Below are 139,668 nucleotides of genomic sequence, written 5' to 3' on the forward strand. Positions count from 1 at the left end.
CAACGCTTGCTTCCTTTCCGCCCTTCCTGCATAGGGTGGTGACAGTCTTTACGAACAGGCGGTGAACAAGCCATTTCTCGCAACCCGCAGCTGTACTTCCGTTTAGGTCCGAAGAAGGAAGAGCCAGGTACAGCCAGGGTCTAAGAGTGAGGCGTAGAGCGGCCCGCGCGCAAGGTCTCTTAGACTTCGGCAAGCGCCACGCCCCGCCTCTCCAGGCCTAAGGGCCACCCCCAACACCGAAGCCCCGCCTTACAGCCCGCCTATTGGCCCGGCAGGCCCCGTCCATAGAGTCACTTCCGCCCTGGGTACGGCCCTGGGTACGGCCCAGGCCACACCCAGCTGCGAGACCGCGTTTGACGGTTTGTGACTGTGCGGATTCTTGTCTCTGGTAACTGGACTCAGAAAGATCTCTGCTGAGCTGTTTCAGGTTTCTCGCTGATCTCCCGAAAATGACGGCGCCTTGCTCCTTTCGGAAGGCATCCCCCTACCGCTCCGAGAGTCCCTTTTCTTCTAGGTGCTTCGTTGGGATTCTTTTGGTGGCGCTACTGCTCCTGCTTCCCATATCCTCCGGTAGGAGCCTGGAGAAGGTGTCCGCACAGGCGGCGAACTGGAGCGGGTGGGGGGTGAGGCAGGCCGGGTCGCGGGGCAGGCCCGCTGGAGCCGAGGGTCGGGGGAGCTTTGCTTGGTGGCTCGGGGCGGAGGCGCGGGGCTGAGTCCACACAGGGTCGTAAGGAGTTAGGGTAGAAGGCGTGGCCAGACTGTCCCCGGCTCGTACTGTGTGGGGACCCCGGGGGGTGGTGACCACGTAGTGGCCGAAGAGAAGGCTTGCTTGGTGGCGTGGCTGGGGTTTACCCGGGGCCAAGCTGGGTCTCTAGCAAAAGCTTGCAGGGTGTTTCCGGGACTGATCAGGTGGATAAGGGAGCGCCAAGCCGGGGCTGGTGGTGACGACTTGCTCTTGAGTTGCCCAGGTGCCTGGGGATGTTGCTAGGCTGGTGCTGTGCTCGTGGGGAGAGTTTGCCCTGTGTTCCCTGGGCGGGATGACGCCTTGTGCCCTGCTGGGCGTGGTTAAGGGAGCCCAGGCCAGGTGTACGCAAGTTTGTGGCCAGCGCTGCCGAGCCGAGTGTGGGACAAGGAAGCTTACTGCTTGCTTTAAGTGGGCCTGCGGAGCAGATGTTGTGCCTGTAGCACTCCGGTGAGAGCAGGCTCTGGGAGCCTGGGATTTAGAGGGTTTGAAAGCGGGCAAGGTGCTTTTTGTAAATAAAGTTAACAGGAAACTTGGTACTCGAGATCGTATTGATATTGATTTGCAGGTTCTTCTTCTTTTTTTTTTTTTCTTTGCAATAGAGTTATCTTCCTGTTCTCATCCAATAGACAATATTCAGTTCTATTACCGAATGGCTTTTTGGCATTGCTTTCCTTCTTTCTGAAGGTTGGGTCATGTTTGAGGGGCTATCCGAAGCAACCTAAAAAACACTGGTAGCCAAATCTACCGAAAAATGAGTATCCTAAGAAGTGAACCAGAAATGGTGGTAGTCTGGTTTTCTCCTATAGCTCATAAACTAAACCTGAAGGCCCAACCACTAGGTTTGTTTCATGTTTCACAGAAAGCACTTTTTTTTTTTTTTTTTTTTTTGCAATACGCGGGCCTCTCACTGCTGTGGCCTCTCCCGTTGCGGAGCAACAGGCTCCGGACGCGCAGGCTCAGCGGCCATGGCTCACGGGCGCAGCCTGGCATGTGAGATCTTCCCGGACCGGGGCACGAACCCGTGTCCCCTGCATCGGCAGGCGGACTCTCAACCACTGCGCCACCAAGGAAGCCCCACAGAAAGCACTTTGAAGTACATATATTCTAAAAAAAGGCATGCTTACTGTATAAAACAACCATTTTTAATACTTTGGTAGATTTCCTTTTGTCTTTATATGTACATATGTTTTCATGCCCAAGTTATTTTTAGGATCCTATTACATATACGGTTTCATTAGCAGCATTCATTCAACAAATACTTGCCTTCTATATGCCAGGTCCTGTACTGGTCCTGAGGATGCACTGGTGAGCAATAACACACCATTCCTATTTTCATGATCCTTATTTCACTATTTGTCTGTCTGCCTACACACATGAATATATGCAGGGACTGTGTTTTGCTCACTGCTCTACCCCCAAGTGCCAGGCACACATTAGGAAATCAAATATTTGCTACAATTTATTGGGAGTGGTAGGCAGTAGCCAAAACATAATACTAATGAATATGTTATAACCCAAGAGAAGTACCCAGGAGGAAAGGAGCATGATTCTCTGACAGCATTTAACAAATGACTGGTGGAAGGGAAGACTTTTCTGTTCATTGAACAAGCCAAACTCTGCCACTTTGCCTTCTGTACTTGCTGTTCCCTTGGTCTTGGGACATTCTCCTGCCTCTAGCATAGTTTGGCTCCTTCTTATTCTTCAAATTCACTTGTGATATTACCTTCTCAGAGGGACCGTCTCTGACCCACTATTTCCAGTAGACACACATGTTCCAGCTCAATTACCCCACTAACTGGTAGTCACTCTCCCAAACTGTTTTCTGTTCTTTCCTTACTAGAATGCAGAGATCTTGGCTGTCTTGTCACACTTGTGGTTGCCTAAGTGTCAACACTCTTGTATAACTCTCAAGTACCAGAAAATTAAAGGTAACATTCGGCTGGGGCTTAGAACCCAGGAAAAACTTCTCTTGCATCCAGGAGGAAGCAAGAGAGCCATGCTTAGGATGGCCTTTCTTTGGTGCCTAAAAAGCTAAGGAAGGAGCAACTGGGGGTCAATCTATCTTCTCCTGATAGTAGAATCCTCAGGTCTCACCATACTCGTCTTGCTTATTACGGATCATTTTAAAAGTTTATTTCTATGCCAGAGAGGTGTGGGGATGGAACAGCAGTGCTAACAAGAAATTAAAAGGAAATTTTTAAAGAATAATAATGTTTAGAATAGGCTTAAAGCTAGATGTTGAAGGATATGATGAGAACTATTTAAAATAGAGGAGGGCTTCCCTGGTGGCGCAGTGGTTGAGAGTCCACCTGCCGATTCAGGGGACGCGGGTTCGTGCCCCGGTCCGGGAAGATCCCACATGCCATGGAGCGGCTGGGCCTGTGAGCCATGGCCGCTGAGCCTGCGTGTCCGGAGCCTGTGCTCCGCAACGGGAGAGGCCACAACAGTGAGAGGCCCACGTACCCAAAAAAAAAAAAAAAAAAAAAGTAAAATAGAGGGACTTCCCTGGTGGCGCAGTGGTTAAGAATCTGGGACACGGGTTCAATCCCTGGTCTGGGAAGATCCCACATGCCATGGAGCAACTAAGCCCGTGTGCCACAACTACTGAGCCTGCGCTCTAGAGCCCGCGAGCTACAACTACTGAACCCGCGTGCCACAACTACAGAAGCCCGTGCACCTAGAGGCTGTGCTCCTCAGCAAGAGAAGCCAACGCAATGAGAAGCCCGCCCACCACTACGAAGAGTAGCTTCTGCTCTCTGCAACTAGAGAAAGCCCGCTCGCAGCAGCAAAGACCCAATGCAGCCAAAAATAAATGAAAATAAAATAAAAATTTAAAAAATAAAATAGAGGAAAATAGATAAATAAAATGAATAGCACGTATTGTGGAAGGTAACAAAACTAGAAATGGAGGAAAAACAAGGTGAGGTTTTAAGGCTGAAAGGTAAAATCAGGATAGGTGGGAAACATAGATGAGGTACAAATGCGAACTTACTATACTGGCAGGGAAAGTATGTGGATAAAATAAATATTTCACTGAAGCAGCTCATGAGGAGAAGGTTTTGTAAGTGGGCAGTGTGTGCTTGGGAGGCTTGCCATCTCAGAGGTAGTTGCCAAATGGTAGGGGATCACAGAAGGGACCAGTCTCATTCCTCCAGAATGGGTCTGCTTTTTGGAACAAAACCTACAATTTCCTTTTATGGGTGGTTTCTTCTGCCTGTTTTAGGTCTTTTCTTTCTTCCTAATGAAAGAAGCCAAGATCAATAAGTGCTTACACAGTAGTTTCTTAGTTTCTTACTCTACATATTACAGTGTAGGGAGAACAGTCCTTATCTGGTCAGTTGCTAGGTTACATATACTGGGAGATATGAGACAAAAGAAATTAGGTGGTCAAATATTTCTCCAGTGCATAATGCTTTAAGATGATTATTTTCAATATTAGATTCATTATACTATATTCTTTACCATTGGTTTCTGTTTAACAGCAGTGGTTCTTTGAGAACCAAAGTTTTTTGAATAGCAGCTATGAGGGACATACTGTGTGAGGTGTTGTGGCCACATGGATGGATGGAGTCCACTGGTGAGCTGAGAGATCCGTGCAGAGGAGAGTCCAAGAGAAGGGGACTGGTCACTGCCTCCCCAGGAGAAGCAGAAAGTACTTCCCAGAGGAGATGTTGAGTGGATTAAGTTAAAGAAGACAAGAGTTGAACAGGAGTTGCTCCTGAGCAGGAGGAAGGGTGTTCAGAGCAGAGGGAGCATTGTGAGCAAAGGCTCAGAGATGTGGCATGGCTCAGGGCAGTCATGGACTGCCTAGTTACCCTGTGTGGCAGCAGTAGAGCAAAGGAGGCAAGAGGAAGGCAGCGCTGTAGATCACAGAGTGAATAATTGTGAAAAGAACAGGATAGGTAGCAATGAACAACCACCGTAATAAAAATCACCTGTTGTTTTTGGGCACCTTGACTTAGCAGAATGCAAATCTAAACTAAGGTTGCTTTAATTTCCCTAGGCTCAGTATAAGACCATTTCTTGAGGACTAAATTGCAGACAGAGTGTATTGGTGTAACCATGCAAGGGTTCCAGGTTAGAGACAGTGATGGGAAATGGTGTTGGCAGTAGAACTAGGCTGCCTGGCTTCACTCCTGGGTCTGGTACCTTCTGGGAATGTATTCTTAAGCAAGTTACTTCATGGCTCAGATTGCTCATCTTAAAGAGGGTGAAATAGTACGTAACTCATAGGATGTGTATGAAGAGTAAGTTAGTTTAAAAGGACTTAAAATATAGTTGGTACAGGTAGTGCTTAAATGTGCTATTTCCAAGATAATTAATATCATTTCTTTTGTTGTTAGAAACAAGTTCTGGGATCTTTCATACCATACTTTAGGAAAAAAATGTAACCAACAGGATTTGGAGTTCTCCTTTGAGAATGTTAAAATGCCATTTCTAGTCATAGCAGTATTGGAGAATGGGTTCAAATAAATAAAGCACAAGTATTTTGACATTAAAAAAAAACTCTGATAAAGGGAAACATCTGTAACTAAAGCAATGGAAAAAATTTGAGGAAAGGCATACAAAAGCAAAGAAAAATGATGATTTGCAGATATCTCTGGAACAGGTTGGCTGAACAGTATAAAGAATTTGAATTTTGATCCAAGAGTTTATAGAACTGATAACAGTGCCCCTTCAGCTCTGGCATCAGGAACTAGAAATGCAGTGAAGAATGAGACATGGTCCTCAAGAAGGTTACAGTCTCCTAGGGAGTACAAACAATGAACAATTACAGTATGAAAATTGCTATGAAAGAAATAAATTGGGGCTCATGAGGACACTTAACTGAATTTTTTGGGTGAGAAATGTTAGGAGCCTCCAGGAAGGAGTGGCATCTAAGATGAAACTGAAGGATTAGTAGGTGGGAGGAATGGCAGGGTCTCTGGTCAAAGCTGAAGTAATATGATGCAAGGAGGTCTAGAGTGCTAAAGTAAGTTGAGTAATTTAATGGGCACTACTAGTGGAATTGAATGTGGCTTAGAAGAGTATGCAAGAGTGAGCAGATATTAAAGCTCTGTTAGCCATGTCAAGGAACCTTAGACATTATCATGAGGGAAACAGGGAGCCGTTGAAACATATCTGACTTGGAAGGGCCTTGGTCCTAGTATCATATCAGTATTACTCTGGTGGCAGTGTGAAAATGAACTGAATGAAAGGTGGCAAGACCAGTAAGGAGACCTATTCAGAAACTCTTGTAGCAATCCAGATAAGAAATGATAGTGGCTTGAATTAGAAGTAAAGGTGGAAACGGAGAGAGGGAACAGGCATTTCAGTTGTGGAAAACATGTATCTTGTTTGCTGGCTTCATTATGTTATTTGAGATAGTGTGACACATTCCAAGTGGAGCTGTGGGGAGGCAGTTGAACACATAGACTTGGCACCCCAGCTAAGATCTAGGATGGAGAGAGGGATTTGGGAGGCAGCTCTCATCAGTTGTAATGATGTCATGAGAGTATACATTCTGACCTGGGGGGATTTGCAGAATGAAAATAAGGAGAGCTCATAGAATAACTCATGAGGAACGTCACATTATGCAATCAGACAGAGAAGGAAGAGCAGCCAGAGGACAGGCTGAAAACCAGGCTGGTTTGCTACCTGGAAACCAAGGAAAAGAGCTTTTTAGGCACCAGAGAGCAAAGAGAGAATGAACAATAGCTCCAGATGTTATAGACAGGGTAATTAAAATTACTGAGGGGGAGAGTGCTAGGATGAATTTACTTAGAAGGAGGCTACTTAATTACTTCGAACATGATTTATGTGATTTTTTTATAGGCCTAGAAATGAGTGGAACATGAGAAATTAAATAAAATTTGAAAATAGGTTGTGTAGGGTGAGAAAAGGGGAAGTTTCGTCAGGTTTCATTGAGGTTCCGGTTTGGGTCAGAGACCATGATTTTCTAAAGGTACCACCTGGGCAGGGGTGTGGGTGTGTGCTTACGTCAGAGAGTTATTTTTATTTTTTGCAAGCAGGTAGAGAGTGCTTGCATAATTTTTGTAAGTGTACAGAAGGTGAACAGTTTTCTTGATCCATATTAGGGACTATTTCACCTTCCTGAAACTCATCTGGAAAATTGGGGAATTTTCTGAATGCAGCCTATCATATGATATAATGGCATCTGTTATTAAAGTGTAGCATTGCAGCCTAATAACAATTACATTTTAAATTCTCTAGAAAAAAACTCAGTCCATATACTATTTTTCTGATGCTGAGAATGTTTAGTTTGAAAATCCTCATAGGAAAAAAGAATTCAGTATTCTGAGCAAGAGAAGAAGATATTTGATTATAAAACAAGTATGATATTAGACCCAGTTATTACAGTATATAAAGCTTGTAATCAACTGATGGCCAAAGCAAATGTTCTAAACTGCACATTGTTGAAGGCATGTCTTTCGCGATGCATGTTATTGGGAAGAAATACTGCAAGTTAGTCGAATAGATTGAACCATCCAGTTGACATTTCTTTTTCCATACACAGCACTGTATGTGAGAGTCATATTAGGAATTCTCTCTTCTTTTATGCCTTCAAGATAGTTACTGAGGGCTTCCCTGTTGGCGCAGTAGTTAAGAATCTGTCTGCTACTGCAGGGGGCATGTGTTTGAGCCCTGGTCCAGGAAGATCCCACGTGCCGCGGAGCAACTAAGCCCCTGCGCCACAACTACTGAGCCTGAGCTCTAGAGCCTGTGACCCACAGCTACTGAGCCCACGTGCCACAACTACTGAAGCCAGTGCGCTTAGAGCCTGTGCTCTGTGACAAGAGAAGTCACCGCAGTGAGAAGCCTGCCCACTGCAACGAAGAGTAGCCCCCACTCGCCGCAACTAGAGAAAGCCTGCGCACAGCCCTGAACACCAAAAACAGCCAAAAATAAAAATAATAAATAAAGTAAATCAATTTATTTTAAAAAAAGACAGTTACTGAAATTGAATACATAAAACAAAGAACACTTGTGTAATTTAATCACATGCATGCTGTTACTTGATTTTTTTCTTGGTGCTTCCAGGATATTCTAGAATGATACGTGTTTTTATCTAAAATGGAATTATATAGCATTTCTAGCCCATTATTTCCTATTGTAAAATGAGAATGTATGGCTCAGGGTATTCAGTAAATTTAATGTTATTAATAAAATTCAACTCTTTACTAATCTTTTAAAAAAATGCTTTTAATAACTATGGCTCTTTGTTTGTTTTTTGCTTTTGCCTTGTTTTGGGCAGTTGATTGAGGAGCATTCATGTAACAGTGGAAATGTTCAAAACATTTGCTAAATGCTGAAACAATTTCAGCACATGACGTAAATGAAATGTTGGACAGTGTATTGAGAGAGGAGTTTAGAATTTAGAATAAGATGTAAAATATTTCACTTGTTTAGACTTCTCTCTTGACCAGTCTCAATCTGAAGACCAAGATCCAGGGAGTAAGAAAGAAAAAGTTCCTCAGGGACCAGAATAGGTCTCTCTTCTTTCTCCTTAGGTTCTTTTTATTTTTTTAACAACTTTATTAGAGTATAATTGTTTTACAGTGGTGTGTTACTTTCTGCTTTATAACAAAGTGAATCAGCTGTACATATACATATATCCCCATATCTCCTCCCTCTTGTGTCTCCCTCCCACCCTCCCTATCCCACCCCTCTAGATGGTCACAAAGCACCAAGCTGATCTCCCTGTGCTATGCGGCTGCTTCCCACTAGCTATCTGTTTTACATTTGGTAGCGTATATATGTCCATGTAGCACTCTCACTTTGTCCCAGCTTACCCTTCCCCCTCCCCATGTCCTCAAAGCCATTCTCTACATCTGCGTCTTTATTCCTGTCCTGTCCCTAGGTTCTTCAGAACCATTTTTTTTCTTTACATTCCATATATATGTGTTAGCATACGGTATTTGTTTTTCTCTTTCTGACTTACTTCACTCTGTATGACAGTCTCTAGGTCCATCCAGCTCACTACAAGTAACTCAATTTCGTTTCTTTTTATGGCTGAGTAATATTCCATTGTATATATGTGCCACATCTTCTTTATCCATTCATATGTTGATGGGCACTTAGGTTGCTTCCATGTCCTGGCTACTGTAAATAGAGCTGAAATGAACATGTGGTACATGACTCTTTTTGAATTATGGTTTTCTCAGGGTATATGCCTAGTAGTGGGATTGCTGGGTCGTATGGTAGTTCTAATTTTAGTTTTTTAAGGAAACTCCATACTGTTCTCCATAGTGGCTGTATCAATTTACATTCCCGCCAACAGTGCAAGAGTGTTCCCTTTTTTCCACACCCTCTCCAGCATTTATTGTTTGTAGATTTTTTGATGATGGCCTTTCTGACTGGTGTGAGGTGATACCTCATTGTAGTTTTGGTTTGCATTTCTCTAATGATTAGTGACATTGAGCATCCTATCATGTGTTTGTTGGCGATCTGTATATCTTCTTTGGAGAAATGTCTGTTTAGGTCTTCTGCCCATTTTTGGATTGGGTTGTTTGTTTTTTTGATATTGAGCTGCATGAGCTGCTTGTAAATTTTGGAGATTAAACCTTTGCCAGTTGCTTCGTTTGCAAATATTTTCTCCCATTCTTACGGTTGTCTTTTCATCCTGTTTATAGTTTCCTTTGCTGTGGAAAAGCTTTTAAGTTTAATTAGGTCCCATTTGTCTATTTTTGTTTTTATTTTCTTTACTCTAGGAGGTGGGTCAAAAAGGATCTTGCTGTGATTTATGTCATAGAGTGTTCTGCCTATGTTTTCCTCTAAAAGTTTTATAGTGTGTGGCCTTACATTTAGGACTTTAATCCATTTTGTGTTTATTTTTGTGTATGGTGTTAGGAAGTGATCTAATTTCATTCTTCTCCATGTAGCTGTCCAGTTTTCCCAGCACCACTTATTGAAGAGGGTGTCTTTTCTCCATTGTATAGTCTTGCCTCCTTTATCAAAGATAAGGTGACCATATGTGCATGGGTTTATCTCTGGGCTTTCTATCCTGTTCCATTGATCTATATTTCTGTTTTTGTGCCAGTACCATACTGTCTTGATTACTGTAGCTTTGTAGTATAGTCTGAATTCCAGAAGCCAGATTCCTCCAGCTCGTTTTTCGTTCTCAAAATTGCTTTGGCTATTTGGGGTCTTTTGTGTTTCCATCCAAATTGTGTAATCTTTTGTTCTACTTCTGTGAAAAATGCCATTGGTAGTTTGATAGGGGTTGCATTGAATCTGTAGATTGCTTTGGGTAGTATAGTCATTTTCACAATGTTGATTCTTCCAATCCAAGAATATTGTATATCTCTTCATCTGTTTGTATCATCTTTAATTTCTTTCATCAGTGTCTTGTAGTTTTCTGCATACAGGTCTTTTGTCTCCTTAGGTAGGTTTATTCCTAGGTATTTTATTCTTTATGTTGCAATGGTAAATGGGAGTGTTTACTTAATTTCTCTTCCAGATTTTTCATCACTAATGTATAGAAATGCCAGATATTCTGTGCATTAATTTTGTATCCTGCTACTTTACCAAATTCATCGATTAGCTCTAGTAATTTTGTCGTGGCATCTTTAGGATTCTCTATGTATAGTGTTATCTGAGAACAGTGACAGCTTTACTTCTTTTCTGATTTGAATTCCTTATATTTCTTTTTCGTCTCTGATTGCTGTGGCTAAAACTTCCAAAACTATGTTGAATAATAGTGGTGAGAATTGGCAACCTTGTCTTGTTCCTGATCTTAGTGGAAATGGTTTCAGTTTTTCACCATTGAGAACGATGTTGGCTGTGGGTGTGTCCTATATGACCTTCATTATGTTGAGGTAAGTTCCCTCTATGCCTACTTTCTGCAGGGTTTTTATCATAAATGGGTGTTGAATTTTGTTGAAAGCTTTCTCTGCATCTATTGACATGATCATATGGTTTTTCTCCTTCAATTTGTTAATATGGTTTATCACATTGATTGATTTGCGTATATTGAAGAATCCTTGCATTCTTGGGATCAACCCCAATTGATCATGGTGTAGGATCCTTTTAATGTGCTGTTGGATTCTGTTTGCTAGTATTTTGTTGAGGATATTTTCATCTATGTTCATCAGTGATATTGGCCTGTAGTTTTCTTTCTTTGTGACATGTTTGTCTGGTTTTGGTATCAGGGTGATGGTGGCTTGGTAGAATGAGTTTGGGAGTGTTCCTCCCTCTGCTACATTTTGGAAGAGTTTTAGAAGGATAGATGTTAGCTCCTCTCTAAATGTTTGATAGAATTCGCCTGTGAAGCCATCTGGTCCTGGGCTTTTTTGTTTGTTTGTTTTTGTTTTTTCTTTTTGCAGTACACGGGCCTCTCATTGTTATGGCCTCTCCAGTTGTGGAGCACAGGCTCCGGATGCGCAGGCTCAGCGGCCATGGCTCATGGGCCCAGCTGCTCTGTGGCATGTGGGATCTTCCCGGACTGGGTCATGAACCCATGTCCCCTGCATTGGCAGGCGGACTCTCAACCACTGTGCCACCAGGGAAGCCCAGGTCCTGGGCTTTTGTTTATTGGAAGATTTTTACTCACCTTCTCAATTTCAGTGCTTGTGATTGGTCTGTTTATATTTTCTGTTTCTTCCTGGTTCAGTCTCGGAAGGTTGTGCTTATCTAAGAATTTGTCCATTTCTTCCAGGTTGTCCATTTTATTGGCATATAGTTGCTTGTAGTAATCTCTCATGATCCTTTGTATTTCTGCCGTGTCAGTTGTTACTTCTCCTGTTTCATTTCTAATTATATTGATTTGAGACTTCTCCCTTTTTTTTTTTTAGGTGAGTCTCTCAGTTTATCAATTTTGTTTATCTTCTCAGAGAACCAGCCTTTAGTTTTATTGATGTTTGCTATTGTTTCCTTCATTTCTTTTTCATTTATTTCTGATCTGATCTTTATGATTTCTTTCCTTCTGCTAACTTTGGGGGTTTTTTGTTCTTCTTTCTCTAATTGCTTTACGTGTAAGGTTAGGTTGTTTATTTGAGATGTTTCTTGTTTCTTGAGGTCGGATTGTATTGCTATAAACTTCCTTCTTAGCACTGCTTTTGCTGCATCCCATAGGTTTTGGGTCGTCGTGTTTTCATTGAGATTTTTTTCTAAGTATTTTTTGATTTCCTCTTTGATTTCTTCAGTGATTGGTTAGTAGTATATTGTTTAGCCTCCATGTGCTTGTATTTTTTACAGATTTTTTTTCCTAAAATTGATATCTAGTCTCATAACGTTGTGGTCAGAAAAGATACTTGATATGATTTCAATTTTCTTAAATTTACCAAGGCTTGATTTGTGACCCAAGATATGATCTATCCTGGAGAATGTTCCAGGAACACTTGAGAAGAAAGTGTATTTTGTTGTTTTTGGATGGAATGTCCAAAAAATATCAATGAAACCCATCTTGTGTAATGTATCATTTAAAGCCTGTGTTTCATTATTCATTTTCATTTTGGATGATCTGTCCATTGGTGAAAGTGGGGTGTTAAAGTCCCCTACTATGATTGTGTTACTCTCGATTTCCCCATTTATGGCTATTAGCATTTGTCTTATATACTGAGGTGCTCCTATGTTGGGTGCATGAATATTTACGATTGTTATATCTTCTTGGATTGATCCCTTGATCTTTATGTAGTGTTCTTCCTTGTCTTTTATAACATTCTATATTTTAAAGTCTATTTTGTCTGACATGAGAATTGCTACTACAGCTTTCTTTGGATATCCATTTGCATGAAATATCTTTTTCCATCCCCTCACTTTCAGTCTGTATGTGTCCCTAGGTCTGAAGTGGGTCTCTTGTAGACAGCATATATATGGGTCTTGTTTTTGTATCCATTCAGCCAGCCTTTGTTTTGGTTGGAGCATTTAATCCATTTACATTTAAGGTAATTATCCATATGTCTGTTCCTATTACCATTTTCTTAATTGTTTTCGTTTGTTATTGTAGTTCTTTTCCTTCTCTTGTGTTTCCTGCCTAGAGAAGTTCCTTTAGCATTTGTTGTAAAGCTGGTTTATGGTGCTGAATTCTCATAGCTTTTGCTTGTCTGTAAAGGTTTTCATTTCTACATCGAACCTGAATGAGATCCTTGCTGGATAGAGTAATCTTGGTTGTAGGTTCTTCCCTTTCATCACTTTAAATATGTCCTGCCACTCCCTTCTGGCTTTCAGAGTTTCTGCTGGAAGATCAGCTGTTAACCTTATGGGGATTCCCTTGTATGTTATTTGTTATTTTTCCCTTGCTGCTTTTAATATTTTTTCTTTGTATGTAATTTTTCATAGTTTGATTAATACGTGTCTTGGCATGCTTCTCCTTGGATTTATCCTGTATGGGACTCTGCACTTCCTGGGCTTGATTGACCATTTCCTTTCACCATATTAGGGAAGTTTTTAACTATAATCTCTTCAAATATTTTCTCAGTCCCTTTCTTTCTCTCTTCTTCTTCTGGGACCCCTATAATTCGAATGTTGGTGCATTTAAAGTTGTCCCAGAGGTCTTTAAGACTGTCCTCAATTCTTTTCATTCTTTTTTCTTTATTCTCCTCTGTAGTAGTTATTTCCACTATTTTGTCTTCCAGGTCAATTATCGGTTCTTCTGCCTCAGTTATTCTGCTATTGATTCGTTCTAGAGAATTTTTAATTTCATTGTGTTTTTCATTATTGTCTGTTTGCTCTTTAGTTCTTCTAGGTCCTTGTTAAACGTTTCTTGGATTTTCTCCATTCTGTTTCCAAGATTTTGAGTCATCTTTACTATCATTACTCTGAATTCTTTTCCAGGTAGACTACCTATTTCCTCTTCATTTGTTTGGTCTGGTGGGTTTTTACCTTGCTCCTTCATCTGCTGTGTTTCTCTGTTTTCTCATTTTGCTTAACTTACTGTGTTTGGGGTCTCCTTTTCACAGGCTGCAGGTTCGTAGTTCCCATTGTTTTTGGTGTCTGACCCCAGTGGGTGAGGTTGATTCAGTGGGTTGTGTAGGCTTCCTCGTGGAGGGGACTAGTGCCTGTGTTCTGGTCGATGAGGCTGGATCTTGTCTTTCTGGTGGGTAGGACCACGTCCAGTGGTGTGATTTGGGGTGTCTGTCACCTTATTATGATTTTAGGCAGCCTCTGTGCTAAGGGTGGGGTTGTGTTGCTGTCTTGTTAGTTGGTTGGCATATGGTGTCCAGCACTGTAGCTTGCTGGTGATTGAGTGGAGCTGGGTCTTAGGGTTGAGTTGGACATCTCTGGGAGATCTTTCACTGTTTGATATTACTTTGCGCCGGAGGTCTCTGGTGGATCAGTGTCCTGAACTCGGCTCTCTCACCTCAGAGGCACAGGCCTGACACCCGCCTGGAGCACCAAGACCCTGTCAGCCACACAACTTAGAAGAAAAGGGAGAAAAAAAGAAATAAATAAGTAAAATAAAGTTATTAAAATAGAAAATAAAATTATTAAAAATTTAAAGAATTGTTAAAGTAATGAAAGAAAGAAAGAAGAGAGCAACCAAATCAAAAAACTAATCCACCAATGATAACAAGTTCTAGAAACTATACTAAAAAAAAAAAAATGGACAAACACAACCCTAGGACAAATTGTGAAAGCAAAGCTACATAGACAAAATCACACAAAGAAGCATACACATACACACTCAGAAAAAGATAAAAATGAAGAAAAAATATATATCTATATATTTTTATAAAGGGAAGAGAGCAACCAAATGTATAAACAAATCTACCAATGATAATAAACTCTAAATACTAAACTAAGATAAACATAAAACCAGAAACAAATTAGATGCAGAAAGCAAACCCCAAGTCTACAGTTGCTCCCAAAGTCCACCGCCTTAATTTTGGTATGATTCATCGTCTATTCAGGTATTTCAGAGGTGCAGGGTACATCAAGCTGATTGTGGAGATTTAATCCGCTGTTCCTGAGGCTGCTGGGAGAAATTTCCCTTTCTCTTCTTTGTTCGCACAGCTCCTGGGGTTTAGCTTTGGATTTGGCCCCACCTCTGCGTGTAGGTCGCCTGAGGGCGTCTGTTCTTTGCTCAGCCAGGACGGGGTTAAAGTAGCAGCTGATTGGGGGGCTCTGGCTCACTCAGGCTGGCGTAAGGGGAGGAAGGGGTATGGAATGTGAGGTGAGCCTGCGGCGGCAGAGGCCAGCGTGACATTGCACCAGCCTGAGGCGCACCGTGCGTTCTCCCGGGGAAGTTGTTCCTGGATCCCGGGACCCTGGCAGTGGCGGGCTGCACAGGCTCCCGGGAGGGGAGGTGTAGTGACCTGTGCTTGCACACAGGCTTCTTGGTGGCGGCAGCAGCAGCCTTAGCGTCTCATGCCCGTCTCTGGGGTCCGCGCTGATAACCGTGGCTCGCACCCATCTCCTCCTTAGGTTCTTAACTTTATAAGAGAGGCCTCTGAATTCCTTTAGTCCTTTAGGACTTAATATGTCTCCATCACATTGTTTTACATAATTTTTCTAACAGATTTGTTAGGTTATCAAGTGCCCAGATAGTTAAAAGCAAGAGGGGGCTTCCCTGGTGGCGCAGGTGTTGAGAGTCCGCCTGCCAATGTGGGGGACACGGGTTCGTGCCCCGGTCCGGGAGGATCCCACATGCCGTGGAGCGGCTGGGCCCGTGAGCCATGGCCGCTGAGCCTTTGTGTCCGGAGCCTGTGCTCCGCAACGGGAGAGGCCACAGCAGTGAGAGGCCCGCGTACCGCAAAAAAAAAAAAAAAAAAAAAAGCAAAAAAAAATAAAGCAAGAGGGCTTGCTGAGGTAGAAATGACATTATTCTAGGGAGTAAAAAACTCCTTCCCTCAACACCCCCCCAAAAAATCCCAGAAGTACAAAATTATAAAAGCATAACAATATAATAGCTTTACTGTTGGAATATATTGGATAAACAACCCAAACAGCTACCTCAGGGAGCTTCTGAGGAATGAGCAATCCATTGATCTGTGAAGGAAAGTTAAATTATATTTAAAGTAATGTCAAAGAGAGCAAGTTGTTTTTTCATGTAATGCTTTTCAGATAGTACATTTTGATATTTACATGGTGTCTTTTAAAATGCTCAATTCACTAATAGGAAACAAATGAAACTGAGTATTATTTTTTGAAATACTTCGGTCCATAATTATTTTGATTTATGAATCTTACAAGGCATATTTTATATTGATCTCTTACCATAGCATGTCTTGAGTACCAACTGAGTACAGAGTGTAGTAGAGAAAGAAGGCATATGATCACTGCCCTCTAGGACCTTGCCTTCTGAGAGGAAACTGAGCCTGAAATGACAAGTGATCATATGCTTGTGTTTCAAACTATGGAAGAGTAATCTGAACAGAGTGCTGTATACTGTAGGAGACTTCTTAGAGGAGAGGTGAGTTTTGAAATGAATTTAGAAAAAAGTGGGGAAGGATACATACCTAAAATGTATTTATATTTCAAAACTAAAAACATTGATGCTATCTCTTTAATTTACTCTTGAATAAAAATTCATCTTATTCCCTAACAAACCAAAAGTTAATAGGTTGTTATTTAATGTAAGTAAGGCACATACACCACCAGTTGGGTAAAAGCATGGGACAGTCATTTAAAATCTTGCTGAGAACCTTTCCATTTATTCTGTACTACCTACCTGATGCCAGGCCACAGTCCCTGGCTGGTGAATGAGATAAAATATTTTTATGCTCTTATTCTCTTATACCTAGATGCCTGTGGTGAGCCACCAAGGTATGAATCTATGCGGCTCCCGGGTGTCCCTAAACCCAGTTATAGCCCTGGGGAGAGTGTACAGTATGAATGTCGCCCAGGTTACCAGCCCAAGCGTCCTCCTGTTCCTACCTCTGCTGTTTGTCAGAATGATGGTATGTGGTCACTTCTCCAGGAGGCCTGTACAAGTAAGTAAACAAAACTTTTTTTTTTTAATTCAAAAAACTTTTTTATTGCTCTAGAGATTTTTCACACATTTTAGGGTTCATATTTTACGACTGAAATGGGTAGGTTTTAGACAGCAGTGCATTCAGGCTTTGAAAACTCTCCAGGGAACATTTTTTTCCACAATTGGTTGCCTGGGTAAATGTGAATCTTCTTTGATGTTATAATAGTTAAAGAAAGCAAATAATAAAAGATAATAATATTCCCATGAATTCAAGTGAGCAATGTAGAATATTGAATTTGATTCAAATCTGTTTTGAAACTGGTATAAAACAACGAATTTGAAATTTTCCTTTTAGGAAAACAGTGTCCTAACCTAGGGGATCCCACAAATGGCCAAGTAGACTACCCAAATGGAAGTATTCTGTTTGGCTCAGAGGCTCATTATGTTTGTAATGTTGGGTAAGTAGGATGCTCCTTAGAGGAAATAATGTTATATGTTACTAAATCCATTTTCATTTTGCCTCTCTTCTTAAACATTCCCACAAAGTTGATTTAATTTTGCTTTCTGTGTGACAAGTTGTACTGTAGCCAAATAACTCTTGGGCTTTTTATGGAGACTGAAAAGATGTGTAACTAGTAGAAAGAAATTTAAATTGAAGGAAAGTAAAATTGTGTAATACTTAGTATATGTATTAATAAACCTCTCATAAGCATTAAAAATGTGTTAATCATGGTGACTTTATCCTTGACAACACAATGCACCCTATTTAAAATGGTCAGTTCTCAGAGGTGAAATAGGTTTATGGAACTGGGGGGTAGAGTTGCCAACTGAAGATATTCTTATATCAAAGTAATCTGTAAGATGTCACAAGAACAAAAGTGACCTGGTAAGCTTAGACAATAATGTTGATCAAGATCTCTTAATTGGAAAACCTTATTTTTAAAACTACTACAAAGGAGTGAAGCATCTCAAAAAGTGGTACTGAGGATTTAATAATAGTCTTTGTTTTACAGGGCTCTTTTAATAGCATATGTTAGGGATACTGAACATTTATAAAAAATGTGAATTTAAAAGGTAAATGTAATATGCTATGGAAACACAACTGGTTTTTAAATATTGTCTATGTATCCTGGTAGTTTACTGAGTTTATTTATTAGTTTTTACTGTGTGTGTGTGTGTGTGTGTGCCACTGAGCATGATGTTTGCTGTTGGATTTTCATGTATGGAGTTTATTATCTTAAGGCAGTTTCCTTCTGTTTCTAGTTTGTTAAGTATTTTTCTTATGAAAAATATTGAATTTTATCAAATGCTTTTTCTGCCTCAATTGAGGTGACCATGTGGTTTTTTTTCCTTTCATTCTTTTGATGTTGCATATTACATTGATTGATTTTTATGTGTTGAGCCATCTCTTGCATTCTAGGAATAATTCCCACTTGGTCATGATGTTTAATCCTTTTAAAATGCTGCTAAATTGTTTGCTAGTATTGTGTTGAGGTTGTTTGCATCAGTGTTCTTAAGGGATAGTGGTCTCTAGCTTTCTTTTCTTGTAGTACCTTTATTGAATTTTGCTATCACCGTAATGCTTGTCTCAGAATGGGTTTGGAAGACTTCCCTCCTTTTCAGGTTTTTGGAAAAGTTTGAGAAGGATTGGTATTACTTCTTTAAATGTTTGGTAGAAATCACCAATGAAACCATCAGATCCAGGATTTTTCTTAATTGGGAGAATTTTGATTACTGATTCAATCTCCTTACTAGTTACAGATCTATTCAGATTATCTGTTTTTGTAATTAACTCTTGGTAGGTTTTGTGTTTCTAGGAATTTGTCCATTATATCTAGTTTATCCATTTGTGGCATAAAATTGTTCATAGTACTCTCATAATAGTTTTTTTTCTGTCAAATCTATAGTGATGTTCCTGCTTTCATTTCTGATTTTAGTAATTTGAGTCTAATCTCTTTGTTTTAGTCAATCTAAGGGTTTGTCACTTTTGTCGCATTTTTTGAAGAACCAACTTTTAGTTTCATTGATATTCTCTCTTGTTTCGCTCTTTTTGTTGTTGTTGTTTATGTCTGTTCTAATCTTTATTATTTGCTTCCTTCTGCTAACTTTGGGTTTATCTTTTTCTGGTTCCTTAAATTGTACACTTAGTTTGTTTTTTCAGAGCTATCGTTTCTTAACGTAAACATTTATAGCTATAAATTTCCCCCTTAGCACTGCTCTTGCCGAATCCCATAAGTTTTAGTATGTTATGTTTTCATTTCCATTCATGTCAAAGTATGTTCTAATTGCCCTGATTTCTTCTTTGAGCCATTGGTTGTTCAAAAGCATATTGTTTAATTTTCATAATTTTATGAATTTTCCAGTTTTCCTTTTGATGTTGATTTTTAAATTCATCCTATTGTGGTCAGAGAATATACTTTTTATGATATCTGGCTTTTAAAATCTATTATTAATATTAATTTGTGGCATAAAACAATTATATTATTAATTATTTATTAAATAATTAATTATGTTTTGAATAACATTAATTTGTCACCTAACATATGGTCTATCCTGGAAAAGTCCCACATGCTCTTGAAAAGACTGTGTATTCTGTTGTTGTTGGGTAGAATGCTTTGTATATATCTGTGAGATCAGGTTGTTTTACTGTGCTGTTGAAGTCCTCTGTTTCCTTATTTATCTTCTGTCTAGTTGTTCTATTCATTATTGTGAGCGAGGTATTGCAGTCTCCAACTATTATGTAGAAATGCTTATTATGTAGAAATGCATATTTCTCCTTTCAATTCTGTCATTTTTTGCTTCATATATTTTGATAGCCTGTCATTAGGTACATAAATGTTTATAATTGTTATATCTTCAGTACTGAATCCTTATTAATATAAAATTTACTTCTTTGTTTCTTGTAACCTTTTTCATTTAAAGTCTATTTTGTCAGATTTTAGTATAGCTACTCTACTGTCTTTTGGTTACTATTTGTGAGAAATATCTTTTTCCAGCCTTTCATTTTCACCGCATTTGTGTCTTTGAATGTCAAGTGAGTCTCTTGTAGACAACATATAGTTGGATCATGTGTTTTTATCCATTCTGCCAATCTCTGTCTTTTGATTGGAGAGTTTATTCCATCTACACTTAATATAATTATTGACGAGGAGGGATTTATTTCTATCATTGTGCTACTTGTTTTCTATATGCTTTATAGCTTTTTTCTAGTCCCTCATTTCCTGCATTATTGTTTTCTTTAGTGTGTAGTTGATTTTTGTAGTGAAATGTTTAAATTCCTTTCTCATTTCCTTTTGTGTATATTCTATAGTTATATTGTTTGTGGTTACCATGGGAATTATTTTACATTGAACATTGTACATGGGAATTCCCTGGCGGTCCAGTGGTTAGGACTCTGCACTTCTACTGTAGGGGGCGCGGGTTCAATCCCTGGTTGGGGAACTAAGATCCCACAAGCCTCACAGGGCGGCCAAAAAAACCAAACCAAACCAAAACAAACAATGACAGAATTGAAGGGAGAAATATGCATTTCTACATAATAAGCATTTCGACATAATAGTTGGAGACTGCAAGACCTCGCTCACAATAATGGATAGAACAACTAGACAGAAGATAAATAAGGAAACAGAGGACTTTTTTTCTTTTAGAACTTTGTATCAATCCACGGTCTTCTGGTCTCTGAGTTTCTAATGACAAATCTTAATTAGTATCCCTTGTATGTGATGATTCACTTCTCTCATGCAGCTTTCAGCATTCTTTGTCCTTTGAAAGTCTGATTATCATGTATCTTAGTAAGATGAATACAAAGAGACCTGCACTCAGAATTTTAAGCTTTTGGAGAATTTTAAGCTTTTGGCATATTTGTTTCTTTTATCAAATTTGGGAAGTTTTCAGCCATTACTTCTTCAAGTATTCTCTCTGTCCCTTTTGCTCTATCTTCTCCTTCTGAGAGTCCCACAGTGTATTTGTTGGTGTCCCACAGATCCCTTAGGCTTTGTTCACTTTTCTTCAATCTTTTTTCTTTCTGTTTCTTAGAGTCAATAATTTCCACTACCCTATCTCAATTTCACTAATTCTTTTTTCTTCTCAAATATGCCTTTAATTCTTCCAGTGACTTTTTCATTTCCATTAATGTACTTTTCAACTCCAGAATTTACTTTTGGATTCTTTTTAGCTTTTCTAGCTCCTATTGATATTTCCATTTTGTTCACATATTGTTCTCTTGACTTTCTACATTTCTTCCTTTAGTTCTTTGTGCATCTTTATCCCAGTTATTTCTTTCAAATTTTACTGAGGCTCCAGGGCAGGGCTTAGGCAGGGGGCAACCCTGTGGGCAAAAGAAGAGCCAGTGGAGAGGATGTACCTGACCTTCTTCTTGGGGCACAGGTTGTTGGTTTGGCCACACTTCTTCTTGTGGCCGTTGACAGCACTGGTGTGCAGGTGAGCATAACACCTGCAGCAGATCATTTTGTTGCAGTTGTACTTCTGGGAAAGCTGGCAGAGGGAAGACTTGATGATACCACCCTGCAGGTGAAGCACCAAGTGTAGGGTGGATTCTTTCTGGATATTATAGTCTGAGAGAGTACGGCCATCCTCAGCTGTTTGTCTGCAAAAATCAGACTCTGTTGGTGAGGCAGGATGTCCTCAGTGTCTTTGATTTTGGCTTTGACATTCTCAGTGGTGACACTGAGTTTGACCTCAAGAGTGATGGTCTTGCCCGTCAGGGTCTTCACAAAGATCTGCTGTTTGGCTTCTTCATTGGCTTCTCTGTGTCTGCTGTTTGGCTGCTTCACTGAAGAAAAATGGGGTGGCAGAACTGGCATCCGTTAATTTCCATTGAGAGTGCCTTCACAAGACATTTAAAGTCTTTGATAGATTTGTCATGAGGTCTCCTTCAGAAAAAAATTCTGTTCATGTATTTTTCCACTGTATGAGCCATACTTTTCCTTTCCCCTTTCTTTGTATGCCTTACAACTTTTTTGTTGAATCAATATTTGAATCTAATAATGTGGTAACTCTGGAAATCAGATTCTGCCCACTACCTAGAGCTTACTGTTTTATGGGTTTTTTTGTTTTGTTTTGGTTTGGTTTTTTGATTGTTGTATGGTGTCTCTGTGCTGAGGAGCAGCCTGACATATAAACTTGAAGGTCATCTCAGGTTTTTTCTGAGCCTTTCTCTGGGCAGGCGGAATCATTTTCTAATTTTTTTCCACATGGCAGTTATTTTTGAATGTCCTAGTGTTTAATGTCTGGCTCCTGTTAGTGGAAAAAAAGTAAAAGTGAAGGGGAGGGGCAAAGGATGCTGGATTTTAAATCCCTTGGATATCATTTGTCCAGTGTTGAAGGAGCTTGAAAAAGTTGGGGGAGGTGTGACAACAAAGGCTGCCCACCTCTTTTTCTGCTTCTCTGTGATCAGAAGCAGCAGTGATAAGAACACAAATCCCTGATGCTTGGAGGGCAGATTCCTTTTTGCCCACCCTAGCTCCCACAGGCTACTTATAAGCTGCTCTAGCAACACGTGTACAGATGCCAGCTGGGTGGGGGGGGATAGGTAGCTGCCACTGTGCTAAGAGCTAAAATTGACTCAAAGCAAGTTAATTTACCTAAGTCTTCTCCTAGTAATTGCAAGCCATGGACAGATTCTAGACTTCCAAAATAGTGATATCAGGCAGATTCTGTCAGTGTCATCATCAAGGTATGGAGACAGATTTCTGTTGCCACTTATTTTGCCATCATCCCAGAATCCTCTCCTAATGCATTATAATCTAGAATCAATGAATTAGCCTTTAGGGAAAAGTCCTCTGGAAGTGGGTACAGGCAGTTACACTGAGTATTTTTAACTTGATTAAGTAAAAATAGCAGAATATCCAGTGAATGTTCCGCTGGAACATTTAGAAGAGGCTACTAGGCACCAAAAGTTTAAGATGTAGAATCAAGGAAGTTGTAGCCCTCTTGAGAAACAGAATATATAGAGAGGCATCAGAGCAAAATAGTAAATGAAAAGCACCAAATAGATAGAATCATTCATGATCGTTACAGTGAGAGTCCAGAAGGAGAAGAGTGTATTATGAATTTAAATAATTGGAGAATACTTCATTGAGTAGTATTCCTGAACTACTACTAGAAAGATACAGGCATATCTTGGAGATATCGCAGGTTCCTTTACACACCACTGCAATAAAGCAAATCAAATGAGTTTTTTACATACATTTATACTATACTGTAGTCTGGTAAGTGTGCAATAGAATTATGTCTAAAAAAATGTATATACCTTAATTTAAAACTACTATATTACCAGAAAAATGCTAACCATAATCTGAGCCTCAGAGGCATAGTAGTAACATTAAAGACATTGATCACAGATCACTATAACAAGTATAATAATAGGAATAAAGTTTGAAATATGTGAGATTTACCAAAATGTGACACAGAGACATGAAGTGAGCAAACGTTTTGGGGAAAATGGCACAAATAGACTTGTTTGATGCAGGGTTGCCACATACCTTCAGTTTGTTAAAAACTTAATAAAGTGAAGAGCAGTAAGATGAGGTATGCCTGTATTCTGAATATTAATAAAGAATCTAAAGAATATTATCTAAAGAATGTTTAAAAAAGCTAAAACTTACCTAGTACTCACTACGTGCCAGATGCTAACTCATCCAATCCTCAGAACAGTCCTATGAGGTATGTAGTGTTACCCCCCTTTTCATAGATGAGGAAACTGAGCAAGAGAACCTTGCCTAAGGGGCTTGCCCAAGCTCAAATAAGTCAGTCTTAGAGCTGGAACTTGAATCCAGGCAGGCAAGCTCTAGGGCCTGACCTGTCTGCTCAGTCCTTACTGAGCAGAATGGTGTGAGCAAAAGGGTAGAGAAGTGAACGTGTGATGCATTTGCCAGAGATAGTGGAGGGGCTACACTGACAACATGACAGAGTCATTTAGACATTTTTCTGTGGGCCAATGTGTGTTCACATGCAGAAACTCTATTTAATTAAGTTGCATATTTAGTTAGCACTTACATTATATTTTGTTTAAGGAACTTCTCCCTCAAATTACTATAGTGCAGGAAGACAACCATATAAAATTGTTTTCATTATTATGTCCATCTTGTAACTACTAAAGAACATAGTAACTTTTCTTTTCTCATTTAGTTATTTCTTAATTGGACCAAGTATTCTATACTGTGACATTTCTGGAAGTACTGTGGACTGGAGTGATACTCCTCCAATGTGTGAAAGTAAGTATATTCTCTCTTTAGAATATAGAGGAGCAGTTCTCAAACTTTGGGCCTCAGGACCCCTTTATGCTTTTAAATTAACATAGATACCAATGAACTTTTCTTTATGTGGGTTATATCTTTTGCTATTATTATATTGGAATTAAAACTGAAAAGTTTTTAAAATAATTATTATTCATTTTTAAGAAGAGCAAGCACAATACCTGTTAGTATATACAACATACTTCTATGAAAAATCAAAAATTTCCAAAACAAATAGTGGCATTGTTTTACATTTTTGCAAATTTCTTCAATATCTGGCTTAAAGGAAGACATCTGGATTCAGTGTCTTGCAAAATCACACAATTTATAGCCTCTGGAAAATTTCACCATACACTTGTAAGGATGAAAGTGAAAAATGACAATAATACTTGGTATCAATGTGAAGAACTGATTTAGTGAATAGATATATTTATAAATTATGAAGTGTTTCTCAACCAGCACTGAGTTCTGTTTTTAATCATAATTATATCATATCATTAAATTGTCAACATCTCTTATGATGAGAACAAAACTTAGTATGGCCTTGCAGATAAATAAATATGTTTCATATAGATTTTTAATGTAGTTATTTAAGAAAATTAGTTTTATTTTAAATAATTCACTTCTAAATTAATAGTTTGAATTTAGGATAATACATTTTCTCATAGAAACCTTCTAAATGGATATTGGATTCACAACTAGCTTGTAGAAATCATATGTTAATTTATTGAAGGCAATTCATATATCTTTACTAATTGCTGTTTAATCTTTTACCTTTCCTTTTGCCTTTTATGTCTTATTTTTTTCCCTTTCTAAGAGATTTTGTGTAAACCACCTGAAAAAATTCTAAATGGAAAATACACAAATAGCCACAAGGATATATTTGAATACAATGAAGTAGTAACTTATAGTTGTGATGCTTCAAATGGAACAGATCAATATTCACTTGTTGGAGAGAGCAAGCTTGTTTGTATTGGAAATGACAAATGGAGTAGTGACCCTCCTCAGTGTAAAGGTAATAATATTTCCATTTATTTCCTTCTTAATTTGTAAATACTGTAGAAACGCTTTGTAAATTGTTTTACTTACAGTAAAAACAGCCATATGTGCTTGATCCTCCTATTTAATTGGTTTCTAATTTAATTTAATATCGGTCAAATCAAGTATAAAATACTTCTACTTGTAGAGCTTCCCCCCTCTCACCCCACAGGTTCTTGGCATTCCAATTTATACATTGTAAACTACTGTGTATATGCATGAGTTAGGACTTTTTTTCCATGAAAAGCATCAAAAAATTCAACACACACTTTCTTAAACATAAGAAAGTGTTATCTTGTATTACAAGAAGTCTGACAGTTTTGGCTACAGGAAATCATAGTGTAAATTGTAAAAGATTAATTGTCTCACAGATATGATTTATAAACTCTGGGCAAATCTTACTTAAAAACAATGTTTAAGGCATTAGAGCATGATCAGAAGCAGGGAGACACTGGAGGGATTTTTACTCTTGAAAGAAAGGGTCCACTGAATAATAGCAAAATATTTTACTCTTCTCAAGTGAACATGGAACATTCTCTAATACCATATTCTAGGCAATAAGATAATTTTTAACAAATTTCAAATAATTGAAATCATTTAGAGTACATTATCTGATCAAACTGGGATGGATGTAGAAATCAAAACATAAATCTAGAATATCCCCAAATATTTGAAAATTATGCAGACACTTACAACTAATAAATGAATCAAAGACAAAGTACTAACAAGGGAAATTAGAAAGTGCTTCGAATATAATAAAAATGAAACACAGCATATCAAAATATCAGAACTTGTGGGATACAGCAAAAGCATTGCTTAGAAGGATATTTAAACCATGAAATACTTATATTGGAAAAAGAAAAGTCTCAAATCAATAATCTGAACTTCTACCATAAGGAACTAAAAAAAAAGAGCAACTTAAACCCCAATAGGAAATAATAAAGACAGAGAAAAAAATCAATGATATTGAAAAGAGAAATAATATAGAGAGAATCAAATCAATACCTGCTTCTTGGAGAAGATTGATAAATTGGATAAACCTATAGGTAGTTTGACAGGAAAACAGAAGATACAAATAACCAGTATCAAGAGTGAAAAAGAGGAGGTCACCACATATACTGCAGACATTTAAAGAACAGTAAGGGAATAAAACAAACAACTTTATGCCTGTAAATTTGACAACTTAAACCTTCTTGCATGTAGATTTTGTCTTTCCTTTTGTTATTGTGGTATATCACATTGATTGATTTCTGTACGTTGAACCATCCTTGTGCAGAAGGAAATTTTGTCAAATGCATAAATAGCATTTGACAAAATTCAACATCCATTCATGATAAAAACCTTCATGGAGGTGGGTATAGCAGGAACATACCTCAACATAATAAAGGTGATTTATGACAAACCCACAGCCAACATAATACTCAAAGGTCAGAAGCTGAAAGCCTTCCTGAAATTCAGGAGCAAGACAAGTATGCCCACTCTCATGACTTCTATTCAACATAGTGTTGGAAGTCAGAAAAGAAAAAAAAAATAAAAGCTATCCAAAATAGAAAGGAGTAAGTAAAACTGTCACTATTTACAGATGACATAATACTCTATATAGAGAATGCTACTCTATAAAAAACTATTGGAACTAATATATGAATTCAGCAAGGTAAGAGAATACACGATGAATATACAGAAATCTGTTGTGTTTCTTTACCCTAATAATGAAATGTCAGAAAGAATAAGTTAAAAAAAAATTCCATTTAAAATTGCATCTAAAAACAAACAAAAGAACCTAGGAATAGACTTAACCAATGAAGTGAAAGACCTATACACTGAAAACTATAAAACATTGATAAAGGAATCTGAACATGATTCAGAGAAATGGAAAAAATATACTGTGCTCTTGGATTGGAAGAATTAATATTGCTAAAATGGCCATACTACCCAAACCAATCTACAGATTTAATGCAATGCTTATAAAAAATACCTGTGACATTGTTCACAGAACTAGAACAAATAATCCTAAAATTTATATGGAACCATAAAAGAGCCAGAATTGCCAAAGCAATACTAAGAAAACAGAAGAAAGCTCAAGATATAACCCTTCCTTGACTTTAGACTATACTACAGAGGTACAGTAATCAAAGCAGCATGGTATTGGCACAAAAACAGACATGTAGATCAATGGAGTAGAGAACCTACTCCATTGTAGTTCAATGGAACAGAGTAGAGAACCCAGAAATAAACCCATGCACCTATGGTCGATTAATCTACAACAAAGGAGGCAAGAATATACAATGGAGAAAAGACAGTCTCTTCAACAAATGGTCTTATGAAAGCTGGACAGCTACATGTAATACAATGAAATTAGAACATTCCCTCACACCATATACAAAAATAAACTCAAATTGTGTAAAGGCCTAAATGTAAGACATGACACCATAAAACACAGGCAAAACACTCTGACAAAAGTTGTAGCAATATTTTCTTAGGTCAGCTTCCCAAGGCAAAAGAAACAAAAGCAAGAGTAAACAAATGGGACCTAATCAAACTTAAAAGCTTCTGCACAGCAAAGGAAACCATCAACAAAACCAAAAGACAACCTATGGAATGAGAGAAAATATTTGCAAATGATGCAAATGACAAGAGGTTAATATCCAGAGTACACAAACAGCTCATACAACTCAATATTAAAAAAACAAACAACACAATCAAAAAATGGGTAGAAGACCTAAATAGACGTTTCTCTAAAGAAGAAATACAGATTGCCTACGTGTATATGAAAAGATGCTCAACATCACTAATTATTAGAGAAGTGCAAATCCAAACCACAAGGTGTTACCACTGGTCAGAATGGCTGTCATCAAAAAGTGTATAAATAATAAATGTTGGAGAGGGTGTGGAGAAAAGGGCACCCTCTTGCACTGTTGGTGGGAATGTAAAGTGATGCAGCCAGTAAAGAAGACAGTCTGGAGGTTACTTAAAAAACTAAAAATAGAGCTATGATCCAGTAATCCCACTCCTGGGTATATGTCTGGAAAAAGCGAAAACTCTAATTCAAAAAGGAACATGCACTCCCAATGTTCATAGCAACACTATTTACAATAGCCAAGACATAGAAGTAACCCAGGTACCCATCAACAGGTGATTGGATTAAGAAGATGTTTTGTGTGTGTGTGTGTGTGTGTGTGTGTCTGTGTGTCTGTGTGTCTGTATGTGTGTGTATTGGCATATTACTTAGCGTTAAAAAAAGGATAAAATAGTTACATTTTAGCAACATGGATGGACATAGAGAATTTTATGCTTAGTGAAGTAAGTAAGACAGAAAGACAAATACTATATGATATCAGCTGTATGTGGAATCAAAAAAAATAATACAAATGATTCTATATACAAAACAGAAACAGACTCACAGATGTAGAAAACAAACTTATGATTACCAAAGGGAAAAAGGAGGGGGGCAACAAATTAGGGGCATGGGATTAACAGATACAAACTACTATACGTAAAATAAAAAAGCAACAAGTATTTGCTATATAGCACAGGGAATTGTATCCAATATCTTGTAATAAGCTGTAATGGAATATAATCTAAAGAATAACCAAACAACAAATCACTATGCTGTATACCTGAAACTAACACAATATTGTAAATCACCTATACTTCAATAAAAAATTATAAAAAACCTCATGAAGTGTACTGCAGGCCCATGTCCTCACTGGGGAATTATACCAAACATTTAAGGAATAAATAGTAGTAGCCCTACACAAAGTTTTCAAGAAAACTAAAGAGATAGGAATACTTCTTAACTCATTTCATGAGGACAGCATTGCTCTGATACCAAAACCAGACAGAAACATTGCAAGAAAATTACAGACAATATCCAAAATGGGCATAGAACTAAAACTTCTTAAAATATTAATAAATCAAATCCTTGCCTATAAAAAATAATACATCGTAATTAAGTAGGATTTATTCCATGAGTTCATGGACGATTCAAATTTGAAAATTAATCAGTGCAATTTACCATATCAAGAAACTTTGAAGAAGAAAAAAAAAAACACTCTTGCATTCCTATACACGAACAACGAAAGATCAGAAAGAGAAATTAAGGAAACAATTCCATTCACAAGTGCAACAAAAAGAATAAAATAACTAGGAATAAACCTACCTAAGGAGGTAAAAGACCTGTACTCAGAAAACTATAAGACACTGATGAAAGAAATCAAAGGTGACACAGATGGAGAGATACACCAAGTTCTTGGATTGGAAGAATCCAATTGTGAAAATGACTATACTACTGAAAGCCATCTACAGATTCAATGCAATCCCTATCAAATTACCAATGACATTTTTTAGAGAACTAGAACAAAAAAGCTTAAAATTTGTATGGAGAAACAAAAGTCCCTGAATAGCCGAAGCAATCTTGAGGGAAAAAAATGGACCTGGAGGAATCAGACTCCCTGACTTCAGAGTATACTACAAAGTTATAGTAATCAAGACAATATGGTACTGGCATAAAAAACAGAAGTATAGATCAATGGAACAGGATAGAAAGCCCCGAGATAAACTCACACATCTATGGTCAGCTAATCTATGACAAAGGAGGCAAGGATATACAACGGAGAAAAGACAGTCTCTTCAATAAGTGATGCTAGGAAAACTGGCCACCTACATGTAAAAGAATGAAATTAGAACACTCCCTAACGTACACAAAATAAACTCAAAATGGATTAAAGGCCTAAATGTATGACCAGGCACTATAAAACTCTTAGAGGAAAACATAGGAAGAACACTCTGACATAAATCATAGCAAGATCTTTTTTGACCACCTCCTAGAGAAATGGAAATAAAACCAAAAATAAACAAATGGGACCTAATGAAAGTTAAAAGCTTTTGCACAACAAAGGAAACTATAAAAAAGACAAAAAGACAACCCTCAGAATGGAGGAAATAGTTGCAGATGAATCAACGGACAAAGTATTAATCCCCAAAATATATAAACAGCTCATGCAGCTCAATATTAAAAAAACAACCCAATCAAAAAATGGGCAGGAGACCTAAATAGACATTTCTCCAAAGAAGACATACAGATGGACAAAAGGCACATGAAAAGCTGCTCAACATTGCTAATTATTAGAGAAATGCAAATCAAAACTGCAGTGAGGTATCACCTCACACCAGTTAGAATGGTCATCATCAGAAAATCTACAAACAACAAATGCTGGAGAGGGTGTGGAGAAAAGGGAACCCTCTTGCACTGTTGGTAGGAATGTAAATTGATACAGCCACTATGGAGAACAGTATGGAGGTTCCTTAAAAAGCTAAAAATAGAATTACCATATGACCCAGCAATCCCACTACTGAGCATATACCCAGAGAAAACCCTAATTCAAAAAGACGCATGCACCCCAATGTTCATTGCAGCACTATTTACAATAGCCAGGTCATGGAAGCAACCTAAATATCCATTGACAGATGAATGGATAAAGAAGATGTGGTACATATATACAATGAAATATTACTCAGCCATAAAAAGGAACGAAATGGGGTCATTTGCAGAGACGTGGATGAATCTAGAGACTGTTATACAGAGTGAAGTAAGTCAGAAAGAGAAAAACATATCACATATTAACGCATATATGTGGAACCTGGAAAAATGGTACAGATGAACTGGTTTGCAGACACAAAGGGGGGAAAGCAGCAGGGGGTGGGGGTGGAGGTATGATGAATTGGGCGATTGGGATTGACATGTATACACTGATGTGTATAAAATTGATGACTAATAAGAACCTGCTGTATAAAAACAAAACAAAATAAAATTCAAACAAAACCAAAAAGACACATGCACCCCGATGTTCATTGCAGCACTGTTTACAATAGCCAGGTCATGGAAGCAACCTAAATGTCCATCAACAGATGAATGGATAAAGAAGAGGTGGTACATATATACAGTGGAATATTACTCAGCCATAAAAAGGGGTGAAGTTGGGTCATTTGTAGAGACGTGGATGGACCTAGAGACTGTCATACAGAGTGAAGTAAGTCAGAAAGAGGAAAACAAATATCATATATTAACGCATATATGTGGAATCTAGAAAAATGGTACAGATGGACTGGTTTGCAAGGCAGAAATAGAAACACAGATGTAAAAAACAAAAGTATGGACACAAAGGGGGAAAAGTTGGGGGGAGGCGGGCGGTGTGGTGTGATGAATTGGGAGATTGGGATTGACATGTGTACACTAATATGTATAAAATAGATAAGTAATTAGAACCTGCTGTATAAAAAAAATGAATAAATAAAATTAAAAAAAAAAAGAGAACTAATGAGAGCTTAGAGTATGCTGCATATCCTCCCTTATTTGAGCCCAGAGCCATTTGCTTAGACAAACCTTCCCTTGAATATATTGGACAATTCTGTCTCCACTTCCCATTAGCTCTGTAAGTTATTTAACTTCTTTGAATGTCAGTTTCTCCTGCAAATAGAATGCCTAACTTAATGTTTATTTTAAAGATTAAATCTTCTAGCATGTGCCAAAAAACAAAAACAAAATAAAACCACACATGATCACCTTAATAGATGTAAAAGAAAAAAGAGTATATGACAGAATTTATCATCTTTTCATTATAAAACTCAGCAAATAAGGATATAAGGGAACTACCTGAAGCTGACAAAAGGCACCTATAAAAGTTCCCCAGCTGGGGCTTCCCTGGTGGCACAGTGGTTGAGAGTCCGCCTGCCGATGCAGGGGGCACGGGTTCGTGCCCCGGTACAGGAAGATCCCACATGCCGCGGAGCAGCTGGGCCCGTGAGCCATGGCCACCGAGCCTGCGCGTCCAGAGCCTGTGCTCCGCAAAAAAAAAAAAAAAAAATTCCCCAGCTAACATTATACTTAATAGTAAAAGAGTAGTTTATTTTTACTTAAAGTGGAACAAGATAAGGATGTCTATTCGGCATTGCATTGGAGTTCCTAGACAGTACAATAAGGCATACATATTGGAAAGTAAGAAATAAAATAGACTTCATTCACTTATGACGATTGCTTTTGTAGAAAACTTGAATGGCTGAAGTTTTAGCAAGGTTGCAAGATACACGATCAACATTCAGAAATCGACGGTATATCTATAAACTAGTAAAACACCATTAGAAATTGAAAATTTTCAAGTACTGTTTATACCAGCTCCAAAACATGAAATACTTGCATATAAATCTAGCAATGTATGTGAAATATTTAAATGGTAAAAGCAACTAAACACTTATAGAAGAAATTAAAGAAGACCTTAATAAATAGAGAAAATTCAGTGGTCATGGATTAGAAGACACAATATAATAAAGATGTCAGTAATTGATCTTTAAATTCAACACAATCCCATAAAATCCCAGCAGAACTTGAGAAACAGGCTCTACAATTTATTTAGAAAGATAAAAGAACTAGAATAGTCAATATAAATTTGAAAAAAAATTATAGATGTCTTGTTCTACCTGATGTCAAGACTTCTTATAAACCATGCTGTAAGGAATATAATCAAGACAGTGTGGTATTGGTGAAAGGATAGCCATGTAGAGTAGTGGAACAGAATAAGTATCCAGAAATAGACCCTTTCAAATATGTCCACTTGATTTCATCACAGATATACAAACAATTCATTGGAAAAATGGTAAATTTACAGGCTCAATTCGATATACATTATGCACAGAAAAAAGAAAGCACCTCAACCTATGTTAGCACCATAGACAAACATTTACTTACAATGAACCAAAGACTTAAATGTAAAACCTAAAACCATAAGGCTTTTACTAGAAAACGTAGAAAATATTTCTGCCTTAGCCAAAGATTTCTTAAATCAATGCTAAAAGCATGATCCTTCTTCTTTAAAGAAAAAATATTAATTGGACTTATTAAAAACTCAAAACTTCTGCTTCAACTACACTGTTCAAAGAATGAATAAAATGAGCCACAGACTGGGAGAAAATATTTGCAAAATACATATCTGCTAAGGGACTTGTATACAATATATAAGTAACTCTCAAAACACAATAAGAAAAGAACCCAATGTTTTCTAAGATGGGCAACATATTTGAATAGATTTGTTTCACCAAAGAAGACATATGTATGCCAAAAAAGTACATGAAAAGTTGCTTGATATCATTAGTAATTACAGAATGGAATTTAATACCATAGTGAGGTATCACTAAACAGCTATTAGAATGGCTGAAATTAAAAAAAAACCTAAAAACTAACAATACCATTAACTGGCAAGTATATGGAGCAATTGGAGCTCTAATACATTGCTGGTAAGAATGCAAAGTGGTATGAACATTATGGAACACAATTTGGCAATTCCTTATAAGGTTAAATATACATTTACCATACAACTCAGCAACATAAGTAAAAAGGTATGTTTATATAGAAACCTGCATGAGAATATTCACAGCAGCATTAGTCATAATCATTCCACACTGGAATTAGCCCACATGTCCTTCATCTGGTAATGGATGAGCAGCCTATACCACATCCATACAATGGAGTAATACTCTGCAATAAAAAGAAATGAACTCCTGAATCATGCAACAGCAGGAATGAATCTCAAATGCATTATGCTAAGTGAAATAAGCCATACTCAGAGGCTGTGATCCCATTATGACATGCTGGAAAAGCAACATTATAGGGACAGAAAACAGATTAGTGGTTGGCTGGTTGGATAAGGTGGTCGAAAGTTGGGGAGGGTTGATTACAAAGTGGCATAAGGAAGTATTTGGAGATAATGGAACTTTTGTTATTGTGCAGGTAATTACATGGTTATTTGAATTGATCAAAACTAATACAGCTGTACACTTAAAAGGGTGAGATTTACTGTATGTACTTTGTTATCTAGTAGTAAACCTAACTTAGAAGAAAATCATTAGGTACAATTAAGAGCATATTGGCCCAACAGTGAAAAATATCAGTGACAGAGCAATAGAAATCCACCATGATTTGAAAAGAAAGATTAAAATAAGAAACAGAGAGAAAGACATTTGGGAGAAAAAGCAAAGAGTCAAACATACATGTAACTGGAGTTTCAGAAGAGAGGAGAGAGAAAAATGTAGAAAATAATTTCAATAAATACTGGCCAAAAATTATCTAAATTTGATCCAAAACAACAACCCCACAGGTCTGGGAAATTCACTGACCGTAGCAGAATAAATTTCAAAAATTTACCAAGAAACTGCCACTAAACTAAACACAACATGGTAAAACTACTGAAAAAAAAAGAAAAAGTAGCCAGTGAGAGGGAAAAACAAAAAACAAAACACAAACATATTACATCCTCTCTCTCCTCACCCCAAAGTAAGAATGACATGACAGCTGACTTTTGTTAAGGAACTGTTGAAACTACAAGACAATAGTTTCTGCTAATGTGCTGAAAGAAAAAACAGTTAGCCTAGAATTCTCTGTCAAAGAGAAATCTTTCAGAACTGAAGGTGAAATAAAAACAGTTTCAGATAAACAAAAGCTAAGAGAATTTGTCATTAGCCAACCTGGACTATAAGAATTGATAAGGAAGTTCTCCTGGCTGAAGAGAAATAATACCTGATGGAAATTCAGACCCAAAAGAAAGGAGAAAGGATACTCTTCTGGTTTAAAAGGCAGTGTATTATCTGGCCCTCATCTATTACTCAGATTTAATCTCTTAAGACGTTCTCTTGAACTCACTGCCCAGCCCAGTGTTTCTTGATTTTGTTTTATCCCAAATTCTGCCAAACCCATTAATGGATCATGAATCCTAGAGGGTCAGGATGAGTATTTTACTTTTTAAGAAGTAGAGTAGAATGGGAAATATCAGAGTACACTGGTGTGAGGGCTAAGTATTAACTTTTAACATTATCTCAGGCCTGTTTGTTTATATACTGGTTTACAATGTAAAATGTATTTCTTGATCTCTGGGTTACAGTCCAGAATGTTTGGAAAACACTCCCCTAACTCCGCTGGCCTTTGTACTTCTTGAACATCCCAGTTCCTCTGTGTTGTTGTCACCTGAGAACTTTCTTTTTCATATCTTGGCATGGCTAGCTTCTTTTCAACTTTTAAATTTGAGCTCAGATATTACCTTCTAAGAAAAGTTTTTGCTGCCTTTCTTAAAAAGCAGGGTACCGCAGTTAGTGTCAGCATGATCTTAAAAAAATCCTAGAGCTAAAGAGCATTGAAAGTTTCTTTTGAACTTACCCTGAATTTGTTTCTGGTACTCAGACCTTTCTCAAAACTTGTCAATAATGGAAAGAAAATGTAGGGAAGCAAATAAACTATAATGACAGTCTGTTTTAGGTGGGAAAAGGTTATTAGACTACTCCAGATCTGTTCCCTGGAATTCAAATGCGCAGTCTTTTTTTTTTTTTTCCAATTAACATCTTTTCATTCCTTTCCTCTTTCTTTCCACTGGAAGTTATTACTTTGCACTAGTTTTTCTGGTCCTATGTGAAAGCAGCTTTCCATTAACTCTGGAATTTCTCCATTTTTCAGTGGTCAAATGTGCCTATCCATACGTTGAAAATGGAATGATAGTCTCAGGACATGGAACAAAATTTTACTACAAAGCAACGATTGTATATAGATGCATTGAGGGTTTTAAGCTTAATGGCAGCAACACAATTGTCTGTGGTGCGAACAGTACTTGGGAGCCTGAGATACCAACATGTATTAAAGGTATAAATATTGTCGTTTTCCTTTGTTTTTTTTTTCTTTGACATTAAATGTCAATGATACAGAATAATAGAAAAGAAACAATTTTCATATTTAACTGTCTTGCATTCATTTCTGTGATAGTTGTATGACTTCAAATTTACAAAGAAATCTGCTGTTGCGATTTTGGATGTCATTATAGGGTCTTAGCATTTCATGTACATCACACATGTATATAAATTTCTCTTGTTTGACATTTTTTACATGTAAAAATGAATAGCAATCATTTTTCAGAGTAAATTGAAGCATAGGAAGTTTTACCTAAATAAGAGTGAAAGGCATAATTCATATTAATGAAAAGAAAATAATAATGCCCAAGTTTTTTATTCAGTCTACGTTATTTTGTTTTCCAGAGTCAACTACTCCTAGTACCCAGCCTCCAATTTCCAGTGCCTCAGGTTTAGTAACTACCTGCATATATTTTTTCAAAAGTCTTTCAGATTCTTGGTGAAAATACTAGCAGTAACTCGCAAGTGTTTGATCCAATCTACATTTTTTTTGTTTTCCAGTGTCAACTCCTCCCAGTTCCCAACCTCCAATTTCCAGTGACTCAGGTCTAGTAACTTCCTGCTTATATATTTCAAAATCCTTTACATTCCTTGTGATTTTTTTCAAAATCTTTTAAATTCCTATCATTTACACTCATTCATCAGTTTTAGGAATGAAATGGAGAAGAACATATTAACAGCCATTTTAGTTGTTACATTTAGTGACTTTAAAATTATTTGCAGTAGTCTGCAGATATAAGCAGGTGGCAAGTTAAGTAAACTTTAAGCATGTTTACTTACATGTAAAATGATTAAAAGATGGTTTTTTTGGTGGATGATTTAAAACCTTCCTTACTGAGTGGTAGTAAATTTAAAATGGGATCCATTTAAAGCACTTAGCACAGTGCCTAGTATCTAGAAAGCCCTTAAAGGTAGCTTGCATGCATTACAGCATAACTCAATATTAATGCAGAGGAAGGTCCATGGCGTCTGTTTTTTAACATGTGTGTTTTCTGTATCATCGACATTGATAATTTATTCATTTTAAAAGTGATCTGTTGACACCTTTACAGGGTATCTCCTGGGTCTAGGACTATGTTTCTTTTCCCAGACCGTGACCAGTTTGGTTCTGCAGGGACTACTGATTAGCTGCTCTGCCTAAGACTTGAGAGACTATTTTGATATGGTGGAAGGAATTATCTTCCTGATTTCAGGGCTGCTGTCTCTGGCTTCTTCTCTTTGGTTGCAGCAGAAGCAAGAGACAAGAGGAAGAGAGGAAGAGCATTAGCCTGGGCAGACTGCACTCAGGGTCCCAGTGTGGCTCTGCTCACTAAAGTAACAACATTTCTATAGGTTCCAGTGTCCCATTGTTTAATGACTCAAACAAATGTCATCTACTGGCTTTTAATTTGTTTACTTCTTATTGTCCTAATATTTTAAGGACTGAGGGGAATTTTTCATGTTAACATGGTAATTAGAACACCTTTTTATAATTCCCGTAAACCTGGTATCCAGTAATCTCCTTGAGTACCTTGGTGAGGGCTGTGAAGTTTTGGTGGGAAAAAGATGTTTTTTTTGGTGGATGATATTGACCCATCCATGTTTACTCACATGGTCCTACTGGGACTATGCACTGTGGTATACTATGTTTGTTGATAGGCTCTTTTGAAAGAGTTGACCATAAGCATTTTATAAAGGATTTATAAAACACTGATACAGTTTAGTGTTTGAAGAAGAGAGAATTGTGAGGACAAATTTATAAAGAAGGTAAACTACAGGGATTTTTTTTTTAAATATCAAAAATCAAAATTCCTCATGAGACTGTCAATCATTTTTTATCATCAGTTAGAGAGCATGAAAAGTATCATTAGTGACATATAATGGTGATAAGGTAGATGTGATTATGCAAATATGAAAAAATGTGGGCAAAATACTAAGTGGAAAAGAAAAGGATACAAATTATGTAATAAGGTACTATGTGGATGGTATTTTTTTTAAGTTTCATATCTTTATTCTGAACACATATTTTTATGGTTTATTATTAGTTAACTTCTAGGATTTCCATTATATAATACAAAGCCATAGTGAACATCCCATAGTGAACATTCTTATGGATACATTCGTATGTACTTGTGTAAATATATATTTTAGGTTAACTTCACAGAAGTAGAATTGCAAAGTTTAGGAAGTATGTGTATTTTTCATTTGGGGAAATAATTCAATTTGAGAAATAATCTTTTTAAAAAATCAAAAGTAAATCCATAATTTTGTATTGATAAGGCTGGAGAATTGAATCAAATTTATTTTTCCAGATTCCAAGCCTACTCATACAACTACGACTCTGGGGTCAAGTCATCCAGGTGCAGGAGTTCTTTATTCTACATATATTGCTTAGAACTTTTTAGGGTGATGAGTGAAAAATGATGTCACATATTAATTTGCATTTATTTAATTATCAATGAAGCTGAGCTTTTTTCATCTACAGTTATTTGTTCATGTCCTTTTTTCATTTTTCTATTTGGTTTCTAAAATATTTCTTGTTGATTTGTCAGAATTCATCAAAGCCTGTTTAAAATGAACTTTTTTTTCTAGGTTGTTTTTTTTTGCCTTATATTTACTAGTCAGTTTTAAAATTTTATATTATTGGGTATATATATTGCTTTTTATAACTTTTAATTACATAAATAGTATATGAATATGAGTTTGTAAAATTTCAAACATTATGAAAGCATACAGAGTAAAAGATTACTTCTCCTCCTCTTTCTCTAGTCCATTTCCTGAATCATCACTTAATAGTTTAGGGTATCTTTTTATTTCTGTACATCAACATCTTTATATGTGTACTTATACATATTTTGGCATTTTTTCTTTTTTCTTAACCAAAAATGGCATTATGCTGCCATATTTTTCTGAAGCTTTCACTTTTTCCATTTAATGTCTTGAATTGGGGTTCTTTTTAGATCTACTCCCATCCTTTTTAATGATGACTTTAATATATACCATATTTAACTATTCTCCTATCAGTGGTCATTTACATGTGCATTTTACATTTATAGGTAGCTGGGTGTACTGATCTTTTCCCTAATGGCTATGACTGTGTATCCTTCTTATAAAAGCTTCAGGACTTCCCCATGCTGAAATTATATAAACATCTTAACCATACATCCTGATTGCATTATTTGCATTAAATCGTTGTTTTATCTGAAATTCATTATGGTATGTGGAATGAGATTAGGTTCATCTCCATTCCACCCACCCCATCTAAGGGCTAAGTAGAACTATTTGTTGAATAAGTTGTCTTCTCTACAGCTGTTTTGAAGTGCCAATTTTTATCGTACATTAAATAAAGTCATAGGTGTTCTAATCTTCTCTCTGTTCCCTTGATCTCTGTCCATTCCTGTGCCCCCAGTAAGTCGATTTTTTGACGGCAGTACCATAATATGTTTTAATATCTGGCAGAAGACATCCTTTTCAGAAATGTTCAGGCTATTTTCTATGTTAATTTTTCTAGATAAAATTTTTTTTTGACTATTCAACCATTTTAAGTGTACATTTCAGTGGCATTAAGTACATCACTACTAGCTATCATCACAACTTTTTCATCATCTCAAAATGAAAGATTATATCCATTTAATAATAACCCTCCATTCTCCCTCCCCTCAGCCCTGGTAACCAATATTCTACTTTCTATCTCTATGAATTTGACTATTCTAGGTCAAGAAGTAGAATCACTTCTGACTTATTTCACTTAGCATGATGTTTTCAAGGTTTGTCCCTCTTGTAACATGTAGCAGAACTGTATTCCCTTTTATGGCTGAATAATATTGCATTATTTGTATATACCATATTTTGTTTATCCATTCATTTGTTGATAGCCACTTGGGTTGTTTCCACCTTTTGGCTATTCTGAATAGCACATTGGGGTGTATGGTAATTCTGTGTTTCCCTTTTTGAGGAACAAACTTAGTGTCTCCCTCAGTGGCTGCACCATTTTACGTTCTCACCAGTGATACACATAGGTTCTAATTTCTCTACCTCTTTGTCAACACTTATTTTTCTGTTTTTTGATAATAACCATCCTTATACATGTAAAGTAGTATCTCATTGTGCTTTTCTATTTTTTAATTTCCCTAATGATTAGTAATTGATCATCTTTTCATGTGCTTATTGGTCTCTTATAGATCTTTGGAGAAATGTCTACTCAAGTCCGTTTCCTATTTTTGAATTGTTTTTTTGTTGTTGTTGAGTTTTAGGAGTTCATTATGTATTTTGGACATTAATCTCTTATCAGATACATTATTTGAAGATGTTTTCTCCCATTCTGTGTATTGCCTTTTCACTCTGCTGGTAGTGTCATTTGAAGCACAAAGGTTTTTAATTTTGGTAAAGTCCAGTTTATCTATTTGTTCTTTTGTTGCCTGTGTTTTGGGTGTGACATCTAAGAAATCATTGCCAGATTCAATATCATGAAGATTGTCCTCTATGTTTTCTTCTAAGCGTCTTATAGTTTTAGCTCTTAAGTTTAGTTCTATGATCCTTTTTGAATTAATTTTTGTATATGATGTAAGTGTCCAACTTCACTATTTTGCATGTGGATATCTGTTTTCCAAGAAACATTTGTTGAAGAGATTATCCTTTCCCCATTTTTCCCCATTGAATGTTCTTAGCACCCTGTTGACAGTCATTTAACCATATAAGCAAGGGTTTATTTCTGGGCTTTCTACTCTATTCCATTAGTGTGTGTGTGTTTTTCTATGCCAGTACCACTCTGTTTTGATTATTGTAGCTTTTTAGTATGTTTTGGAACCAGGAAGTATGAGCCCTCTCAACTTTGCTCTTCTTTTTCAAAATTTTTCTTGGCTATTGCTAGTCCCTTGATTCCATATGAATTATAGGTTTGATTTTTCAATTTCTGCAAAATGGATTTTCAAGATGGTGATAGGGGTTGCATTTAATATGTAGATTGCTTTGTGTAGTATTAGCATCTTAATAATATTAAGTCTTCCAATCCATGAACACAGGATGTCTTTCCATTTATTTATGTCTTTAATTTTTTTTCAGCAATGTTTTGTAGTTTTCACTGGATGAATGTTGCACTTCCTTGGTTAGTTTATTCCCAAGTATTTTATTCTTTTTGATACTGTTGTAAATGGAATTGTTTCCTTAATTTCCTTTTTGTATTGTTCATTGCTCATGTATAGAAATGCAACTGATTTTTGCTTGTTGATTTTGTAGACTGCAGCCACCTTTGCTGAATTATTTGTTATATCAGAGGGGTGTGTGTGTGTGTGTGTGTGTGTGTGTGTGTGTGTGTGTGTGTGTGTGTAATCTTTAGAGTTGTCCTTTTATAAGATCATGTCATCTGGAACAGAGATCATTTATTTCTTCTTACCCAATTTGAGCGCTTTTTATTTCTTTTACTTGCCTAATTGCTCTGTCTAGAACTTCCAGTGTTATGTTGAATAGAAATGGCAAATGCAGGCATCCTGGGTTGTTTCTTATCTTAAGGGAAAAACTTTCAGTTTTTCACCATTGAATATGATGTTAGCTATGGATTTTTTATAAATTGTCTTTATTATTTTAAAGTTTCCTTCTATTACAAATCAGATTCTAAATTGTTTTTAAGCCCTCCTGTACCTTTTAGTTTTTTTGTTCTGTTGAGATATAATTGACATATGGCACTGTATAAAGTTTACATTGTATATCATAATGATTTGGCTTACATACATCATGAAATGATTACCACAGTAAGTTCAGTGAACATCCGTCATCTTATATAATACAAAATTGAGGAAATAGAAAAATTTTTTTTCCTTGTGATGAGAACTCGTAGAGTTTACTCTCTTAACAACTTTCTTACATAACATACAGCAGTGTTAGTTATATTTATCATGTTGTACATTACATCCCTAGTACTTATTTATCTTATAACTGGAAGATTGCACCTTTTGACTGCCTTCATGCAATTCCCCTTTCCTCCCACCCTCTGACTCTGTTAACCACAAATCTGACCTCTTTCTATGAGTTTGTTTGTTTTTGAAGTATAATTGATCTACAGCACTATGTTAGTTCCTGGTGTACAGCATAGTTAATATTTTCATACATTTCAAAATGATCACCATGGTAAGTCTAGTTACCATCTGTCACCATACAAAGATATTACATAACTATTGACTATATTCCCCATACCTTACATTTCATACCCATGACTCATTTATTTAGTAACTGAAAGTTTTTACTTCCTAATCTCCCTCATCTATTTCTCTCCTCCCCATACCTCGAATCCTCTCCTCCTGGCAGCCACCTGTTTGTTCTATGTATGACTCTGTTTCTGTTTAGTTATGTTTACTTGTTTTGTTAGATTCCACGTATGAGTGAAATCATATAGTATTTGTCTTTCTCTGTCTGACTTGCTTCACTTACTATAATACCCTCTAGGTCTATCCATGTTGTCGCAATTGGCAAGATTTCATTCTTTTTTTATTCCATTGTATGTGTGAATGTGTGTGTGTGTGTGTGTGTGTGTATGGATAAAGAAGATGTAATGCGTGTGTACAGGAGGGCTTAAAACCAATTTAGGATCCAATTTGTAATAGAAGGAAACTTTAACAAAGTAACATTCATCTATGGATGGGCACTTAGTTTGCTTCCATATCTTGGCTATTGTAAATAATGTTCCAGTGAACATAGGGGTGCGTATACTTTTCAAATAAGTGTTTTCATTTTCTTAGAGTAAATACCCAGTGTTGGCTTGTATGGTAGTTCCATTTTTAAGTTTTTGAGGAATCTCCATACTGTTTTCAATAGTGGCTGCACCAATTTACATTCCCACTAACAGTACACAGAGGCTCCCTTTTCTCTACATCCCTACCGGTATTTGTTATTTGTTGTCTTTTTGATGATAGCCATTCTGACAGGTGTGAGGTGATATATCATTGTGCTTTTGATTTGTACTTCCTGATGAGTAGTGGTGTTGAGCATCTTTCATGTGCCTGTTGGCAATCTGTATGACTTCTTTGGAAAAATGTCTATTCAGGTCTTCTACCTAATTTTAAATTGGGTTCTTTGTTTTGTTTTGATGTTGAGTTGTATGTGTTCTTTGTATGTTTTGGATATTAACCCCTTGTCAGATACATTGTTTGCAAATATCTTCTTCTATTCATAGGTGGTCTTTTGATTTTGTTGATAGTTTTCTTTGCTGTGCAAAAGTTTTTTAGCTTGATGTAGTCCCATTTGGTTTTTTACTTTCGTTTCCCTTGCCTGAGGAGACATCCAAAAAAATATTGCTAAGGCTAAAGTAAAAAAATGGTATTTGCTATGTTTTCTTCTACAAGTTTTATGTTTTCAGGTCTTACATTTAAGTCTTTAATCCATTTTGAGTTTATTTTTGTATATTTTATGAGCAAGTAGTTCATTTTGATTCTTTTTCATGTTGCTGTACAATTTTCCCAACACCATTTATTGAAGAGGCTGTCTCTTCCCCATTATGTTTTCTTGTCTCCATTGTTGTAGATAATTTTCCATATAGCAGTGGGTTTACTTCTGTGCTCTCTCTTCTGTTCCATTGTTCTATGTGTCTGTTTTTGTGCTAGGACCATACTGTTTTGATTATTTTAGCTTTGTAGTGTAGTTTTAAGTCAGGATGTGTGATACCTCTAGCTTTGTTATTCTTTCTTAAGATTGTTTTGGCTATTCGGGGTCTTTTTGTTTCCATACAAATTTTAGAATTATTTTTTTCTAGTATTTTGATAGGGATTGCATTGGATCTGTAGATTACCTTGAGGTGTATGGTCATTTTAACAATATTAATTCTTCCAATCCAAGCACAGTATATCTTTCCATCTGTGTTGTCTTCAATTTCTTTCATCAGTGTCCTATAGTTTTCTGAATATAGGTCTTTTACCTACTTATTTCTTGGTATTTTGTTCTTTTTGATTTGATTGTAAATGGGATTGTTTTCTTAATTTTAGTTTTAAGTATAATCACATTGAACCCATAGGATAATTCTGACAATACACTAATGATAAATTTGTTTGCTGTACCACAGAATATTGTCCCAGGAAATGTTACTGGACAGGAAGAAGAATGCTTTGATACTGAATATAAATTTATAATATTTTGATACTACTTTTAATGAGAAACATTAATATAGTTTATATAAGGAAAATAAAATTATAAGGGTTTTTGTACAAAGTCAAAAAATCAAAACCTATGAATTTAGAGGACTTTAAGCTTTATTGTTTTTTCTTCTTCTTTTATTTACTTCCATTTTTTTCCTTTTTTCTAGGATATCCCAGTCCCAGTGATGAACCACCACCTAAAGATGCTGAGAGTTTAGGTATTATTTTGGTTGTTAATAACCCTGCATCATGAGGCCCTAGTTTTCAACATGGAAATATTACCGTTATCTGTAGTTAGAAAAGAGACAACATGTCACAAATTGGTGATAATTGTTCAATGTGTAATTGTACATTTTAAGTAATTTTAAAGGTGAAGATACCATGACAAATATAAGTGGTACTATGTATAGGCACATGAGGGTAATACAGTTTTTAAGAGGTTCCCCAATTTAGGCTTCCTAGCATGATAAGTTTACTTTCTTAAATAATATGGTTACATGTAGTTTAATATATATAAAACATAGCTTGTTTTCCATGTGATAGTGTTACTTTGTAATGGCAATTTTTAGATAAATTTTCTTTCTACTGGTACCTTGTATATACAAGCCTTGAAGTACTACTAGTTGGGTTAGTTTTTCTATATCAAGCTGGGGTAGCACACTTAATGTTGGCTCACATAGTTCACACATATGTGTTAAAGAACTTGATGAAGTATAGTTGTGATAGTTAAATGAAATATAAAGATTTACTGATAAGGAAATGAAGAAAAATAGCTATTACTTTACTTTAGACTAGTAAAGTTAATCTATTTATAAAATGTACTTTAGGCTTGTTATGTTTTCCCTCTGAAAACTTGCCACGGTGTCAAGTGAATCCAGTGCCATCTCAAGATGCTTACACTTGATAATATTTATGAAATAAAAAGAGCAGAGCCGAACATGACATTTTATGCTATGAGTTATAGATAACAAAAGTAATGGCAGTTAAGAAGCAGAGGTACTGACAAACATTTCTAAGAATTAAGATTTGGTAGTATTATTTATTGCTCTCTGGATAGTCAAAAATGCATGTTTACGTTTCTGTGCATAGTTTTTATCCATGTTCCCTGGTGTTCCCTTTACATTCTTAGATCAAATCTCCCTGTAGGACTATGTCTTAATCTGGAGGGAAAGGGGAATAGGAGCTGTGATGATACAATGATGTATTGTTTGTGAAGACTCTGCAAATAACATCTATATGATAGATTAATAGCACTCTATGACTTATTCTACAGACCCACGTAGGGAAAAAAATATATGTTAAATTTCCAACAAAATCATGAGTAACAAAAGACTGAATGTTGAACTAAACGAACTATAGTGGGCTGCTACGTTTCTAAAATGATTTTCCTCTAGTAAATTCTAATTGTCCTAGTTACCTTTACTAAACAACCTGGTGTGGTAGCTACAGCATACAACAGTGAAAAGTGAGGTTCCTGTTAGGAGTTTCACAAGGTGTGTCCTAACCCTGGAATGTGATTAGAAGGGTTCCGTGATCAAAATAACCTGAAAGCACGAGCAGTCATGCTAAAACTAGATTGATAATTTTTTCTTTGTAGTTATAGATGATCTGATCATATTAAAATGTAGCTGCTACCTGGAGACCCCTAGGTACTTAATTATCTCCCAAACTGTTTTCATTTTTTCTCAGGTGCAGGAATCATTGTTGCAATTGTCACTGGTGCACGTACGTATCCCAAACTTTGATACCAATTAAATCAAGACATTACTCTGAAAAGTGCAATAGTTTTTTAAAAGATTTTTCAATTTCTGTGGCTTTATAGCTTGAAATTAAGTAAAACAGGAAAAACCTGACCTTTTATATAATACACTACCTTGTATTATTGTCTATTCCTTTGTATTCTACATGTCCAGTTACTAACAAACCCTAAATAATACAAGTTGTTTCAAGATCATTACTCATATGAGTTTGCATCCCAAATATGCTTTGAGTAATTTTCTCAATTAATCAAGGACTCTTCTCTGACTTACTCTGTACTGTTTAATGCAAAGAATTGGATTGATACTGAAGAGTCCAGATGGAATGTAAATGTATATGTGCTTAAATAAGATAACATTTTCTGGCCATGGAAATCTGACCATCATTTATTTCTTCTGCTAGATTTTGAATCTTGGCAATGATTTTTCACAGTTAAATATCATTTGTTTCCTGATTTCTTGTAGTTTTTGGCATTGTAGTAGTTGTCGGCAGCATCTACTTCTGTTTTCACAAAGAGAAGAAAAGGTAAATTGAAGAATGTTTTTTAAGTTACTGGTCCTTCTCACAGTTGACATAGTTTTGTGCACGTTTTGTTTGTAGTCTGTATTGCATGTTGTTTTTTCAAAAAATGCACCTGCATGAGTGTGTTGTCTGAATTACATTTCTTTACTAAAAATGTTTTCAGCTGCTTTCAATATCATTGCAACAAGAGTAATCTGTGCAGGTTGCTTCAGCTAATTATGATGTAAGAAAAATTTCTGTGGGATTTGAGGTTTAAGTGCTGTAGTAAATCATGGACCATTTTGGGGCTTTCTCTATCCTAGGTGTACCCAACTTCCTAGATTGGACTAATGGCCAAGATTAAATATTATAAAATGCTTCACTGTGGAGACTTTGACAGCTGTAGTCACTGTAATTTTTATGGTGAAAGTTTTCAGTTGTCTGTATAACTTAGGTAGTAGTAAGAAGCTACATAGATGGCTCATTCAGGTACCCACTTTGCTTTCTTTTAGATTTGTTATTCATACAAGTTAAACTGGGGAATTTAAAGCAACACTATTTGATTTCCCTCTTATGTTCTCTTAATTTACTAGGTTGCAGTAAAACTGATGGGGTTAAACTAAAAGTTGCTGAGAGGGTAAGATTTATAAGGCACTTCATGAACTCTGTCTTTTTATCTATAAAAATGAAATGGGGGGGGACTTAAAATTGAAAAAAAAGATACAAATACATATCTTCTAAGGAGAATAGAATTTTTAAACATCATCTTAAATTTTAATGAAATAATTTAAAATCTAATGAAAGACTTAGAATAAAACTGGAGCATAGACCAAGATTAGGTGCTTTGATATTTCTGACTTTTAGTGACTTTTTTCCCCCTATTGCTTTGGAAATAGCTTTGAAATCAAACTAATAATTAACAATAATTGGTATTCATGGCTTTATGATATATATTCCTTTTATATTAATCACAGGGTTTGGACTACCTAATAAAAGTACATTCGTCACTCATAAAGAGCTAAAACTTTTTTTATATTTCTTGGTTATCTTTTAAAAATATCCACAGTGCCTTCATTTGAGTCTTAAATCTTACATTTGTAGAACACATAGTATGCATATTTGATTTCTCTATCAGCAGTATGTTTTTAAAATTACATGTACACAGCAATCTGAGAAGGAAGTACTATCAGTGAAATATTTGACAAGTCTAAAAGGTTTATCTAGAAATAACCTCTCAAGAAAGCAAAACAAAATAGCTTTCTGCTCCTCACTCCCCTTCTTTGTTTAAAACATCACTACACCAAAATAAGGTTCCCTAACAAGTATCAACCAAAAACTCTCTCTAGCTATCAGTTAATGAAAGCCAAACAATTATCTGAGCATCGTATCCCCCAGGTTAAAGTTTCAGTAGCATTAGAGATCTGAGATCCCATTTCTAATGCGTTCCCAAGTGATGATGCTGCTGGGCCTGGACTACACTTTGAGAAACCAGGGTGTAGACCATTACTGATGTGCCTGTGCTCTTTAACTTGAAGAAACACCATCAAGCTTATTGGGAAATGTTTTACCTGTTTAAGATTATTGGATTTTTTAAAGACTCCTCATTTATGTGTATGCTTTTATAAAAGAATGTGAAGTAATACCTAGCTTTAGTTTGCCTTTCCTTTAAAAAGGTAAATATTTTTATTATATCCTTTGCATTGCTTAATGTCCATATTTCCCCCCACCCCAATTGCTTTTGTTGCTTTAGAAACTACTTTACAAGACTGTAAAGTGTAGGCAGTTGCTTCTCCATTCCTAGGGATAACTCTGGAAGCAGGATACCAGGCACAATAATCCAGAATTGCTGTTAATGGGAGTTCCCTGGCAGTCCAGTGGATAGGACTCAGCACTTTCACTGCTGTGGGCTGGAGTTCAATCCCTGGATGGGGAACTAAGAACCTGCAAGCTTCGTGGCGTGGCCAAAACAAAAACAAAAAAACACAAATTTGCTCTTAAAACGTGATACAAAATGGATTTGATATAAACTTGTATTTATGATATTTTGGGAACACAATTACCCTGCTACAATATTTATACCAAAGCATGAAAATAGTATAAGTAGTCATTTTTAAGACGATTAAATTTTGATGACATATGGCCACAGGGTTAAAGTGCTCTGTTATAGTTTCCTGTTTCTTAGCTCTCAACTAAGAATAGAATAGAATCCCAGTTGGTCTGATGGGCTCCATCTACACCCTCCTTCCTTTTCCCTTTCAGTCTCCTTTCTTAACTAACTCTTCCACCAAACTTTCCAGCCTTGGAATCCACAGCCCTTGCCCTCTCCTTTGCTATTGCTTGAGTCCTGTCTTGCATGTTTTGACTGTGTGGTTCCAAAAAACAGATACCTTTTGTTTACATTAATGTTTTCAATTATTTGTTGTGAATATTTTTTTCATAAATGCATGATTCTCTCTACTCGGGTTAAATCATCACTGGATAAGTGAGAGTTTTTTAAGTTCATTAGAATTATTGCAATAGTTTATGTATTTTAGTAACAGTGACTGAGTACTTTTTCTTTTTTCCATTAAGGATATTTATTATTTGTTGTAGTTTTAAAATATTTTAATGTTATATTAATAATGACTGATCCAGTAACTGTAATTTTTAAGCTGTCTGCTTAAATTAATATTACTGAAGCTTTTTTGGATATAATATAAATGGTGAATCCAGTTCAGGTGGTGGGGAGTATAATGACATGGGTAAAAACTTGAATGGTCAAATTAACTTGAACATTTTTCTACCTGGTTCTCAAATTCTTGAGCATTGAACAAAGGCTTTAAAAAATTTTAGACAAAAACTAGTAAATGACAAAGATGTTGTAACAGTTGAGAGAGCATATTTACAAAATTTAGATCCATCCTAGAAAAATGGGAAGTCATAATAAGTTTTACAGAGATCTTCCCTCAGGTGAAAACAATTGTGCCACAGGAAGAAACTGTCCTCGATGCAAAAGGTCCATCTGAAAATGTATGTCATAAAATCGATTTCTGAGACAGTATTACATGGAATTAATACATGCTCTGTGTATTGCCTCAAAATCTAAGGTGCTAGAGACCAGGACCATTTCTCCTCATACAATCTTATTCTGTGAAAGAGAGTTTACATTATTCACTTCAGGCTAAGAGGTTTCAGAGGTAGACAGATTGCACACAAATTTAGAATCTGTATATCTGCTGGATGATCTGTAAGGCTTCAAAGGTAAAGTAGCTTCTTGCACCAAATTCCTGTTTCAAGTTCCTAGTGAGAATCAGGAGAGCCATAATTCATGAACCTAATTGTCAGCTTTACTTCCCTTCTCCTCCATCATTGATTTTATCCCATTTTTATGCCACTCTTGCTTCCTTTTGGTTTGATGTCACTATTTTATTCATCCCTGTTCCCTTCCTTTGTTCAGCACATACCTAACTGGTGAAAGCCACAGACAAGTAAATTTTATTTCTCTCTGAGAAAAGATGAGAGAAAGGTTTGCTTTTATCATTAAAAGGTATCTGCTTTCTGTTGCGTTTCTTTTCAGAGATGTCCTTTCTTCTGAAAAGTATTCAATGAATATTTAGATATTGATAAACTGAACTAAGATAAGTGGGCAGTAGACATCCAAGAGGACACCTGGATTCCTGTTCCCTTTGCTAGATTATTGATGTTTTCTCCTACCTTCCCTGTTTTAATGTAAAATAATGTGCATTGACAGGCTCTTGCTTTGATAACAGGCGCCAACAGAGTAACGTCCCCCATGTCCTTTGATCAGACTGTCTAGCTCCTCTACCTTCTAGCAGCTATGAATCCAAAGCTGGGGGAATTTTTTAGCCCAGTGGGAAATAATCACAGAATGTGTTCATTTTAAGTTCATTTTGGTTTTTTGACAGAAACCAAAATACATTTCACTTAATTTTGTAAGGATTTTCAATTTCCACTTGTAAATATTAATTCTTTAAAGGCATTTATCTGTTTCCCTTGGCCAGGATATTTTTAACATATAAAAGAGAAACCACCACCAACAAAAAACCCTCAGATTCTGGAAAATTATGAAATGGCTTGAAGCCATTTAACCCCCTCTACCTTCTGTCTCTGAATGAAATGAATTGGAAGTTCCTCCTTTTGTGCCAGAATGTGTGTCTGCATGGCCAGGAAAAGAGGAGATATGTTTCCCACCGCTTATAATGTGAGGCGCTACCCTAGGTCACAGTCATGAGTTTGGGAGCAGATTCTACAACGGCCAATAAGAAGGGCAATTTCTTAGTAAAAGCAAAGTGGTGACTTTGATCACAGGGGCAAAGGGGAAGACAAAACATACCAACTAGAATGGCACTGTGGGCCTACCCAGCCCTATGTATCTGCTTGGTTCTCTTAGGATTCCTTTGAGGCTAAAGCCAACCAGGAAAGTAGTTTTCAGATGGGCCGTGAGCTTCAAGTTTTCTGTAAACACTTGAAGTTAACTTAATGAATGCTAAAGGTAATATGACATAACTGTAATTAGTACAATAATTCACTTTCACATTTTAATCTTCAGATAGCTTTGTTGTTATTTCAAATTAATGTTTCTTTAAGTTTATATTAATGCAGGGACTTCCCTGGTGGTCCAGTAGTTAGGACTCCGTGCTTCCATTGCAAGGGGCATGGGTTCAGTCCCTCGTCAGGTAACCAAGATCCCGAAACCTGAGGGGTGTTGCTGAAAAAAAAAAGAAAAATTTTATATTAATGCTTATTTATCCTTCTCATATATTGGATTTCTATTTAAAATTCTACTTAAAGAAAAGCGTTTCACTACTACAGAAAAAGAAAGTATTGACCTCACAAAATAGTAAAATATAGTGGTCTTAGAGGATTCAGGATAGGCCTAAGTATTGAATCACTCTCCAGAATAGTCCTGCGGAAACTGCTTTATAACAAGTATTGTGCTGGTTCATCGTGATGCCTCCCCCACCAAGAGAAATATGAACGTCTCCAGAATTAACACCGTTAGCTCCTACATGGGGTAGGTACCCCGAAGTGTTAGCTGGGGCAGGCATACTGTAAATAACCAACTGGTCCCCATTTGGTTGTAGTCTGTCTATTGTATTCAGTTTCCTAAGCAGGGACTGGAACTGCTTTTTCCAGCTCCAGAGTCAGTAGCCCTGAGTGGCTGCCGAGGACATCAGAAGTGGCTCATCCTACTTAAGGTGAGCTTGAGTGCACACTACACACCAGATTCAAAGACTTAGTGCAAAGGAATGTACCATCCATGGGTATTGGGTTAAGTAAAATATGTTCAAACTACTTTTCCTGCTTATCCTTTTTTTGATGTGGCTTCTAGAAAATTCAAAATTACCTTGTGTGACTTGCATTATATTTCTTTGGAAAACACTGGACTTGAATAACAGAGTTTAGAAAGATGTCTGTTGTTACCAAAAAAAAAGTGTTATGTGAGTTTTAGTTACTTAGGAGACTCTCCAACCAGAACACATGATTTTCCTTGACCGTGAGGGGTAAACGAGGCATTCCTCACTGATCTTGAACACTGCTGGAATCATTAGCTGTTTAAAGGTTTCATCTCAGAGTTAGATTTTAAATTGCAATATTAGGAAAATGTGTGTTTCTCTGTAGTCTTCCCCATTAGCTCTAAATTAAGATAAGGGAATATTTACTAAGTATATGCAACTGCTCTATTTCTTGTCATGGAGGGAATCAAAACTATAATACAGCAATAGAAGAAGGGTTTCTAGAGTGAGACTGGTTGAACACTGGAATTATTTTAAAAGAATCATTTAATTCCTAGTTCAGTGACTCTTACTAGTATATAGTTTTTTTTTTAATTGTCCATGTTCTAAATGGGCTTCTGGAATTTAATTTATGTACTTAATTATGTTCATCTCTGACCCTATTTTCTAACCTTGCTTCGTAGGAAAGAAGGTATTGCTACATACAGCGCTTACCAGAATAAGGCAACCACTCCAGCAGAAAAGATGGACGAAAGGGTTTCCACAAACCCATGTATCATTCAGCCATGAAAATGAAGGAAATCCTACCATTTGAGACAATACAGATGGACCTTGAGGGCATTATGCTGGGTGAATAAGTCATATAAAGAAAGACAAGTACTGTATGATCTCACTTATATGTGGAATCCAATAAAACAAGCTTATAGAAAAAGAAATCAGATTTACCTTCATCAGAGGTGGTGGGCTGGGGGTGGCAGTTGAGTAAAGGCAGTCAGAAAATATAAACTTCCAATTATAAGATAAAAACGTACTGGGATGTAATGTACAGCGTAGTGACTACAGTTAGTAACACTGTATTGTATTTTGGCAAGTTGCTAATAAGAAAGTGGATCTTAAAACTTCTAATCACATGGAAGAAAAAAATTTTTTTGTAGGTACATGAAGTGATGGATGTTAACTAAATTTATCGTGTAATCATTTTGCAATATATACATGATCAAATCATGCTGTACACCTTAAACTTATGCAGCATTATATGTTAGTTATATTTCAATACTGAAAAAAAATCTATAAAAATTATTTGCTAGTTTCTTACACTGTCAGGAATGGAACTGTTAAGCTATAGGGCTAACATTTTAATGTGGCTGAAGTACAGTCACCATCATTTAATGCTTCTTTGAAATGTGTATGAATTTGTGTTTAAATATCTTGCTTGTTTTTCCTTAAATAACGCTTGTATTTATAAGGGCAACTTATATCGCGACTAGTGTTAAGGTGGGGAAATATTTTTTCTATAAAATCTCCAAAAAATTTTTCTATAAAATCTCCAAACTCAGAGAACTATAATTCAGAGATTCAGAGAACTATAACTCAGAGAACTATAATTCAAAATGGCATTACATTTCATTTGTAAAGAAAGTGATTTTGAAATCTTTTCTGTTCAAAGATGACTGCCAACTCTTAAGATTCATTCTTCAACAATCCCAAAATATGCATTATATATTGTTTATTATAAAAGTTTGATTTCCTTAACTAAGAATATTACCGGAAAATACTCTTACAGTTAATAGGTTAAAATACTATTTTAAAAAATTTGTAACCTCTTGGTGATTTAAAGATGCTATAAAGTTTATTTCTGGCATTTGTTCTTCACCCCTTTTAATAACAATAAACCAGTCTAAGAAATCAAGAAGAATTCAGCATCAGTTGCATGCTTCTGTACAAAGTTAGAGGGCTTCTAACACCCATAGCAGGAATGCCATCTCAGGACAAAGTGAACACTGTGGACTTGTAGTTTTCTTAAAAAGAATTCCACTCTTTAAGAGAATTAGAATCCACTCTAAATTCTGTTTTTCTCTCCCCACCTGAATAAAGAGATGTCTTACTTTAAACATGTCATCTGAATGTAGGCAGTTTTGTAGGGAATAAATTCATCAGATAACCTCAAGTTGCATTAGAATCTGAGTCTCACCTCATCTGTAAAGGGCAGAGTAAAAATGAAGCCCCATATTTCAGAAAAGCAAACTTAACTTTGTAGATTTGCTGTAGGTCATGCAAAGGGATGGAAAGAAGAATGAGCTCAGGTAGCTCTTGACGCTCAGGTGGGACAGATCCCAGCCCTCTTCTCTGTCCTCACACCAGGCAGGGTCTCCTTCAAATAAGCCAGCGGCCAAAGAGGAGGGACTGTCTCTCTAACTCCAATTACATTTTTACATGTTTTTTTTCACACTTTTATAGTTAGTAGCACAAACTGGGCCAAAGAAACGTTGCCTTAGAAATAGATGAATAAAGAATCAAGAGTGAATCGGAGTAAATATTGTTTTACTCCCTAAGGACATGTTTGTAAGGCCATGTAAGTGGTCCTTCCCTTTGTAGTCTCTGGTGAGGCACTTTAGGAAGATAAATTTGAGGAGAATAAATTCAGGAATTCTGAGATAAATATAGAGTTGAAGTTTTGCTGTACCCTCTTCCATATAATTTTTGAGAATCTAGCACTTGCTTAGAAGCAAGGGGGTGGCTATAGTACATATTTTTAAAACCCTCAAAGAAGTGTTTTCAACCAAGGATTATTATGCTTACCAAAATAAATTGACTTTCACATATAGTTTCCACTTCAAAATTAGTTTTTCTAATTTATTTACATGTAAGATTGAAATATGTGTGTACATATAAATTATGTTCTGTTTGTCAAATAATTTGTCAATTAAATATAGGGGGACACCATTTTTCTCTAGAAATGTTTATTTAAATGAGAGAGGGAAAAGTGTATTTTAATTTAAAGCTTTCTTAAAACTGCATTTTGAGAATTGGACCTTCAGATCTATTAAAAAAATAAAATGTCATTATGGAGAAGTTTCATTTGTGATAATGCATTTATTTCCAGTGTGTTTTATCTCAAATCGGAGTACGCTTCTAATGGGGCCCACCTTCTGTAAGCATTCCCCTCCAACAATCACCACTCCTGCCCCTCCCATCTCAGAGCCTTAACTTAAGCCTGTCCAAGCTTTTCTCCTCCCCAGGGGTCACGTGCCTCCCCTGCTCAAAGGTGCTCAGTCCTACCTCCGTTAGCCACAGCATAAAGTCCATTTCATGAAAGATACTTGAAAGCTTTCTACAGTTAATTCCCAACTTTTCTTCCCAAGCCTTCTCTTTCTGCAAGACTTCAGATAACCTGCTGTCAGTCAAGCCAGACCATCTATCCTGTGCTCTCTGCTGTATTCCTGGTTCACTATTGGCTGAAGCGCCTGTGGTCCTGTCCACCCGATCCTGGGCCTCTTCCAAGGCCCAGCTCACAGAGCCCATTCTGTGCAGTACTTCCTGATTCTGCCCAGCTCTCAGCCTTCATTATTTCCTGGCCTTGAGTTCACCACATTCAAGTATCTGTATCTATGTGTGTGGAAGAAGACATATCTTCCACATCACTTTAATGTATGGGTGTGGCTAATTAAAAACCCAAGTCCCAACCATGAAAGCATAACATGTTTCTGAACCACGGCTGCACACTGGAATCCCCTGGAGACTTTTACTGATGCCTGGGTCCCACGCCCCCAAAATTTGTCATGTCATTGACATGGGGCGTGGCCTGGGCAAGTAATTCTCATATGCAGCTAAGTGTGAGAACCTCTGCATTAGTGGTCCTCCAGTCTCAGAGTCCACTTCTACACATGAACTTATAAAGACATAAGGTGAATGCTTATACTTACATGGTTTTGTAATTCAGCCTATAAAGAAATCAGAAAATATCTAAAACTTGAATTAAGGTCTTATTGCCTGCCTAACCAAAAGAGGCTATCTGTGGTTTAAAAACAAAACAAAAACAAACAACAAAAAAGCAATCTTTCTAATATCAACACTGGATGAAAATTAGTTTGACTATAACTAAAGAATGTATTTTATCAAATTTTGTCTTTAACTTGAGACTATAGTATATTTTTTAAATTGGCATAAAATAAACAGGAAGAGCTTTTAAGGTGACTAACAATAAAAGTCCTCTACAAGAATTCTGAAGACAGCTGAGGTAGGCAGGAATTTGAATTTAAATTGTTTAAGAATGTTCTAGGTTTAAAGAAAATAGGCAACTCTGGTATTCTAAAACTTAGTAATTGCTGACAATATTGTAACCAAGAATGAATATTTTTGCATATTAAAAATTTTATATATTTGTACTCAAGAGCAGGATTTAACATAGTCTATTGACTCTCAGAAACAATGCAAAATTGAGAGAGCGTATACATATATATTTTTTTTTTTCCTATGCTGCATTGCTTTCATCATTTCCAGGATCATCCATCCAGAAAATGTTACCCTAGAACGAAGTGGTGTGCCTTTATAGTATTAGCACTGCTGCCCTCCTGTGGACTGTTAGGGCATTTGACCATGCCTTTCTTAGTTTTTCAAACTTTGTCATTATTCAGAGATTTTAGTCATTGCTGAGTTCCAGAAACCGTTTTTAATTTCATTTTAATTAACTAGCTCTTTTCTGCTTGCCTTCTAGGAAATTAACTTTTGAAAAAGAGCTAACCTCTGTCCCTTATGGCTTACATATGGAGGAGCATAATATTGGGGTCTGCGGTCAGTAACTATTTTTCCTTCCCTCCAGCTTAAATACCAGCAGAAAGTGACCAAAATTGCCTTAAGTATGCATCACATTGAGAAAGCTACCCACCCTGATTCCTGACTTATCAGCGCAAGAAAACTTGTTTAGGATAGTAAAACTCATATTTGCCAGGCAGTCACTTAAGTTTCTGTCGTTCACCACCTTTATGTAGCTTTTAGAAACAACTATGGTACGTACGTATGACACGATGGCCGGCCTTGTGCAGAACTAGCAGAAAGAATCAGGACATCTGGCATCCTGGTGCTTAGGGTTTGTGGCTTCATTGAGAATTCTGGAGACTACTATCATTTAGATGAGCACTATTCATGGTGTTCAGGAAAATGATTGGTCTTCTGATCACCCACTGCCACCTGAAAAGGACCCAAGGGAAAATATTCCTTTCAATCTGTCTCTGACGTGGACTCAATTATTGGAGAATCCTTGGGTAGGATCCCATACAACCACGCTTCTCAAATTTTTGTCTGCAGGTGAATCACACGATGATCTTGCTAAAATGCAGATTCTTGAAGCAGTAGGCCTCAGCTGGGGCCCCAGGTTCTGCATTTGTATGTGTTCCACATACTGCGGTTTGTGGAGGCTGTATAAGGGCCTCCAGAGATACTGGAGTCATAATACAAGTATCACCCTACTTTTTAAAATCCACTTTATGCCACTTAGTGCTTTTACAAAAGACCTACATTGGTACCTGTTTTCATTAATCAAAAGAAATCCAAAGAGGATTTTTGCTTTTATGAAAAAAAAAGGGAAAAGCGAAAATATCATTCAGCATTTATTTTGCAGCGAGCTGTTATACAGGCAGCCCACACAGGAGGTGAGAGTGGCACCCCCACGCTCCTTCCTGGGAACTACACTCAGCATCTTAGCATCAAGCTGCCATAGGTCTAGAAGTATCTGTGCTTTGTCTCCATTTATTTTGTGCATCCCTTTGCAAGGTATGCCCTCAGGCATTTGCTTCAGTGCTTTATGCCAAATCTGCTTATGAAAGGTTGCATAGGAACATTCTACTTTCAGATACCAGGGGAAAGCACTACCTGGAACCTGTGAATGTGGCTTTGTCTGCAAAGGGTCTTTGCAGATGAGATTTTGGGTGGGGAGATTATCCCCCCCAGGTGGGGCCCTAAATGTAATCACATTTAATTCTCAGGAGAAGAAGGCAGAGGAAGCCTTGGCTACAGCAGAAGGCAATGTGACCACTGATGCAGCATGCTATGGTGCTGGCTTTGAGAATGCAAGAAGGGGCCACAAGACAGAGAATGCAGCTCTGGAAGCTGGAAAAGGCAAGGAAACTGATGCCCTGACAGTGCATCCGGAGGGAGTGTGGCCCTGCCTATAACTTCATTTCAGATTCTGACCTCCAGACCTAAAAGAATACAGGTGTGTTGTTTTAGACAAGTTATTGTGTAAATGTTTGTGTCCCACCAAAATTCCTACCTTAAAATCCTAACCCGAAGGTGACCGTACTAGGAGGTGGGGCCACTGGGAAGTGATTAGGTCATGAAGCCTTCATGAATGAGATTAGTGTCCTGATAAAAAGAGACCCCAAATCCCTTCACCCCCCTGCTCCAGGAAGTTACATGGCACTGTCTACAAACCAGAGAGCTGGCTCCCACCAGGCACTGAATCTGCCAGCACCTCGATCTTGGCCTTCCCAGCCTCCAAACCATGAGAAGTAAATCTGTTCTTTATAAGCTGCCTTGTCTGTAGTGTTTTGTTATAGCAGCCCGAAGAGACTACGACACCAAGTTTGTTGTAACTTGTGAAAGTGGCCACAAGAAACCAACACACCGACACCATGAGTCCTCAGGTCACATTTTGTGTAGAAGCAAGACCCAGAGGAGGCGCTCTCAACCCTGACTGCACAGTGGAATCCCCTGGGAAACTTTCAGAACACACATGTCCAGACCCCATTTCTACAGCAGTATAACCAGAACCTATAGGGGTGGGATCTGAAAATCACTATTCTAATGGCTCCTTGGGTGAATGCAATCAGAAGGTGGGTGGAGCAGTATCACATTAGAATAAACACAAAACATAGCTTTCCTCGTGTTCAAGGAAAACTCTTAAACTGCCCTCAGATGCAGACACACCAGTCTGCTAGGCAATTCCATGAAACTATATACCAGCTTCTCAAAGTGCAGGGCTGAGCCAACATCTTACATGAAGACTTACCAGGTTAGAGATTTAACACATTGTTTACCCTAAGCTGGAAAAAGACTTGACTTGTCTCATAGTTATTAAGATTCGCCAGCACTTGGTTCCACAGGCGGGAATTCTTTGCCAGTACAACTTGCATGAGGCTGGAGGTGCCTTCAGTCCAACTCGCTCTCCACTGACATGCTTACAGTAAATGTGTAGCAAAACTCAGGGAAGAGAGCTCCATGCCCGACAAAGCATTTTCTATATCTGGGTGGAAAGCAAGGCCTCAAAAACCAGACTCAAGATGTCTCCAAAAGAAACATTCTGCTTAGCAATTTCTAAAGAAAGACCACCCTGGAATGCCAACTTTAGGTAAAGACCTGTCAGCCTCCAGATAAATAAAGCAAAATAATCCTAAATGAGGGGCATGTTAATTACTTGGGGTGTGCATTGTGCATCTCATGACTCAGCCACAAGCACTATTTAAGTATTCATGGGAGCACCAGGAAGTACTTTTATGGAAAAGATGTCTCAAGTCATTGTTTTTGTGCTTTGATGCTAAACTCCATCTTTTGGCACTTTCTTATTTGGGGACTGGAATCACAGCAACCTGCTGGCAGAATCCATGAGTTACTTGCTTTATTGGTGATACCTAGGCTGGAACTAGGGACACAGTAGGTGAATCAAAAGTTGTTCAGTTTGTTACAACTGACCCAAAGCTGTTATGCCCATAGGTCTATTGTAGCTACCTCAGCAAAGAAGTGAATAAAACAATTCAAGGTCTTAACTGTTCCCATCACGACATCCTGGGGATTAAAACATGAATTCTCCAGTCAACAGCCTGAAACAGCACTGCAGTTGCAGTGAAAGGATGCATCCCATTCACCTGGAAGTTTTCCCAACAGATGCTTCACCTGTCCCACCTCCACCCGATTGGGCAGGGCAGCCAGCTGGGGGAAGACTGGCAGGAGGTGGACTTAGAAAGGCTTCCCAGGTGGTTGAGATGCCACCGCTTATGGAGAACCACTGGCGTGAAATAAAAGTCCTGCAGGTAGGTCAGGGCTGGCCTTGCATCTCCTGTGCAAAATGGTCAATCGGGGACACAGCCCTCCTACCTGAAGAATCCCCTGTGAAGTCAAATGTGGCTCATTGCTGAATACCTTTACAGAACTGGTGCACTCTGTCCTCAAGAGTTGATAGAAACTAAGAACCAAAAGTAGCAATACTCCTGCATCTCTTACAATGCAGCTGAATTCATCAGTGCTCCTCCGCGGGCCATGTGAGTCCAGGCTCAGGTATGCCAATGTTTCTGAGGGAACACTGACTGCAGAGGCTCCAGGGCTGCAGCCCACTGGGAACCGAAGTCAGTTTCCCATTCAATAAGCAGCATCCTTCAGCCCAGGTCTGCAACGTGTCTCTCTTCTGTAATCTTTTTTCTCACTTTACTTCTTGCCTCATAGAATTTCATTCCTGTCTTCATAGGCTACATTTTTAATATGTTTGCTGTAACCGACTTCAAATTCTTTATGAAATAGGTAAGATCTGCACAGCAAATGAACTTTTCAGAACCCCACTAATCATCATCATACAATTAGGAATGGAAAATAATCTATGAAAAACGAAGACATGATAAATTGTATACAGTAAAGCATTTATTAAGGTCAGGATGCATGACAGAAAGATAATTTAACAGCAACCAATTTATAGTTTACATCACTACCACATTTCAGCAAACCGAGGACATCAGATAAATTTTAGTGATTTGCTTCTAAAAATCCATTAACTGATCTATTACCCGTGCATAAAGTATTGTAGATGTAGTTAAAGAAGTTAGCAGGAAAAAGCATAACCTTCCTCCCCCTCTCTCTGCGCATCCATCTTCCAGGAAGCCCCAGGCTGTTGCTGACCAGACTTGGCACGAGGCCTCGAGGCTGCTGCTTTTCCCCCTACATCATAACCGATTTCAAATGGTGCTAGACAAAAACAGACTCTGAACACCAGGAGAAATCGGTCAGCCTGTGTAAGAGATGGGTCCAGTGGTGCTCGGTGGGGTCCGGCACCTTGACAGTGCAGGTGGCAAGTCTGATTTCAGCCGCTCGGCAACTGCAGCTGAATGTTTCACGGCATGTAGGAGCAGGTGGACAGTGCTGATGTGATGAGAGAGTCCTTCTGGGACACACACACCCCCCTTGCCTATTGCAATCAAGTACCCAACCCAGCATTGCCCAAGCATGTGCTCAAAGGCCTTACCAACAGGCTACTGCTAGGGGTTGCCGCTCCCTGTCAACAGAAAGACAATCACAACCTCTGGCTCTGCTCAAGCCTCTGAGTTTCTATTGAACACAACCCCATCCCTGCACTGTCCCCCTCCACAACCCAACACACTCAAGAGTGTACTTTGATTCTCAAGTTCTTCCCTTCTTGAACCGGCTCAGGTGGCAGAAGGAGGGAAGCTGATCCCACGAGCAGCAGCTCCTCTGCGGTTGGCCTTCTGCTGTGCTGCAATTCTTACTCCTAAAACACTGATTTCAAATGGTGCTAGATACAAAGATGGAAAAATCTAAGCCACCATGTGAAACCAGCTTCCAGAAGAAGAGGATCTCACTGAAGAAAGAAGGGAGATGCGATCGGAAGACCCAGCCTCTGCCCCGAGCAGAGGTGTCTTCTTGCAGTTCCACTTGTGACGGGACATGATATATGGATCCATTAGAAAGGCACAGAGAAGAGTTACAAAGTGATGCTCAAAGAACATGAAAGTCTAAGCTGATAATTTACACAGACAATCACAATACAAAACTCATGAATTCTAAGTTATTTAATTCCATAACCAGTCCCTACATATTATTATATATATGACAAAATAAAATAGCCAAAGCTGTTACTAAACTGGGTTAATATTTACATTAGTATTGCCCTGCTTTGTAAACTATTTCACAGTGTGAAAAGCATTTTCCGATATTATCTCACGTCATCAGGAAACAAGCACCCTTTCTGCCTGTGAGGCTCTAGACACTACACAAAGGTGGATTTCACCTGAGCCAGGGCAACTCTTCCATGTGTCCTAGTCACGTAGATCATGGGCTCCTCCTTCCCAGCCATAGGTGAGTGGTCAGGACATTCAAATATGACCCCGTTAATTGCCAATCTTATTTATTCTCTACTGTGACACAAAAAGATTAGTGTCTTATAATTATACTAAGTAGATAATCCTCTAATAAAAGAATGGAGTTTTGTTTTGTGTTGTTTTCAAATTCTGCCTGAAAATTAGGTTTGCAAATGGTGTTCAAATTAGATTTCCCATCTCCTACTTGCACCATCTTTTTTGGTTGTTTGAAGCTAAGAAACTATGTCTGTATTTCCTCTGATACCACAACCAAGAGAAAGAAGAATCTGTATCTCTCCGGTTCCCTACCAATTCTTCAGGACTCTAGATAAACCCTTTGATTTTTTATGCCTCTGGACATAACATCATGTGCTGCTCTAGGGAAGAGAAGGAAATAAAATTTGAACACCAAGCTGTGCTCTTGAATTCTCGCAACAGTCTTGCGGAGTAGGTAGTATTCCCTTTTTTGCAGGAGAAGAAACTGATCCTCAGTGTGGTTCAAAAACTTGTCCACAGTCCCATGACTAGTGAATGGTGTCGATTCCAGGTCTGACTCCAAAGTCTGTGCTCCTACTCTTCTGCCCACTGCCTCCTGTTCTGTAGCTGGACTACCGTCTCATTCTGTTCTTGAACTTAATTATGAGGAAGATTGAGGGTAAGGGAAGTCCTAGGCAATATTTCTGCATAGATGGGGGGGTATTACTGACTGTACATGTTAAACTTGGGTGGAGATGAGAGCACGCCTGGTTCTGCAAGGAGCCGGTGCTTCGATACTTGCTTTGTTCTCCAGCACCCTGGTGCCTCTGTGGTCTCCACTGCACGGCTGTGGGAGGGGAAGACGCTGGGGATGAACTGCCCCGCAGTACCTGTGCTGGACGCCTGAGCGATCCTGACAGCAGGCAGCACTAGGCTCTGCAGCCGGTGGGGCTCTGCGTGGCCTCCGCCACAGGTGGGAGAGCCAGGGCTGGGGATCAGTACTGCCTGCCAGGGCTCTAAGTAAGGACACCTGCAGTCAACAGCGGAGGGGAGGCCGGTGTGCGGGGGCGGGGGGGCCGGGGGTGTATCTAAGGCTTTAAGGTCACGACTGAGCATTAATGATAGTCATTCCCGTAGAATACGAACCCTATAAAACGTGAGGTTTGGAGACCTACACTCGCTAATTCTCAGCTTTGCTGCTCTGTACTTCAGCCAAACTCGTCCTCCTTTGTAACTTCCAACTGCCACTCTCCACAAACCCGTTCCTAACGTGTCGTCACAGGAGTCCTTCGGTGATCCAGACTGCCTCTTTCTCCATCAGAAGGCCTCTGCATAGGCTATTCCTTCTTTCTGGAACAATCTGCATCTACTCTCTCATAACTACCAACCGTCAGTCACTGCCCTCCCCGCCAAGTAAGTCCTCCTTCAGGTCTCAGCTGGGCCACCCTGTCCGCAGGAAAGCTCCCCAGTCTAGCCTGGCTTTGGGTTAAGCTCCCCTCTCACACCATCATGCTCCTGTCCTTCAGAACACACTCAGGTCATCTAGTCGTGAGGGTGATTAATCCATGTCTCTCCTGCTACCCAGGAAGCGTCAGCTCTGAGTGCAGAGGAGGGGATGCACATAGCAGAGGAGCAACTGTCACCGAGGGAACTAAGGGATATGAACCTGAGTTTGGGCTCCAACTCTCGAGTTCTAAAATACTCTCAGTTCTCTGGAAGAAGAGACAAGAAATCATTAGCAATGCACTGCTGTAAACACTCTAAGAGTAGAGGGGATAAAAGTCATCTTAGTATCCAAACCTTTCACCCTTCCAATCCCACCAGATAAAAGGGTCTGCTGAGGTCTCAGACCTCCCAACAGAACCAGGCTTCTCTCTTGAAGTCGGCCGAGCAATGAATGACACACTTACCTGAAACCAGATGCTGATTTTGTCCCCTAGTTGCAAGTAGCCAGGTGATTTCATGCGGCTGGAAGCAGCTTGCTCTCCCTGGCACCCAACCCGAGGGCCTCCTTGATCTGGAAGAAGGCAGCCTGGTAAAACCCCAGCCTGCTAAGGGCTGTGTCATCAAAGGCGGGACGCTGGATCCTCCCACCTCAGCCTAGCGGCCCCACGCAAGCTGACCAGTGGAGAAGGGCTTAGAGGGCTGTCGGGAAGGAGAATCAGCCCCTGAGGAGTGGGTATGTCAGCCCTGGGAGGTGCCACAGCACAGGAAGAGGGTTTGGGGGCCACAATGCCGCACCAGTCCAGTCTGTGCCCACATTCTAGTTGGAGGTTTTTCCACCCCCTCGTGCCTACGAAACTCCTCTGCCTGGGCAGGGACCCGAGGGTGGAGGAAAGGTCACCATACAGTGAATCAGAACACAGTGGCTTTAATTCCTGCTCGGCCAGGCTCTGAGAACTGGGGCCTGCACTTTCCTGGAATAGGCCTCGGAATGTTCATCCGAAAACAGAGGGGCTGGTGCAGACTGGTCACTGCACATTCAAATGTACGGAGGGGTCAGGCAGGACACTTAAGACAGAGAAGCACAGACAGTGTGCAGCAGAAGTGTGGGGACCCGGAGGGGCCGTGTTTAGTCTAAAGGCATGCAGAATCCGATACAGCTGAAAAAAAAAAAAAAAAAAAGAAGAAACAGAAACTCTGCACAGGCCAAACAAAAACATGAGTGTTAAATACAATTCATGGGCCGTTGCTTAAAGAATAGCCTGGAGATTGCAGAGAGAGCTTCTACTGCATTCTATAAATGATGCTGTGTCAGTTAAAGTGCTAAAAATCCTATGCCCAGCACGGTGCCCAAAAAATAGTACGGGAGGAAAACAGGAAGGAGAGGAATCCTTGTTTATGAAATCCGTAAGCAAACCCACGGAACAAACAGATATTTGCCTCCAGGAACCAAATGCTGCTGGCTTGTTCTGCGCTACCACAGCGTGTTCAAATCCAGAACGCTTGGGAAGGTTCCTGCGAGGCAGCAGCTTCTCCCTCCCTCCCAACCCAGCTGGGTGCTGAGTCACAGCTACTTACATGACTGACGCAAGTTCCAGCCAGAGTGGGGGAGGAGCGCCGGAAGTGGAGCCCAGATCATCCATCTTCCTGCCGCTGGGAATGCTGGTTTCAGGGCTCCTGGGAGTGAGGAAGAGTCATGTTGGTGAGAGAGGGGCCTAGAAAAGGCCCTTTTGAAAAAGGGGAACAGTCTGCCCTTGAGTTAGTCCCAGACCATTGTACGTCTGAACAGAGAGGCCCAGCCCAGCTTCCTGTCACTCTCGGCTCTAGCCCTGGCCCAGTGTCCTGGACATTTTGTCTTAAGCTGTCAGGGTGGGACCTGTTGCCAACTAGCTGTGGTTAATGAATCAGAGGAAAGGGTGATAAAATGAAAGGTATATATCCAGGGGGCCGTGGAGGAGGGGAACGTGGAACTGGCTCGCTCTCTCTTCCTCTCTCTCTCTGGCAGCTTGGCCCCCATGAGGACTCAGCATCCAGGAACCACCACACTTCACAGGCCCTAGATCCCAAGGTGGGATGACATACTCCAGACCCACTAAACCCCCCCCGATGACCCCTGAGGTAAAAAAAAATCACCACGTTCTCAGCTTGTGTGGGCCCAGCATCAGCAGCTCTGGTTTCTCTTGGGGCAGGGGTATGGAGGTCTATGTTCCGAGGCCTCTGGCCCTTCCTCAACACCACTTGGGTCTGGAAATCTCCCCACCTCCCAGACTCAGGACAGGGCATGGAGGCCCTAATCGGGATGACTGGCTGGCCGGGAGGATGCACATGGCTATCCTGCCCTGGGGATGCCATGGGGCCTGGGGGGTAGCAGGTGACAGTGGGCAGTGAAGGGGAGGAGGAGGGGTGGCGTGAAGATGGGATCAAGGACGCCTCCCTGTTTCCCAGAGAGTGACTTAGGCTGGGCAGAATATGGGCACAGCCCTGAACTGCTTTCAGGGAAGCTGGTGCTTTCCACAAGAGGAAAAGTAAGTGTGCCTTTGGTCTATTACACACACGCAATGCCCACCACAGTTCACAGGTCCAAGCCAACGCAGATCTGAAGAAAAACCACCAACACTGCTCCCTTGTCACTCCCAAATCATCTACTTGACCCAGTGAAGATGGACTCAGAAGTGAAACTTCAGGCTCAGGTGAAATCTAACTCTGGAGGTTGGGGGAGAGACACCCAGAGCCCAGCTTCCCCACCTCCCAAGGAGGAGCTGGGTCACCCCCTCCTGCAGCCACCAGGAGTAACTAGCAGGTACAGTATGCTGCCAGGAGCCCCATTCAGAGGACCGCATGCCTGCCTGCTGGGTGAGGCACGTTTCTGTCCCCAGGAACCTTTCCAGAGGCGTGCCCAGCCTCTGCAGTACTGCCCCCACTCCTCCTGGAAGGAGAGCACAGCATCTCCCCAAGTCAGACATCCTCCCAGGAGCACAGCCCCGGCAGGCACCAGGAAGCCCAGGGCGTACCCACTAACCTCCGAGTGGCGGTTCTACCCAGTACCTGGGCACACACCTGGCAGAGCACATGGACCGGGTCATGCCCATGACCTGGTTCCACTTCCCTAGGTGGGGGGCGGGAGGCTGGGCAGACAGAGGGTAGGTCTGGAGTCCAAAGCCAGCTTGGAACACCTTTCTCTCCTGCTTCCCCTGCAGCTGGCCAGGCTGGTGGCTGTACCTTCACGGCTATGCCAGCCTCATTCTGTTATCAGGACCTCTGTCTGCCAGTCTCAGGACCTGGAACAGTGAGTAGTGGGAGGAGGCAGGAAGAGGAGGGAGGGGAGGGAGGGAGGAGGAGGAGCGGGGGAGGAGGGAGGAGGGGGGAGGAGGGAGGGAGGAGGAGGGGGAGGAGGGCAGGAGGGGGGAGGAGGGAGGAGGAGGAGGGAGGGAGGAAGAGGAGGGGAGGAGGGGGAGAAGGGAGGGGGAGGAGGAGGGGGAGGAGGGAGAGAGGAGGAGGGAGTGAGGGGGAGGAGGGAGCGAGGAGGAGGAGGGAGAGGAGGAGGGGGAGGAGGGAGGGAAGAAGAGGGGGGAGGAGGGAGGGGGGAGGAGGGGGTAGTTTCACAGTCTAGTGCATTCCCATCAGATCGGAGAGGGGAACACGTACAACTTCCCCTTTTCAAGAGCTCCGCTGCCCCCACTTTTGTTTCGGTTCCTTCCCCTCTGGACTGGGGATGGCACGGCTGGTGGGCTGGGCAGGGGCGGGCACCCAGGTGCCCAGCCAACTGGGCTCTTGCCTGGCTCCATCTCGGGCCTGGCAGGCTCCCTCGCCCATTACCCGGCATGCCCTTCTCCTTGTCAGGGAGGCCGCGCCCTCTTGTTTTCAAAGTTTTATAACAGTATTGTTTGTTGTCCAGCAGATTAAATTCTTTTGGAGGCGGGCTGGCGGGGGCGGGGGGTGGGGGGGGAGGTTAGGGAGAGGGAGGGAAAAGAGAGAGGGAGAGAAAACACAAATAACTGCTATTAGGGCCAAAAGATTAAATGAGTTCCTTTCTGAACACAGACTTCACCTGTCTTGGAGAGAGGCCAGTGGCCAGGAGCCCACGTTCCCTTCCTCTCTGTCCCTGTCACTCTCTTCTCTCTCTGCCCCCTCCTCACCTAGCAAGGTGACATGTGGTCTCAGACTTTCCAGGCCACTACTCAGGGTTCAAGCTGAAAAGAAGAAACAGCTAATAGGGCTGAGGGGTGGGGGATTCATGCCTGAGCAACTCGAACCCCAGATAGGAAGCACGACATGGGTCTGAGCTGGTCCTGGCAAGGAGACCCTGGATTCCCATCTCCTCAGGGCTTTGGATGACCTTCTCCAGGACCAGATGGGGAGCTGCCCCATTTCAAAAACGGTTCATCTCTGCAGTGAGCCTGTGCCGTGTTCACATGTGAAATAAAAGTAAGACATTCTATGATGTCAGGGACACCGGAAGAACTGGACCCCAAGGAAGTGGTAACACTAACGCATGGACAAATATTCCCGTGTACCTAAGGAGTGAGTGAGGATGAGAAACAGAAAAGAAGGGAGATAGAAAGCTGATATAAAATAAGCATGATCTTATAAAGGGGGGAACCAGGGAAAGGTTCCTGACCTGGCAGGCCTTTCGATGCTAAATCTGCAGGCACTAACAATACAAAAGGATACATGATTCTCCGTATTCAATACAACCCTCATTTAGACATTAACTGGTTGACTCTGGACTTTGGTCACCTCTAAGTAGTATGCTCACTTCAACACACACCCGTGCCTTTAGAACAGCAGGCAATGCTGGTGGTCCCAGAGCTGTGGACCTGCCCTGAGATATTCCTCTTCCATCTCCTGCCTTTCTCCAACAACTATGCATGGCCCTGCCTCACGCACCCCTCTCTCTCTTTCTCACACACACACACACACACACGCGCACGCGCACACACACGCACACGCACACACACACACACACGCGCGTGACCGTGCTCCTTCACGTCTCTGATGCCTATCAAAGATCCCTAGGGCTAGGAGGAACTGGGGGGGGGGGGCGGGGGGAGTGATACAAATCAGGATTAGAGCAGCTCAGGGCTCTTTCCTGCCAGGGATGAGGGGCAACGTGCCTTTCTCCCTTTTTTATTTTCCAATATTATCAGTCCTATACGGTCAGTGGCAGGAGTTCTCTCTGCAAGGAGAAACAATGCTCATGTGTCCGTCCCCCCCAACCCCCCGACCCCGCCCCAGGCTCAGGCGTGCTTCAGAGGCAGAAAGGAAAGATGAAGCCTGCGCCGGATCCTGACACCCACACTCATGCTGTTCTGGGGTGGCCTCAGAGTTCACAGACTCAGGCCCAAAGGCCCCTGTCCAGGACCTCCAGTCTCCCCCTCTCAGATAAAGAAGCCTCATCTTTCCTTGGGAACCCTCCGCAAAGGGGATGCCACAGTCCTTCCCAAAGTCTAGCCTAAGCCACCCTCCCTGCTACAGGTTCAGCCATCCTCTTTCCCAACCTCCAGGCAAACAGGGTCTGATATGACAAATCTTCATAGGTAAAGTTACTGAAGCCTGCATCCACCGAAACAATCCCCCGGTAACTTCCCCCTCACGGGGTTTCTCTACAAGCCGAGGCTGCATTCGGGGGATACACATGGACAAACGTCCAATCCCAGTCCTTCTTCAGGCAACACCCCGGGATAAAGCCTAAGCCACCGTGGCTAAATGTGCTGTAAATTAACACTTCTTTCCCCTTCGAAGAGGTTGTGGCCTATTTGAATGAAGATCGCACAGAGGGGCCTCATGGCCAAGAAGACGCGCAGCTCTCCTTCTAAAGGGTGAGGGCTGTGCTCAATGTTCAGAAAACACTGACACCAAGAATTCTCTGACCACCTTCTCCGTGGGAAAGGGCTACTTCTTCAAGTCAATAGTGATTCACACAATCCGAGCTGAAGCCAGCGTGTCCAGCATCTTACTTTACCATTGTACCTCAGCCACTTCTTCCAGCAGGTGCCGTACACTAAAAGTAGCTAACAAACAGGTAACGTACACGCAGTGTGCATCCTGGGCAAAGCTCCGTGTGTACCTTATAAATCCGATGGGAAAATCTCAAAGACCCCACAGTGAGGCCTCATTTCTAAGAGAGCTACTTAGCAGAAGCATGACCACAGGGACACACAGCAAGTGCCCTTACAGACATGTCAGCACTGTCTGAAGCACTGCACATTCCAGAAGCTTCCAAATGTAAGAAGCCTCACCAGAAACACATGACGCATGGCTGGCTTCCCAGCCAAGGAGCGCAAGCCAGTCTTCACAAGAGCTCCAAGAAGTTGAAAGAACGGAGAACGGGAGAACCCAGATATTCTGAGGTTTCCTGCCCCTTCAATATATAGAGAAGCGACCCCAAACCTAGAGAGATCAAGTCAACTGCCCAAGACCCACCCCGACCCCTGCCCCGCTCCATGGGTCCCACAACTAGAACCCGAGGAAATGACCACCAGATTCAGGGGGCCTGGGTGGGTGTCCCAAATTAAGCGGATACAAGCAGTTAGACCCTGGCAGGATTCTCTCTGGTTCAGTGTCATCAACTACAGGGCTAATACCACCCACTTGCCCTCACAGGGCTGTGTGAGGCCAAAAGAGCTCGCAAACATGAAGAGAACTGTGAAACATCGCACGGCACATGTGAGACAATGGTTACTAGTCAATTCCTCTCCTGCCTGCATCCTAGCCCAAATCCCTCTTCACACCACCCTCCTGGGAGCTGGGGAGGCTGGGCTCAGAGTTACGAATCCCAGGTAAGTGTCCTGCAGAGTGGCAAGCAGACAGCATCTTGGAGAAATGCAGCTATTTTTAATGCTCTGCATTCTGTCTAGCGGGTTGCACAATGTGTGCCTCCGCCTCAGGGTTCCTACCCACGCAGCCCAGGAAACATGGTGGACGTCAGGGACTGAGGCTGCCATGGAGAAGAGAAGTGAGGCCAGGACCTGGCCACTCCTGGCCACAGCCTGGTTTTGCACAAAAGCCCGGAAGGGCCTGGGACCCTGGGCTTTGCTGTATGTGTTTCATTTTTGCTGTCTTTTAAAGAATGACTCAAGACTAAAAAGCCAAAATGGAGCTGGTAGCTCTGAGATATTTCTGTTTTTGTTTTCTTTTCTCTTGTCTTTTTATCGTTTTTTTTTTTTTTTTTAAATAGAAGGGCTTAAACAACCACATGAGAAAAGAAGGCTAAATATAAAGGGAAACTTCCTGACAGCAAAGGGGCACAGACCCTGAGGATAAGTCTCAGGGAATGCACAGGACGCAAGGGCCCTGCAGTCCTATTTTCTCTCCAGGATTTAGGGCCAGAAAGGATGGTACATCTTTCCTGGGGCACGGCATGTCAAGTCACCCCCTGCAGCACAGCAAGCCCCCAGCAGCTCCCACACGGCCCATCTCGACAAGCCTCTTGGTGGGAGCCACAGTCCACGTCCTCGGTCACCTGGAGGGTCCTCATCAGCCACCTTCGTGCCATCTTCACCCTTCGCACTTGCTTTTGAAGGTCTTTCAGAAACTGTCTCCACCCACCCGCCCTAATTCATGCCGACAGTGTCCCTTCAGAAAACACGATTACAGCTGCTCTCAGACGGGTCTTCCAGGTCCCACCCCTCTCTTGTGATGCAGATCCTGAGTTTCCGGCTAAGAAATACCTCCATGAACATCCAGGGAGCCCCCATATGGGCGTTGGCAGGAATCTCCAAAAAGATTCTGATTCAACCCTCTCATTTTACAGATAATGAAACCGAGGCCCAAAGAGGTGAAGGGGGTGAGTGAGTTTTTACCAAGGGAGCCAGAACCCAGGCCTGGAGACTCATCTACAGGCTCCCCGGGCCCCCACAACCACACGCCACCAAGACCCACACGGCCCCCTGGCAGCAGGTGGCAGTCTCCATGGTCAGGGTGGGCCAGGCGGCAAGGACCATGGCACCAAAGAGGGAGAATCTCGTGGCCCAACTCACCCTGGGCCCAGCAGCCACTGCACTCCTACTATGTAAACAAGTCCTGAGCCCAGAGGTTGCACACAGGAAATGTCCCCTCCCCCGTCCCCAGCCACCGACCTCTCAAGACACAGAGCTCGTCCAAGCATCTGATACAAGGGGACTCCCCTCCCTCAGCCTCTGCCTGTCCCTTCCCTACTGCGAAATCTCGCAACCACGTGTTCTGGCAGGAGAGGCTCAGCTGAAGTCTGCCTCCTGCAGACATATGTTTTACCAGTGACTCAGCAAAGACTGAACCCGAGTGGCCCCCCGTGCTGCGTGGACCAGAGGTGGCCACGGTGACCAGGCTGAGGTGGGGATGCCAGCTGGCGCCTGGTGACGGTGGAAGATGGAAGGTCAGGGGCAGCCACGGCTAATGGAGAAAATCCTAGTCTGCTGGTGACCAAACTACAGGCTACGGCCACCTTGATTCCTGACTCGCTCCAAGTTCCTGTGAGCTCTGTGGACCTTGGATGGATTTTCCCAGCTGTTAGGAAGAGAGGGGTTAGTCTGTGTAACAGTTCTCTTTGGAGGCTCAATCAATATGGCTTCCCCAGGTGGCCGAGGTCCTTCCGTCTCTCAAATTCCCTCCTTGACCAACATCTGGATGCCTCTTCTTATGTAGGAGTGTCCTTCTTTTCCATATATGTCTACTTTATTTTTAAATTCTATTTATTATTATTAATGATCTCTCCCCACGTTAGAATATATACTCCATAAGAGCATAAACTCGGTTTAGTGGAATTCTGCATCCCTAGCACCTAGCACAGTGCCTGGCATATATACAGCAGAGACTGAAGACGTATTTGTAGAAGGAATGTATTTGCCTGCCTATCCACGTATACCAAAGGGTATCTGCCCCTGCCCTGCTTCCCTCAAAAGGGATGTGATGCAGCCCTCCCTGTGACCGCAGAGTCCCCTGGGTATCTGGCCTTTCACTCTGGGTCACATCATTTGCTTATCCCCTGAAGGTCTTAGCTCCCAAAAATGTCTGGCTTCAGCCTAAGAGGATGAAGAAAAAGTACAGGCTTTGGACTCAGAAGCGCCTGAGTTTAAATCTCAGTCGTGCCACCTACCAAGTGTGTGACCTTGGTTAAGTCACTGAACAATCACAGTTCTTTAACCATAAAAGGGAAGTAACACCTACTGCATATGGTTGTTCTGAGCATGAAATGAAATAAGCAAAAGGGGGCCCTGACAAAGGTCAGTTTCCCTTTCCTTGGCCTGCATGCTGAGACCAAGAACTCTGATGCCTGTCTCTGGGCTCCACACACACACGTGTTCACTCAGGCCACAGCAGGCAGCCCTGGCTAAAGGCTGGACACCTCCTCCAACCCCCTCCTGGCCTTGATCCTGTGGTCAGACACTGTACAACCATCTCCCCGCATGGCTCTCTCCATCCTTGTCCCCCTGCTATTCCCCTGCCCAGGCTCCACACTATTGCATCAGGCTCCGCACTATTGCATCAGGCTCCGCAAAGGCCCGGGGCCTGGAGGCGTTCTCTGGCCTTATCAGCCCACGAGCAGCTCCTGCGGAAGGAGCTACCAAGGAACCAAACCCAGTCTCTGCTTTCCTCACAGACACTCCAAGTCCCAGAAAAGCAATGCAAGATGAGGGCCTCCCACAGACAGCCGGCTAGTGGAAAAGGCACTCTCTCTCGCATATTTCAGAGGGAGGCAACATGCCCAAAAAAGTGACCAGCATGAGGTACAGATCCTCTCTAAAGCTGCAGCTGCAGCCTCCGGGGCACTCGTGCCAGGGGATAGAGCTAAGATATGCACTAAACAATTCACAGCCCTGACCAGACCAGGATTCAATGGAATAGGAAGGTGCTGACCAATCGGGTCCCCTGGCAGGGCCCCTCCCCCATGCCTCCTGGCCACGCCACACCACCACGGCTCCAGCGCCACCAGCTCTGTTAACCGCTGCCGGACCCCAGCTGGAAAGGCCCCACGCTGCCTCCTGGCTCCCAGACTGCAGGGGTTCAAAGGTCGAAAAGGAGTGCCAGCTACGCCTGGCCCCCCTCTCAGCGGATGCCAGCTATTCCGCCAGCCTGGCTTCTGCCACATAACGTTCCAGGTCTGGAGAAGCCAGGCTGGTGAACAGGAAGGTAAGAACCAGGTGAGGGACAGAAGTAGGAAAATCAGCCGGCGAGCACCAACCCCAATTCCGGGAACACCAGAGGCCACAGAGGCTGCTACATCTCAAGGAGCAAAACCAACTTCCCCACCCTGCTGAGGGCAGGGCTGTGAATGGAGGCAGCGGTCACCCGGAGCCAGGCCCGGGGACGCACTGCACACAGGACAGCGAAGGCTCCCGAGCATGGCCAGCAGCTCCATCTGGCTCCAGCCTGACAGCCAGCGCTGGCCAGACTCTAGCTGACACATCTTGAGGGACTTGGCCAGCTCCTCTTCATCTCCCCAGCTGCACCAAGGCTGATCTGTCTGCTTTATTCATGTTCCAGGTCCAACACCCCTAGCCATCCCTCCCTTCGTTACTGCTGGAGGGGCTGAGACTTGTCAAATTCCTTGAAGGAAGAGACGTCGGACTCTTCCAAACGGCCCTGGATTCCTCACTCAGCGAGGATCTCAGGCTGCTCACAGCCAACTCAGAGACTCATCTCAGATGGGAAGAGGAGAAGACGAAACGCTGGGAGGCAGGGTACATCAGACTTCCCTGGGTAGGGGTGGGCGGGGGGAGTGGGGAGGAAACAACAGCCGCGTCCACGAGGCAACGGCAGAGAGCTGGCATCCCACAGGTGCCCCCTGACATTAGCCGAGAGCGTCATAAAATTACCCAGCACCATCCCTTTTATCTTTAGACCCCAGACAATCTGCTGTCAGCTCATTCCAACCAGGCCTATTGGCCCAGAATGTGGCAGGAATCTACTTGATAGGAGAAAGATTTCCTGGTAATGTTTGCCACATTGCCTCCGGTCTGCCTTCTGAACCATCTCTGTAATGTGACGGACCTCCCCAGTTCTGCAGGCCCTCACCGTTTTTAATCACGATCGCTATTACTGTGACCAGCAACAGGTGACGCGGAGAAAGAAACATTTCTACGTCAAACTGCCTGGAGATCTTTGCAATGGTTTACTGAGCCAGGATTTTTTTTTTAAGTAAAGGTAATGAGGGCCTAGAGGATAGTAGTTATTCACTCAAGAAAACAAAAAACAAACAAACAAAAAAAAGAAAAACCCAAAGTAGTTGGAAAGAGCCCCAAAGTCCACTGCCCAGCCCACAGTCTATAAGCTCCAGACCACAGCACTGCACTAAGCGAGGCTAAAGGTGTCCAGACGACACAGGAAGAGGAGGCCCAGTTCCCAAGCGGGCTCGCAGCCCCTCTGAGGGATCAGCATTCAGAATGTCGTGCTATTCGTAGGGGGTCAGGGAGAGCGGCTGGTCAGTTACTGCGGGAGGCCCAACTGTTCTGCCAACGACCACACCCCGCCATCTCCCACATGGCCAGTGCCTGATCGCTTAGGCTGGCCGCCCTGCCCCCGAGCCTTCGCTGGTTACTAACCCCATTCACAGAAAAGCCAGGAAGAGGAGAATGGAAAGAAGGGAGCAATTGTCTGGGAGATTCTGAATGGAGAAGTTTGAGGCTTCTCCACTGAATAAGGAAAACGCCCTCGTGGGAAGAGCAGGGGGTAGGGGAGGGCCTGGAACGGGTGGCCCACACCTGACTTACCTGGGAGGCAGGGAAGGAGGGCGTTGAATCCTATCTTCCTTGCTACGCCTGGTTTCCAATAAGCAGGGTGGTGATGGTTCACCGACGAGACTGGGATGGCGTCACATCCACCAGCACTTGCAGTCACAGAACCACACAAACTGGGGGCTCAACAGCACCTCTGGAAGGGAGGAGGCAAAGACCCAGCCCACTCTGCCCTATACCTCCCAGCATGACATGCTCGTTCACCACCAGCTCCTCTGAGGACAGCTGGCCCCTTGTGCCGGTCAAGCCAGACTTCCGGAAGCCCCAAACGAGGGTGAGGGCGGGGAACAGACAAGCTCCCGGATGCCCATAGCTGGGTCTGCCTCACATATCCCACAGAAAATCCAAGAACGGACGAGGGAGGGCTGGAGGAAGGCAGGGAAGGCAGCAGGTTCAAAAGAAGGAAGAGAGAGGTCAAAAGACATCCTCGGGCAAAGCAGGGCAAACCGGAAACCAGGAAGACACACTGGAGGCCACACTGTGCTTTCAGCCACATCACGTGCCCAGCCTCTCTCCTCCAAACCCAGGATCCAGGAACCTTCGAGAAGCACCAGCCCCTCCTGGCCCTCAGCCTACATCAGCGCCCTCCTCCACAAGATGCTGAATCTACTAGCATGTGAAATAGGGGGAAGGAGAGAAAGCTTGGCAGCCCTGAACCAGACACACACACACATACACAGATACACGTATGCACGCGTGTGTGCATGGGCGCGCACACACACACCCTCCCCAGCATAAAAGGCCCCATGGAGATGGCTCACACTTTCCAGGTTCTGGTTCTCTGATAGAAGCGCTCCTCTCCCGCAGGGGAGGGCAGACACGTCTGATAAGAACTGCTTAGCACAACGCTATATATAGTCTAGGTTCCTAGCGGCCTAGAGATCTGGAGCTAGAACTTGGCAGAGAACCATGCTAGATGCTGGCAAGGCCCACCCCCCTCCCCCAGCTCCTCCAGCCAGCCAACGGAGAGCCTCACCTCCCTGCTGGGGGCAATGAGCGCAGGCAGGGCCCTTCCATTCAGCCCGTGAACACTCTGCTCTGAGGGACCCGGACTTTTGGCTCTCTGTTTTAGGGAGAATCGACACCTCCTGAATGTGAGGGGGATGCGCGGGGGCTGAACACTGAGTTCTAGCCTCTCTGCAGCTCTCCAGCAGCATGAGGAAATCGATCCAGTTCTCTCTTCTGGAGGACCAAGGGCGGCAATGTGCAGGAAAGAATGCAGAAGGCACAGCAGCTGGCTAGGTTCAATGAACATCTATCCACTTCCGACGTTTGAAGGGATAAAAGAATGCAAAAAAATACTTACTGCAGAGAGCCAGGCTGCCAGGCAGCTCCTTTTTTTGTTCCAAATGAATGCAAACGGGCACACACTTATCCCACAGGATGACAACTGTCTTCTGCACACCAGCACCATCGTCAGCTGAGTCTCCAGGAGTTTGTCACCTACTCATGGAGCTGAACTCCTCTGAGTTCTCTGTGGGGAAGAAGCGAAAGGTGGGCTCAGTTCCCAGGGCCAACCAAGCAATGCACATGCAGGCCCCAATCAGGGTCCCTTCTGGGCCCCCGGACATGGCCCTCCGCTGCGGCCCACCGTCCACTGACAGAAGAAACACCACGCCGGGCCCAGCATCCTGGAGGAAGGCCAGTCCCAGCGGGCACGCGGTCTCATCAAGGACGGCCCATCCGTCACATCTTTCTGAAAACAAACCTGAAGGACAACAGTTCTCTGAAGTACAGAACCTAGGCTCTCATCACATGCACAGCTTCTGGACAAAGACACACAAAGGATCCAACACCCACATATATACAATTTTTTTAGGTCAAGTTGCTCTCTCCTCAGGCTGCAAAAGACATGACGCAAAGGGGCCGGGGCTGCCTTTGCGCTTGGGTGGGGTCGGCCAGCTCCCACCCCTCGCCCGTCTCACAGTCTGCTGTGACCTGGGCCAGGTCCCCCTGTCCTCTCTGGCTCCCAAGGCCCCAGAGCCACTCTTTCCAGACCCCAAAAGAGTCGCACGGGGAAGTCCTCGGGGAGAGGAAGTGCTCAGCGACAAATGTCAGTGCTGGCATCATCCATCCACAGGAAGCGTGAGGCTGAAAAATGGCACACGAGGAAGGGAGGCAGAGAGCTCCAGGCCAGGCTGTCCCTCCATCTCCTCCCACAAGTTGTTTGCTCCTCCACCCCAGACGCCGGCCGAAAGCGGGGGAGGAGAGGAGGGAGGCCAGATGCTGGGGATGACGGTTTGGCTGAGATTCAGTGGCGATGGAGGCCCATGTTCTCTCTTGCTCCGAAGAAGGCCTGGTGGGGCGGGGCCGGGTGGGCGGGGCGGAGCGGGGGGGGGGGGGTGTCACGCGCACAAAGCGCAATGCTGCAGATTCAAGAAAAGTCTAGAACCCTGAGCCGCCATGATGACACACACACAGCCGCAAAGGTCAAGGGCTTCAGGCCCACTACTGCGCCTAAGAAGGAAATGAGGAAGATGAAGGGGAGAAGATAAGACTTTGATTTGAGATAATAAGGAAAGGAGAGGCTGAAGTGGGCTGCCCAAGAGCTGGTCTTCATCTCGAGGCCTGTGCTGTGGATCCACCACCTTCACGTGATGCCAGCAGAGGAAACCTACGACTCCATATCCCCATAACGGGCACTAGGACTGCCAGGCCCACCCCTGCCCCCTAGAAGGGACCTGCCCTCCATCCAAGGCAACAAGCCACAATCGAGAAATCCCAAAGGGTTTTCTGAACCTGGGAAGATGTCTCTCGTTGGGGACCAGTGAGAGGAGTTCAAGAAGTGATCCTGTTTGCCAAGCTCATCTAATAAAACACAAACAGCTGATTTTCTTTTCAGATTCTAAAATTCAAGGGTCTATAGGGTCCTATTGAGTTATCCGACGTCACCCCCAATCCCGTGCCTGGCGGTGGTCTTTCTTGTGCCAAGCCCTTCCTGAAAATGACCCCAGCCCGGGGTCAGCGCTGAGCCCCGACAAACTGTTTTTGCTGCTTTCATGTTGACAGAACGTCCTGGCCACTCGGCTGAGCGCTCCATCTCCAGGCTCCCGACACACTGAGTCATCATCCGAAGAGGAAAAAAACAACAAAGCAGCCGTCACCAGGGTCCCCGCTGCCGTCGGCTGACGACTCACGGGCTGTCGTCACTCTCTGCTCTGCAGCCCCGGAACTGGTGACGGGGGGCTTCAGGGTGCCCGACTCCCCTCCCATGGGATGCAACAGCATCAGGAAGCAGGCAGCCACTGCTGCGTTTGGAAAGAAGGGAAACTAACCTGGCATCAAAAGGATCCCAGGAAGGCTCACTGTTTAACCCTCACTCCGCCACCACCAATGCTCATGGCGTTTCCATGGTGTTTTCCTGATGCAAAAGTTCCTAATGCAAAAGAGGGTATTTACTCCAGGTGGGGGAAAGGCACTACCCCACAGGCTTCAGGTGCATACTGCCGGGTTACCTCCTCCCCTGCCCCTGCTTATGATACCACTGAATGCACGTAAGCTCCCTTCTCCCCCAGTTCTTCTCGAGCCACCCGCTATGTGCCTTTCTTAAATCCCCACTAGACAACTGGGCAGGGGGAATGGAGCTGCATCACTCTCTCTCGGGAACCTATCTGCTTGGCAATATATTAGGCATTTCTGTGTAGCAGGTATAGAGGCTCCATCTCACTGACCGAAAACACCAAGACTTAGAAAAATCAAGTAACTTGTCTAAAACCACCCAGCTAAAATGAGGCAGAGTCAAGATGCAAACCTAGGTCTGCCCAAGCGCCATGTCTCTGCTTCTACGGTCTCCACTGATCTCTGGATTCCGGAGCTTATCCTGCTCTGAAGAGGCTACAACCTATCCCACCTCTGCCTCCTCTTTCGAGAGGAAGGAGACTAGGAAAACTGAGGTTTGTTAGTCCATCAATTTCAGCTACAAAAAATCCCCATTGTCTTGGGTGAACCTAGCCTCAAAGAAAGAGGAGAAAGTTAATGAGGCAGCAGGGAGGGTGGCATGGAAGAGCCAAGTGACCCAGACCTTGGGCGCAGGAGGATGAGCCACCCAAACTCTCACAGAACATCAGGGACTCACAAAACTCCTTAAATAGACACATTTTGGGGATCTACTTCGTATGCGGCATTCTGCAGACACTGAAGACTGAGAGAAGAAAAATGCAAAGGCTTTGACAGACCAGGGTTCTAATCACGATCAACACACTTACCGGCCATGGGACTCTCCTCGCAGGGTTGAGGTGAGAAATAAACGAAATAACCGCCGTGAACCAGACGGATGTGGTACCTGGCAAACAGAAAGCACCACACAGGTACATGTTTCCCTTCTTTTCCCTAGCTTCCTGGGGCTCACAATCTAATAGGTGACATAAGACTTATACACGAAGAACCACAGCACATCTACAGTAGCACAAAAGAAGCATGGAGCGTATGGGAGTCTGGCCGGATGGGAGGAGGGCTGCTTCTTGTGAAGGTAATCAGGAGAGGTCCACGGAAGACGGTGGGACTGCCGCAGGTGGGTGCAGTGGAGAGGAGGCGTGGAGAGTATCACTAGTGAGAACAGAGAGACAGAAAAAGCAAGAAAAAGTAACTCGTCTGGTTTCTCTGGAATACGTGGTCCACCTAGGGAAACTCAGAGAGGTGAGACTGAGTGTAGGACAGCTAAGACGAGACTAGTTTCAGACAGCCTCCAGCATACTGCTAAAGGGAAGGAATCTCCTTCTGGAAACGATGAGAAACCATTTTAAATTTCTGAGCAAGAAAGACAAGATGGCCACTGCACGCAGAAGGGCCTGGAGAGGAGAGGGACGGGCAGCAGGGAGTCTCACTGGAGGACTACAGCTGGATCCATGGCACTGGCAGGGGGCGTGCGAAGGAACAGAGAGGAAGAAACGGGAAAAAGGCAGGGCCATCCAAACAAATCCTCAGAGCTGCCATGGACCCCACCCCCAGTCTCCATGGGGAGACTGCCAGAGACAGAACCTATTTGGGGAACACAAACCACAGGTCCGACACGTCTGAGATGAGCTGCCGTATCTCTGCCTCCACCCTCCCGCCCCAAAGAAGGCTTTTCCCCGGACTGCTCTAAGCCTCAGGCCGATGAAGGCATGGGAGACCCAGGCCTTCGGGGAGCAATGCCCACGCTCTGGCAAAGCCAGGGCTGTGTCCGAGGGTGGGACTGGGCGGTCCTGCCCCTGGGGCCACCTTCACTGCGGCAGCCACCGCTGTGCCCGCCTCTGCTGCGCTTCTGCCCCCCCGCACCCCCCTCGCCGCCGCCGCCTCCGTCATAGCCCCCGCCCCCCGCCCACTCTGCGGAACTGGCACAGCAGGACCAGAAAAACCAACGCCACCATGTCGGAGACGAGCAGAAATGCCTCCAAAATGGCAGCCTTATGATAAAAAGGAGTCCAAAAATATTATCAACCCACCCAGGGAAAGGGAAAGCCAGAGACAAGGGGAGGGAACTGTCAACCACCTCCCAACTGCCCCCCCCAAACCCTTACTCTCACAATTGTCACATCTTTCCCTTCAGAAACTTCCTCTCAAAAACGCAGAAAGCATAAGAGGGAAAGAAGGGCATCATCCCATCCTCCTGAGAGGTCCTGGGGGCCATAGGTGACACAGGGCATTCAGAAGGACATTCTGCGTTTCATATCCCAAGATGGGGGTCAGCAGTCCATTTCTGTCTTCAAACCCAGCCCCTACCACTGACTGGACAAGAGCTAGCCCTCCAAGGGAGTGGAGCCTTTCACCACTCACCCACCAGACCCTCCCCAGCTCTGTGGGCCCTGGGGAGCCAGGAGATAGGGTTGCAGGAAAGGGCCGAGAAGGCACAGCCGTGCCCTCCGTTATGTAATAAGAAGGGCGGTGCTGTCCTAGGCCAGAGACCCAGGGCGCATTGCGCTCCCAGATGCGCAGTCATGGGCGGGGGCCACTGCGCAAGGTGCAGGGCTCCGAAACCCCCTCCCCACAGACACGGGGGCTGCAACAAGGACCAGACGGGGAGCTGGGACCCTGATTTTTCCAAGTCCTCCTCCCCCAACCAGAGGCGAGCAGCCTGCTGCCCTAGTTTTGCTCTTACTCTCCTCACTCCCCAGAATGACAAACCCTTCTAACCTGGGACCTCCAAGCCTCTTGCGGCCCCGTGGCTTTCCGGAAATCCCACCAAATACGCAGTTTCTGAGCAGCGTCCTGGGGTCGGTTCCCGTCCTCACCTTTCCAAGCACCGGGGAGCAGCAGCTTCCAGAAGGCAGGTCCTTCCCATAATGGGCTCAGCTCTGGACAGCCTGGGACGTCAATGCAAATCTCCTGTCCCCGGGGAGGAGCCCGGAGTCAGCAGGAAGCCCAGGGTGGCGGCAACAGCAGCAGTAGCAGCTCTGCCCTACCTTGCCCATGCGTTTCCAGGGGAGCCAAGATTTATTTTGCCGCAACGCTGAGGTGTGGCTGATCGGAAAATTCCCACTAAAGAACGAGTATTTTCTTCCAGTTTGGTCAACCTTCTGCGTGCCCATCTTCCCAACCCCTGGCCCTCCAAAACAAAAGTTTGGGGAGCCCTCAGCTCCTCTCCCTTACAGTGCATGAAGTTAAAAAGGCACAGGAAGAGGCTTCAACTGGTCAGTCAGAAGCAGGCACAGACACAGGAGCATACGCACACCCCTAAACAGATTTTAGAAAGCTGCTGGGCTTCCCCCCCCCTCCCCTTTAAGCAAGTGAAATGCAAATTCAGATTTGATACCCTTCCCTCAGCCAATCAAAAAAAGGTTTTCACCTGCCATTGGTCCACCCACCAATCAGAGGAAGTGTCTGGAGTGAGAGCCCTCCCCTGGCCAATGGAAGGCCAGCTCAGTCACTTAGTTAATGATGCAGCAGTACAAGGAAGGCCATCACATGTGAACTGGAAGGGTGCCAACATGGAGACACAGAGAGCACAAGGTAAACAACTTTCCAACGCCAAAAGGATGACATTTAATCTCTAAATGCTAGCTTCCCTTCTCAGCTCATCCTCAACCCCTCTCAGCTGGCCCTACAGATCCTGGGACCCTCACTACCTGTCCCCCCAGAGCCCCTAACAAGATCCAACAGTGACTGCGTCACCATTCCCCACTTTCCCCAACTACGCAGTGACAAACCTACCAGCTTTACCCCACTTCTCGCAGCCCACGCCCCATCCTGCCCACCTGCTCCCCAACAGCCCCAGATTCCCAGGGCCGAATGTTTCAACAAGGCAACCCCTAGAAAGCTGCCCCTCTCGCCTTCCTCTCAACACTTCTCCTCCTCACTCCGTACCTTCTACCTGAGAACCATACGGACGGACAGACACTGATACCCAAACAACTTGGAAAACCAGCCTGTCTGTCTGTCTGCCCGACAGAAGGAAATGGGGGTAGAGGCTGGGAGGTCAGGTGGGACGCCAGGGACGGCCTGCTCCTCTTTCCTCTACCTCGGTCAGGCTTGAGCAGCTGACACTAAGGGAAAAGAAATTAAAGTGGAAAAAACCCCTCCCTCAGAAAAAAAAAAAAATAGCAAAAAGCAAGAAAGAAGGTGAGAAAGACAGAGCACCCACATACGCAGAGACATCGCCCCCGATCCCAGCAAATACGTACGTGGGGGAAGACGGGGGTTACGCCATCAAGTCCTGAAGCCCATCGGACCACCCATCGTCGCCTGCGCAGACCCAAATCTCGGTCGGCCGTAAGGTGCCGCAGTCCCGAATGTTCCAGAAACTGGTCCCATTAAACCTTCCACCATCGCCCCGAAACCTCTTGCTCCCACCCCTGCCCCCCACGGCCACCCTACCTCCTCCCCGCGGGAACCGCCCGTGCCACCTTGCGTGTCATCTCCTTAGCCTAGGCTACCCAGAGGCCTCCGGCCCCTGACAGATTTCTGAACGCTTGGCAAGTGAGCTGGCAGAACCTGGTGCCCGGTGTTGCTATGACTTGTTTCTTGATTTCTCTCTCTCTCTCTGCTGCAGCACGGCTGTTGCTAGCAGACCTATCGACGGAGCGCTCGCGCTCTCTCTCTCTCTCTCTCCCTCTCTCTCTCCCCTCTCTCCTCTCTCTCTCTCTGAGCTCTGTGACGCAGATCTAAATTCTCCAGTCTGCTCCTTGTGTTGCAAGAGCAGAACTGCAGCTTTTCCCCTGGAGAGCCAGAGGGCAGTGCCAAGGCTGGTCAAACAAGGCAAAAAAAAAGTTGGGCCTACACTCGGCTTTCCTGGCCACACTTCTCAGCCCCTCTTTTACCCCAGACCTCACTGCTCTGGGGCATAGAGGGCCTGGTCCCTGCAGGCTCAGGCCTTCCCTGAGGGCTCCCCAGCCATAAGACTAGCTTAACTCTTTGAGTGACAGCGCCCAGAACCCAGACAGGGCTGTCCCACACTAAATGTGGCATCATCTTTTCTTGAACCATGTGAGCTTCTCCTGGACCCGAGAATATAATGGCCCCCACCCTGAGACCACCGTCCTATTAACTCTTTCTGCCACAGACAAGTCCAGAATTACAGCCGTAGCTGATTTTCGTTGTTTTCTGCTTTTTTGGCCACAAACCAGGATCTTTTTTCTTCCTGGAATTTTCTAAGGACAAAAAGCATAATTAAAACATTGCCTGCTTACCCCATGAGTGAGCTCCTTCTATTGGGGCAGGAATTGGAGAGACCAAATTGAGTGGCAGCCTGAAGAATCTAGAGTAAAACCAGTCCGGATCTCCACTCTTCCGGGGCTCAGAATTTTAGGGCCTGTGCAGATAGGTCCAATCACTTCTCAAAAGGCACTTAGGCTACTCAGTCCCAGAGATTCAGGTTGCTGAGTCATTTGTTCCCAAGAAGATCCTCTGACAACATGAAAAGCAGCAAAACAGCGCGGCAGCCAAGCCTGGACCTGCAGTGGCCAACGACTGGCTTCCTCTCTCCAGGGCAGGTGGCCAAATGAGATGAGCACCCGCCAGCCCACCCCGCACTGCCCCTGCCATGGTAATACATGGGCATTCACACCTGGAAACTCTCACAGGGAGGCGGGGGGGGGTTCCCACCAATGCTCTGGAGACTGACTGGGCTTGTTTTTGGATACTGACAGGTCTCCACTGCAGCAAAGCACGTATCTCCCAACATTTTCCTGCCCCCAGACCCAGAAATAGTTCCAGAACAACTCAGATGCTAAACTCACTGGACCCCATATACCTAGACAGACTCAGGAAGTCTTGGGTTCCCACAACGCCACATCCAAAGAACGCAGACCCGCGAAGGTTTCTGGCGACCAGTTGTACCACAAGAGCCTAGCCCTGATCGGAAGTGAGAGATGTGTTCAGGTCCTGGGGCAGCTGACTCAAAGCATATCACACATCGAGATCATTGCAACTTCAAGACGGCTTGAGAATGAGAGGCCAGGCAGCAACCTTATCCTGTACCCCAACTCCCAAGCAGCCTTCTTCAAGCAACTACTCTGGGCCAAGGTTTCGCCCAGCAGAAAGAAGACCACCTGGAAGACAACCATGGTACTCCATGGCTTTAAAAGAAGTCCAGAGCATCTGTGCCAAGCTCTCAGCAGGGGAGAAAGTGCTTCAAATTCACACCTTCTGGGCTCCAGGGTAGAGCATGCCAATAACGAAGTCACCTACTGGTCTGATGACCAAAGGAATGTGGCCTTGATGGTACCAACGCAAGTCCCCCGGAATGGTCCTCTGCCTACTTAAATACCATTTGCCGTAGTTTCCTTTTCCATGGAAGAAAAACATGCCTAAGTTCATGTCAGGACATTCCTGATTTATCCAAGACGCCCAGGATCAAATAAACAAAGGGCTTTGAGCTCTGCCAGGGAGCCTCCTGCTTCAGGAGGGAGAACGAGAAGGAAGTAGGGCTCAGCACAGAGTTGGCCCATCACCCCGTGAACTTGGTGAATGACGTGGCTGCTCAATGCCATGGCGATGGAGATGTCACGGGTGGGTGGAAGTGAGAGAGAAGAGGCAAATAAGTCACGAGAGACGGAGTAAGAGCAAGTTAGGGTCAGGAGGGCCAGACGCAGCCACAAAACCTACAGACGGAGGCTGACTGTGGTTCAACCACAGCACAACAGAGCTTGAGCCCATGCAAAGGAAGGTCCCCGTCTCAGGGCTCGGCAGGAACCAACTCTGACTCGCAAAGCATTATGGCAGCACTATGTCTGGGAGGCTCTGTTTCATTTCATTTTTCATCTAAGTCTTTTCTCTTTCTTCCCACGACGCTGTTACTCTCCTTACAATTTACTAAGGTTGAAACTGTCATTTTAGGTGCCCCTGCCCAACGCTAGGTCTGCCTTCTATTAACCTGATTCTGCATGGCACCCAGAACAGAAAAAACCCACATGGGATGACCAGGAAGCAGAAATGGATTCAGTTCCAAAAACATGGGAGGATGTTTACTCAGCAAGCACGCTCAAGCCTACAAGGAAGCAGATTTACAGGGTGCTGCATGCGATGTTTGATTTCGGGGGGTAAAGATAACTTTGGAGTGAGGGGAAGGTGCTGGCTCCTTCCGTCCACGCTGTGAGGTCTGGGGAGGCTGGGCCAGGGCACACTTGAAAAGGCAGGGCTTCAACTCAAGCCCAGCAGGTCACTGGCTCGCTCCGGCTTCTCTGCAGCTCCAGGCCTCGGGAACTAAACACACTCTCCAGACATTGCGAGCTCTCCGTGGCCTCTGACTGATCTGGGTCAAAACCTCGAAATGTCAGAGAGGAAGAATTTTTTTCTTTAAAGGGGATGAGCTGGACTTTTACCCAGCCCTCGCCCTGGGTTTGGAATGCAAGCACTCTGGAATTGCCACGAACTCCAGTTCGGCGGGCATCAGCCAACAGCGCAGGCTTAGTGCAGCCTCTCTGTCCTCCCATTTCCTCATTAGGGCCTCCTGAACACGGGCTGGATCTTTCATCAGGAAAGAAGTCATTTCTCTCAAGACAGGGAGCTCTGTACAGGGGACTGATCTCAAACTCCACACGAGTATCAAGGGCTCGAGTGGGTGTTCTAGATAAATCAGGCAGCGGTCTGGTCTCAGGCAGCACTGACAGGTTCAGGTCCACAGGGAGAAGGTGTTTCTGTTTACCGCCTGGAAGGGAGCAGACAAAGGGCACTCGGTAACCCCAGGAGGTAAATCACTGATTAAGTACCTACTAGATGCTAAGGCCACATTCAGCGCAGAAGAAGTACAAGACACAGGCCATCACCTCAAGACATACAGGTTCTGTGAGAGGACCCTACAAGCATTCCCAAATTAGCATCTCTGATGTTTCCAAAGTCTGCTCTTTAAAAGCCGGAACTCATTTTCTCACTGAAACAATATTAAACGTACTGGTTGGGTTCCCAGGCCAGCCCACAAGAGCCTATTTTACCCACTTCAGGAAGAGACAAACCCCAATGCCTTGGGGGACTCGGCAGGTAGCAAAGGATGCAAGCCACGGGGAGGGAGTGTGTCAGGAGCAGGGACAAGCCCCTCCCCTGCTCTGCCCGCTTGGGGCCATCTGGGAGTAGAGACCCAGATCATCCAATTTTTCAGGAGAAGGCAAAAATCTACATTTACTACATTAAACTCTTGAATTTTAAACATTGTCCCCCAATTTTTGAAGTCCAAACATACCTGCAGAGTTTCCATTGTGTTTTCTCTGTGGTAATGTGTCCAAAATATGCTATAGGAACAAGCATAAAGAAACAAAGAAGAAGATAACCGAAAGGATTCACCTCACAGATGCTGCTAATGGAGGAAAAGAATGGCACAGAAGGAAATAAGGGAAATCCTGCCCTTCAGGTCAGTGGTTGTCAACCAGCCCCATGTTGAGGGCTGCAGGTGGAGGGGTACCTCGGAATTATTTTTAACTATGAATGAAACCATTAGAGTGCTAGTATTTGTGCCCCATCCTGACCCACCAGAAGGACAAAAGAATCATTCCAATACACAGGCCCTCTCTCCCAGATGAGAGTTGCTGCTCTGGGCATCCTCAAAGGCTCTATTTGGGGCTTTGTTGATAAGATTGGAAAAGATTATCATAATCCAGCTGCCCATCCAAGGCATAGGGCCCTCCATAAACAACACTAAGACCAAGGCACTGCCCAGCCTCTACTTCATTGAGTAACCACCGCCCCCCCACCCTGGCCCACCTTTGGAGGACTCAAGACAATGGAACATAACTGAGATGACATCACTCTCAAGGTAGCTAATTACCCGGCTTAAGTCTTCGCTCTGCCTCTGGAGCCCACGGTACGAGCCTACCCCCCCAAAGGCTTTCAGATATTTTAGGATAACCATTGCAACGACAAGTCTTTAGGCTAAACAAGGAGGGACAAAAAGGGAAACGAAAAAGGGGTGGGGTGGAGGCAGGAGGGATGGTAAGGGAGAAGAAGCCGGAGAGAAAGAGTCTTAAAATAGATGGTCAAAAGTTAACAAGCCAAAGGAAAAGAGGAAGAGACCGATGTATTGTGTATTCATGAGAAAGGAGGCACTTGTGGCAGAAAAACAGCTGAGTGACACAGGACATGCAAAATGAAGGGTCCACAGTCCAGACATAAAAGAAAATGTCAAGATGAGCCAGGGGATTAGACAGTTCCCAAGGCCAGCCAACAGGCTGTGCCAATGACCCAGGACAAATTGGTTAAAACCTAGAATTGGGAGAAGAAAACTGTATACAACTCAGTTTATAAGTGTGGAATATTCTTTTGCCCATTTTTGTGGGGGAGAGGGGCTCTTTTTCTTACGTGTCTGTTGGATTATTTACGTACTCTGGATACGAATCCACTTGCCGGTTGTAGGTATTACATGTATCCTTTCCACTCTGCTTGCCTTTTCTCTCTCTTATTGATGTCTTTTGATGATGAGAAGTTCCTCATTTTAATGTCATCCAACTTATCAATCTTTTCCTTTATTTTTGGTGCTCTTGGTGTCTTCTTTAAAAAAATGTATGGCTACCTCAAGGTTATGAAGATACTCTATGTGACCTTGTAAATGAAGTTTTATTTTGTCTTAACTTTCACATTGAGATTGATGATCTCTCTGGAATTTATTTTTGTGCATGACGTGAGGTAGTGGTCAAGATTATTTCTTTCCTTGTGGACATCCAACTGACCCAGCACTGTTTATTATTAAAATGACCGTTCATTTCCTACTGCCCAGCAGTGCCCCCTTTGTCATAAATCAGGTGTCCAGATATACACGGGTCTATAACTAGGCTCTCTGTTCCATTCCTTTGGTCAGAAATAAGATAGACAAATAGGTCTACTCTTACAGTATGGAGCACCAATCTTAAATCAGGTGATGTTTTAACGTGAGGATATGTCTACAAGTAAAGTTTAAGAAAATATAAATTGAATAACTAATTTTGCAACGTTCAGACATAGTCTGAGCGCAGCCTGGGCCTCTCAGAAAGAGTAGGATGAAAAGAAACAGACACAGAGAAAGCATCCCAAGCTAAGGAAGGGGGCAGCAAGAAGAAAGGGACAGAGGGAGAAATTAATCTTTTTTTTTTTTTGTAGACAATAACATAGTGATCAAGAGAACAGACTCACACTGTTCAAGAGATAACTGGCAGCTAAATCCCAACGTATATACTCTTTAGCTGTGTGATCTTGAGCAACTTAACTCAGCCTTTCTGAGCCTCGGTTTCCTAATCTGCAGAACGGAGGAAATCGTCCTCACTGAGCTCTGCAGATTACATAGATTAACCTGATGCGTATCACTTACATCACATTATTACAGAGCCTAGCAATCTAAGTATTCAAAAATATTGGGTGCTATCCTCATCATGGTTAGTGATACCTCAGAGGCCAGCCAGACTGTGGGAACAATCTTGCCATTCAACAAACATTTCGTGAGGACATACGACTAAACGAGGATAATGCAGATAGTGGTGAAAAACTCAGACTCTAAAGTGAGACAGGTTTGAATGTGCATCCTAATACAGCCTCTACTAGTTATACAGACTTGAACCACTTATTTGACCTTCCTAAGTTCCTATTTTCAGCTGCATCCATACTTCCTAGGGGTTTTCTTGGTGAGGATGGTATGAGATACAGGAGCGTTCAGCACAATGCCCAACACAGAGTTAATGTTCAACTGGTACCAGTATCACTATGATGATGATGGTGATGATGGACCATGATGTTTTTGTGGTTGGTACCATACCAGGCACTGGAAGAAAGGCCTAGTAACACCTCAAGAGACCTATAGTACCTGGCAATCTCAGTCTTTCAACCAAGTACTAATCAGGCACAACCACACCTCGCTTCATACTGACAAGACCAAGAAGACAAGGTGGAGTATGTTGAGGTGATAGGCTGAAGACAGAGGAGGGGCTTCGAGGAAAAAGCTTCAGTGCCAAGTAAAAGCCAAATTGCTGGGACAGTTAACTACCTGGTAAGGAAATTCTAATCTCAGGGAACTTTAAGAAGAAACAAAAACACAGAATCTATAAATATATATAATTAGAAAAAGTCTGAAAATGTGCTGAGTCGGGGGGGGGGGTGTCAGAAACGGTACTTGTAGATTAGACGTCTGATGTTATCCATGGGGAAAAGGTTCCTGAAAGAACCGTGCCGTTAATAGCTTCGATCAACAATAACGACCATGATGTGGTCCGTCTAACAGCCTTAAAGACCGCATCTCGTCAGTCTCCAGAAACAACTACCCCAGAACCAGAGGAGTTTTTCCCATCAAATTCCCAACCCAGAGGACCACGGCACTTCTGCCCAGGTTGCTGAGCTGAAGTGAAACAAGGCCCCAGCAGTGAAAACAAACACTCCAAGGACACAATGCTGCACCACGTGCCAAGTGAAAATCCGAGAGACAAGGGCTAGGGACAGCCTGTGCTGGAGGGTAGGTCCTGGCAGAGGTGAGATGCAGATGCAGACACGGAATGCCGCCACGGGCGGGGAGCTGGAACCAGGCAGCAGACAGTAAGTGGCCTGCCAGACGCTGGCCCTGAGAACACAGGACTCCCCTGACTACAGGGTGAAAGAAGATGAGTGAGGGCCAAGTCAGCTCCTTAACAAACAGAAGTGAGCCCCAGCACCAACAGAGACTCCCGTGTGGAATACGCCAAGGGCAGCGTAGTGACGGGGCACGTTTGTTTAGGGGGAAGGTCAGGCCTAGGGTGGGAGATATTGTGACCGGTATGCTCTATTCATAAGTAGACGCTTTCTTCTGGGCAGACTGAGTCAGTCTGCCTCTCAGGCCAAAAATCCATGCTCCAAATTGACCTGCCCAAGCTGGCTCCCACCACCTCCCGGGAAAATGGAAAAGGCCAAAATGTCTGCCTTACCCTAGGCCACTGAACATTAAATCTAAGCTACTGCCCCAGAGGGCTCACGGCTCAGCCTCAGGCAAAACGCAGGCTGGCAATGAGACGGGCACCTACTATTCTGACAGTGGGCTGGGGCTCAGTAAACATGGTCATTCCACTAGCCAAAGCCCCTGAACGAGGAGCTCCTAGGGTTGCCTGAAATGCAGGGGGCAAAGTCTTCTTGGGACTCAGGGAGTAACCCAATGCAACTCTTGGCTGGCTGTTCTTGAAATCCTGGCCGTCAACGGATGGAAATAATTTCCAGAGAGACGGAGTGTGGCCGGGCCACATGAGTCGGACTGAAAGGAGCTCTACTCCATCCCTACACGGCGGACCCTGCCGTCTGTGCCACCGGCCAGATGCGGCTGGGGAAATGAGGGGTCTTGGCCAGATGCCCTCCAGGCACAGGCTAGGACCCTTAGATGTTACTGCTGCCCCTGGGGTTCTTGATCAAAGAAGGAAGTGCTGAGCAGGAGCAGACATATCTAGGGTACCGAGAACCAGGGCAACTGATGATTCATGGGGCTGTACTGACCTCTGCATGACCACATGAGTGCCACGTGTCTCAAAAATGGCGTTTCTTTCCTGCCCCGGTACCAGCTATTGCTTCACTCAGCTGAGTCAGAACTAGAGAGCAGTTGTCGCAAACACAAGTAGGATGGGGGTTCCCCAAACAACTCTGACTTGCACTTTAACTTCCATACTGCCTTCTCCCCCACCCAGGGGGCATGCCCATGCCCATGACCTTGCCCACAGCCTGAGAGGGACAGGAAAGACCTCGGAGCCATCGTGCACGCCAGGGCACAGGTCTGGACTTTCAGCAAAGCGCCGGCCTTGTCAGGAGCTGGAGTGGGGACAAGGCTCTCATCTGACGAGCCTTGGGTGGGCGAGGGGTTGGGGCAGTCTAAAACATAATATTTAATGTCATATTTGGGGGCGATATTGGGGATGCACTGTACATTATTTTCATAATATTAAGCCTTAACAAAAGTAAGGTCCCACAAAATTTTTGATGATGTGAGTACCTCCTATGCATACAGAGAGCTCAAGAGTAGGGAGGGGATGATGACCAGAACCGTGGGATAAAGGGCAGTCCTGTGAGTGTTTCATTTACAGAGGGAAGGTGTTGGAACAACACATGAAGGTTCAGCTCTCTGAAGGCCTCTGGGACTGGCGGGCAGCCGTTATTCTCAGGGTAGGATCTGGTTCAGGCCTGGAAGGTCAGTGTTCTTGCCCCCGAAGCAGAGAAACAGTAACAGCCTTAAAACACAAAGGATGACGCTGAGAAGCTTCTCCCAGTGCCATTGAATGTGGAGTGACAGGCGCGGCCCACCCTCCAACGCCCTCCCTCTAAAACCTCCAGAGTCCTCAGGGCCTAGGGTGAGCACTGAGAAGGCAGGTGAGTCCTAAACATTTGTTATTCCAAAAAAACATGCCTGGGGCTGACTATGTGTCAGGCTTGGTGTTAGGCCCTCTTCGGGGAACTCTGCCCATGGAAGCAAGGGCTTTCCCGGTTGCCAGAGCCTGGAGAACTAGGACAGTAGGAGGACAGCTGGCTCCTTAATCCCACTCTGGCCCCCCAAATCAAGGTAGGTCTTGGCCCCTGGACATCACTCTGTGCCCTTCTGCAGTGACAGAGCTAAGGGGGTGGGGGGACACCTGCAGGCTGAGTGCGCTGACGACACAGTCAAGAAGCTTCTGGGGAAGCTGACACAAAAAAGGACCACTGGTGCTTCCGAGACCCCAGAGTCACCAGAGGGTTAGAGGACACCGGATGCAAGGAGCTGGGACGCTCAGATAAGCCTGGGGGCTCCCCAGCCACTTCCCTGGCAAGGCCAGTTCCTAACAGCCAACGGAATACCCCTGCTGACTTCCCAGTCCCAGTGAGGTCACCGGGAGAGCAGTAACCGCCACTCCTGCCCTGGACCCAAGAGAGCTGCCCAACCCCATCCAAATGGCTGGGATGACCCACCAGATAGAGACTTAGAAACCTGGTGTTGTAAGACACCCTACAGGTCATCCGGCCTCACCTTTCACCAATACAAGGAGACTGGCCTTGGGCTGGAGGCCAATGTATGGGACCTTGGGTGGGTTACTTCATTTCTCAGGCTAAGTTTTCTCATCTATAAAGTAGGGCTAAGAAGCTACTCATACCCCTGCCCAGTGTTGTAGGAGATTAGGTGAGTCCATACAAGTAAAGCCCTGGGTCACACTGCCTGCTACATGACAAGCATTCAGGAAGTGGCAACTATTATGACTTTTTATTATTAGCATCCCTGCGTCATGGCCATTCAGCTTACCTGTAAACACCAAGAGCACCGCTGAAGGGGCTCACTATCTCAGAGGGCCACCCATCTTTCCTCCCTCGAGTCCTTCGCAGCTCAAAGGGAGGGACAATGACCCAGCTCCCTGCACCAACAGCGGCCGCCCTGTCACTGCCGCAGAGTAAGCCCGACACCCACATCACGTCACAGTCCTTTCAATACACAAAACTCTGCCCAGCAAACTCGTTCTGCTGAAATCTTCCCCTCTCTGGGGTATATATGCCCGTGCTTTAACCATTCCTCATATGCCAGCAGCCCTCCTCTGCACTCATTCTACTTTGACATTTTCCTTCTCATTGGGATCTGAACAACCCTCCAAAAGTGGCCTGAGGAGGAGGGACAGCAGACTGACCTCCAGCAGAACCTTCTTCCCACAGGAGCTCTCCCTCCCTCCCTCCTGCTTCTCCACCAGTGCAGCTGCCCCGCCCCTCCACTCCCACCCTCACCCCCTACACTGTTTTTAAACCTTGCTGTGGGATCTTCCTTGGGACTCTCTCAGTCGTGATCTTAGGAATATATCAACAAACCTCTGCTGAATTATTTCTACACGAAAAACACTCAGCCAGATGCTTTCACGTAGATTATGTCCACTCATCTGCGCAACTTTCCTTAGCTGGGAACAGAACCCTGTTCTCTGACCCCAGAGCTCCCTGCCCCGTCCTGACTGCTCCCTGCGTGCTGACACTGCTGATGTGGTCATTCTCCAGTCTTTCCCAGGCAGGATAGATGGCCATGATGGTCCTCCCTTCTCCAAATGCCAACAGCACGTGTAACCCTGTGTTACAGTCCGGGGCCTCATAATACACTGTCATGCCTTGTCACGTGTGCTCATCTATGCCTCCCACTAGAGTCTGAACTTTTCAAAGGCCTGTGCCAGGTTTAGAATTCTCTGTCATTCTCTCCAATGTGAAACTCCCAGAGGCACCCAATCTATGCTTGTTGATTGGCTGATCATGCTCCCTGTCAACATTACCACCCTAAGTCCCTGACAAACACACCGGAAACGGGTTCCCTTGGTCCGAGTCCCTTCCCTGCACACACTGGTCCTGCGAGGCTCCTGCTTCTCTGTCCTTCCCTTGATCTAGACTTGTCAAACATGAATCTACTCCTCTTCCTCCAGCTTCTGGAAAGGATCCCCAAGCAAATGTCAAAGGGACACCCGACCTGTGCTTTCACAAACACCCTCTGGCCGGAAGATGCTAACGGTGGCTTGTCCGTTAGCATCTTGGGCTGAAATCGGTGCAGTGTCAACTCTGGACCTTGGGATCAGTCATGAGGTTTTCTTTTCGGTGTGGCCCCACGCGATGCTGAGGACGGAGGAGACAGAATCCAGCTGTCCTCATCTCAGAGGTGGGAAGGCACTGTCAAACCCACCCTCTCCCAGAGAATCAAAGACCAGAGACTCTAACAGCTCGCCATGGCTACTCACTGTAGATCTGAGCAGAACGCCATCCTCACCAGATACAGGACCAAATGAAGAGAAAGAAGCAAAGGAGCGCCATCGCAGCCCTCAGAGGTAGGCAGAAAGATCTCAAGAGCCTCACCTACCTTCAGGCGCCCCCTGGGGTGGGCTGGAATTCCTACTATTATTATGAACACTCACCAACCAAAGAAAAGGGGAGCAACGCCCTCTGCCTTGATGCCCAGCTCCAGGCATCTCACAGATGCTGGTGGGCTCCAGGGTCCTCTGCGACATGGAAGTGGTGACTGCACAGAGAAGGCCTAAAGTCCTTGGGAGGCCGTTCTAGGCAGCATCTCTCGTTAGTTAACGCGTTCCTACCAAGTATCTCTGATTCTTCTAAATACTTCCAATACCTATGGTAACGCCAGGCACACAGTGTTTGTGGATGAGGCTACTGAATCCAGGACAGGAGGAGAAAGAGAATCAAAATTAAATATAAGATATGGTTCATAACCAAAGGAGTTCCTAAAATAGATTCCAGAGCTAACATGATTTGGGAACAGTTATAAAACAGCCTGACTGCAAGGAAGCTTCTTGTGGACCTGGACTGCCTCTCACAGCTCTTCACGCCACCACGGATGGCACACCCACTTCCAGTAACCGTCTGCTGGCCGAACAAACAAGTGAGCGCAAGAGTGGAAACACAGTACAACTTCTTTGGGGCCTACTTCTAAATACCTGAAATATCAGTGTTTACCTCTCACTTTCTAAATCATAAAATGCCCAGATACTGACTGACCACTACGTACCTTTAGGCTATACCCAAAGTTACTACATCACCTTCATGCAAGAAAGAGATAAAGGGGCCTCAGCGGGTCACTTCCAACGTTAACCGCCCTCTCACCCCGACCCCAACTCTTACCCTCCCGTCTCCTTTCACTCTCTCACACACAGAACCAAGTAACAAGTTTAAAAATGGCAGGAACCCTTTGTGAATAAACTTTGTTCCTCGGCCAAGATGACAAAGCCAAGCTACACCGCGGAATGCATCCCTCCTCCCTCTGATTTGTAACCTGCTCAGGCCCAAGCTGGAACCCGGCCAGCGGACCTCTAGGACATGGCCATCTCCCCACCACCTGCAGGAGGACCGTGACCTCCTCCCCCACAGCTCTGACCCCCACTGACCCCAGCTTTGGGACATGAAGGGTAGGAGAAGTAGAGCCTCCATTCGCCTTAGAGCCCTTATCAAGGGTCTGGCCTCCTCCCAAGGTTGCTCTGGGGCCTAGGTCCTCATTCCCACCAGACATGTGTGCTCCCCATGCCCCTTCGAGAGAGCCTTCAAATAAGGCTAAGCCCCCAAACCAGGACGTCCCTTCCCCCTTACCTGTCCAACAGCATCCACCTCATCATGAACGTGGACCTCAATATCCACTAATCACTCACCACGCATCAGGCCTGGTGCCGGCCCCATGCGTGTATCACAGCTCAGTCGGTCCTCACGACGGCACTTGGAAGCTGGGATGGCCATCACCTCCACTGTACAGGTTAGGGGCTGAGGAGCCTGTGCAGGGTATGCGGCCAGTACCAGACTCCCAACCACTGTGCTAGGCAAGCTAGTGACATCCTCCTCTTAGGAGACTTCCTCCGAACTCTGTCCTTCCCTGATGAACTCCTCCCCATTTTCATGCTTGACAACTCCAGGGACAAAGGTGGGACCAACCACATTTCCTTAAAAAAAAAAAAAAAAAAAAAAGGCACGTGAACATGTACCTTTTTCTGTAAGTAGTTTTAAGTTTTTACTATCGACTCATTTAATGAGGTGTAATGTATGTATAACTCCTTCTTGTGCACAAACAAGTTTTATGACAAACTATGCCATTTTATCCCCCCTCGAAGCCTTGTGAAGTATACATAGTTATTCCCATTTTACAGATGGGCAAATGAGAAAAGTGAGGGGAGCTGGCCAAGATCGTCCAGCCAGTAACGGAGAGGCAGAGCAAAAGACTGACCCTAGGTCTTCCCAACGACAAGTCCCGAGTTCTAGGTGCCCATCGCATGAGCATCAGGACTGACCACAGGGGCTCTGACTCAGGGAAACTTGAATTTACTGGCTGTGTGACCCAGGGCAAGTTAATTAACCTCCTCTTGTCTCAGTTGCTTCATCCAAAAAACAGTGCTAATAACAACTGCGACATGTGGTTATCCTCAGGATTAAATGAGATAATGTATGCGGAGTGCTCAGCGCAATGGCCAACACATAGTAAACGCTCATTAAATGGCGGGGACTGTCACTGCACTCCACTGCCCAGGCAGGCCTGCGGTGTCCCCTGGCTTCCCAGGTGGCTGTTACAGCGGAGACCAGATATGCAGCAGATGCTTATTAAGACAGGTTGGCTACAAGCAACTTCCTTACACAAGCCAGCATCTCATAAGAGTGTGGCCCAGATTCAAGGGCACAGGTCGCAAGGACAAGCCAGTGTCCTTAATGGCCAAGACCTGTGCCCTCCCGCCGGCCAGGCTGGGACCCAGCCCTGCCATGGTGGCTCTGAACAGCAGTATCTGCCCTGATGGACCTGTTCCGGGACCAGCAAGTAGGCAGACACAGGCTCCCGCCACAGGATCAAACAGTCACTTTCTGGTCCAGACCCCCAGAGCACTCGGCCCTCCCTGGTGAATCCTCTGCACTCTGCCTGCATCTCCATCCTGGGCTCCAGGTCCTGCTCCTGGGATTGGGAAACATGCTTGTCCTTGGTTAGAAGAACAAATAAAAGCACATGGCCTATTTCCAGCAACCTCACTGTTTCTCACTTTAAGATTAAAACAATAAACACCGACATCCAGAGGCTGGAGAGTGAGGGGGACGCAAGTGGCATCGGAGCTGGGGCACGAGGACTTGCGCAGCACGGGCTGCCGTAACCTGGCAACCTGCGCAAGGTGTCAGAGAGAGGAGGCTGCAAATAGACAAGCACCAGGGCTGGAACAGTCAGGGCTGGATGGCGAAGGTCACAACAGACTGGCCTGGTTCCTCGTGGCGCCGGGGGCCAGGCGGGGCAGGGGAGCAGATAGCATGCCGCCTGCCCACATGGCTTGTTGACTCTCAGCCGTGTGTCCCCAGCACCTCCTAACCGGTCGCCCTGCTAGCTCCAGGCTCTCTCTTCTCCAGTGTAGTCTAGATTCTTCTACCAGGATCTTCCCTGAAATCCTGGACCTGCATGTCCCTCTCCTGTTCTGAAACCCTCCACAGCTCCCCAGTGCCTTGCCAAGGCTTTCTGCTAGCGTTCCAGGCCCCCTCGCATCTGGTCCCAATCCACCCCCGCAACCTGTTTCCACACTCTCCCATTCTGCAACCTCTGATCCTACTTAACTGCCCTTCCATAGGCCTCCCTCCTGTATGCCTCCACATATGCTGAGTCTGCCCTTCACCTTGGCCCAAATCCAGAGGTCACTGTTCTCTTAACACGTTTGCTGAATGCCTACCATGTGCCAGGCACTGGGTGGGCTAGGCACTGAGACTACAGGAACACATAAGACATGTCCTGCCCACAGGGAGCTCGTGGTTACAGAGCTAAGCAAACAAGCCCACCACCACTTCACCAACGTGGTGAGTAATCTAGGATTAACAGACATAGAGAGCACTTACCGTGAGCCAGGCTCTATTTTAAGCTCATTTATAGGCTCATTTAATCCTTTCAATAACTCCATGAGGTAGGTGTAATTATTACCAGTCCCATATCATAGATGAGGGAATTGAATCAAAGCAAAGGTCAAGTAAAACTTACTCAAAATCACCCTGCCCCTCGCAGAGAGGCTGGTGTGGGCTCTGAGGCCCAGCAGGGCAGTCAGAGGTGACCAGAGCCACGGGTAGAGCCAAATGCAGGGATGGCCACAGCCATGGCCCCCTCTCTCTACTTCCCAAAGAGATACCTTGGAAACGGGTACTTCCCACATGGAAAAGAGATGCATGGAGGGATAAAACATCACTCAAGGTTGCCCTCCCTCATCCTAGGAAGAAAGCAGGAAGGGATGTTATGTATGAGCAATAGCCCACGGTCACAGCGTGAGGTGATGAGAAGCCCAAATCCACGGCAAATCCACTCAACATCTACATTTACCCCAGGCCACTAGGTGGGGGAACTTGACCCCAGATCTGCTGGGGGCTCAGTGACTCCAGAGTCCTGCCTCTGGTACAAGCTGGGGAGGGGGATCTCTGGGGTCTGTCGAATGACCTCTTCTTTCAGTGGCCTTGCGTGGCCAGGAAGACTCTATGTGCCCCTGCCAGCCAGGCTGCCTCTGTGCCAGGTAAGCCTTCACCAGCACACGGGAGGGCTGGGGCGGGGGAGGTGGCGCAGCTGTGAGGCACAGGGCTCTGGGGCTGCAGCCGAGACCGGGGTGCCTCCACCTGGTGCTGCCCCTCCTGCCCACTGGGGTTGTGTGAGGGGCTGGGAGTGGGCTTAGCCTCAGGGTCAGGCACGGGTAATGACTGGGGAGGGGGAAAGAGATATGCTGCCCCTTCAGGGCAACCCAGGTGGCCTTTCCTCCTCCTCCTCCTCTTTCACAGCAGAAATCTCACCCTGGGAGTCCCTGTGCCCCATGCAGGCCACCAGAGCAGCCTCCATCCTGCTGCAGTCCCACCCAGGTTGTGGTTCCACCTCTGATCAATCAGCAGGGACCCTCTGCCTCCTCCTCTTCTCCCAGCAACTCTGGAGGGGGCGGGGGCTCTTCCTGAAACTGGCTGGAGTGTCAGCTCCATGAGAACAGGGGACTTCTGTCTGCTTTGTAAACTGCTAAATCCCTGGAGCCCAGAATAGTGCCTGCAATATAGCAGGCACTCAATAAATATTACTTGTGGAAGGCATGCGTTACCATCCCCCACCTTATAAATAAGAAATATGCATATATATATACATACATGCAAATGTGTATGCAAATATATGATGTGTGCATACACAAATATGCAAATGTCATACACACATAAATGTTTTGAAGCCACCGCTAGGCAGTATTGGGGAGCCCAGTGATTAAAAGAGTTAATAAATGCAACAGGAACCTGGAGGGGGCAGGATTCACTGGAGGCAAAGAGGCTCCACGGAGGAGGCAGAAGCTAAAGGGGGCTCTGAAGAATCCAAAACTTCCAATAAAAATGGAAGGAGTAAAGGCAACCCAAGGGGCAAGGAATGATGTGCAGAAAAGCATGGAAACAGAACCAGTCAGGCTCAGCGACAGGACACCAGCAAATCTCACGCAGCGTGACGGGGAGCCAAGGAGGAGAGCTGCTGGCAGGGACTGAGCACCAAGTGGGCCGGGCCTCGGGGCACCGACCTGTAAAACCAAGGGTCTCAGTCCCTCTCGGCACACGCCTACAGCTAGGACGTAACCTGGGACGTTTGAGCCTCCGCAGCAGAGATCTCCCTCCTGCTGGAGAAGCTGCAGAGCTTTTTCTGCTGGAAGCCATGAGTTGTTTGTTGATTTTTTTCCTGCTTGGCTTGTTTTGACACGAGGAAGAGGCTAATTCTCCTGGCAAACTTGGGTAATACAACAGGGCAGTCCCGTCCCTGAAGCAGCGGGGGCAGCCGGCTCCAACAGGGAGAAACCGGATCTCAGAGTCTGACTGGTCAGCAGCTGACCTCTCTGCTCTGACCTCTGGTGGCTCCTACACATCCCACAGGGGCCGTCTTCCCTGAGGAGCACAGGCTCTGGAGGCACACGGGTTCAGTTTAGACCTCCACCTGTTACTAGCTGAGTGATTTCAGGAAAGAGACCATGCCTCTCTGTGACTCAGTTTCCTCATCTGTCAAACATAGCAATTGTCCCACAGAGTCACTATAAGGTTTAAATGAGCTAATACATAGAAAACAGAACCAGAATCTGGGCACAGTAAATTTAGCTATCATTATTATTTTATTGTTTATGTATATAAGGCTCCCTAAAACCCACGTCAGGCCAGACTAGGCTGGGTGCTAAGGGAACCTGCTATGGGGCTGGAGTAAGCAGCGGTGCCACAGATAATGCAGGCCGAGCGTGCAGAGATCCGAAAACCTCCTTTAGGGTCCTGGTTTCCCTTTCAGCAACTCAGAGCTGGAGGCAGGTAGGGAGACTACTTCGTGCTTCCCAGCTCTGCCAGGAAAACTCTGGTACTCAGAAAGAGGTAAGGACTCTGGCCTCTCCTGCCTCAAGCCCTCTGCCTTGGCTCCTGCGCTGGGGGCGGGGGTGGCATCTGACTGGTACCCTGTACAGAGGATATGTGTTCCCCCACACTTGGATCCTTCATTTATATCCTATGGGAATGCTCTAGGCATTTTCCTTGAGATAAATAGCTTCCAGGGATCCTGGATTTGGGATATTACCTTTAAAAAGCATTTCTAAATATTTCCTTGAGATCTGGGGCAACCTTTTGGGTGTGCATAAGAATTTACCAAACTGCATTTTCAGAGGGGGCTCTGTATGAGAGTACAGGCTTTTGCCTGGCCCCAGGGTAGAGCAGTGGCAGCTCAGCATTTGTGTGGAACTGCTGAAGAGTGAGATGGCGGCAGATGTGGCATCTACTTTCTCAGCCTTCAGCTCAACATCTCCCCAGGCTCTGTGGAAAGGAAAGCCTTTAGGACTCAGGTTAAGTCTAGCAACAGTTCAGGCTCAAGTCTTACTTTTTAGATCTCAACCTTTTTGTCTTTACATCTGAGCATCTAGTATCAGGCACGGCCGTCAGCTGGAGCTTAGTGAATAGTAGTTACACGGAATGGAGGCTCTGATTCTCCAGTACACAACTCAGAAACAGCTACACTCATATTTGAGCCAGGTGTATCTGTCACATGCAACCAATTCTTTACAACTACCAGCGTCCATGATAAAATCTTCTATTACATTTACAGGGTAACGGGGTTGTCCTGGGGATTGGTGTCCAGTAATTGTAAGTGTGACTGCTAAGTTACGCTAGATGTAGTGTTTAGATGTAGATTACTCAAGCTTCCCAATGGCCATCTCTTAATTAACTTTAAAAGGGAGGAAAGGATAGAAGTGCCAACCGTATTTCCCACGTTCCCCCACATATCCTCTGCCTCATCGATCTGGCTTCCTTGTTGTCCCCATGCACGTCCCCATTCTTTCCACCAAGCTCTTTTTCTCATTGCTTATCTATTGGCATGCCCTTCTCTCTCCTCTTTATTGCACAGAGGCCAACTCCAAGGCCACACTCAAGTTCAAGACTTCCGTGAGGCCTAAGAACGGTGTGTGCTTCATGCATCTTTCTCTGCTGCTGCTTCACCTGCTGCTAGTCCTGGTGCCTTTCCTAGTGCCCAGCATTTAATAGCTCTGGCTATTTCACGCGTGTTTCCCCCTATCTCATGTTCTGGCCTGTACCTCCACCACCAGGCTACAGAAACTTCGTTCCAAGGCCAACAAGGAGCCGAGTTCATCTCGGCTCCATCACTATTTGTCAGCTCTAGCGTTCCTTCCTCAGACCCCATCCTTCTTGACTCGGACGGTGCTCAGCACCCCCTTCTTAAAACCTCTCTCCTGTTTTAAAGTACAGGGCACTTCCCTGAGACCACCTGTCCTGCATCTTTCATTGCTCTGCTCCCACCTGTGCTGAGCCCAGGCCCCTGCTCCCATCTTAGCCCTGGTGCCCTGGGAGCACCTTCTCACCGCTGGCCTCATCTCTCACCTCACCTTTGGTCCTGAGTCATCTTGGAACACCTGTTGGACAGCCCACCTGGGTAGCCCACTGTCAGTTCACGTTCAACATAACTAAAATTCATTCAACAATTATTTGTTGAGCACATACTAAGGCCAGGATCTACTCCATTCATTGGTAAGCGGCCCATATAAAAGTTCTTGCCCCAAGTGTCCATCAACAGATGAATGGATAAATGAAATGTGGTATATCCACACAATGGGATATTATTCAGCCTTTAAAAGGAAGGAAATTCTGACACATGCCGTAGTTCGGATAAGCCTAAAGACATTATGTTAAGTGAAATACGCCAGTCACAAAAAGGCAAATACTGTATGATTCCACTTTATAAGGTGCCTAGAGTAGTAGAAAGTAGATGGGTGTCTGCCGGGGGTTGGGGGGAGGGGGAATAGAGAGTTACTCTTTATCGGGTACAGTTTCAATTTTGCAAGATGAAAAGAATTCTGATGGTGGTGATGGTTGCACAAGAGTATGAATGTACTTGATACCAATGAACTGTACACTTAAAAATGGTTATGATGGTAAATTTTATATGTATTTTCCACAATAAAAAAAATAGAAAAAAAAAGGTCCTTGCTCTCTGTGTACTTTTCTGTATGTTATGCTTCAATAACAATGCAAAAACCTCTGTCTTCCTGGAACTTACATTCTAGACTTGAGATCACAATCATCACCCAGCCAGCTTCCTTCCCACTTTCCCATCACTGGAACTGCAATTCGCCCAGGCTCTGTACTGTAGTCACTTGATCCCTCCTTCTCCCCCCATATCCAAGGACTCTCCATCTTTCTTCTTTAAGGCTTTCACCATGGTCCTTCCTCCTTCCACCTCTTAATTTTTGATGGAAAACATGAGGAAGCAGGAAACACTCTGCAGTGCCTGGTTCCAAGGCTGGCTCTCCCCCTGGCTCTGAGTAATCTCACACTTAGGCTTTAATTTCCTCGCCCGTTAAATGAAGAGTTTGACAAGACGCTCATGACAGCTCCTTCTGGCTCCGGCACAGGCTGGTCTCTGGGTCACCCCACCCGGCCCGGCCTGAGGTCTGATGTATTCCTCACAGGCCCTCAGTGGCCTGAGAAGAAAGGCCTCATTCAGGAGGAAATGGCTCCCTGCAATAAATACCTGTCGACCGGGGAAATGGCTCCCTGCAAGCACTCCTTGGCTCTCTTTCCTGCCTGCCTGAACTTTTACTGCTTGCAACCTGGTGACTCTAGATTACCTGACTTTGGAGCCTGCCAGCCCTGCACTGCTGCTGGGACCTCTTCTGACCCGACAGCCTGTAACTGGGACAGCCTTGCCTGCTGACACTGGACCCCATTCTGCTTCCACAAACTGGGCTACCCTGTGGCTGTACAACCAGGATGCTGCGAGCTGGACTCTGCATTCTCCCTGGGCCATGACCATGGCCCCTACTCATATGCCTGTCTTGGCCCTGGGCCCCTCCCTGCAGCGTCCTCTGAATGCACCCCTTCCGCTAAGCAGGGTTTACAACCTGTCTGAGATTGAGTCATTCACTCCACAAATGTCCACTATGATGTCTACTTGTGATATCATCACGAGATGACACATCAGGATGGAAAACAACTGCTTCTCATACCAACATATCCCACTGCCAGAACAAACTTCCCTACTCAATGAAGACACCATCCAACTCACCACTGTCAAATCCTTTCACTCAACAGGTATTTACTGAGCACTTATTATGTGCCAGTCACTATGCCAGGCATTCTAATAAAACACCGATTTTAGGAACCGCAATTTTCTATGCAATACAATTGACTACAGAGCATGAGTTTTGCAGCCAAAATCGCAGTTATGTGACCTTCAGGAATTACAAAACCTCTCTGAGCCTCAGTTTCCTCACTTGAAAATGGGGCTAATAAGAGTGACAGCTGATAAGCATGTATGAGGAATAAGTGAGATTGTCCACGTAAAAGCTTAGAACAGTATATGGAGCACAGCAAGCACTTGGATATGAACAATTTTTATGTGATCTCAAAGGTGCCAACACCTACATACACCAAGAACTTCAAGAGTCCCTGTCCCATTCTACACAGTCAATACCGCAATAGTGCCTTTGTAGACAAGTACTGAAAGAATGCAGCCCCAACTTCACTAACAAAGAATAAAAGATCCCCATGCAAAGTATTACATATAATCCTACTGCTTTCATGTGGATTAACCTCGGGGATATCACTAAAGGTATGGACATCAAAAGCTATGGAAGGGAGAAAATATGTGCAATGCATATATTCAACAATGTATGAACAGCTTCCTGCAAACCAATAAGAAAAAGAGAGGCAATTCAATAGAAAAACGAGTAAAAGACCTGAACAGGCACTTCACAAAAGAGCATACCCAAATGGTCAGCATCACGGAAGGGCAAATTCAGACCCCAGTACCATATTACTTCATACCCACTAGAATGAGTACAATGAAGAAAGGAGATAAAGCCAAATACTGGCAAGGGCATGGAGCAACCAGAACTTTGCTAGTGGAAGTATAACTGGCATCAATGTTTGGCACTATCTGCTAAAACTATGATCTAGCAGTTCCACTCCCAGGTACATACCCAACAGAAACATACACACATAAATTATGCATACATACACTCAGACATATGTGTGTCCGTGTATACATTCATTCACCAAAAGACATATTCAAACACAGTCACAGTAGCACTGTTTGAAACAGCCAAACTCTGCACACAGCCCAAACATGCATCAACCATACAACATATAATAAGCTGTGCTCTATTAATAAAACGGAATACTATACAGCCACAAGAATAGGAAACTAAAACGGCACACTGCAAGGATGAACGTCACAGATAAAATGACGAGTGAAAGAGGCCAAATACAAGAGAGAACACACTGTGTGATTCCATATATATATGAAGCTGAAAGGCAGGCAAAAGTCATCTGTAATTTTAGCAGTCAAAATAGTGGTTACCCTCAGAAGCACGGTCAGCAGCTGGAAAGGAGCACAAGGCATATTCTGGAACGGGGTGTGCTACGTTCTGCTCCTTTGCTTGACGTGGGTGCGGGTTACAGGCTGGGGGCACTTTGTGCCTAATACTTAGGATGCGCTCACTTTTCTGTATGTGTGTTGCATGTCAATTAAAAATCTCCTTAAAAAATAGCTAATGAGAAAAAAAAATTAAGAACAATGGACTTTTATCCAAATGGGTGGTCACCCCAACACCAACAGATTTCAGTGCCTGCCATCTCTGGTCATGAAATCTAAAAGATACGTATACATTTCTGATCACTTTCCTATTGCCTTTTAATAAATGACAGAAACGTTACTCTACAACACTTCAAAACCATACTAAATAAACACGTTTTCAAAACTCCAAATTAATTTGTCAAGCTTCATGTGCTGAGACTTGAGTCTGAAAATGCATTTGGGTTTTTCAGATGCATATTGAAATATGGAGTAATTTTTATGAGAAACGAGATTTTTTAATGAGACAGAAGTGGCGGAGGCCAGGGTTGACGGAGTGAAGACCAAGACGACTGAGGATTTTGATTTTGAGACTGATTTTTGGAGCTGGGCTCCAAATCAGCAACCCACGGCTTATGTGTCCAGTGGCTGCCGGAGCACTGAGGTAGCTCTGGGCCCAGGAGCCAGGAAGTCCACACAGAAGCCAGAGACTCAAAGCCATGCTCGGGACCTAGAGCAAGAGATGGTAACTCAGTTGAAAGGACGCTCAGGGACTGAGACCAAAGGAGGCTGGTAGGTGACGACAAGCCACCAAAGAGGTTACGAAGAGAATGAAGTGCACGCCCTGACCCAGTGCAGGAAACGGTGGCTGGGTGTGGGCAGCCCTGGGTACATAAGGAAGTGACCTCAGCCCATCATGGAATAAAAGGATGTGACCCTGGGTGTGCTCAGACCTGCAGCTGGGATGAGCAAGCCGGGCTTACCCGGAGGTGCTTTCTCTACGGGGTGTGACCCTCTCAATATACACACAGTCGTCCGTTCAATCCATTTCAAATGTTTACCATCGCTGAACAGGACTTCAGAGGCTTTTGGTTTCGACTGTCCTGGCTGCTGGATCAGACAGCAATAATCTAAAACATGGTTCCGGAGCCCACAGTCATCACCTTAGTCCTTCACGTGAGGATAAGGGAAGCAGTGAACGTGAACTCCATGAACGTGAACTCCACTCCGAGAACACTAGGATTTATCAGATAATCCATCCCCCAAGTGACTTCTATGAACAAAAGGAGACAGAAAACTCTAAACAAACAAAAAAACAACAACCAAAAGCAGGTAACTCCAACATCACTGGTATTTAGTCCACTAAGTAGCATTACTTTCCTCACTGTTTGGCTTGAGCCCATCCAAAAATATGCTGGTCTCCCTCGAACTCATGGAAACTGAGGGACTGTGTCAGGGGCAGGGGAACAACACTGAGAAGCGACCTGGGGCAAGAATGTCAAATGCACTCAGGAGAGCATCCGTACATCTCCCTGGTTGCTTGGCCTTACCTTGGCTTCTGCCCTTCCCATCTCCTCCGCCACTTCTTCCCCCACATCATACCTTCACTCTCTGGCGTCACAACTAAAGAGTCCAGGCAGTGAAGTCACATGGGAAGAACCTTGAGGCTTGTCCTGAAATGTAAAAAGCCAGCGTATTCTAGAATACGCCCACAGCTGCCCTCCCTGCATCCTGTAGAGTGAGCTGAGGTCCTCACGTTGGGGGATGTCTCGCTTCCCCGTTCTGGCCTTAAGGCAGCCTTGCCAGCTACAGGAGGATGGTGTTGGCAGATGAGCCATCACTGGGCTGCTGAGGTATCTGGCAACAGATTGGATGTTTTATCTGGGAAGCGACATCATGTTCTCCGGGGCAATGAGTATGTGTTTCTTGCATTTAAGAGAACTTTAGCAAGTGGAACTCGGTTCTGCAAGGCAGAGAGCGAAGGAGAGCCATAGAAGAGCGAAGGAAAACAGCTCCAGGATAGACTCCTACCACTCACACGGGACGTCTGCGTGGAACGGCTTCCCTGGTGTGCTTGAAGCTCATCTCAGAGCTCGTGCAAGCGCACCAAGGATACAGCTGCACCAAGCCTCCCAGATGACCACCTGCAGCACGTGGGTGCTTAACGGTGGGATTCTATGGGAAACTGGGCCATGACGCGGTTGAAGAGACTCCCTGGAAACAACCTCCTGAACACGATTGTTGGAGGGCACTGTACATGCTGAGGAGGGAGGGAGACGGGGGGCAAAGGGGCAAGGCAATGTCTACATAGCTCCTGGTCTCAAGTCATTTCCAATGGAAGCAGGGATCTGGATGATATGACCTCTTAGGGCCATTTGTAAAAGACTGTCCCCCTACACCAGGGTTTTTCAACCTCGGCCCTATCAACGTTTAGGACTGGATAATTCTTTGCTGTGGGGAGGGCTGCCCTGTACGTTATACAGTATTTCGTTGTATCCCTGGCCTCTGGACGCTGCCAAACGTCCCCTGGAGGCAAGACTGCCCCTGGCTGAGAACCGCCGCCTTATACTCACGAATCGTGTCACAAAGACAAGACCCCAGCCCTGGCCAAAGTGTAATGGTCCACCTTGGAAAGGGCTGAGAAAATGTAGCCTGCTCATTATTTCTCAGGACGTTAAGGCAACAGAGGCACTGCCAGGCAAGCCGCCACTGTCAGATCTGAGACGGGGGAGGAGGAGGCCCAGAAGGGGAAGATGTTCTGTCACCAGCAGACCTCCACTCCCCAATTCCGCAAAACCCACGTCCTCCCAGACGTAGTCCACCACAGGGCAGAAGACTGAGCCCAGCAAAGAGAGCCCCAAGCGTCAAAGAGCATCAAAGCCCACCCACGGTCACTCCACATCGAGACTCACTCTGGTGCCACGCACCTGACTGAGCTTCTGGGAGGAAGGAACATACATCTCAGTCCCTCACAACCTTGTTCAACTAACCAGCCCAGCTCTTTCCTTACCTCCACTCAACAGCCGTGACCGAAAAGTGTCCTAAGATGCCAGACACCCTATGAAAAATTGACCGAAGCTCAGGTCCTGGTCTCCAGGGCCTTGGGAATGAAGGCTGGCAACGCAGGCCAAGAGGTCTAGAAGAGCGTGTAGGCCAAGGCCAAGGTACTGGAGTGGAGCTTCCAGACACATGAGGGAGGGACGGATGGAAGACCGGTCCCAAGCGGAGTTGGGGGTGGACCCAAGTCTCGCAGGGACAGAGCCTGGGATCCTGCAGGATGGCAGACAAGCTGCCGGGCCTTAGAAATGGAAAGATCCCCCCGTGTTCACCACAGACTTGCCCAAGCACAGACTACGCTGGCTGCATTGCCGACTATAAAATCTAGTCCACTTGGGGCTGGGTTTGGCTCACTACAGGCCGGCCACCCACCAGCTAGTTTTGCTAAATTTAGTGCTGTTCCCAGTCACCCAAAGGACTCTGCACTTCGTGTCCATTTCAGGTTCACCCGGGGACAGGCAGAGAGGAGCGAGACTTGTCGAGAAGCGACGTGCCCTCATGTGACCCTCTCCCTTCCCTGATGAACTCAGGGACCCAGGGGAGCAGAAGGCGTGAGAAACCAGGGTCGGAGGTCTCCAGGGCTCTGAAAGCAGTCTCTGCCCCAAGGCGGCACTCAGAGGGGGAAGCGGGCACTGATGCCAAGCGACCCATCCTCCCTCTGCCCACTCCAGCCCACCCAGGCTTCACTCTTGGGGAGTCCCAGATGCTGTGGGGTGACAGGGGTCCTGCTCCCTCAGACAAGAAGCTGGAGTTACTCCCTATGAAATGGTAGGTGATACAGGCCTGGGGGAAGGCCCCTCTGCCTTGAGTATAAAAATGTATTCAATCAAATACTCACAGGCCCTAAAACTCAGAGGTTAAGACAGTGGTTTCTAAACCTGGCACATTACAATCACCTGGGAAACTTCAAAAACTACTCATATCAGAGTTCCCCACCCCACCCCACCCGCCCCCCAGACCGTGATGTAACTGGTCTGCATGTAACGTAATTGGTTGGGGCTTTGGAAATTTTATAAGATTCCCTGGTGATTTCAATGTTCAGACAAGTTTGGGAACCAGCGGGTTAAGAGCATGGCCTCTGCTTTCAGGTTGCCTCAGGTGGACTTCTGACCCAACTTGCTATGTAACCGTGGGCAAGTCATTTAACCTTTCTATGCCTCAGTTTCATCAACTGTAAAATGCACATAATAATATGTAACAGTGATATCAGAGCATTGCTGGGAAGACTTAACGAGACAATCCACCTACAGCACACAGAACAGTGGTATGCAGTAAGCGCTCAATAAACGTCAGGAGTCATTACTGTTGTTATAATGATAAACAGGAGAAAAAAGAGGGAACCTGAGATCTGTCTCTACTTTATTGAAGGAGTAAGTTTCTAGGACTGAAACTGGGACTATTTCAAGAAGCGGGAGGGGAGGAAGAGGCTCCAGCAGCCTGCGCTTAGAGGAAGACCACGCACTCTCCTGGCCTCTGTTCACACTGTTCCTCCCACCTTCAACGACCTCCCCTCTCCCCATCCTGCTAAATCCCACCGCTCAGGCCCAGCTCTCACTACCCCATAGCTCTCTCCCTTCCCAGGCCTCCCAAAGAACTTCCCCCCCATGCCTATTACTTTGGAACTTTATAATTTGCTACTGGGAACAGCTACCAGCCAAGTAAGTATGTGTCTGTGGGACAAATGAATGCTTTGATATGTACTAGTCGGGTCTCCTCAAAAAGACAAGGAGCGATTTGGGGGAGGCCCCAAGTCTCGTGTTTCTGTGTGCCCCTATGGCACCCAGCACCATACTGGACACACAGCTCTTGGTTAATAGGCATCTGTGGGATGGAAACACACACTGAGCCAGCAGAGCTAACTGCACATCGGCAAGGAGCCAGGCTCAGTGCCCAGAAGCAGCAGCACCAGCACCCAAGGCCCATGGAATTCTGGGCTTTCCACTCCATCACTACAAGGACAGCCCACCACCCTGTCCCATAGCCAGAGATGGTACCCACCCACTCCCAGGGACTGTGTGAGTGCCAACAGCAAAAGGAGTGTTGGGCAAACAACTCTGCTTCCCTGGGACTCCTGCTGTTCCCAGGCCTCCATGAGTGAGGCCACACGTATGGTCACTCCTGCAAGGAAGCCACCGACCCCCATGATTCCCTCAACCCAACAACAGCCTGGCCAAGCCCAGCTCTGCCCACAGAGAAGTCCAGAGCAGCTGGCCACCCAACAGGCTGTAAGCCTCTTACAGATTAAAGGTCCTAATTTAAACCTCTATTTGAGGTACCACAAGTGGGTCAGCGCTCTGCAGGCCGGTCAGCACAGTTGATGGAAGAAGCAACTACGATCCAAGAAAGGCTCCTCTCCTCTGTGGGAAAGATGGAGCCAGAGAATTACCGAGCTAAGTGGTCATTCTGAGGGGGGAGCTGGCTCACTTCAGCCTACCAGGGATCCACCCCCCAGACAGTGTGAACTCTAACCTCCCCACCCAATGCCCCTGAGAAACAGAGAACAACGGGGCAAAGTAATAAGTCAGGATGGCCTTCCTCTCCCTGCCCTTGGTATGGAAATAGCTAATCAAGTCAAGAAGCCAGAGAAGAGGCAAGGGGCTGGAGATGCTGCACTCCAGGGGGTCACACCTGGTGACTTGGGAGGGGAGGCGACCTCTGCTCCCACCCCTGGTGAGGTCTGCCTGGCCTCTCTCCCCAGCTCGCCACAGCAGGAAACACCAGGCACAGGGAAGTGGGGGCAGGAGTGGGTAAGCAGCCGCAGACCAACCTCAGATCATGCTGTGACAGCCTGACTCTGCTGCTCTTAAAAAAAAAGTCTCCATAGAGATGGCCTCTGGGGAAGCGGCTGGAACCCATGCTCTACACTAAGAGCAAACAAATCCTTCCAGTGCTTGTTTCTCAAACTTTCTGGACCCTAACCCACAGTAAGAAAGAAAGTTTAGGGGCTTCCCTGGTGGCGCAGTGGTTGAGAATCTGCCTGCCAGTGCAGGGGACACGGGTTCGAGCCCTGGTCTGTAAAGATCCCACATGCCGCGGAGCAACTAGGCCCGTGAGCCACAACTACTGAGCCTGCGCGTCTGGAGCCTGTGCTCTGCAATAAGAGAGGCCGCGACAGTGAGAGGCCCACGCACCGCGATGAAGAATGGCCCCCGCTCGCCACAACTAGAGAAAGCCCTCGCACAGAAATGAAGACCCAACACAGCCAAAACTAAATAAATAAATAAAATTTAAAAAAAAAAAAGTTTACAAGGTGGCCTGGTGGCCTGGCACTTACATACATGTGCACTTGTGTGTATACAGATACATATATCTGTAGATATACATATATATATATATATATGACTGAGACTTTCATGAAATCATACTCATCTTTACTACATACTATGCAATCTAATATTTTCTGTCAGTCTTTTTTTTTTTTTTTCCACATTGGTCCCAACCCACTAAATTGATTGATTTCACCACCCATCAAGGTGTCTGGTCTTGCAGTCTGAACACCTCTCTGGGGAAAACAGGAGGGGTTCTTCTTTTCGAAAGAACTTTTAAAACTGTCACAGACTAACCTTCCCACAAAGCCAAATCCCATGAGGGGGGACGTCAGCAGAGGGGTGGAAGAGCCTGCACAGCAACCACCAAGCCCTTCCCCACCATATGCTTCGGACAATGCTACTCCCAAGACCCCCGAGTCTGTCCCCTGCTACACTCGGGTGCAGGAGAGCAAGGGCTCTCCCCTCCCACTCCAGCGGTGCCTTCCGGTGCTGGCCAGCATCTAACCCAGCCTGGCACAGGGCCAATGTTCAATCAACATTGTCCCCTGGGACAAGGCATGGCCTCACCACCCCCCAACCTCACCCCTCCATGAATGAACTTACCTATGACACACAAAGGCAGAAATGGCAACACTGTACTGCCCATACTGGGTTTTTTAACTCTCCAGACAGCCTATCTGTACAGCAGATACACTACAAACTCCTAGAGGACAGAAAGTTTGTTTTTTTAATTTATTTTTTAACTGAAGGTATACAGATACTCTATAGGAATTTTTATGACAACAGAAACAAAAACCATATAATTTTAAAATAAGCCCAGTCTTTCTGCTTTTCCAAGTGGCCCATGAAATCCTGCCACATTCCTCCTCCAAGCAGCCTTCCCTGATGGGTCAGAATTGCTAGAGTTCTCTGAACCCAATACCTTGGTGATATAAAACTCTAATAACTCCCTTCCACTCTCCCTGTTCCCAGAAATGCAACACACTGCCTCTCTGTGTCTGTAATTACTGCTTGGCTGGGTATCTGAGCTGGAAAACATGTCACAGAAAACAACTAGCATAAGCATTCCATATTCTGAATTAGTACGTTTAATTTTCTTTTATAATCTTAAAATTTTTTCTTTTCTTTTTTTTTTTTTTTTTTGCCGCACCATGCAGCGGCATATGGGATCTTAGTTCCCGGACCCGGGATAGAACCCATGCCCCCTGCATTGGAAGCACAGAGTCTTAACCACTGGACCACCAAAGAAGTCCCTGAATTAGTACGTTTTAAAAGTTAATTTTTTTCTATCTTCTCTCAGGTAAATTTTTTCATCCCCTGCTCAGTGGAGCAAACACTGGATCTCTCCATAACAGTGCACAGAGCCCGCCAACTGCCACCCCCCTCCAATTCTCCACTGCTTCCTTAAGCTCATCAGGGCCACTATTGTGGCTGTCACTTACCAATGACCTTAAAACCCAGAATACCTACACAGTATACACTCATCTGAGTCAATTCCCAAAGACTCCAGGAAAAACAAGTGTCTTATCCCTATTTAAAGAGGTCAAGAAGCACTGACGGCTCCCCAGCCTATGGCAGGGTTTTATACCTTGGGATCTGTGAGTCCTCAGATGGTATATGTCAAATCACGTGCTTTCATGATTTTATTTCTTTTCTTAGAGCAAGAGACTACAGTTTCCATGCAATTCCTAATGAGAACTGGCACAAAAAGAGGTTAAGAACCACCAAAATCAAATTCTTGGAAAAAGCTGGTCCAGGTGCCCTGCCCTGAGGCTGGCCCTCCCTGAACACAGCCCCTCTCCTGCCACACACACCCACTCAGGGCACATGACCACCTCCTCCCAACAAGACATTTCCTCCTTCGTCCCTGGGGGTGATGCCCCATTCCTTCAACAGCCAGCTATTAACAAATACACATTTACTGAGCACCCGACAGGGATGGAGTACTGTGCTAGGCTCTGAGGATTCAGCCATGAACAGATGGATGAGATCTCCTTGCTCACGTTCACCACCTCTCCAATACCCACTTCTGGCTAATACAACACTTTATCACACTCCATCCGTGTCCCTTTTACGCTTTGTCTTGTATTTAGCATGGGTGTCTATCTCCCTCATTAAGCATTAACTCCCTGAGGACAGAGACCAGGTCCCAGTCACACTGGCATATTCCTTCCTTTCCTGTGCCCACCCCACTCCATCCAGAAACACAGAGGCTTTTCCACAGGAGGCCCTGTACAAATGTGTGGCAAGAAGAGAAGCTGACGGGTTGGCCGGTGGTCTAAGTAGCAAAGACTGGCCCACTGGAGACAAGCCTTGCTCATCGATGCCGGGTCCAGGGCACGCAGGAGATGATCTCTACTGCAGCAGAAAGTAATCAGGGCCTCTGTTCCCAGCCGGAGCTGCAGTTCTCAATCCAGCTGCTCATCTTTTAAATCACACTTCTGGTCACGGCAGTTGGAAAAACAAGTCCACGTGCACATATCCAGCTGACATACCTCCTGGACTGTCAAAATGGAAGGAAAGCATACTGCACAAGCATTTTCCATATACAGGCGAATGGACGGAAGACATGGCACAATGCTTCAAAGGCATACCACCTCTCTCTCTAAGAAGATAGCTGGCCCTATTCACAATAGCCCAGGCGTGGAAACAACCTAAATGTGCTCAACAGATGAATGGATAATGAAGATGTGGTACATATGTACAATGGAATACTACTCAGCCACAAAAAAGAAGGAAATAATGCCATTTGCAGCCACATGGATGCAACCAGAGATTATCGTACTAAGGGAAGTTAAGTCAGAAAGAGAAAGACAAATACCATATGATATTACTTATACATGGAATCTAAAATATGATGCAAATGAACCTATCTATAAAAGAGAAACAGACTCACAGACATAGAGAACAGACTTGTGGTTGCCAATGGGGAAAGGGGGTGTGGGAGGGATGGACTGGGAGTTTGGGACTAGCAGATGCAAACTATTACATATAGAATGGATAAACAACAAGGTCCTCCTGTGTAGCACAGGGAACTATATTCAATATCCTGGGATGAACCATAATGGAAAAGAATATAAAAAAGAATGTATGTATAACTGAATCACTTTGCTGTACAGCAGAAATTAACACAACACTGTAAATCAACTATACTTCAATTAAAAAAAAAAAAGAAGAAGACAGCCGGCTACCTAGCTACCTTGGCCATCTCTTCCAGCAATCCCTGCTATGCTCACCTCCAGAGCAGCTTCTGAGCACAACCACCTACCTCCTAACTCACAACACGCTGGTGCCACCACCTTTGCATCCTGGGTCCAGGTAGGAGACACAAAACACCAAAGGATGGACAAGGGCAGCCCAGTTATCTGCGTACCTGAGTGCAGTTTACATGTGCCCAGACAAGCAACTTTAAGGATATCCTCTTCAATACAACAAATGACTCCTTTGCAGTGAGAGGGTGGGATCTGCAAAGCACTGGACCACACTGCCATGATCATCTCATGGTGGAAGACCTGAAAGAGTGGCTCAACTTAAACAGTAATTATATTTCTTTTTAAACTGGAAAACAAGGTTGCAAAATTTGCTGACTTCTTCTGTAGTGAGTGCCTATCAGGAGAATGCCGATTAATGACTATTTTTTAAACAAACAAATGAGTATTTAATCTGTCCCTTTAAGGTAAAGTGACATTTTAAAAATGGGTAAGAAAGCCTTTACTTTTTGAAAAAGACTTATGTCACGGAAAGAGCATTTCAAAAACTGGCATTTGGAAATCATTTCCACCATTACATGATGATATTACCAAATTTGACAGAAAGACGTTGTCTCTAAAACCTTGTATCTGTGGACACCCATAAGACAGGATACACTAACTTGTTTTCAAATCTCTCAATGAAGTGAACGAAATACAGTAATTCAGGGCTCTTAAATCCATTTAAATTATAAGTTGAAGCCACAATAACATCTTTATAGAGAGGACTCTTTCAAAACACCGTGACATGAACCAGACCTTCAAACTGCCACATTGCAAAATATGACCCATGATATTCTGAAACAATAAAATACACTCAATTGCATGGTTCTTACTAAAAAAGAATCATTCTTAATAATACGTTTCATTTAATTTCTCAGCAACATCTATCCACCTCTTATATGTGCCAGGCGCTGTCCCATGCTCTGGAAATACAGCAGGGAACACAGACAAAAACCCCTGCCCTCATGGAGCTCACATTCCAGTGGGGAGAGAGAGAAAATCTATGAAGTAACAGAAGTGCACAGTTATGTTAAACGGTGATGGTGCTATGGAGAAAAAAACATTGCAGGGAAGAGACGCAGGAAATGCTAGCAAGCGCGTGTGGGTAGGCAGGACACTGAGAAGGTAGTATCTGAGCACAGACCCAAAGGAAGCGAGAGTCAGCTACGGGGCTCCCTGGGGGAAAGTATTCCAAACAGAGGGAACAGGAGGTGTAAAGGCCCTAACACAGGAAATGCCTGGTTTATCTGAGGAACAGCAAGGAGGCCAGCGTGGCTGGAGCAGAGTGAAAGAAGGGAAGAGTAGTAGGAGGGAAGGACACAGAAGCCAGTGGGGCCAGACTAGGTAGGCCTGCAACCCCAATAAGGCAGCCACTGGGCACATGAGGCTGTTGAGTATATGAAATGTAGCTGGTCCAAACTGCCACGTGCTATGGGCGTGACGTAGTACAAAAAGAACAACGAAATACACATCAAAAATGAAAACAGTTTTGACATACTGAGTTAGATTATTAAAATTAATTTCACCTACTTCCTTTTCCTTTTAAATTTAGCTACCAGAAATTGTTAAATTACACATGTGGTGGTCCTGTGTGATTCATTATATTTCTATTGGACAGTGTTCATAGGCTGCAGGGTCTTTGCAGACCACTCCAACCATGGCTTTCACTGAGTGCGGAAAGAAGCCACAGCAGGGTTTTGAGCGTGGCAGGCATGATGTGACTTATGTCTCGTGGGATCTTTCTGACTACTGTGAGGACTACAGCCTGTAAGGGGCAAAGGAGAAGCAGGCGAGAGATGATGGTGGCTTGGACCGTGGTGATGGCAGTGGAAGCAGTTCTGACTGGTCATAGTCTACGTATATTTTGCAGGTAGAGTCAACAAGATTTTTTTGATGGACTGAATGAAGGACATAGAAGAGAGAAGTGAAGCATGACCATAGGCATTTTGGATGAGCAACGGGAAGGCTGGCATTCTCATAGCCAAGATGGGAGACTGAAGGAAGAATATATTTGCATCGAAAAATCAGAAGTTCAGTTTTGGGCATGTTAAGTATGAAACGTCTATTAACATTCAAGTTGAAATGTTAAGTAGGCAGACAGACACATAGGACTGTACTTCAGGAGCTTGAGCTGGGCTTGAGAAAAATAACTGGGGGTCATCAGCATGTAGATTTTTTTCTAACTTTTCATTATGGAAAATTTCAAACATAAACACAACTAGAGAGAACAGCAGAATAAACCCCCAGGTACCCACCAGCCAGCTTCAACCATTATCAACTCATGGTCAGTCTTGTTTATCTCGCGGGATTACTCTGAAGTGAATTCTAGACAACATCCATACAGGTGGTATGTAAAGTCATGAGTTGGGAGAGGATCACGAAGACAAAGAAGAAGATAGACAGCAGGTGCCCCAGGCCTTCTAACATTCAGAAGTCAGGGAGACGAGATGCTGAGGAGGGACGGCCAATGAGACAGGTGGAAAACCAGAAATATATATCCTGGAAGTCAAGTGAAGAGAGAGCTTCAAGAAAAAGGGTATGACCAGCTGTGCCAATATCGCTGAAGCTACTTCGATGAAGACCAGGGAGGGGCCACTAGACTTAGTAATATGGAGGTCACCGCTGGCCTTGGCAAGAGCGCTGCTGTCCAGAGTGGCTGGGTCTAGCCTGACTGGAGGGGTCTGACAGAGGAAGTGAAGGGAGCAAGGACTGGAAACTCTTTGGGGCAGAGAAACGGGCAGCAGCTAGAAGAGGTGAGGTCAAAGAAGGCCTTTTTTAAGATGAGAAAAACAGCAGCATATGGAAATGATCCAGGAGAGAGGGGAGAAATGGTGATGCAAGAAGGAGAGGGAGGTGCTGGAGCGACGTCCTGAATACGTCTCAGGGTGAAATTTAGTGCAAACAAGAGGGGCTCCCACAGGACCATAAGTAGTGCAGACAGAAATACAATATATCCAGCCATTTTTAACTTTCTGTGTTTTGTAATGTATATAATGTATTAGCACGGCGATGCTGTATACATACACGCGTGCACACAAACACGCAAGGAAACTTGTTCGCAAGTTTTAACCAACACCGGTGCATAATCAAAATAATTAAAGATTACGTAATTAGAAGAAAATAAAAACATAACACCAAACTCTAAACTATGTAGCCTTCAGCAACAGGACATGTATATCATGACATATTCATATATTCTGTATTATTATCTTAACTATAGAATAAAAGACCTAGGAAAGGTGAAAGAATACTAGTCTTTGTATCTGGGAATATACTCATTTTTATTAACTAAGATTTTCTGTTAAAAGGCTCAGACACTATAATCCAGGAACTGCAATATAGCTGCATTTGAACTGGAAAAATACAATAAGAATCACAGACCACTCTCAAAATCAAAAGTCACAGTGTCCAAATAAGTCTGATTATTTATTCACAAAGAAATGCAAATCAGTGAAATGCCTTATTAACAAGACAGGCCTGAATTGTACCATTAGATTCTGCTACTGAGGCGGCAGTCACCCAATACCGTACTGCTTGGCAAAAATACAGCAGGTCGAGAAAGCAGGCCTAATTAGGCAGGTAGCCTAATCATTATGGGCAAAAGCCCCAAAGCAACCGGAAGTCCACAAAGACACAGAAACATCCGACCTGCTCAAAGAACATGCCAGCACTACGGCACGCGCTGAGCTCTTTAACAGTTCTGAGCACCTTCCAGATGTTTTTACTCAACCCCTCTACAGTCTGCCAGTTAAGCAAGCTCTCCACGTGAACTCGCCTAGTTATAAAGGCTCAAGCCCAAGAGTGTCACATGGACACACGCAAAGTTACTTGGTGACACTGCTAGAATCCGTGGGCACGGCTATGAAACAGGGACATGCCACAGAAACCACACCTGGCTTCGCCATCAGTACCGGGGACACCACTTATCAACCACATGAAAGGACAGCATGAGAACATGAATACCAAGCCCTAGGACGCGGCAAACGTGTCAGCACAGAAGTGATGGTCATGGTCACCCGACTTGGCTGGGGTGAACATGGGGTGGGGGACAACAAGCAGACCCACAACAGCTCTCACGTGGTCAGACTGTAAGCTCCTTGAGAGCAGGGCCCAGCCTGTCTTTTCACAGCAGTATGCCCAGTGCCTGGTACAGTGCCTGACACATGGGAGGCTCCCGAGAAGTATTTATTGAAGGAAGGTAAAAACGACTAGTTACGTTAAACCACAAAGATGAGGAATAACGAAGAATGCTCAAAAATCACCAAATGGTTCAACAAAACTCAGGAAAGCTTTGGATGGCAGCTGAGTGGAGACAGAGAGGCGGCAGCTAAGTAAATCTAAAAGGTAGAATTGCAAAGCTTCATTCTTTTCAGAATGAGCATAATCTTTATTAACAGAGACGCTGAGATCAATCATGAACTCAATGAAACACGGGGATCTTGTTTGGAGGCTGATTCAAACAAAACCAACTATTTAAAAAAAAAATGGCAACAAGCAAGGGAAACGTAACTGAATGGATGACTGGTGACATTAAGAGTAACGGTGCTTTTGCAGGGGGTGATACTACTACTGGGATTGTGTTTTTTAAAATGTATTTCATTTTTAGTGATTCATCATGAAGTATTTGGGATGAAATATGATGTCTTGGATCTGCTGTAAAATAATCCAAGAAGGGAGTAAGGAATAAGGTCGATGAATGTACAAATGAAACAAAAGGGGCATGTGTTGATTACAAGATAAAACTGAGTGACGGGAACACTGAAGTTTCTTCTACTCTCTCTACTGTCATAGATAGGTGAAAATTTCCATAGTAAGAATTTTAGAAAGGAGAATAACCATAATCTCAAACTTCACTTAATTTCCTTGTGTCTGCCCCAGTGCAGGGAAATGTGGTATTCTGGGTCATACCTGGACATGGTCATTTCGGAGGAGACCTGCAGGACAGAGCTGACAGTCACTGTCATCATCTTCACCTGGGACTCACCTGCTTCAGCTCTGCTTCCACCCTGGGCCTGAGACGCCTCCAGGCTTACTCTCATGCTGGTTTCTGCTCTCCCGACTCAATCTTACCTTCCCTGCCACTGGCTGGCTTCTTTCTTCCCCAGCCCCTGGCTTTATCCAGTGATGTGGGGCTGGTTACCCACCTCTTTGTACCAGGTCATTCTCCTCCTTTCTCATTGTCCTAAGGCCAACGGTGCCTCTCATTCCCACACGGTCAACCGTTCTACATCCTTTCTCCTTAACAGCACTCGCATAACCAGTCCGTCCAGGTATGTCCATCCTTTGCCCAGATTTGTCACACACGCTGCCGTGAGCTCCTCTCTTGCTCCACTTACCTCCTCAGATCCCTCCTGAACATTTCCAGGACACACACCAAACAGGGATGCGTCAGCCAGTTAAACATGTGTGTGCCTGCCATGTGCCGAGCACAGGACCCCACACGGGGCCACAGCGGTGAACACGACACACACAGATGTGCTCACCTGAAGCTTATGACCTAGCACAGGTTCTACTAAAATTGGTTCAACTGCCCATACACCTTCCAGACCACACTGTGAATCCTTTATTTACCTCTGTATCCTCCAAGCTTCACACAATGCCCAACCCAGAAGAGATCCGTAATAAATCTGTAGTAAACGAATGTTTCTCCAAGTCAGTGCACTTGTCTAAACATTCGTGTAAACCCGTGCAGTCTGGGATCACCCTAAACTGAAAGGTATTTAGAAAGGATTTCTGATGAAGACCTTTTTACTTTTTTCTTTGATGAGGACAGTCACAGGCCCGGCCTCTGGGGAGAATGTGTGTAGGGGAGGTGAGAAGTAAGGCCCCTAGAGCCAGGCTTACCATTACCAGCTAAAAGCAGCTCTGGGTGTGCTTAGCTTCTGTCTCCTTTGCTATTCGGGGTCGTCTGCTCCCTCCTCTCGCTGCCAGCCTCCTCCCTTCCAGCTGCAATGGGAATAAACCTCAGTTACCAACCCCCTGCCCCCCTCCTGCATGGCTCTGAGCACGCGGTTTCCTCTTGCTACTTCCTACCTCAGCCCTGAGCAGAAGTGACCCAACTGCTCTTCTGCTACTGTTTTATAAAAGCGAGAGCTTGAAATTCATCCTGTTCCTACCCAGGAGTTTCACCGAGACTCCAGCATGAGGCCCAAGTCAAAAAAGGTAGAGACCAGGACACAAGGGGACTCTGTAAGGTTGGCTGTAAGAATCCTGAGTACTGATTCCAGCCCCAAGCCAACACAGACACACACCCCACAAACCCCAGGCTGCGGGGCCTTATTCCGACAGCGGATGAGTGCCAAGTTCAGGCAGACAAACCAGGCTGGGTTGCAGGCTCTCTCTGCAGATGCATCTCCAGGGCCTTGGAACTAAAGGGCATAGTGAGGCCAGAGGTGACAAGGCAAAGGTATCAAGGGAAATATGCTGCAGGACTTGGCAGAACCAACGAGCCTCTCCTTCTCCTCACCAGACACTGGGTTTGGGTTGGTCCATTCTCCTCTGAATAGGCCTGGGAAATGAGAGGGAGGGTGGCTTGTCACACCAAGGCCACAAGCCTTCCCTGATGAGGAATGTAGGTCTCCGGGCTCAAAGAAGTATACGTGTGAGGGACTGCGGGGACAGGCACCCTCCAGGCTTCAGGAAGACAGATGAAAATGAAAGGGGTTTCCCAGATCCAGGCTCACTATCTTTGGGCTGACTCTAAGAATCTACCATCTCAATTGCCACGTCATCCTGTCATAGGATCACAAAGGAAGGCCCAAGGCAGAATCTTCAAGAACCCTAGGAATCTGGCCATAGTAAGCATCCCCAGTGGTGATCCAAGCACTTTTCTGGTGGTCTAGGACAGAGATTAGCAATTTTTTTTCCTGAAGGGCAAGACAGTAAAGACTTTAGCCTTGTAGTCATACAGCCTCTGTTGCAACTACCCAACTATATCAATGTAGCATGAAAGCAGCCATAGATGTAAACAGTGAACATCTCTGTGTTCCAATAAAACTTTATTTACAAAAGCAGGCATCAGCCCATGCATGGGCTGTAGTTTTCCAACTCCTGGTCGCTGGGAAAACCAGCTCTTCTAGCACTCCCAAGCTCCCAAAAGGAACAGGGGCCACCCTCTACTTGGAGGGCTCCCGCCCCTCTGGAGACAGGGGCCTGCTCTAGGAACCAGGCCTCCATTCCCCCTACTCCCTCCCACAAGACTCCAAAGAAATCTGGGCTGCTGGTTTCAAAAGCCTCACCTGCATCGGAAACCTGAGCAAAAGTGGAAAAAACTTTGGAAATCGTATCTGAAGGCTTTAGATCTGGAAGAAACTAGACCCTTAGACTAGACGCTAAGGCCTGGAAAAGGAAGTGACTTGTCCAAGATCAGGTAGTTGGCAAAGGCCTCCTGACTCTGTCCAGGGCTCTTATTCCTCTAGAGTGATGACTGGAAAGGAACCAGAACAAACAGCCTTGCTGGCGGAGGCTAAGGACCTCTGGCACATCTCTTTAGCACATCCCAGGGCCTCTCAGTAATTTATAAGTGAATGGTATAGCAAAGGTCAAGGAGAGAGCTTGGAGAGGTAAATGTATATATCTATCTTTCCAGGACATATCCTCCTGGACATAGCTACTAGCGAGAAGAAAACTTAAACAGAAACCTGAACTTCAAAATGGGGTGTGGTTTGGTAGAAGACGTAGGCGTTCATCAGCAGAAACTGGTCCAGCAGTCTGGGCGGGCCCTGGGATAATAAACAAGTACAAGGCATATAGCCTCACCCAATTCTAGGCCGATGCCCCAGGCCCTGGGATCTCTCTCTACACTACCTTCTCAACAACCTCATACCTTCAAGGCTTCACAATACAATTTCCTCCAAACGTCTTCCCAGAACTGACTGCCATCGCAAATTTCATTTGTCCGAGCATAAACATTTCCATCAAGACACTCTGCCTCTGTCTTGGGCAATATGTCTAAAAGCAAATCAAACATGACTACCCCAAATAAGTATGAACCCTGATGTTTCTATTTCTGTCAATCATTAAGGCTCAAAACGTCAGTGCCTTCTCTTCGCCATGTTCTGTCCCCAAGCCAAAGGGGCTCTCTGAACTACCTCTTCCTCTGCATTCTCCATTCTCACACGCTCCACCCTAATCCATCACCTCCAGTCTGGAATATTGCCAATCTCCTGCCTGGAGTCCCAGATTCTGGGCTTGTAACAATGCCAGCTGATCTTCCCCCATATACCCATCCTCCTCTCATCTACCATGATCTCTTCAAGGTCAAAGCCCAGTCCTACTTACTTGTGTCTTCCCAGCTCCCAGAACCTTACCTAACATGGTAGGCACACAAAAAGTGCTGAATGAATGAGTTCTAACTTTCCTCAGGACCCACGACCACACCAGAAACCTCAGGGCCTTCCTATTTCCTACCACCACTGCAAGCCCAGACTGCCAGGTTCTGCAGGCCTTCCATCATCTCACCCACCCTTCCCACCCCAGGTCTTATGATCCCAGGAACAAGCCTCCATCCAGCTAATCAATGCCTGACCCTCCTCGTGTGCCAGTCATTCCTGTATCCACAGCTCTGCCCACGCTCTGCTCACCCTGCCCTGCAATGACGTCCATGCCCTTCCCCCTCCATCCAGTCCAACTCCTACGCAACTGCCAATTACTGAGCTCTGGGGGAGACAGGGGATGCAGGAAGGCGGAAGAAGACAAAAAATGGGGAAGGGGGGTGCCTGATATGAACACGCTGGGGTCTCTGATCCCTAGAGCCATCACCCTCCCAATAGGTTGCAGACAATTAGAGAAGGAAGAGGCGGGAGGAGGAGCCAGATTTTTCCACTGAACGAAAGGCATGATTTTCATCACTGCTTCTGTTGCCCTGGCAACCAGGGACAGCCCAGTGGAGAGTACAGTAAAAGAACACCATGTTTATCTTTGCTGTCTGATCCACTTCCCTGTACACCCTTCCCTGACCATCCTCTAGCCCTTAGGCCTGCTCCAAATTTCTTAGAATGCCACCGCCATCCCATCCTTCTAGCCACTCTTGCCCAAAACCTCAAAGGCAGAGTTAATTTCTCACTCTCTTTATCCAACCTTATGTACCATGTATTCTTCCACTGCAACATTCTGGGGGTCATCTCACCACACCCATTTGCCGCGCCAGGGGACCTCAAGAACAAAAAACTGGCCTCAGAGCACAAGAATGGCATCCACTCCACCAGAAGGTGCACTGGGCAAGAACATGAGGAAGGCTGCCCAGCCAACCCCTCTTTCTCGGCCCCAGACAGCTGGGGTAGAGTGGGCCCCTGCTCTCCCATTTCCCCCTCCTGCAGTCGGAATCAGGAGAAGGAGCCAGGTTGAAGCTGAGGGCATAGAAGCGTCCACAGATCCTGACTTCCGCACGGACACAGTGTCTGTGTGACCTGAGAGTGGAGACACAGCACTCGCCCTGGGAGATTATATAAGCGTTATATAACATGGTGGCACCAATGAGCACATAGACGCAGTTGTTGAGTGCCAGGGACAGGCCGAGAGAACCAAACCCAAGGGGCCGGAGGTACAGCCCTCTCGCCACCGATGCCAAAGCAACGCCAGCCAGGCCCTGGCTGCCCCAGCCCTGTCTCTACCTGCTCTTTCCACCCCAGAGGACACAGAGGGAGACTTGCCTGGCTCTGCATTCTTCTTCCCACGCTGGGCAGCAGGGAGGGGCCACAGCACCATCACCACCCTGGCCCAAGGCAGCCTCTGTCCAGCTGCCCTTCTCACAGGGGAGCAGCAAGGGGGCCAAGGGCAGGGGAGGGGTGTGGGCCAGCAGCCCCCTGCCCTCTGTCTTTGCACCAGAATGTGTTTGTTTGGGGAACCAGTGCTGCAGCGGCTCCAGGATTGGCTGGGCCAGCCTTGCCTCTGCTCTGTCATTTGCCGTTCCTCTAAAAAACAAAACAAACAGAAAGGGAAAGAAAAAAAAAAAATTAAGCACATTTGGCAAATGCCGAATCCCACATTTTGGTCTATGGCTACAAACAAAGCTGGAAGGAGGGGGTCCTAAGGACATCACCCTCTTTCCCTACCGCTCCCACCTCCCACCGTATCCTGTCCAACCCAGCACCTATGAACTTAGTCTGCAGGCCTGGAGACTCCCTTTCACCTCCGGACACCGCCCCTCCACCCCCAAGACCTTCTCCCAGCCCCTATCTCTGCAACTGTCTCTGCTGCTGAAGCTTCTGCAATTCGACGGCAGCCCCCACCCCCAACCTCTGCAGAGCGCTCAATGCAAGCGGCTCCCAGATATGCACGAGAGAGCCAGGCGGCAGGCCTGGGGCAGTTCAACAAACTCCCCCACCCGCACCTCCACACCCACTTTATTAATTTGGGGGGGGGGACTGAACAGAGACATTGCCCAGTGGCATCTCCGGCTGCGCCTGCCTCGCCCGAGCTAAGCCTCTGGCCTTCCCGCCTCCTCCTCCACGCGCACCTCCGCGCCCCCTGAAGAAGGGGGCAGAAAAAAATACGCATTAATATCACGAGCCTCCGCGCACCATCGCTCGCCCCCTCAACCACCTGTCTCTGCGCTCTCCTCCCCCACTGCCTTCCTCAACTCCGGGCACCCCCTCTGCAGCACAGGGGCACCACGCCCACTGCGGAGCTGTGAAACGGAAGGTGAGGAGCGGGCAGGGGCTCCCGGGCCGGGCCCAGGGGGCTGCTCATCCACCTCCCCCGCCCTGCTGGCCCCGGCCCCAGAGCCCAGGGACCGGCCCGGGCTGCTCCCGGCCCGGATCCGCTCCCACCCACGCGGCGAGGGCAGCTGCGCGGGAAGGCCGCGCCGCAGCGGGGGTGGGGGACGACCCGAGCCCGGCGGGCCCGGGGCATCGTCCCCAGGGGGCCCACCCCTGCCCGGGGCTCTCGGAGACTTCCCGCAGGCCCGGCCGCGGCGCCCCCCCCACACACACATACACACACCCGCCCGGGGCCCCGCTCTTACCTCCGGCGTCCGCATCCCTCCCAGGGGACCGCACAACCTCCTCGGCGCCCCCTGAGCGCCCCGCGGGTGGCGCGAGATGCGCAGCCGCTGCGGACTCCGGCTCTGCCGTGGCCGCTTCCCGGGTGTGTGAGCTCAGCCCGCCCGCGCGCCCGCGCTTCCCACGCTCGGCGCCCGGCGCCGCGCCACCCAGCGGCCACGGCCGGCACCGCACGCTGACGTCCGGGAAGATCTGCCGCAGCACCGCCGACTGGTTTGGAAATTCCCAGAATTTGACCGTGGGTTTGCAGTGGGGCGGAGGACCCCGCAGGCCGTTCTGACCTCCGGCCTTAGGGCGGAAAGGCTCCCACCCACCCCATCTCTGAGGGAGATTCCAGAGTCTTTGCATAAGTCCCTGAGTTTCCCCTCTGCTTCTCTGACCTTGCCTCCCTTATTTCTCTCAGGGCAGTGGAGACTGGTGAGGGTGGTGACTACTCATAAAATGGAGGTGGTGGGATCAAGGGTGGGCAAAGGGAGGGAAGCCCTGTGAGCTAGCATTTCAAGGTCTCCTTGGGCCTGTCTAGAGATCCGAGGTGTGTGCACCGGACAGTTCTTGAAAGAAATAAAAAAATTAAATAAACGACAGATGCCTCAACCCACCTGTAAATTCTAATTCGGGAGATTTGGAGTACTGTTTTTTAACATTTTCTCGGCCCTAGATCCTTCAGAGAATTGAAAGAGAGCTGGGCCCCTCTCCAGAAAAGTGCACATTCATGCATAAACATAATTTTGCACCGTCAGGGAATTCTCAGACTTCTCAAAGCTCCATGGACCCCAGCTTAAGGAATCCCTCTCTGACGTACCCAAGATAGCAAGAGATGGAGCTGGTGATTCCCTGTGCCCGCTGCCATCTTTGCTCATGCTGTTTCTTCCTTCAGGAATACCTACTCCTACCACAGTCTCACATTTATGCCTATAGAATTTCCACATCTCCTTTAAGACCAGCTTGAATACCACTTCCTCCCTGGTTTTCCCATTCAGAAGTGACCTTGGTCTTCTGGGAGCATGTTCTTTATGCCATTTATGGCTATTAACACTATTCATGTGGACCTGTAGTTATTTTTGTGGTTGGTTGTCCTATCGTTGCTTCTAGATTATAAACTCTTTTAAGACGAGTTTCCGCTCTGCAACTACGAAGCTGAGGTGGCTTACATGGTATGCCCTTGACAAATAGCTCTTAAATAATCAAAGGGAAGCTGGGATGAGGGAACAGGAGGCCCACTGGAGACCCAGGAAGATGAATGCCCTTGCTCCAGAGGAACCGGATGCCCCTCATACTAGATGTTTCACCATCAACATACATCCGCACCTTGGCACCTGGCAAGCAGAATTCTCAAGTTGGCAGGATCTTTTCATCCATTTCTTCTTCTCTGGGCAAGGCAAACATAATTTAGAGGTCCCTAGGTGAAATTGGGTTACAAGCTCATACAGGATACCCCTGACAAATAGCAGACATTCTACCCCAAGTGTCCCCTTGTTGAATAAGGGACAGCACCACCCACAAGTTGCACATGCCAGAAACAAGCTAGCGTCATCCTTGACTCCTCCCCCCTCCCTTCCTTTCCTCCATACACATTCCCCATCGATCATCATGTCCTAAATTTATTTCAGAGATTGCCCTTCTCTCCATCCCCATGGCCCCATCCCAAGCTCAGACCACCATTATTTCTTGCTTGAATTTCTGCATCTGTCTCCATCCTAGCTGGCCTACCTGCCTCCAGTCTCACCAGGCTCTGATCCAGTCTCCACATCCCAGCCAGAAGGATCTTCCAAAAATATCAACCATTTCTCTGCTGAAAATGTGTAGGCAGCTCTGCTTTTACTAAGAATGAGGTCCCAACTCCTTCACCCAGCTCTCTCAGCCTCCAAGCTCTGGCCCTCAGCTAACCCTCTGGCCTCCTCTCTTGCCCCTTCCCTCTCACCCTTTGTGCTTCACTTGTACCAAACAACAAGCTCTTTCCCACTATGAGGTGAGAACCCCCTTCCCTGATTTGTGAGGCTATGCCCTACTCATTCTTCTGGTTTCCCTTCTGTCTCTGTCTCCACGTATGTCACCTTGCCCTTCCCCAGCTGTAACATTCATCACAGAGATTGTTCCTCACTTAGATGATGTCCACTTACCCCGCCACAATAGGAGCGCTGCAGTAGTATCCTCGATGCCGGGCACGATACCTGATAGGAACACAAATGTTTACTGCTTACGAGAGGAATGAAAGCTTTGAACATGACACACACAGGGACTCTGGGACAGATACTGTGGTGCTGCAGGATCTGAAAGTCAGATGTGCTGGGGCCAGGCCCACTGCTTTTGAATAATAGCACCACTCACTGTTCTCTAGTGAATTCCAATCTTTCTGGGTCTTCGATTTCCTCAACTGAAAAATGGGGATAATAATACTCAGGGTGCTCTGAGGGTTGCCAGAGGTATATGTGGAAGCACTTTGTAATTTTGAAGTTCTCTCTATATAATAATAGTATTGTATTAACTTCGCTTAATCCCCACAGTAACATTTTGAGGAAGGTGGCTGACATTTCCCATCTTGCATATGAGGAAACTGAAGGTGGACAATGGAAGTAATTTGCCTAAGGTCACCTAGCTAGTTACCGGGGAACAGAAGCTTGTCACTGGGTTCCAGGCCCAGGCTCTCTCCATCACATTACCACTGCCCCTCCATTCCATCCCCAAGTGGGAATGTTTGTACATGTTGACATACAGAGGCTCATGCAGCTAACAAATGTCACCACTTACTATTTCTAAAGGGTTTTTTTTTGGGGGGGGGGCTAGCGGGGGGTTGGAATGTGATGGGTTGTTGGTAGAAAGTAGATTATATAACAACAGGTGTCCAGCAGGGGAATTGGGTTCACGAGCAGTTGACCTTGGAGCTGACCCTATACTCCCCATCTCTGCCCCTTCTCCCACCCTACAAGGGTGGCCTCAACAGACACTTCCCTTTTACCACATAGTCGGACCCCTGCAGGCCCCATAGTTCTCAGAAGCTGGAGATCTTCTCTTGCCTCCATATTTCCAATTCTGTCTGTCAGCATATATTTACTGAGCTCATTTAAATGTTTTGTCACTACCTGTGGAGTCCTAGACAAATGATTTACCCTCTCTGAGCCACGGTTTCCCTATTTTGGGATTGCTAGTGGTCTGTCACACGGCTGTTGTGAGGGTTGTAATAACAAGGTAACCTAACCGCTGCTGGTGGTCTGATGCTGGTGAAGACTCTGTGTCTGCTCGTCTTCATTCGAGTGCACCAGAGTGTGTATTTGGTAACCAGGGTGGGGAGGACAGAGGCCAGCGGAGGGGCTGCAAAAGAGAGGAAAGGAGTATAAAGGCCACAGTCCTCCCAGGAGCACGGAGAGAGCTGTGGGGCTCGGAGTCTATTTGAACTGCTCAAGAATGACTTGTGAGTTTCATGGCCCTATGAATTTGCATGACACAGTCAGCCACAGCGATGAGAGGCTTTCCCCAGCTCTTGGTGGGCAGGAGGCATGGACCACTGAGAGCCGGAACAGAAGGAGAAGAGCAGAGCAGCCATTCTTTGGTGACCACAGCTGTGAAGGCTTGTATGAGGCTCCTTTTGTGGGAATTCCGAGAAATAACTGGAGCGCACTCTAAGAATATCGACGAAATCACCAAACACGATGTTACAGACATAAAGAATGGAGGTGGTGCCTGGCACATAGTAGGGACTCCATGTGTGTTATTTCCCTAAGAAGTACACACGTCAGCATCAGGGCTTAGTCCCCATGCTCCAGAGTCTTCTGATAACGCAGCGTTTGCCCTGAGCATGTTTGTTTCTCACTGTATCCAGTGCCCCAGGGAACACGCAGTGCATCTGCCCTTCACAGATCCGTGTGTGTGGTTATGGGGGGTTTTCTCTTTAAAGATTAAATCATTTTTTTCCCCTTTCTGTTCAACAAAGACAACAGCCTTTTGGTTTTTGATAAACGTTCCCTTCCTACTAGCAGGTAGATTTGCCCCGGGCACTAAGCGTTGCGCTTTTAAAACACACACATGCCCAGCTGTTTGAATCTGCTATACACTCCAGTCTTACTTCTCTTATCTCCTGCCCCCCAGGGGGCTTGAGTTTTCTCTGCCTTGCAGGCTGATAACATGTGGAAGGAGGAGAACAGTTTTAATTAACAGACTAATTAAGTGGTATAAGCCTTTAAATGCTGATTATAGGAAAGTCGTTCCCCACCCCCCCAAGTGATTGATTTATTTATTGCCCTTGTGCTGCATTATGGCAAAATAGTCAGCTTCTAATTATCTATCGGTTAGTTCAACAAGTCTTTTCCTTCCCTCCCTTTTCGTGTTTCCCCTTGCTAATGGTGGGCACAGGTAGAATGGGAGACCTCAAACCAGGTGATGAGCAGCTCTGAGAAGATGTAAGTGTTGGGATGCTACTGCCACCCCCATCTTGACAGTGCGAGCTAGAATGGGAATGGGAGGTAGGAGGAAAAAGAAGGCAAGAAAATCCTAGCCATACTTGTAGGTTTACCTCCCCATGACCCCTCCCTCATGACCCCTCCCCCTCATAGGCCATAACTCACACACATGTCAGTTGCATTCAAACACAGTGCAGTATGGAGTTTTAGAGAATGCTCTGAAATCCGACTGCCTGGGTTCAAACCTTGGCTCTCCCACTGGCTAGCTATGTGGTCTAGGCAAGTCGCTTAACCTCACTGTGCCTCAGCCTCCTCGTTTACAAAGTGGGAAGATAATTGTTCCCCCCTAGGATTGTCACAAGGATTAAATGAAACAAGCCGGGTAAAGCACTTAGCCCACTACCTGGCACACGCTAAGCCCGCATACGTGAAATATGATCACTCCTACTGCCTGAAATTATTCAAATTACCTGCTACATAGAAGGAATTTGATAAATGTTTGTAGAATAAATGAATGACTATATCATAATTTTCAAATAGATTGTGAGTCCTTGAAGTTCAAAAGGGTGAAGAAAAGAGGAAATTGTCCATTAAATCATAATAAGAAGCTACCTTTAGTTTAGAGTGCTGATCACAGGTTGGGCTCTGAGCTAATTGCTTTCTGTACATTCTCTCATTTAATCCTTATGTAGGGCTTCCCTGGTGGTGCAGTGGTTGAGAGTCCACCTGCCGATGCAGGGGACACGGGTTCGTGCCCCGGTCCAGGAAGATCCCACGTGCCGCGGAGCGGCTGGGCCCGTGAACCATGGCCGCTGAGCCTTTGTGTCCGGAGCCTGTGCTCCGCGACGGGAGAGGCCACAGCAGTGAGAGGCCCGCGTACCGCGGGAAAAAAAAAAAAAAAAAAATCCTTATGTAACCTGATTTTTACCAGCCTTCTTAGAACATGTTTTCTTTAAACAGCCCAAGTCCCCGTACCAAATTCTGTGGGATGTCCCTGTTCCCCCCAAGGATTCTTGGGGGATGGGCTGACATTTTCATGTTCCCTTTTTCTTATTAATTCCTGCTCCAGCTGAATTCAAGGTCGTTTTCCTGCCTCGTGATAGTGCATCCTCTCGTCCTATTATTCTCACAGCAAGTTAAACTCTTTCCTTCCTTCTGTCCTTAAAGCTCCCAGAACACAGGGTCATTTTGCGTGGAAGACTTTTACTGCAGGTCAGAGGCACGATAGGACAGTTATAGCACCACTTAGAGCAAGCAATAGCTGGGAATCACCACAGTAAAGCTCCTCAACTGCCCCGCCCTCCCTGTTGCCCCGCCCTCCGTTCTGGCTGTTTTGCTACCCAGAACCCTGCCTGCAGCCATTTTTCCTTTCTGAGAGCATTCTGCTCCATTTCTCTACCGTTCCCCACCTTCCCCTGAAAATATCAGCTTTCTATAACTTTATCACACGAAGAAATTTAGCTCTTTGTGAACAAATGTCTCCAATCTGGGCTATTCTCAATCTGGGGTCAAAGGAGGAGCTAAGGAGATGGGTGTGTATAGAGTTGCTCAGCTGGTTTTCTCAGCCGCAAAAGTTTATCCCAGTGTTCTCCCCAGCAAATGAGCCGAGCGCCTCTGAGGTGAATCCTGCCCCACTTAGAATGAAGAAATACGGCAGTAATATTTTTACATAAAAATTGTTTCTTCCTGTTAAACTTGTGGTCATGCTATGAGGTAGATATGATTAAACCCCATTTTTTTTTTTTTTCCAGATAAGGAGCCTAGGAATGAAAGAGGTTAAAAAAAAAAAAAAAAACCCACTCAAAGTCACATACCTTGTATCAGGGCTGGACTCCCAGGTCAGGCCTGATTCTAAAGCCAGGAGGTGGACCACGACACCGTGTGGTCACTTAATGTAGCTCAAGCAGGTCTGAAGTGGTTCTACTCCTAGGGCAAAGCTTTCCCAGGAAATCTTTCTGTGAGGGAGGCCGTGTGGGTCATGGGAAGGTGAATTGATTGACTGGAGGCCAAAGACATGAAAACAGATTTAGAGCTAGAAATAGCTACCTATCTATAGGTTCATGTATGAGACCCAAGAGGAGTTGTTGCTATTAATCACCGCTGAATGATTACTATGATTGCCTCAATTTGTTGATGCTGCAGTTGCTGAATTTTGCTGTGCTTTATTCAACCTTGGGTAGGGGCTCTCACTCCAGGAAGATAAAGAAGATTTTCTTCTGCTTGTGGAGTGCTGACTCCATATGTAAAACATCACGTCGGTAGCCCATTCTTGTCTGAGAAGTCTGGCCAGTAGCTGAGGCTCTTACAAAGAGTTCAATAAATAGCTTTGAAATGAATGAAAGAATGGCTCTTCACTAACTTTAATTTGTCAGTTCTCTTCCCAAGGCGGGAGGGGTGAGTCAGGCAGAACCAGAGGAAGGAGCATCCGTCCCAACTGGGCAGCGGGCTGGGACACCAAAATTGTAATGTTGCAAGAACATCGCTGGAAGTGGGGTGAGGTTACAAAATGGATTTATCGGAACTCTTCCCAGAAAGAGTAACGAATGTAGTTAGAATTCTCTAACAAGCCACTGCAGGCTGGGGCGTACAGATTTTACCACATAGCAGCAATGTGACCCTGGCTTTCTCATCCCCAAAGTGGGGATTTGGTGTTTATCACAAGGGATGTTCCCCCCAATTAAGTGTGATAATGGAAAAATTCTAGCTTTTATCCTTACTTATTCTTCAGTCTATTATAATCTGATTTCTACCCTTCCACACTCCACTGATTGCTTTCACCAAGGTTACCAATCACCCCTTTGTTGAAAATTCCATTTCTCTACCACTTGGTAGCATTTGACACTGTATAACAGACCTTCCTCCATGAACTATTCTCTTCCCTGGTTCCTTATGATGCCAGTCTCAAAGTTTTCATGTCTCCTTGACCACCCTTCTAAGTCTCCATTTGAGACATCTGTATCAGTTATCTGTTGCTACATAACAAATTACCTCTAAATTTAGCAGCGTAAAACAGCATTGATTATCTTACATAGCTTCTTAGGGTCAGGAATTTGAGAGCAGTTTTGCTGAGTTGTTCTGGCTCAAGATTTCTCATGAGATTGCAGTCTCATTCATTCATTCTTTCATTCATGAAGATTCTCTCCCCAGCTCTTCCAAGCTCGCTTGCATGGCTATGGGCAGGAAGTTTCAGTCCTTCACACATGGACCTCTGCGCAGGGTTGCGCGTGACATGGAGATGGCTTCCCCAGAGTGATTGATCCAAGAAGAATAAGCACATGTGGCCAAGACCTCAGGAGTGCCATACCATCACTTGTCACACAGACCAATACGAGTCCAATGTTGGGGAGGACCACACACCTTATGAAGCTGAGGAGGCAGCACTGGGGGCCATCCTGGAGGCTGTCTACCATGGTAGCCCTCTTGGCTGACCCTAAAAAGTCAGTGCTCCCCAGGGTTCTGTCCTCACACCCCCCTCTTCTCAGTCTCCACACACACCCTTGACACCGTGGTGCTCTCCTTCAAGTACTATCTAGATTTTAAAGTCACCCAAGTCTGCATCTCTAGCCAAGTTCCCTCTCAGAAACTTCAGCTTGTACCCTACCTATTGGATCCCAAAGGCACTGCTGAGCCCACAGAGCCATACTGAACTCATCCTCGCCCCACGAGCCTGTTTCTCCTCCTGTGTTTCCATCTTGAGGATGACAACGTGGTCCACTCTGTTGCCAAAAGAGAAACAGAAAATCATTCTTCACTGCCCTTTTCCCTCTCTCTCATATCCAATTGCTGCATTCTTTGTTTTTCATTATTTTCCCCATCTTTTGGCTTCGAAAAATGTCAACCCTCTAGAAAATTTAAGAGTAAAATGATCCCCTATTTACTAGATTACTTCATATAGGTTCACAATTGCTAATATTTCATGCCACATTTGCTTTCTCTCCCCTCCTCCTCTCTCCATAGATATATATTTTTTCATAATAATACAAAGATGCTATTTGCCCTATCACTCTTATTCTCTCACAGATGTACTGTGTGTGTGTGTGTGTGTGTGTAAAGTTTCCATGTAAATACGGTGGATTTGAAAGTAAGTTGCAGGGAAAAGAATCTGAAAAAGAGTGTATATATGTATATGTATAACTGAATCACTTTGCTGTACACCTGAAACTAACACATCTTTATAAATCAACTATATGCCAATAAAAATTAAACTAAAAAAAGAAAAGTGTAGATAATAAAAGAAAGTTGCAGATATTATGACACTTCATCCCTAAAGAGTTCTGCATGCATCTCCTAAGAATAAGGACATTCATTTCCCTACATAACCACGATGCCAATATTACACCTAAGATTACATCCTCCCATTCTGTCTCCAGTTTAGCCACTTTCCTTCAGGCCACATGTTTCCCTTATCTTCACTAGTGCAGTCACCTCCTAACTAGTTCCTCCTTTGATCCATGCCCCATACTTCTGCCAAAGTGAGCTTTCTAAAATGCAAATCTGATTGAGTCACTTCCCTTCTTCAGACTTGTCAATAGTTCCACATTACCTTCAAAATAAAGAATAGACCTCACATGGCATATAAAGTTTTCATCGTCTAGATTCATTTAGAGCAGTACTGCCCAGTAGAAATATGAGTTACATAAGTAACTTTAAATTTACATTTTAAAATAGCCACATTTTAAAAAGTTAAAAAAAAACAGGTGAAATGAATTTTAAAAATGCGTTTGATTTAATCCAATATATTCAAAATCTTATCATAGCAACATAAACCCAATATAAAAAATTATTAATGAGATGTCTTACTTTAAGAGTTAAAGTGAAGTGTATTCCTACAAAATAACAAGATTGTATTTAACAAAAAAAACTATATTGTTCCAGTCTTAAAATATGAATTAATTAAAATTAAATAAAGTGGAAAGTTCTGTTCCTCATTCACACTGGCCACACCTCAAGTGCTCAGTAACCACATAGGCTAGTGGCTCCTGAAAGAGTGAATTCTAAAGCAGCAGTGTCATCCAGGATCTCCTGGGGGTCCCCAAGACATTCCCGAGGGGTAACTAAGGTCAAAATTATTTTCATAATAATATTAAATGTTATTTGCCCTCTTTCACTTTCATTCTCCCACAAGTGTAGTACAGTGGAGTGTTCCAGAGGCCACAAGACATGTAATATGACAACAGATTGAATAAAGAAACATATGAGAGTATCAGCAGTTTTCTATTAAGCCAGATATTGAAGAAATTTACCAAAATGTGAAACAATGCCTCATTTCTCCCTAATTGTTTTTTTTGTTTGTTTCTTTTTTGCGGTACTTAGGCCTCTCACCTTTGTGGCCTCTCCCGTTGCGGAGCACAGGCTCCAGACGCGCAGGCTCAGCGGCCATGGCTCACGGGCGCAGCCGCTCCGCGGCTTGTGGGATCTTCCCGGACCGGGGCACAAACCCGTGTCCCCTGCATCGGCAGGCGGACTCTCAACCACTGCGCCACCAGGGAAGCCCCTAATTTTTTTTTTTTTTTGGAAAATATAATTATTTTTCACTAAAATGGGTGACATACATTCACTTAAAGAGGTAATTCTTATTTTTAAATGAGTTAATGAATAATTTGAAATGGTCTCAGTTTTACTTTCTGATACAGTAATTATTGATAGATATAATTCTCAAAATCAAAAGTCTTTGAACTTTTGATTACACCTCTCGATGGTGTAAGAGGGCTTTGAGAACAACTGGTCTTGAGCAGGCCTAACTCTCCAGCCTCATGGCTAGTGATTTCCTCTCCTCCCTCATATTTCTTGCATGAATGTCCAGTTCCAGACAAGATGAAGCAGACACACTTCTCCCTATTCCTCTGGCTAAATACTTCTAAAACCAGTGAACATCATATATAAAATAAAAATCTGAAAGGTAAAGAAAAGAAGGTTAGGGGCCTCAGGACTCAAGGAGTGACATGTCATCAAGGTAGTATCAGCAGAGACCTAGGGGGGATGCTGAACTTCCACTCTGGTCCAGCAATAATAAGGCACCCAGCACTCCACAAGTGTCAGCAGTTGAATGGGGATCCTGGACTTTTACCCGCACCTGGTGGTAACCAGGAGGTACGTCCCACCCAGTGCAGTATGAAAGGGGCCCTGCTGAAACAGATCCAGAGTTTCATAACACAATACCCAAAGTATCCAGGACACAATTTAAAATCACCCGTAATGCCAAGAACCAGGAAAATCTCAACTTGAATGAGAAAAAATAATTAGCAGATGCCAACACTGAGACGACAGAGATGTTGGAATTATCTGACAAGGATTTAAAAACAACGATTATAAACATGCTTCAATGAGCAATCATAATATGCTTAAAATAAAGGAACAAATAGAAAGTCTCAGTATAGAAATAAAGATACAAAGAAGAATCATATCCTTTGCTTGGGCCTTAAAAGAACCACTCACATTTCTGGAATGACCAGTCTCACTTTGTGCCTGGGCCAAGGTGCCTACCTCTCCCTGGAACATCCATATCTCCTCTTCTCCTTTTTAAATCCTGCTTGTCCCTCAGGGTCAGCTGAGATGTCACCTCCTCTGGGTAGCCTTGCATGACTTCCATGCCCTTCCTGCTCAAGGCTCCCTACACCACAGCACTCACACTCAACGCTAATTATTCTGTCATCTGTCCCTCCACACCCACCAAATGTAAAGGCTTGACAGAGGGACTGTGTCTTATCCCAGGCCTTGCATAGTATCTGGCTTAAAATAAGCACTCAAAAAATTTTTGTTGAATAAATCAATGAATAAATGGAAACTCTGCAGTGGCCCTCTCTCTTCTAATGAATAAATCTAAACTCTGTGGTCTGGCATTAAACGCTTTACACAAACAGTGATACATATCTTTCTGGTACCCAGCTTCCCTCCATATATCCTACTTTTCTGCCACACTGGAAAACACAGTGTTTTGAAAGTACTTTTTACATATCTGTATCCCTATCTCCACATACACATATGTATGTACTTCTGTCAGCCTCAAATATCCTCACCCATTTTTTTTTTTTTAAAGAAGATGTTGGGGGTAGGAGTTTATGAATTAATTTATTTATTTTTGCTGTGTTGGGTCTTCGTTTCTGTGCGAGGGCTTTCTCTAGTTGTGGCAAGCGGGGGCCACTCTTCATCGCGGTGCGCGGGCCTCTCACTATCGCGGCCTCTCTTGTTGAGGAGCACAGGCTCCAGACACGCAGGCTCAGTAGTTGTGGCTCACGGGCCTAGTTGCTCCGCGGCATGTGGGATCCTCCCAGACCAGGGCTCGAACCCGTGTCCCCTGCATTAGCAGGCAGATTCTCAACCACTGCGCCACCAGGGAAGCCCTCCTCACCCATTTTTACCATCAAATTCTTATCCATGTTTACAACCCCACTCAGATATCACCTCTCCATGACCCAGCCCCTGATCTCCCCAACTAGAAGGGGTCCTGCCCACCTCTGGACATTAGGCACCTCATTTAGTCTCTTGTGTTATTTCTCACTTTCTGCCTTGCATTCATTTTTGTTGGTTTGTTGGTTTTTTGGTTTGAATGCACTTGTAGTATTCTCTCCAAGATTTAAAAATCTGTGGGGTTGGGACTTCCCTGGCAATCCAGTGATTAAGACTTTCCTCTTTCACTGAGGTGTGGGTTTGATCCCTGGTGGGGAACTAGGATCCCGCGTGCGGCACAGCCAAAAAAAAAAAAAATCTGTGGGTTCAGGTGAACTCATATTTTGTTCATTTTTGCCTCTGCCACTGAGCCCCTAGCACAGTCCCCTGTTAGTCTCTGAGTTTCCATTTCTTTTTCTGAGATCATGGTACCTACTTCATAGGATTTAATTTAATTTTTGATACAGCATCTCAATTTTGATACAGTCAGTACTCAGTAAGGGTTAGCCATTATGATGATGATGATGATGATTTGAAGCAATAAATGATGGAGCAAGTCCTATTGGCTCTACCTTGAAAACATCTTTTGAATTCCACTTCATCTCCCCACTTCCACTATTATCGCCCTGCTCCCAGCCATGACCATTCCTCTTGATACCATCCCTATAGTCTACTTGGTCTCCCTGCTTCCCCTCTCTTGCCTGTCTACCTCTATTCTCTACTTAGCAGCCAGCACAATCCCTTTAAAATATAAATCAGATCGTGTTACCTCTCTGCTCAAAATCCTCCAATGGTTTTCCCCATCTGCTAATAAAGCCCAAACTCCTGAGGCCTCAAAGGCCTGATGCGATTTGGCCTGTCACCACTCTTCCCCTCACTCCCTCTGACACAGCCTCAGCCGTCTTCTCGTCCTCCTTCACCTAGAGCTTCTTGCACTTGCCAGAGTTTGCATCACAGGCGCCTGCACTTGCCCTTCCCTCTGCATGGCCTGATCTCTCCCCCACTTCATTCTAATGAACTGTGTTTTCAATTCTTACCTCCTGGAGGGTAACAACCACATGTAGATATCAACCGTTACTCTCAATCTATTTTATACTTTCCATAGCTCTTAATACAACCTGAAAGCATATGGATAGATTTGCTTAGATAAATGTGTTTGTTTCTCCTGCACTGGAATTGTAAGCTCCCTGAGGATTTGTTCACTGCTCTGTCCCCAGACTCTAGAATGGTATCTGGCACATGGTAAGTGTTCAGAAGACTTGCTGAATGACTGAATGCTGGCTGTGGGCTTCTTGGGTGTGGGCTGTAGGAATTAGAAGCAGCATCCCGTTGCATTAAATTGCTCAACTGCTACTGGGTTTACGTGAAGAGGAAAGGCAGGATTGTTCCACTTAGAGGAGTTGATGGGGGAGGGGGTGGGGGCAGACCTTTCACAGACAGGAGCACAGTAGCAAACCCCATGGAAGTGGAATTTCCTAACCAAAAGACACTTGCTTGTTTGGTCTGTTTTCTGTAACTTTTGCTAAATACTTTATACATTTTTAATGCTAAAAAGCTGTGTAAAAAGCTGTGTCTCCTCTAGCATTCCTCACCCCGGTATGAATGTGTTTACTCCACACAGCATATCCTCCCATCCTCTGGCTGCCTAGGTCAGTAAATAAAATCGATGTACTATAATTTATAAGTAACACTGTTGAAACTCTGATCCCTATGGAGGCTGTAATCTGCCCTTCCCACCCTGTCCCCATTCTCAGCCCACCCCCGTAGTAGCATTTGTGTGTATTCGTGCCGGAAAATTAAATGTTTCAAAGGTTTAAATTTTAAAGGTGTTTGCTATGTATAACTGTTCTGCATTATTATAAAGCATTTTCAGCAAAAAAAAAAAGGGCCACTCCATCACCGACCTTTTTATCCAGGCTTAGGGGATCCTCCTCTTTATCCATTAAATGAAAATCTAGCAGAAGATACATCTAAGTATGCTTTTCCATAATGAACTACGTAAGAGTCCAGGGTCAATTCTCCAGGGCTGACTTCAGGCACAGCAGAGTGAACTAAGGTCCCGGGACCTGCTTGGCTGCCCAGGCCTGGGAGAGCACCCATTGATGAAATGCTCCAGAGGTGAAGCCCCAGACCTATCCTGACACTGTCCTCTCCAGCTTCAGGACATCCAACTGGAGGAACCCTGAGGTCCCAGCAGAAGAGTGGGAAAAGCTTCGGATCAGGACACCTGAATTCTACATGATTTGGGCCAGCTACAGTCCCTCTCAGGGCCTTAGTTTGTCTTTAACTGTACCACAGGGAGTCTAGTTGAAAGTATCTTTCAAGTCTCCTCCAGCAGTGACCGTCTATATTTAAATGAGCTTCAGGTGTGGGGCTGCTTAAGGGCAGGGCAGTAGTGGAGAGAAACGCAACATGGAGGCAGTTGAACTGAAGCTGAGCAGTAGGATCCCAGCATGGCCAGCAGGTGGAGCCATTGCCACACTAGGATGCTCACACCAAAGGTGGGAAAGTTTGCTTTTCTAGAAAGCAATGAGTCCTTCAGGGCAAGCTGTCCAGCATGAAAAAGAACCAGTCGCCACCCAACCCTCCCCCCTAACACACACACACACACACACACACACACACACACACCCCTACACACACACACACACACACACACACACACACACACACACACACACACACACACACACACACACACACACACACACACACACACACACACACACACCCCTTCCTCCCAGAGCCTACACACTCTGACAAACTCGGGGCAATATACCCAGCCTCTGGGCCTGAGGCTGAAGGCGTTTCAAAGACCCAGCTGCCTTTTCTCCTCCTCCCTTGTTTCCTGGGAGTCTGTACCCTGTACCACCAGCCTGACCTGGCCAGACTCTCCTCCCGTCCCTCTCACGGCCGGATGTGTGACCAGACAGAGGCCAACCTGACTTCTCTTTCTGATTACCATCTTCCCTTTGACCAACCCCCAGCCATCACCTTCTAGGGAAACCTCAAGATTTCCTCCCTTTGCCTCCCCTGAGTCCTGGGGAGGAACCTCTGGTTAGAGCAGTTGGAGAAAAGAAAGGGGGAAATGGGGGTAGGGCTGCTGAGGGAAAAGGTCTGGCTTTGGCCAGATAAGAATCGAGGATCCTTTGTTTGGCCCCAACTGCTGCCATCACTGTTGACACACTTAGGAGCGTTTCCTGAAGCTTCTGATTGTCCAACAGCTCTCCCTCCCCCACTTCCTATGGTAGGGGCTGGGGG

The 139,668-nt window shown here is 44.5% G+C and overlaps 1 protein-coding gene, 1 long non-coding RNA gene and 1 pseudogene across 20 annotated transcripts; 1 reads left to right on the plus strand and 2 right to left on the minus strand.

The window, feature by feature from the left end:
- The first annotated feature begins 330 nt into the window (after positions 1–330).
- On the plus strand, positions 331–52,727 carry LOC132509407 (membrane cofactor protein-like). Of its 5 annotated transcripts, none has more exons than XR_009536974.1 (13): positions 331–570; positions 16,429–16,617; positions 16,954–17,056; positions 23,748–23,833; positions 24,672–24,869; positions 35,385–35,567; positions 35,957–36,001; positions 36,113–36,157; positions 43,878–43,928; positions 45,400–45,435; positions 45,933–46,003; positions 46,563–46,606; positions 51,890–52,727. XR_009536974.1 is itself a non-coding variant. In XM_060130438.1 (13 exons), exons 1-12 carry the CDS (start codon positions 450–452, stop codon positions 46,570–46,572), a joined length of 1,128 nt encoding a protein of 375 aa, XP_059986421.1. In that variant the 5' UTR covers positions 331–449; the 3' UTR covers positions 46,573–46,606; positions 51,890–52,727. The 5 variants fall into 5 exon arrangements, 4 of the variants coding, with proteins under 4 accessions (XP_059986421.1, XP_059986434.1, XP_059986406.1 ...); XM_060130438.1 differs by having other exon boundaries at positions 45,933–45,993; XM_060130451.1 differs by lacking the exon at positions 46,563–46,606.
- LOC132516424 (ubiquitin-ribosomal protein eL40 fusion protein-like) lies at positions 20,886–21,421 on the minus strand (annotated as a pseudogene).
- On the minus strand, positions 50,506–82,160 carry LOC132509437 (uncharacterized). Of its 15 annotated transcripts, XR_009537004.1 has the most exons (11): positions 80,622–82,160; positions 78,618–78,957; positions 77,688–77,788; positions 76,004–77,470; positions 74,389–75,886; positions 66,347–66,621; positions 65,759–65,979; positions 64,280–64,378; positions 63,169–63,275; positions 56,221–56,393; positions 50,506–50,677 (listed from the first exon to the last, which is right to left on the minus strand). It is a non-coding gene; the product is annotated as an uncharacterized LOC132509437 (long non-coding RNA). The 15 variants fall into 15 exon arrangements; XR_009536990.1 differs by having other exon boundaries at positions 76,004–78,957; positions 80,622–81,872; positions 82,011–82,160; XR_009536993.1 differs by having other exon boundaries at positions 76,004–78,957; positions 80,622–81,301; positions 81,734–82,160.
- Between the last annotated feature and the right edge of the window lie 57,508 nt (positions 82,161–139,668).

The sequence above is a fragment of the Lagenorhynchus albirostris genome, chromosome 2 (genome assembly GCF_949774975.1).
Source record: "Lagenorhynchus albirostris chromosome 2, mLagAlb1.1, whole genome shotgun sequence".
Taxonomy (NCBI): Eukaryota; Metazoa; Chordata; class Mammalia; order Artiodactyla; family Delphinidae; genus Lagenorhynchus; species Lagenorhynchus albirostris.

What these genes read in the sequence shown, in the direction of transcription:
- LOC132509407 (XM_060130423.1), top strand. Translation starts at nt 450, where the DNA reads ATGACGGCGCCTTGCTCCTTTCGGAAGGCATCCCCCTACCGCTCCGAG. An exon ending in CATTATGTTTGTAATGTTGG is followed by an intron (nt 17,057 to 23,747) that starts GTAAGTAGGATG and finishes TTTCTCATTTAG; the next exon opens with TTATTTCTTAATTGGACCAA. An exon ending in TCCAATTTCCAGTGCCTCAG is followed by an intron (nt 36,002 to 36,112) that starts GTTTAGTAACTA and finishes TTTGTTTTCCAG; the next exon opens with TGTCAACTCCTCCCAGTTCC.